Source organism: Jaculus jaculus, chromosome 15, assembly GCF_020740685.1.
Source record: "Jaculus jaculus isolate mJacJac1 chromosome 15, mJacJac1.mat.Y.cur, whole genome shotgun sequence".
Taxonomy (NCBI): Eukaryota; Metazoa; Chordata; class Mammalia; order Rodentia; family Dipodidae; genus Jaculus; species Jaculus jaculus.
Genome location: NC_059116.1, coordinates 61,980,351 through 62,124,529, shown reverse-complemented (window position 1 = coordinate 62,124,529; position 144,179 = coordinate 61,980,351). Strand labels below are relative to the sequence as shown.

The following is a 144,179-nucleotide window of genomic DNA, read 5'->3' as shown; positions in this document are numbered from 1 at the left end:
AAAATGCATGTTCATTTATTTTGTGTTTCTCATGGAAATATCATTTTATTTCACGACTGAGTAAAATGACAATTGTAAGGTCTTTGAATATACCTTTATCATAGCTTGTTAAAAGGTTTTATTACAGAGCTTCTTAATTTTGTCAATTTCTTTCTGTCCCCATTGAGATCATCATTATGTAGTTTTTCTTTTACATTCTCTGAATAAAATGAATTATACTGATTGATTTTCAAATGCTACAGTAATATTGCAGTAATATGTGATGTTTAGTATGATATATTTTATGATATTAAGTACAGTATATTATAGTAATATATGATATTTAGAATTATTAAATTTTGGTTAGTAGAGATATTGCCTATAGTTTTCTTATAATGTTTCTATTGGATTTTTTCCCATCAGAATAGTATTAGTACCTGAAATTGAACAGGGAATTGTTAATGCTTTCTATTTTTTTTCACAATTTTTATTAATATTTTCCATGATTATAAAAAATATCCCATGGTATTACCCTCCCTCCCTTACCCCCCAACTTTCCCCTTTGATATTCCATTCTCCATCATATTACCTCCCCATCTCAAACATTGTAGTTACATATATACAATACCAACCTATTAAGTACCCTCCTCCCTTCCTTTCTCTTCCCTTTATACCTCCTTTTTAACTTACTGGCCTCTGCTACTGAGTTTTTTCCTTCTCACACAGAAGCCCAATCAATCACCTGTAGCTAGGATCCACATATGAGGGAAAACATGTGGCACTTGGCTTTCTGGGCCTGGGTTATCTCACTTAGTATAATCCTTTCCAGATCCATCTATTTTTCTGCAAATTTCATAACTTCATTTTTCTTTACCGCTGAGTAGAACTCCATTGTATAAATGTGCCACATCTTCATTATCCACTCATCAGTTGAGGGACATCTAGGCTGGTTCCATTTCCCATCTATTATAAATTGAGCAGCAATAAACATGGTTGAGCACGTACTTCTAAGGAAATGAGATGAGTCCTTAGGATATATGCCTAGGAGTGCTATATAGCTGGGTCATATGGTAGATCAATCTTTAGCTGTGTTAGGAACCTCCACACTGATTTCCACAATGGCTGGACCAGATTGCATTCCCACCAGCAATGTAGAAGGGTTCCTCTTTTTCCACATCCCTGCCAACATTTATGATCATTTGTTTTCATGATGGTAGCCAATCTGACAGGAGTGAGGTGGAATCTCAATGTAGTTTTAATCTGCATTTCCCTGATGAGTAGAGACATAGAACATGTTTTTAGATGCTTATATGCCATTTGTATTTCTTTCTTTGAGAATGCTCTATTTAGCTCCATATCCCATTTTTTGATTGGCTTCTTTGATTTCTTATTATTTAACTTCTTGAGTTCTTTGTATATCCTAGATATTAATCCTCTATCAGATATATAGCTAGCGAAGATATTTTCCCATTCTGTAGGTTGCCTCTTTGCTTTTTTCACTGTGTCCTTTGCAGTGCAAAATCTTTGTAATTTCATGAGGTAACAGTGATTAATCTCTGGTTTTATTGCCTGAGCAATTGGGGTTGTATTTAGAAAGTCTTTCCCAAGACCAATATGTTGAAGGGTTTCCCCTAATTTTTCCTCTAGCAGTTTCAGAGTTTCAGGACTGATGTTAAGGTCTTTAATCCATTTGGTCTTAATTGTTGTGCATGGAGAGAGAGAAGAATCTATTTTCAGCCTTGTACAGATATATGTCCAGTTTTCTCAACACCATTTACTGAAGCGGCTGTCTTTTCTCCAATGAGTATTTTTGGCATTTTTATCGAATATCAGGTGGCTATAGCTACCTGGACTTACATCTGGATCCTCCATTCTGTTCCCTTGATCTACATGTCTGTTTTTGTGCCAGAACCATGCTGTTTTTGTTACTATGGCTCTGTAGTATAGGTTAAAATCAGGTAGAGTGATACTACCAGCCTTATTTTTGTTGCTCAGTATTATTTTAGATATTCAAGATTTTTTGTGATTCCAAATGAATTTTTGGATTGTTTTTTCTATTTCCATGAAGAATGCCTTTGGAATTTTGATAAGGATTGTGTTAAATGTGTAGATTGCCATTTTCACAATATTTATTCTTCCAATCCAGGAACAAGGGATGTTTCTCCACTTTCTAGTGTTTTGTGCAATTTCTCGCTTGAGAGTTTTAAAGTTCTCATTGTAGAGATTCTTTACTTCCTTGGTTAGGTTTATTCCAAGCTACTTTAGGTTTTTTGATGCAATTGTAAGTGGGAGTGATTCTCTGATTTCATCCTTTGTGTGTTTATTATTAGCATATATGAAGGATACTGATTTCTGTGTTTTTATTTTGAATCCTGCTACATGGCTGTAGGTTTTGATCAGCTCTAATAGTTTGCTAGTAGAGTCTTTAAGGTCCTTTATGTATAAAATCATGTCATCTGCAAATAATGATAACTTGATCTCTTCCTTTCCAATTTGTATCCCTTTTATGTGTGTCTCTTGCCTTATTGCTATGGCTAAGACTTCCAAAACTATGTTAAATAAAAGTGGGGACAGTGGACACCCTTGTCTTGCTCCTGATTTTAGTGGAAAAGCTTCCAGCTTTTCCCACATTTAGTAATATGTTGGCTGTAGGCTTCATAAATAGCCTTTATTATATTGAGATATGTTCCTTCTATTCCCAGTCTCTGTAGGACTTTTATCATGAAGGGATGTTGGATTTTGTTGAATGCTTTCTCTGCATCTAATGAGATGATCATGTGATTTTGTCCTTCAACCCATTTATATAATGTATTACATTTATAGATTTGCGTATATTGAACCATTCCTGCTCTCTGGGATAAAGCCTACTTGGTCAGGGTGAATGATCTTTCTGATATATTCTTGTATTCTGTTTGCCAATATTTTGTTGAGAATTTTTGCATCTTTGTTCATGAGGGAGATTGGTCTGTAATTTTCTTTTTTTTTCTATCTTTGCCTGGTTTTGGTGTCAGGGTGATACTGGCTTCATAGAAGGAGTTTGGTAGAGTTCTTTCTTTTTCTATTTCTTGGAAAAGCTTAAGAAGCAATGGTGTTAACTCTTCCTTGAAGGTCTGGTAAAATTCAGCAGTGAATCCATCTGTGCCTGGGCTTTTTTTTAGTTGGGAGATTATTGATAAATATTTGCATCTCCATGCTTGTTATAGGTCTATTTAAGTGATTAATCTCATCTTGATTTAATTTAGGTAGGTCATATAAATCAAGGAAATCATTTCTTTCAGATTTTCATACTTTGTGGAGTATATGCTTTTATAGTATGTCCTTATGATTTTTTAAATTTCTCTGGAATCTGTTGTGATGTTACATTTTTCATCTCTGATTTTATTAATTTGTGTCTCTTCTCTCTTTCTTTTGGTCAGATTTGCTAAGGGTTTATCAATCTTGTTTATCCTTTCAAAGAACCAACTCTTTGTTTCATTAATTCTTTAGATTTTTTGTTGTTGTTGTTTCTATTTCACTAATTTCTGTCCTAATCTTTATTATTTCTTCCCACCTACTGATTTTTGGTTTGCCTTGTTCTTCTTTTTCCAAGGCTTTAAGGTGAAGCATTATGTCGTTTACTTGCAACCTTTCTAATTTCTTAATATAGACACTTAAGGCTATAAATTTACCTCTTAGAACTGCCTTCAATGTGTCCCAGAGACTTTGGTATGTTTTGTTCTCATTATCATTTGACTCTATAAATTTTTTGATTTCCTTCTTGATTTCTTCATTGACCCATTCATCATTTAATAGTGTATTGTTTAGTTTCCATGAATTTGTGTATGCTCTACAGCCTTTCTTGCTACTGATTTGTAGTTTAATTCCATTGTAGTCAGATAGAATGCAAGGAATTATTTCAATTTTCCTGAATTGTTTAAGATTTGCTTTGTGTCCTAATATAATCTATTTTAGAGAATGTATGAAAAGAATGTATATTCTGTAGCATTTGGATGAAATGTCCTGTATATATTTAGGTCCATTCCTTCTATGACCTCATTTAGTCCAGATGCCTCTCTGTTTATTTTTTCCCAGGATGACCTGTCAATTGATGAGAGTGGGGTGTTTGGTGTTATCTGTGACCTTAGTTCTAATAGTGTTTGTTTGATGATTTTGGAAGCCCCCATGTTAGGTGCATGTATGTTTAGGATTGTAATGTCCTCCTGTTGGAGTGTGCCCTTAATCAATATAAAGTGACCTTCCTTATCTTTCTTGACTAACGTTGGACTGAAGTCTACCTTGTCAGATATTAGGATAGCAACCCCTGCTTCTTTTCTAGGCCAATTTGCTTGAAACACCATTTTCCAACCTTTCATCTTAAGATAATGTCTGTCCTTTGTAGAAAGGTGAGTTTCTTGGAGAGAACAAATTGTAGGATCCTGCTTTTTAACCCCGTCTGCAAACCTATGTCTATTCGTTGGGGCATTGAGGCTGTTGATATTAAGAGATGTTATTGAAAGGTGTGTATTTATGCTAGCCATTTTTGTGTGCGTGTGTGGTTCTGGTTCTACTTTTGCTCTCTTGTGTTAACTAGTACTTGAGTATTGCTTGTTTTTTCCAGGTTCCTTATATGTGCGCTTTTCCTTTTCTTCAGCATGGAGGATTCTATCAAGTATTTTCTGTAGAGTTGGTTTTGTCTTCAAATACTCCTTTAACCTGCTTTTGTCATGGAATGTCCTTTTTTCTCCATCTATTTGAATGTATAGCTTTGCAGGATAAGGTAACCTTGGTTCACAGTTGTTATCTTTCAGAACTTGGAATATATCACTCCACGCCCTTCTGGCTTTTAAAGTTTGTGTTGAATAATCTGTTGTGATCCTGATGGGCTTACCTTTGTAGGTAACTTGATTTTTCTCTCTAACTGCTTTCAATATTTTTTCTTTGGTTTGTGTGTTTTGTAGTTTGATTATGATATGGCAAGGGGAGGTTCTTTCCAGGTTTTGTGTGGCTGGGGTTCTAAAGGCTTCCTATATCTGCATTGGCACCTCTTTCCCAATTTGGGGGAAGTGTTCTGCTAAGATTTTGTTGAAGATGCCTACTATGCCTTTGGAGTAGAATTCTTATCTTTGTACTATGCCCTGAATTCTTATATTTGATCTTTTCATAGTGCCCTGAATATCTTGAAATTCCCACTCATACTTTTCTATAACTTTGTCTTTCTCTTTGTTGGACTGTATTAGATCTGCCACCTGGTCTTCTAGCTTAGATATTCTGTCCTCTCCTTCATCCATTCTACTGAGTTTTTTTATTTCATTAACTGTGTTCTTTATTGCTAGTAATTCTGACTGGTCTTTCTTTATTATTTCTATTTCCTTATTTATGTCTTGTATTGCCTTTTTATTTCATTCCTGTGTCTTCTTTGATTTCCTCTTTGAGTCCTTTGGTTTCCTCTTTGATTCCTTTGATTTGTTCTTTGACTTCTTTGAACATATTTACAATCATTCTTTTGAAATCTTTCTCAGACATTTCCTCTAACTCATTCTCACCGGAGGTCATTTCTGATGCATTAATACTTTTAGGTGGATTTATATTGTCTTGCTTTTTAGTGTTTCTTGTGTTATAATGTATATATTTTTGCACCTTGGATTAAGTTAATGCTTGGATTTTCTAGCTAGCTGGGTATTCTTAGCTGTATCAATTTATTTGATGTTATATATCTTCAGGGTAGGAGCTTAAGGTGTTAGGTGTGGCTCTTAAGACTCTCAGAGTATCTACAAAGTTGTTCCTAGGGGTTGAGTTTCCCTGCTTTGGGAGTATTAAAGTAGGTTGAGTGGAATAAAATACAGGTAGATTCTGAAATTTAACTAAACACTGTACACATTCAATCAAAAACAGCCACAAGTATGTATGCCAGAGTAGGTATTATAACAACCAGATCCTCTATCAACAAAGAGGTTAAGATTTCTGGTCTTTTGAGGGATCCAAGTCAGCTTGTGACCAAGTGAGACCCTTCCCTGGTACAATCCCAGTTACCTTGGATGATTTTGGTTTCAGTCAAGTTGCTGGCTGGGTCGCTAGGCTGCTGTTCTGATTTCTGGAGCTGGGCACTGGCTTTTCCTGTGGGGCAAATGATGGCTGGCAATTGTGGCCCTGCAGATCCGCACACCCGCTGCTGGAACTGCTACTGCTGCTGCTGAAGCTGCTGCTGCTGGATCTGCTGCTGTTGGGGCTGCTGTGGCCGGTGCCTGAGCCACTGATGTTGCTGCTGGACTCTGCTCCTGCTTGGGTCCCACTGTCGGCTCAAGTTGGCATGGCCAGGTCCTAGGACCACTGCTCTGTTCGCTGGAGCTGGGCACAGGTGGTGGGGGAGGGGAGGGAGCCGATACTGCTCTACTTCTCTGGCTGTTCCACCTGTTCTTCTACCTTGTGATCTGCTCCTCCATTGTTCACTGCTGCTCTCCCTTCACGTTTCTTGAGTTGCAGAGAGCACCAATGTGAGTGGAAGCTCCCCTCACCTGGCTTCTCCTGAGGCTCGAGCTGAGCCTGATGGCTTTCTGGTGCACCGCCACCATTGACAGGCCTTTGGGGCCATTTTTGCCGTCCTGTGTGGGCTCTGGATGCTCTGGACCTCTTCTACTTCTCCACAGCCATTTCAATTTCCTATACACCTCACTTTTTAGTAAAAGTGTGTATTTTGCTGAGTTTTTTTGGTCTTTTTCCCCCCTAGGCTGCTTTGGCGTGGTACCTATGCTGCCATCTTAACCAGAAGTTCCATGCTTTCTATTTTTAAAAACATTATGTGGATGGGCTGGAGAGATTGCTTAGTGGTTAAGGTACTTACCTACAAAACCAAAGAACCCAGGTTCCATTCCCCAGGACCCATATAAGCCAGATCCACAAGGTGGTGCACGTGTCTGGAGGTTGTGTGCTAGAGCCTCTGGCACATTCATTCTTTCTTTCTGTCTCTCTCCCACTTTCTCTCTCTTAAATAAATAAGTAAATAACATATTTAAAAATATTGTGTGACGGTTTGATATTTCTGCTTTATACATTTCATAGAATTTACTGTTGAATTCATGGGCATGCAATTATGGTGGAACACTTTTTTTATTTAAGAATTTCTCAGAGAATTATTATAACCGCAGAAAAGAAATTATCACATGGTCTCAGTCATCTATGGTTCTTAAGCTGTATCAGCCCAAACTGCTGATATACCTGACAAGCAACACCAGGCTCTGACATTAGGGAAGGTAGAATTTGGAGGGAGGGGAAGGGTAGTGTGTGAAAAACATAAAACTGAACTCACAATGAGCTGGTACCATAGAAACCTTGAACCCTTGAAGATAGAATAAAAGACTGAACCCTTAACAGGAACATGGTCTGGGGGGTGGGGAGGGGGAACACTTGAAAAGAAGGGCCCGGAGAGGGTGGGATGAAGCGTAACCTTAACTTTTTCTCCCCCCCCCCCCCCCTTTGCTCTGGCCTATTATTCCCAGTTCCAGGATGTGGGTAACACCCACAGCGAGCTGATGATCTGAGAGACCTACAAGGTCCCCAAAACAAGACAAAATTTTGTCCAAGCCCTTGAGTACCCACCTGAGGTTAATGGTAGGACCCTACTACTGAATACACATGTGCTATCGCCAGGAACACGAGAGACCCCAGACAGTTAGCTCCTAACAGCCCATCACTAAAGTAGACTTAAAATGAACCCAGCATGGCTCCAGGAATTTTGTGGAGGGAGTGGATTGTTAGAGCCACAAGTTGGGACATCTTGCCCAGAGGCACTGCTTCTCCCCAATAAATGACTGCTGCTTCCATAATGCACAACTCACAATCCCTATGGGGATAACCTGTGACCCCAACAAGGAGGGTCTCACTGTAGCCTAGGCTGATCTGGAATTCACTGTGTAGTCCCAAGATGGCCTCAAAGTTATATCAATCCTCCTACCACTGCCTCTCCAGTGCTGGGATTAAAGGCATGCATCACTGCACCTGCATCTGGGGGAGGAGGGAGTTGATACATACTTTATTTTGAAGGGTAATTTAATCTTTACATATATTGAATTTTCTAGATAACATCAGTTATTGATATCTATCTAAGTTGTTTAAGTTTGTGTACAAATCTGTATGGCTTGATCCTTTAAAATATATTAAAAGTTGTCAATATGGCTCAACATATTGTCAATCTTTGTTGATGTTCTATGCCAGCATGACATGGTTATCCTTTAGCATTTGGCAATAGTATCATAAATATCAGTCAGGGTCGGGTATGGTGGTCAGCACACCTTTAAACCAGCACTCAGGAGGCAGAGGTCAGAGGATCATGGAGAGTTTGAGGTCACCCTGAGACTCCATAGTGAATTCCAGATCAGACTGAGCCACAGTGAGACCCTACTTCGAAAAACAAAAAATATAAATAAATAAATAAATAAAATATCAGTTAGAGGCTGAGGAGATTTCTCAGTGGATAAAGGTGCTTGCCTGCAAAGCCTGACAACTCCAGTTAGATTCCCACTGCCCACACAAAGCTGAATGCATAAAAGTGGTTCATATGTCTGGAGTTCATTTGCAGTGGCAAGAGACACACACATTTTTTTTTTATTATTTTATTTCAGAAGGTGAGACACAGACAGAGAAAGATTGGCACACCAAGGCCTCAGTCACTGAAATCGAACTCCAGATGCTTGTACCATGTAGTGGGTGTGAGGCCTTGTGCTTGCCTCACCTTTGTGCATTTGGCTAATGTGGGATCTGGAGAGTTGAACATGGGTCCTTTGCAAGAAGGCTTTGCAGGAAGTGCCTTAGCCACTAAGCCATCTCTCCAGCCCCCCCCCACCACATTCTTTTATTTATTTATTTATTTATTTATTTATTTATTTATTTATTTATTTGAGAGCGACAGACACAGAGAGAAAGACAGATAGAGGGAGAGAGAGAGAATGGGCGCGCCAGGGCTTCCAGCCTCTGCAAACGAACTCCAGACGCGTGCGCCCCCTTGTGCATCTGGCTAACGTGGGACCTGGGGAACCGAGCCTCAAACCGGGGTCCTTAGGCTTCACAGGCAAGCGCTGAACCGCTAAGCCATCTCTCCAGCCCAACACCACATTCTTGAAAATAAATAACTAAATAAAATTTGTTAGGAATAAGTAAATAATGGTGGTGCATGCCTTTAATGCCAGCACTTGAGATCACTGTGAGTTGGAGGCCAGCCTGGGACTACAGAGTGAGTTCCAGGTCAGCCTGGCCTAGAATGAGTCCATACCTCAAAAAAATCAAAATAAATACTGGCTAGGTAAACTTGATTGCTAGTATTTTTGGGTTTTTTGAATAATTACCAGGTTCTACCCACCTGTTCTATCCTCGCTTTCAGGATTGATAAAATAGACAAGACATTATGGATGTGCCTCCTCATTTCTGTGCTACAGGTTGTGTTCAAGGTCTGTCAGGTTTCAGATGCTTATAATTTCATAGCAAATTGGCCTCTTATCAGTACAAATTGTCATCAACTCTACCAAAGAATTTTCCTTTTTGAGTTTAATATTTAACATAACCAGCAACTTTCTTTAGCATTTTCAAAGTGTATTTTCCATTTATCAATTTTCAACCATTCTCATCTTTATTTTAAAATACTTTCTTATAAACATCATATAATTGGGCCTGTCTTTTCCATAATACAGTTTGAAGATATCCACTTTTATTGAATTTCTTTTTTTCTTTTTTGGTTTTTTGAGGTAAGGTCTCGCTGTAGCCCAGGCTGACCTGGAATTCACTGTGTAGTTTCAGGGTAGCCTTGAACTCTCAGCAATTCCCTTACCTCTGCCTCCAGTGTGCTGGGATTAAAGGTGTGCACGACCATGCCTGGCTTTTATTTTTAAGGTTTAAATTTGTTTATTTGTTCATCTGCAAGCAGAAAGAGATAAATAAAAGAGAGACATACAGAGATAATGGGCATGCCAGGGCCCTCACCCACTGCACAGATCTCTAGATGCATATGCTACTTTTTGCATCTGGCTTTATGTAGGTACTAGGGAATGAAACCCCTGTCATTAGGCTTTACAGGCAAGCACCTTAACCACTGAACAGTCTCTCTAGCCCTCGCTTGAATTTTAACGTGATAAAAAAATGGGTGCATCTTTCAAATATTCCTATTTCCTACCTTCCTCTAAGCATACCAGTCCATTACTTTTATTTATTTTTTTCTTTATTACTTATGTACATACTCAGTGTGTATATAGTCATGTTGGTACCATTGTTAGCCTCCTCCCTGTCCTCCCCCCTCCAAAGGGACACTCCTCATTGGGGATTGTGGGCCATGCATTGTGGGGGCAGCAGTCAGTTATGGGGAAGAGGCAATGTCTCTGTGCATAACGTCCCAACTTGTGGCTCTATCTTTCCGGCAACTCTCCTGTAAATTTCCCTGAGCCATGTTGGGTTTGTTTTAGGTATACTGCAGTGATGAGGTCTTGGGAGCCTCAGTGTTTCTAGATATCTGGTTTGGTAAGAGTTGAATGTTCTCTGTGTCTATCTCCTTCACCCTTGTGCTGGTACCAGGTTCACCAAGAAGGCAGCACTCTTGCTCATTTCCCCAATTCCTATATGGTTTCAGCTGGGGCCCTTGTGAGGTATGATGGGCTGATTCTCTCCACTGGTTCTGTATCTGTCTGAAAAAGAGAAGCAGATTCTCCAGTGGATAGTGAAGTCAGCACCAGATAAGTGGGATAACCATTATTAGGCTACAGAGAATTTAATAGGTCTAGGCCCTATTGTAGCCCAAGATTGGTGGAAGCTTGATATTAGAGAGTGAACTTGCTTTTTGGATATGGTTCTGACTTGTTTCCCAGTTCCAGCTATGGGTTCTGTTCCATTCAGTGGATCCATTAGCCAATTCAAGAACAGTTGGTTACCCAACATGGCTGTGTGCCACTATTGCGCTTGGGTGAGCATCATACCAGGTTGTTTGCTGCTGAGTAGCTTAGACCATGAGTTGTTTGGACAGATACTGACCATTTTTCCCCAGTTGCTCATGTAGCACCTTCTGGCACTAGATGAGCTAACTGTCTGGGGACTGACTCTCTTCCAGATTCCAGCCAGGTCTCTCCAAGTTCAATATCTGCAGCACATGGTGTCTTTGGCAGTAGTGTCTTACCATTAACCATTGGTGGATAATCAAGTGTTTGACAGAAATCTGTCTTCCTTTGAGAAAACTTGTAAGTCTCTCTGATCAACAGCTCATTGTCAATGTTAACCACATCCCGGTACTGGGAGTTACAGTCCAACACCAAGGGAAAAGAATAAAGAAGAAGATAGGTAATATAAAAGACAAAGAGAGAAGGGGGAGGGGAGAGAAAGAAACAGGAGAAGATTAAGGTTAGTCTTCATCATACCCTGTCCAGGGCCCTTTGGTTCAGGTGTTCCCTCTAAGGACCTGATGTAGGTTCAACCTTTTAGTCTGTCTTACAGGATATAGGATTTTATGGTACCAGTTCCATTTGGGTCCAGTTTTGTGCCCCCCCCTGCACCCTTACCCTTCCCTACCCCCTTGTCTGGTTCTCGAGATGCCTATTAGGTGTGTCAGCATCTCTGGCAGATTCAGGTTAGGGGCCACAGATGAGTGAGACCATGTGACGATTGTCTTTGTGTGATTGGGTGTGTTCATTGAGAATGATCTGTTCCAATTTTGACCATTTTTCTTCAAATTTCATTGTGTCATTTTTCCTTACTGCTGTATAAAATTCCATTATGTAGATATATCATATCTTAGTTATCCACTACTCGAATGATGGACATCTGGGTTGATTCCAGTTCTTAGCTATTATGAATTGAACAGATATAAACATGGTTGAGCAAATCTCTCTGAACTGAAATCTTTGAGTCATGGAGTTTTTAGGGTAAATGCTCAAGAAAGGAATAACTGAGTCTGTTGGTAACTCTATAGTCAACCTTTTCAGGAGTCTCCATATTGCTTTCCATAATGGTTGTACCATCTTATATTCCCACCAACAGTGGATGAGGGTTCCTATTTCTCCACATCCTCACCAGCATTTGTTTTCATTTGATTTTTTAATGTTTGCTAACCTTACTGCAGTAAGGTGGGATCTCATAGTTGTTTTAATTTGAATTTCCCTGATGGTTAGGGATGGTGAAGATTTTCTTAAATGCATGTTTGCCATTTGTATTTCTTCCTCTGAGAACTCTCTGTTCAGGTCTCTGGCCCATTTTGTGAGGGGGTTGTTTAATTTTTTTATTGTTTAGTTTTATGAGCTCTTTGTAGATTCTAGAAATTAGGGTTCTGTCAGTTGTATAGCTGGAAAAAGTTTTCTCCCATTCTATGGGTAGTCTATTGGCTGTACTAATTGTATATTTGTCTGTGAAAAAACCCTTCAGTTTCATGAGATCCCAATGATTGAGTGATTGTTTAAGTTTCTGAGCTACTCAGGTTTTATTCAAGAAGTCTTTTCCCAGTCCTGTATTGTCCCACCTGCCTTTTCTTCCAGTAGTTGCAGAGTTTCCAGTCTTAAATTGAGGTCTTTGATCCATTTGGACTTGACTTTTGTGCATGTCAAGATGTGTGGATCAAGTTTCAGTTTTCTGCATATGGCTATACAATTTTTCCAGCACCATTTGTTGAACTTGCTGTCTTTTTTCCAGTCTACATTGTTAGGGCCTTTGTCCAATATCAATTAGCTGTAGTTATTTGACCCAAAGTCCAGGTCCTCTATTCTGTTCCATTGGTCTATAACACTGTTTTATGCAAGTACCATGTTGTTTTTGTTACTATGGCTTTGTAATTTAGCTTTTAGATCAGATATTCTGATGCCTCCAGAGGTGGTTTTTTTTTTGTTTGTTTGTTTGTTTTGTTTTTTGTTTTTTTTTTGCTGAGGATATGCTTGAATATCTGAGGCCTTCTGCCATCCCATATGAGTTTTGAGATTATCTTTCCTGTCTCTGTGAATAAAAATGTTGGGATTTTTATTGGTATTGCACTAAATCTGTATATTGCTTTTGATAAGATTGCTATTTTCACCTTGTTAATTCTGCCTATCCAGGAGCATGGGAGGTCTTTCCATTCTCTCAAGTCCTCCTCAATTTCTTTCTTGAGTGTTTTCATTATATAAGTATTTCACATCCTTGATTAATGTTATTCCAAGGTATTTTTTGTTGCTATTGAAAATGGGACAATATCACCAATTTCTTTCTCTGTATCTTTGCTTTTGCATATAGAAAGGCTACTGATTTTTGTGCATTGATTTTGTATCCTGCTACTTTGCTGAAGGAATTAATGACCTTTAAGAGTTTTGAGATGGAGATTCTTGGGTCACTTATATATAGAATCATGTCATCTGTAAACAGGGCTAACAACTTCTTCCTTTCCAAATTGTATCTCTTTCATTTCTTTCTCCTGTCTTATTGCTTGAGCTAGGACTTCCATTACTGTATTGAAGAGCAGAGGTGAGAATGAACAGCCCTGTCTTATTCCTGACCTCAATGGGAATTTCTTCAGTCTCTCCCCATTGAGTGTTATTTGGGCTTTAGGAGCTTTATATATATAGCCTTTATTACTTTGAGATATAAGCGTCCATGTCTATTCTCTCCAATGTTTTGACCATGAAGTGATGTTGTATTTTATCTAAGTCCTTTTCAACATCAATCTTATTTATTTTTTCAAAGAACCAGCACTTTATTTCATCAATTTTCTTAATTGTTTTCTTAGTTTCCAATTCATTAATTTCTGCTCTGATCTTAATTATTTCTTTCCATCTGGAGCTTTTGGGGTTGGATTCTTCTTGTTTTTCCAATGCCTTTAGGTGGATGGTTAGGTTATTGATTTGGGATCAATTTGTCTTTATATTTTTTTTTCTGTCTTTGTTATGAAGACATTCAGTGCTATGAATTTTCCCCTAGGGACTGACTTCATTGTGTTTCATAAGTTTTGGTACAATGTGTTCTCATTGTCATTTAATTCTAGAAATTTTGCAATTTCATTTTTTATTTCAGCCACTACCCATTTATTGTTTAAAAGTGTGTTGTTCAGTTTCCAGGAGATGATGGGATTCCTGGCACATCTTTTGTTGTTAATTTCTAGTAATACAACATTGTGATCTGATATCCTGTAGGAAATTATGTTGCTCTTCCTAAGTACAAGGAGGCAGGCTTTATGGCCCAGTATATGATCTATTTTAGAGAAGAATCCATGGGCTGCTGAGAAGAATATCTAATCTGTGGATTTGGGGTAGAATTTTCTGTAGATGTTCATTAGGTCTAATTGATCTATGGTATTGTTGAACTCTCTTACATTCCTATTAATTTTCTGTTTGGTTGATCTATCTATTGCTGATAGTAGAGTATTGAAGTTCCTAACTATGATGGTGTTGGTGATTATTTCTGTTTTGTTGTCAAGTAGGTTTTGTTTTATGAATTGTGGTGCACATGTGTTTGGTGCATAAAGATTGATGATTGTGATATCCTCTTTTTGGATCATCCCCTTGATAAGTAAAATGTAGCCTTCTTTGTTTTTTTTTGTTTTTTACATTTTATTTTTATTTATTTATTAGAGAGAGAGAGAGAGAGAGAGAGAGAGAGAGAGAGAGAGAGAATTGGCGTGCCAGGGCATCCAGCCACTGCAAATGAACTCCAGATGCATGTGCCACCTTGTACATCTGACTAACGTGCGTCCTGGGGAATCGAATCTGGCTCCTTTGGCTTTGTAGGCAAATGCCTTAACTGGTAAGCCATCCCTCCAGCCCCTTCTTTTTTTTTTTATTACTTTTTGTTTGAAGTCTATTTTATCTGATATTAGTATAGCTATACCTGCTTGTTCCTTATTTCCATTTGCTTGGAATATCATTTTCCACCCTTTCACCCTGAGGAAGTGTCTGTCTTTAGTGATAAGGTGGGTTTCTTGAAGACAGCTGATTGAAGGGTCTGATTTTTCTGATCATTCTGTTAGCTTATTTCTCTTAATGGGTGAATTAAGGCCATTAATAGTTAGTGTTAATAACTGTGAGGTTTGATTAATCCCTGCCATGTTGTGGTGGTTTATGTGGATTGGTGTTTTCTTGGACTTTTTTTTTTTCTTTTTTGTGCATTCTCTGAGTTTGGTTATTGTGACCTGCTTCTTGTAGGCACTTGAGGTCAGTTATTTGACTCTTCTGTGTGGAGAATTCCCTGAAGTACACTCTGTATGTTTGGCTATTGTTCGTACAGTTGTATAGCTGAGTTTTATCATGGAAAATTTTTCTTTCACCAACTATTATAAGGGATACTTTTGCTGGGTAGAGTAGTTTGGGTTGGAAGTCATAAGTTCTTAGACTTTGTAGTGTTCCATTCCAGACCCTTCTGGATTTCAGGGATTCCACTGAGAAGTCTGAAGTAATTTTGATGGGGTTACTTTATATGTAGTGTATTGTTTCTCCCTAGCTGCTTTTAGGACTTTCTCTTTGGTATCAATGTTTATAGTCTTAATGAATATGTCTTGGAGAATTTCTCCTTTGGTCTAGTCTGTTTGGAGTTCTATTAGCTTCTTGTAATTTGATGGGACTTTCTTATGAGATGGTGGGAAAGTTTTCTTCAATAATTTTGTTGAATAAGCTCTCCATACCTTTGGTCTGAATTTCTCCCCCTTCTGGTATTCCAATGATCCAAATGTTGAGACTTTTTAAAAGTATCCCACAGTTCCCTCATGTTCTATTCACAAAATTTTTTGAAGTCATTGAAACTTTTGGACTCATAAATTGTTTCTTCTGTCTTGTCTTCCAGACCTGACTTTCTATCCTCCACATGGCTGACTCTATTCTTGAGAGCTTCTGTAGAGTTTTGGATTTCTTCAGTTTTGTTTGTATTTTCTACTGCCTTTTTATGTGTAGTTTCCATTCCTCTGTCAAGTTCCCTTGTCACATTCTTTTCTGATTTTGGTAATGCTTCTTGGAATTCTTCCTTAGATTTATTTATGTCTTCGTTGAGCTTAGCAAGCTGATTATTGAGGTCCTCTTCTCTCCCTCCCTCTCTCATTCTCTCTCTCTCTCTCTCTCTCTCTCTCCTTCAGATCATTTAACTGTCTTTGGAACCCTTCCTGGTTTTTTTCTATTAGGTCTAATCTAGTGAGGACAGCATTCATACAATTATTGGAACTTTGTTGAATTTCTGCAAGTTCTGCTAATTGTTTGGCCAGGGTTGCATAGCTTCCATTTTCATTTTGGGATTGTGATCTTATTGTCTCCTCCATGTTTTTATTAGATACATCCATTGAAGAACTGGGCAATCTTATTGGATTTACTTGCATTTGATATTTCATGTTATTCCTTTGGCACTGTGGTCTGCCCATCACAGGGTAGGAATCTTATTTAATTAATGAGGAAGCTTTAGTCTACCCTTGAAGTATCTTTAGTGATTATTCCCTTTTATGTTTGCTTCCATTAGGCTTCTGATGGCAATGGGGCCTGCCTGCTCAAAGGGAAGGAGCCTGTAAGGCTCTGGTGGGGGCCTGAGGACCTGCTGAAGTGGTTTCTTGGTCATTGGTTGGAGATATAGGACTGTGTGGTCAGAAGGCCTGAGGGGACAGGGAGTAGGGAGGAGTGGAACAAAGCAGACTGGTGTTGTGGTATGGAAACAGGGGAGGAGGATGGGATTGATGGTGGTTCTGTGATGCTGATGGGTGAGGGGATGGAACAGCAGGGTCTGTTGGGACTGTGTAGCAGGGGGTGTATGGGACTGCCAGGTCTTGTGACATAGTAGGGCAGGGCTATGTGACTGCTGTGGGTCAGGTGATGTGCATGGGGGGGGGGCAGCCATTCTGGTGGCAGGAAGGTGGAGGGAGGGGTGAACACTAGTCTGTTGGCCTGGGTCCGAGTAACCTGCAGGAAGTTCAGGAGGACCTGACCCGCACACAGTGGAGTGGCAGGTGGGACAGTGGTGGTGAGCTTAGAGGTCCCAGGTGGCCGGAAACCAATGGGGGTAGGGGAGCACTCTAGCCTGCTTGCCTGTAGGTAGTGCAGGAAGAACCTGGTGGCACAGCGGCTGGGTGGGATGGCTGCTTGAGGGAATTGGGGTACTAGTGGGCTACCCAAGAGTGTCAGAATCAGTGGAGTCCTTACTTTGCTTCTCTGTGCTCTCCCACTGGAGGTCTACTAGGATCTGCAAACCCCTAAAAATCCCAAAGATCTTGACATCTTGAGTGGAAGTCAAGATCTCCACTTTTCAATTAGTGTTTAGATCTTGTGTTTTTAATGTAATTATGAACACGGATGGATTTGTCTTCTGTCTGTCTCTCTGTCTCTCTCTCTCTCTTTCTCTGTACTTGAGATTTGGCCTATGGTATTGCACATGTTAGCCAAATACTATAGCATGGAGCTATATTCCTAGCCACAACCTTATTTTCAATGTTTCTGACAGGGTCTCAGTAGGTTGTTCAGGATGAATTTAAACTTGCACTGTAGTCTAGACAGGACTTGAACTTGTGATTCTCCTGCCACAGACTCCTGAGTAGCTGAGATCATAGGCTTATATCACCAAGAAAAGCTCTTCTATATTTTTTGTTGTGTGCAGGGCATGGGGGAGGGGGGAGATTAGGGATTGAACCCAGTGCTACCTTATTTTGAATTATTGGAATTTTTAAGAATTCTTGTGTTTCTACCAATGTCTCTATATATTATTTGGTTTTCTTTAGGGAGGGGGTTGCTCTGGTGCTTACAGTATACACTTTTAACTTACCATTATTACATGCAATGTAAGAAATCTTGAGCCAGGCGTGGTGGCACACACCTTTAATCCCAGCACTCAGGAGGCAGAGGTAGGAGGATCACCATTATTTTGAGGCCAACCTGAGACTACACCAAGAATTCCAGGTCAGCCTGAGCTAAAGTGAGACCCTACCTTGAAAAACCAAAAAGAAAAATAGAAAAAAAAAAAAAAAAGCAATCTTGAGCACTGTATATCTATTTCCCCCTCTGGTCTTGTGTGATACTGTTTTCCATATTTTACTTCTATCTATCTATCTATCTATCTATCTATCTATCTATCTATCTATTTTTGGTTTTTCGAGGTAGGGTCTCACTGTAGCCCAGGCTGACCTGGAATTCACTATGGAGTCTCAGGGTGGCCTCGAACTCACGGCAATCCTCCCACCTCTGCCTCCTGAGTGCTGGGATTAAAGGCGTGAGCCACCACACCCGGCACTTCTATCTATATTATCTATGCTTTTCATCCTTTTGAATGGATTTAAATTTCTAAGTCATTGTTGAGTGTTGAGTACTAAATGAGACCTCTATTATCACCCCCTCAAATATTCATGGAACATAGCAGAAGATGGTGGAAAGAGCACATGAGTGTGGGAGTAATGCATTGGAACACTACTTTTTGGACACGAAGTTCCCTTTGCATGCATGACCTCACAGTGGTTATCATTACCTGCACAAAATTGAGCCCACCAAATCAATGTTATGTCAAGGATGATGGAGAAGGGGGGAAAGACATCAAAGTACAAAAGGGACTGGTTGAAAAGAAGTGGTTCAGTGGAGTGGGAGAGGGAGGGGAGACATAAGGAGATAATGGGAGGAAATTGTGGTCAAAATATATTATGTACATGTTCATGAAAATTTTCAGTAGTAAAGCTTAAAAATTTCTAAGTCATATACTATTGCTCTTGCCTAGAGAATTGTGTTTATTTTTTGTTTGGTTGGTTGAATATCTCTCATTGTGTAAATTTTGCTGGAAAAAATTCTCTCAGCTTTTCTTTTGTTGGGAGGAGATGTGTAGTTCCTCTATCCTATACTTATTTATTCATGGTGCTGAAAATCAACCACAGGGCTTTGAGCATGCTAGGCAGTACCTAACTACTAGTCTATATCTCCAACCTTCACTTTATGTTTGAAAGACACCTTTGGGATACTACAATTTTTATTTCTCTCCATATAACATATCTTATTGTTTTCTGGTTGCTTTTTGTCTTTATCACTGTTTCCAGTAATTTGACTATATCACGCCTTGGTGTCATATTTATTGTTGTTGAGGTTCCATAGCATGAAATTATTACAGGTAATATTTCTTTACATTCTCATATCTGTGACAATATAGTTTCATTATGGTTGTAGTCAGCTCCATGTTACTGGGATGAGCATCCAACCAGACAGTTTATGGAAGGGACAGTTTCAGCTTATAAATCCAGAGGACTTCCATCAATGGTGGAAGAAGCTGGCTGGCTCTCTTTCATAAATCCAAGCAGAAAGAGAGAGAAAAGAAACAGGAAAAAAAAAAAAAAAAAAACACCAGCAGCAAAACCTCAAACTCATCAGAGTTCAAACTCTTCTCTCCACACCTTTGGGCTTAAAGGGTTAATCGCTTTCCTTGAAAACCAGAGGGAACTAAAGAGTTAATAACTATCCCTAAGACTAGAAGGCACTAAAGAAATAGCAGAGGCATTCAACCCCAAATAAGCCTGATACCTCCCCTTAGCTCAGAAGGCCTTGAAGGACCAGAAGCCATCTGGGGTATCCTCTCTTAGACAATCCTGGCTGAAGAAGCCTATTCTGAGCAAGGACAAAAACAGCTATAAGTTCCTTATCTAATGCACATGGTAAAGTCTGGTTTTCTTAGGATCCTCCTTATAAGCTTGAACCCCTGCCTAGCTCAATGCTTCAGCCTTCATCCCATAGGAAGGCTGCTGCCCCTTGCTGTTTTGCTCAATAAACTGTCTGTAGAGATCAAGTCCAGTGTTCTCTTTTGCCTTTCTCTTACACTTTTCTTACAGGGCTAGAATCAGATCTGCCCCCAATGACAGGCCCCTCCAGCAAGCTTCTGGAGATTTGAGCAGCAAGTTTAACCTTAATAAAAAAATAAAACAAAACCTAAACCGGGCATGGTGGTGCATGCCTTTAATCCCAGCACTTGGGAGGCAGAGGTAGGAGGATTGCCGTGAGTCTGAGGCCATCCTGAGACTTCACAGTGAGTTCCAGGTCAGCTTGAGCTAAAGTGAGACCCTACCTCGAAAAAAACCCAACAACCCCCCCCCAAAAAAACCAAAAACATGAGGCTATGGGGAACATATATTCAAACTGCCACAATTATATTTGGAAAATGTTAGTAAATGTATCTTAATATTTCTTTCTTTTTGTACTTTTTGTTTTTGAGACAGAATCTTACTCCTGTAGACCAAACTGGCATAGGACTCACTGTATAGCTCACACTGTTTCCAAACTCACAACATTCCTCCTATCTCAGCATCCCAAGTGCTGGAAGAACAGCACTTATATGTGGTACATTTCTTTACTCTCTGTACATATGTCACACTGCTATTTTTCTGTGCTTCATTGTAGTTCTGATCCCTTTTTCTCCCTTTTTTTTAAAGGTAGGGTCTTCCTCTAGCCCAGGCTGACCTCGAGTTCACTATGTAGTCTCATGGTGGACGCCAACTCACGGTGCTCCTCCCACCTCTGCCTCCCGAGTGCTGGGATTAAAGGCGTGCGCCGCCACTCCCACCCTCTGTTTTGTTATTTTATTATTTCGTGTGTGTGTATGTGTATAAATGCTTGTGTCTGTGAGTGTGTGTTTGTGTGTACAGGTTCATTTGCACATATGTGTGCATGCTTGTAGAGGCCAGAGGACAACTGTATTAGTCAGGGTTCTCTAGAGGAAAAGAACTGCTAGAAATGAATTATTTTCAAAAGGGAATTTATTGGATTAGCTTACAGTAGTCCGATAGCAGTTGCAGGCCCGAGAATCACCGAACCTGGTAGCTGCTCAGTCCACATGGCCAGATGCCTCAGCAGTCCCAACCCAGCACTGCAGATGGTGCCTGAAAGCCTGGAGGCTCCCTGAGGAGCCGCTAGGTTTTGATCCACGCGGGTCTTCAGTTGATGCTGGTCTTTAGTCCTCACTGGTCTTCAATCCACACTGGAAGGTAGCGAGCAGCACCGGCAGCCAAGTGGAAGGGAGGAAGGAAGGAAAAGGGAACTCTTTTCCCCAGAGCTTCCTTATATCAAGTCCCCCTCTGAGCGGGGCCACCCACTCTGGGGGAAGGGCTCACCCTGGGGGAAAAACCTCCTCCTTTAGTTGATCCTTCCTAGAAGCAACCTGTGGATTACTAAACAGAGCAAGTTCACAACACCTTAACTATCACAACAACCTTGGGTAGACAGACTGGCTAGTGAGCTCCAGAGGTCCTGTCTCCATCTCCCTGGTGCCTATAGGATTACTGGGCTCACAACTATGTCCAGCATGTTACTTAGAGACTCATACTGGTGAAGCAAGCACATACCAACTATGTAAACAAAAGGAAATAGTGTGGTAGTATTTAATATGCTGCACCTCAATTCATTGAAAAGTCCTTTCATCAAGAGATGAATTTTATGTCCTCTCTCCTTGGGTGTAGATGCTAACTAGCTGCCCAACAGAATTTGACAGAGTGACTGAAGAACCATATAATTTTACATTTAATGTGAAATTGATAATGTCTAAGATATTTTTTAAAGTATTCTAACACTAATAATAAAATCTAGTCATTTCAGTATTTTAGAGGGGTAATATGTGGATGTTAACCTCAAAATGCATACCCATGCTGTCTTTTTAAAAGAGCATTTTATTTATTTATTGGAGAGAGAGAATGGGCCAATGAGCACACCAAGGCCTATAACCACTGCAAAAGAATTCCAGATGCATGAGCCATATTGTGTATCTGGCTTATGTGGGTACTGGGGAATTGAATCTGGGTCCTTAGGCTTTGCAGGCAAGTGCCTTAACCACTAAGCCATCTCTCCAGCCAACCCCCTGCTGCTTTTTATATGTAACTTTTATCTTAAATTATAAATTTTGTATTTTACAATGTTTATTTTCATATCATATTGTATCTTGAAGAAAATATTTTATAGAAAATTTCTCCAAACTGAGATATTGCCTACTGGTGGTGAGAGTGAGGTTCAGGAGATTCAGGAGGTCAAATCTGGGAAAGCTAAAACCTAAAAAAAATCACAGGACCTTTCCCCAAGATTATAGGAGCCATAAACAACTGTTGAGGGGCAAACTGTGAATTGAAACATTCTCTCCTGGGGGTAGAAGGGAGGCTCAGGAGGTCAAGTCTGGGGAAAATGTTGTAAAACTCTTCCCTAAGGTTATCTAAAGGGCAAAACACTGCTTGTTTTTTGCTTGTTCAAGGACCAGCCAGCTGTCTGCAAATTGTGCAGTTTGCTGAAGAGATGCAGAGATCCACCCTAAAGTTTCTGAGAAATCTCCACTTCAAGGACATTGCATAAACACTCCACTGTGGAGGTGGGGGGGGAGGTCTCCAGCATCTGACCACCTGCTTAGATAAGAAACTGAGGAATCTCCACTTCAAGGACAATGGAGATGACTTCACCTGCCTGGAGTGCCCCTAGCTCCTGCCCCCAACTTTGCCCACTGAAACCTCAAGCCAATCAGAACTGTTTTAATCAACCAATCATGTATCTATACCCTACTTCTTTGTTCGAATTCCTATATGAACCCCTTCCCCCAAAAGAAAGGGGTTCTCTCCCTCACTACCGCTGTGCCAGATTGTGGGGACGGAGCCCAGGCCTAGGCTTGCAATAAAGAAACCTGTTGCTTTTGCATTCGAGTGTCTTGGCTTCTGTGGCAGTTCTCTGGGTGACTCCTGGTGATGGGGGGACTTGGCTCCTGGTCAGGGGTCTTGGCACAACATCTTTGGGGCTCATCTGGACCCCCAGAGACTCCAAGGAACCCAAGACCCCAAAGGTTTCTTCTCCGACCGGTCGGTACGTTTTCCACTTGAGCGCTCTTTCTCCTTTCACACTGTAGGCTAGCCGCATCTGTTTCTGATCAGGTCATACATCCTGGTGAACACGCCATAAGGACAGACCTGGAGGAGGCAGGAGATGTCCTGCCCCCTCATCTGAGTGTGGGCTTTGTCCTCTGGGACAGAGCAAACCTGCTAATCTGAGTGGGGGCTCTGTCCCTGACAGAGCAAACCTGCTGGGGAGACCTGCTCCCATCAGCACCGTGTTTGGCATTATTGAGCTGTCCCCTAAGGACTCAGACTTCTGGCCACCAGGGATCTGAATCTGTAGCGCGCATCTGTTGTTTTGGGGTGCCCTGTGTGTCTGTAATACTTGTGTGTCTTGTCATTGCCCTAATCCTACGGACATTCCTCCCCTGACTCAATAATATGGGACAGATTCCTTCCTCCCCTTTAGGACACCTGATCAAATCTCTTATATTGTGACCTGGAGGAACGTGATAGAAGAGCCTCTCCCCTGGGTGAAGTCTTTCCTCCCTTCCTCGCCCCCTCCTTTACAGGTGCTGGCAGTTACACCCAGAAGAGACACCAAGCCCACTGCTGAAGCCTCAGCCCCAATTCTTGCAGGGGGCACTGATGAGATGGACAGGGTGGGTGAGTGCTCTCCTAGAGAGACTGGGAGACATCGGCCCATGCGGCCTTGCCTCCATGTTTTTGAGGGCTGGCAGGTTTCTCTTTCTCCTCCTTTATTTTCGGTTCATGCCATCGTGTAGGACCAGACACGACAAACTGGCAACTGATGTCTCTTGGCCGAGGCCACTCTTCAGTATTGACTGAAGGCCAGCCGTCCTCTGCCTGGACCCCGACAGCCCGTTGGGTGCTGGCAAAAAAAACCCTCTATCTATTTCTCCCTGACACAAAAAGAACCTGGTAACACAACGACCTCTTAAAAGCCTGTAGGGCAGTTGCCTGCCTCTTAAACTTGTGGACAGGCCTGGACCTCTGGGGAATCCCCCGTGTGCTAATCAGCCCTCGGGAACATTGCCCTCTGGTCTTGGCATTTCTAATCTTTCTCTGTCATGGGTAACATTGCCTCCCGCCAAAATATAAATACATAAATATAAATAAATAAATATATATATATATATATATATATATATATATCTCAGATTCATGGATTAAGAGCTCTTCTAAAAGTTAAAGGAATTAGCTCTCCCAGAGAGAGGCAGGCTCCTTTTGGGAAGAAGTCATCCAGGTCATTTCTGGATTTCTGGGCATTCATGTGGACCCACATAGCTTATCTGGCTAGAAAATAAAAAGTTCAGGAAGGAAATTTCCCCTCACTCCCTTTAAGCATTAATATAAGGGTATAAATATCAAGAGAAGTGCTTACTGGGAAGTTTGATAAGCATAGTATATACATTTTTCCAGACATCAGCAGATGTTACACTCCTAGGGCTCATGACTACCCCTGTTTTAAGTTTTCAGTATCATGGATGTGTTTCCCCCCATGGAGCGGGCCTCCAGTCCAATTGGAGGGCAGTTGGTTTCCACCGTGACAGACCTTCCACTATCATACCCGTTGGCTCATTTGGCCTGGCTGGCCAAATATAAGGCTTGCAGTGTCCACTGCTGAGTATCTTCACTAGTGGTATCTCTTTCTCCCATTGAACTACATGTAGAATGGCTTCTTCCAGCTTTCTGTCAGCTGGTCTACATGGAGGAGGTTATCAGCTCAGTTCTAGCAGGATTTCTCAGTGGCCTTGCAGCCCAAGTATGTGGAGTCTTCAGCAATAGGGTGTTAGCATCTATTACCATTGAACAATTTTAAGGCTTGACTAAAGAAATATTTATGACTTACATGAACCGTAGACAAACTATATTAACATTGTTTGTATAGAGTGGATTTTTTTTTTTTTTTTTTGAGGTAGGGTTTCACTCTAGCTCAGGCTGACCTGGAATTCAATATGTAGTCTCTCAGGGTGGCCTCAAACTCATGGCAATCCTCCTACCTCTGCCTTCCAAGTGTTGGGATCAAAGGCGTGTGCCACCATGCCTGGCTACAGTGGAATTTTTTTTTTAATATATTTTGTTCATTTTTTATTTATTTATTTGAGAGCAACAGACACAGAGAGAAAGACAGATAGAGGGAGAGAGAGAGAATGGGCACACCAGGGCTTCCAGCCACTGCAAACGAACTCCAGACGCGTGCGCCCCCTTGTGCATCTGGCTAACGTGGGACCTGGGGAACCGAGCCTCGAGCTGGGGTCCATAGGCTTCATAGGCGAGTGCTTAACCGCTAAGCCATTTCTCCAGCCCTACAGTGGAATTTTTAAGACATGGGAAGCTTTTTCAGTTTTTCTAAGAACAAAATCACAATAAGCCACTTTTTATAAGACTTAGATTTTAACCTCAGTGATAATCATCTGGAAAAACCAGCATGAACAAGACAAGATCCATCTTAAAATCATAGAGTTTCATCCAGGCATGATAATGCATGCTTATTGATAGTTAAACATCATGGACTTTGTATAAACCAAATTATAATCTAATATTCTAATATCTGGAAAAGTCTGATATTAACAAAGAGTACAGTTTACATATTTAAGACACACAAGGCTACGAGAGTAAACTATGAACAACAGATCCATTGGTAGAATTTAAAATAAACAAGAAGTGTATATTATGTAGTTACATTTTTGGCTTAAATATGAAGCCATAATTTTTTTTTAATTTTTAAAGTTCAGAGGTGGGATACCTTTATATAATACACACATATATGTGTATTTATATATATATATATATATATATATATATATGTATACACACATATACATACATATATATATGTATGTGTGTGTGTGTGCATATATATATATATATATACATATATATATATATATATATATATATTTTTTTTTTGAGGTAGGGTTTCACTCTAGCTCAGGCTGACCTGGAATTCACTATGTAGTCTCAGGTGGCCTCAAATTCACATTGATCCTCCTACCTCTGCATCCTGAGTGCTGGGATTAAAGGCATGCACCACCACGCCTGGCTGACATTATATTTTTTTTTAATGAGGAGATTTAGCATATTTAAAAGCTAAATAGGATGTCCATACAACTTATAAGTCAGTTTCTGAAATTAATTTAGCTATATTTAACATAACCAAAGAATAGAGGAACTAGATTAAACTGCCATGATCTAATGAAAAAAGGAGACAAGTCTCATGAAAGGAGAGGGAATGAGCATGCCAAACATTTCCAAAACAATTTTCAAATATGTGTTACACTATGTGCATCTGTCTTTGCAAATAAGCACCTTTAACTGCTGAGCCAAAAGAAATATTTTTTATTTATTTTTATTTATTTATTTGAGCATGACAGAGAGAAACAGGCAGATATATATAGAGAATGGGTGCACCAGGACCACCAGCCACTGCTAATGAACTTCAGACATGTGCCCCTTGTGCATCTGGCTAACATGGGTCCTGGGGAATCCAGCCTCAAACAGGGGTCGTTAGGCTTCACAGGCAAGCGCTTAACCACTAAGCCATCTCTCCAGCCCCAAAAGAAATATTTTTAATCTCTTAACATACACAAAATTTTATGGTACAATCTTTAACTATTCGAACCTTAACCAACTCTATAATTCTGTCTGTGGTACTTTGTTAAACCTGTTCAGTAATGACGTAAGTTAAATCTAAGTATTAAGACTGACTGTTGGAGGAATTGAGGAATTACATCTTAAATCACAACATTACTTTGTTTAGAATTTTCTTTTACTGCTTATCATAAATAGTTTTCAAGTGTGTGACAGGTAAATACTGTTTAATGTTTCAAATGTGGTCTATTTACCTTATAAAAGAGGGAAAAAAGAGTAAATAATTCCTCTGTGAGGTTTTTTTGTGTGTGTGTTTTTATTTATTTATTTATAGAAAATGCCTTTTATTTACTCCTTTTTTATTTTTTATTTTTTGAGGCAGGGTTTTGGATATAATAACCCTAGGAGAGAATATTAATAAGTCAATTGGAACCTTAAGATTTAGTCAACAGGTTGACAAAAAGAGAAACCTAGTTAACTTGGTTGGGTACTCTAAATTCAGTCTTTCATAACCATTATCGTGACCAGATTTTAACATCAATGAGTTAAAGTTAAGTTTACAACCTGAATACCATAGCAACCTGCTACCAGCTAGGGCTATACTTTGTTAGTCTGATGTAAACCCTAGGGTAAGTCATTTTATATCTCAAGAAGTTTGTAATCTGATTAAGTACTTTGTCTTTGATCTTCTGTTTAAGCTTACTCATCTCTTCAGTTAAATATTTTATTCATACCTTTATCCACCTACTTTTACTTTACAATCTATGTGACCACTCTGTAACAATCTTTTCTATTAAACATTTAACATTTAACATATAAATTTTTTTCCAGTTTATCTTTTTTAGTCAGTTCATCTCATAACAACCAACAACTTTTATTGTTCCTACCATAAGACTTTTAATGTGACCATTTTTTTTTTTCTGAAGGCCTTTTGAAATAACTTTTTTGAAAGAATAGACCAGATTTTGACTATTTACCCAGGATAAACATATAGATTTTGGAACTTTGTTTCTTATAACTTCCCTGAAACACATGTTAAAAAATATGAAAGCACTGGGGGGGCAGAGGTAGGAGGATTGCTGTGAGTGCGAGGCCACCCTGAGACTCTTGAATTCCAGGTCAGCCTGGGCTACAGCCCTATTTCGAAAAGCCAAAAAAAAAAAGAAAACATTGAAACTTTTTAGAATTTTTCTTTTACAAATTTAGTATTGAATATTTGTAAATTTAAATATAAATTTTGAGGCTATTGTCTGTTAGTAATTCCATAGAGGCATGGAAAGATAAAGTAAATGTAAAACAGTTACAAATTTCTTATAAGAAGTCTCCATCTGTTTATAGGGACTTGGCATTCATTCATCATCGTGCTGGGGCCAGGATCCTGAGATCCCCCGTGCTTGCAGCCCCCTGGCTCTGCAAGGCAGGGCTAAGAAAGAGCCTCCCCCCCCCCCGCCGCCCCTAAATTTCTGGGAGAGTTTTACAACTCTTTCAGAGTAGGAGAATCTTGCTTTATTTATTTATTTTTTTTTGGCCTATGATCTTAATTACTTTTAGTGTTCCTTCTGGGGGACACTCAATACTAAAAATTGGCTATGCTGACTAGTACAATGGACTTGGTGGCAAACATCCCCACAATGAAATGGTACTGCTCGGAACAGAAATCAGTCTGCAGCCTTAGGTCTGTGCCATGTGCATACTCATATATACACATTCATGTAAAGTTCAGTTTTCATATAGACTCTAGACAACCATTTCCCCTTCACATACTCATTCATTCATTTATTCAGAAGTTATAAGTTCCCATTTTAAATTTCTATTTTATTTACAACTCTGGAGACTAAAATCAAACTTTGTTACCAAGCAGGGGTTCAGGAGAGGCTGAGGGAGCTGGAGGAGCAGGAGGGGCTGTGGGGGTCAGGTCCTCTATGGCGGTCTGGTCGAAAGCAGAAGGTGAGGACGAGTATGGGGCAGGGGTTGAATTACAGCACATTCCTGATCCCTCGGCTAGGACCTTGTGAGAGGAGCAGGTAGAGCAGTGTGGTGGTTTGAATAGATGGCCCCCAATATATCCAGTTGTTTGTTTGTAGATTGCATCTGCAGTCACCTGGCTGGAAGCAATGTCACTGGGTGCTTCTTAAGGTGTGGTGGCGGGTTTTAGATTTCAATCTAAAGATATGCAGAGTGTGCCTAACAGGAGTTCCTGAAGTGTGCTGTGGCTTTTGGCTGTAGGCTTGTGCTTCTCTCTCTCAGCTTGGTCCGGGGAAGGCAGGCCAGCTTCTTCTGCCATTTATGAATCTTCCCGTGGATCTGTAAGCTTCAATAAATATCCCTTTCTCCATGGCTGTGTCTGGCCTGAAAGCTCATCTCAGTGAACCTGAAGCTGTCTGCTACAAGTAGAGAGAAGGCTGTGCATGCAAAGTTAAAAATGCTTGTATATAGTGTATTTTGGACCATTTGCCTGTACATTGGCAGATTTTTTTTTTTTTTTTTTTAGTGAGAATTTGGAAATTAAAAGTATCATTCTCAGGCCATTTGGACCCAGTGTCCAGCTTTTATGGATATGGCCAAGCAGAGTTGCAGAGAAAGATAAGATGTCATCCAAGAGTCATAGAGGCTTTAAGTTCTTAAGGAGACAGAGAATGAGCAAAACAAGGATGAGAGAAAAATAAACCAGAGCTTAAGCTGGGTTTATATAGAATACCATATGACCCCCTGGCCTGTGGCGGTGAATGGGGCCTGCACCCCCTACGTGGGCAGAGGCCATACAGGTCACAACTGTTGGCTTTTTAGCCTGTTAGTGGGCAAGGAGGGCAACTGTGCTCCAGATGGCAAAACCAGCTGGCTGTGGAAAATGAAAGTGGCTGGCAGTGAAAGATGAGAGCGCAGGAGGGAGAGGAAGAGAAGAGAAGGAGAGGAAGGGTCCTGAGATGGTAACCAAACCAAAAGGCCCCTTAGGGTACAGTAGACCAGAGAATGAGAGACTCAAGGTGTTGAGAGTGCATCTTTCTTGAGGGGTGTAGCCTAGCATACTGGCATGGCTTCCACAAGGAGAGATGAAACCCGAGTGCAGGCCAACCTGAGAGGAACACTTACTGAGAAGGAGTGAGGAGATGGAGAAGGGAAGAACTGTGGTGGGTGTGAGAGCCTGTATCAGGCAGAGATGGTCTGAAGCCTTCAGAGGGTCAAGTGGCAGCTTGGTGTGGTCTGGTTAGGGGAAAGGAGTTCTGGCCGCCCAAGAGGGCAACCAGAAGCCTTACTATGTGAGTCACGGTACCAGATGTAAGGTTCAGGAGTGATGGAGACCACTCTGAGGCAAAGATGGATGCTTTTATCTGGGAAAAACAGGAGCTGCCAGGACTGACTCTCAAGAGGGGAGCACAGCCAACTTTGAGATTACAGATAGTTGGCTATAAAGAGCTCTTCAATGGGGAGAAGGTGAGGAAGGGAAAGGAACTCCTTTGTTCTTTACATTATCCATTTCAGATAGTTAGAGTGTGAGACCAGAACAGCCACCAGGTGTCCTGAGAGATAAGGGGGCAGGAAACCTGGACCTGGGGCACTGTTAAGCAAGGAAGGGATGATGGCTGGGTGGTTCCTTGAGGAATGCAAATGGCCAACTTCCTTATGTATCTGATGCCCTCCTGCTTTGACTCAGTTTTTGTCTTCACCTAACAGTGGTTATGTCCAATCACTTCTTCTTCTCCTCCCCTTCTGCCATAGGGTTTCACTCTAGCCCAGGCTGACCTGGAATTCATTAATGTTGTCTCAGGGTGGACTTGAACTCATGGTGATCCTCCTACCTCTCTCTGCCTCCCAAGTGCTGGGACTAAAGGCATGCACCACCATTCCTAGCCCTCCAATCACTTTATGTATATGTATTATTTATTTATTTGAAAGAAAGAGAAGGAGAGAGGGTGGGGAGGAGGGAGGGAGGGAGGGAAAGACAGAGGGAGAGGGAGGGAGGGAGGGAGGGAGGGAGAGAACAGGCACGCTAGGACATCCAGCCACTACAAACTCCAGATGCATGCGCCTCCTTGTGCATCTGGCTTACATGGGTCCTGGAAAATAGAACCCAGGAGTCTTTGGCTTTGCAGGCAAGTGCTTTAACTGCTAAACCATCTCTCCAGCCCCTCCAATCACTTCTTTTTTTTTTTTTTAATATTTTTTATTTATTTATTTGAGAGTGACAGACACAGAGAGAAAGACAGATAGAGGGAGAGAGAGAGAATGGGAGTGCCAGGGCTTCCAGCCTCTGCAAACGAACTCCAGACGCGTGCAACCCCTTGTGCATCTGGCTAACGTGGGACCTGGGGAACCGAGCCTTGAACCAGGGTCCTTAGGCTTCACAGGCAAGCGCTTAACCGCTAAGCCATCTCTCCAGCCCTCCAATCACTTCTTGATGAGGGACTTTTTTTGGTTAACAGTACTTTGATATTATAAACAATGGCGCCACCAATTATCTTTGTTCATATATTTAAAGAATGACTTTAATATGTTCTCAATAATTGGTACGTCCAAAGGACACTTTCCAAAGAATATAATTGCTAGGACCAAAGGTATTTACATTTTCAAAAGCTTGTTACATATGTCCATGTTTTTGTTAGCTAAATTATGTTCATTTACACTTCATCCAGCAATATTTCCTGTTAGGTCAAGACAGGCTCCCAAAAATGGATTCACGAGGATAGTAGGAAGGGGTCAGAGACAAAAGGAAGTGTGTCTTCCACATCCTCAAGGAACCACCCAGCCATTATCCCTTCCTTGCCTGACAGTGCCCCAGGTCTAGGTTTCCTGCCCCTTATCTCAGGACACCCGGTCACTTCTGGTCTCACACGCTAGCTATCTGAAATGGCTAATGTAAAGAACAAAGGACTTCTTTTTCCTTCCTCACCTTCGCCCAATTGAAGAGCTCTATGTAGCCCACTATCTGTAATCTCTAACTTGGCTGTGCTCCACTCTTAAGAGTCAGTCCTGACAGCTTGTGCTCCCTCCCCCCCAATAAAAGTTTCCATCTTTGCCTCAGAGTGGTGTACGTGGGCTCGGTCAGTGCTGAACCTTACATTCCCCACTCCAATATCTTCGTATTTTTGAATGATGAAAACATGAACTGGTGCATTAATTTGTACTTCTCACTTTCAGAAAAGGTACTTCATTTTAAATGGAAATTTGTACACAAGCTTTCTGTACTTTCATATTAATCCTGTTTACCAGACGTATCTGCTTCCATGCTATTTGGAGGTGGTAAAATTTGGCATAGTTTACAAAATCTCAATCCACGTGCAGGGTGAGTAACTGTGCAACATTTCCAATAGATTTTGGTCCTTAAGACTTTCACATGACACAGAGAATGGTTTGTTTGCTCTGTGCTTACATAAGGAAAACTAGGGTCAACATTTTAAGTTGTTAGGAGTCACTGATGAAGCCCTGGCTGCATTTTCTGTTTGTTTTCTGCTCGGCAGGCTGAGCACCGCAGCCTAGGGCCGGCGCGGGGATCCCGCACGCCCCGGGCCGGGCAGCGCACCGGCGCCTGCAGCTCTCGAGACTTCGCGCCGGCACGGTCCCAGTCACCCCGGCAGGGAGGGCGACGCACAGGCTTTTCACAGACGGCCCAAGGGAGGCTGCGTGCCAAGGGCGACCCCGCTGAAAGCGCCACCTGTTCAGCGCAGGGAGAAGAGGCCGCACTGGGCCTCCCGCAGCCCTTTCTTTCTGTCTTTCTCCTGCGCCGGGTCCAAGCCTGGCGGCCACAGTCGGCCTCGGCACGCCCGAAGGACCCCGCCCTCCACAGACTCATGACCAGGGCAAAAGCAGGGGTCCCAGCCATCAATTCTGCTCGCGCGTGTAACAGCCCCAGAGAAACCTGGAGGGGTTGGGGGGAGATGACGCCCCGCGGGGGGCCTCCGGCGACAGGCGCGTTTCCGGTCAGCCTTGGCGTAGGCACCGCCGAGGACGCCCGCGTTCCCGACATGCCCCGCGCGCGCGGGGTCCTGCTCCGCATCTCCGCTGAGGCCGCCGCCGCCGCCTGGTCCGCTGCGGGTGGGTGTGAGGAGGAGCTACCGGGGCCCCTCTGGAGTCCGCCTCCGTCGCCTTTCCTTATTTCTTTTTGCCGAGGTGTCTTCCTTCGTTCTTCGCACCCTGACTGCCGTGGTGTCGAGGGGGAGTCCCGGGGGACACCTCGGCCACGCACTGGACATGCCTCTCTTTGCCACCAACCCCTTCGACCAGGATGTTGGTGAGTGTCACCCGAGCGAGGGCCGCGGCCGCCCGCCTCGCTTCCCCGAAGCTCTGTGGTGAAGAGCCGGGACAAGGCCGAGGGCTCGGCGCATCGCCTTGGGAAGACACGGGCGGCACTCAGGACCTCGGACGGGCCTCGACCCGGGGCCGAGGACGCCCAGGAGCTGCTGCCGGGGTCGGGGCAGAGGGCCTGGTAGGGGGTCTGCTGAAGGCTGCCCCGCGGGGACGTGGCTCCGGGAAGGGCCGTGCAGGGCTGGCAGTGTCTTGGCTGCAGCAGGATTCTTATAAGCCTCACACTGAAGTTTCACTGGCCGAATGGAAAGTATCTGGACCGGTCAGAATGGTTTAGGCAAGGTTCCTTAGGGGATTGAAAAATCTCGTGTACGGCCGTGGAGGAGAGAAAGCTCTGGTTAAGCGTCGGCTGAAATGTTGGGATAGATGAAGACGAAATACTTGGCAACAGTTGAAACAGAACTGAGGACTTGAGCCTCTGGGATGTTTTGCTCAGGCTGGGTTTCTGCACTTTAGAAAGTGTGAAAGATTTTGTATACAGGAAGGTATCTGAAATGCTAAATTTTTGTTATCTCAGTCGTTGGTATTACATACCGACAGTGCTAATTCAGCAAATTAGCTTTTTATTTATTTATCTTGGTCTGAAAGTAGTAATAATGTGATTTGAGTTTCTTGAAGAATTTTGGGGGCGATTTTAATGCACTTAAAAGCACTGCCTTGGGATGAGAACTGGAGAGATGGCTGAGCATTTAAAGGCACTTGCTTGCAAAGTCTGCCTACTGGAGTTCTTTTCCCTAGTGCCCACCAAAAGCCAGAGTACAGACTGGCACATGTGTCTGGAGTTCGTTTGCAGTGGCAGGAGACCCTGGCATGCCCATTCTCTCTCTCTCTCTTAAGAGGGGCTGGACAGATGGCTCATTGTTTAAAGGCAAAGTCTGACGACCTGGGTTCCATTCCTTAGCACCCATGTAAAGCCAGATGCACAAAGTGGTACATGTGTCTGGAGTTCATATGCGACTGTACTACACCTGGCGCACCCATTCTCTCTTCTAAAGCTGCTTGCAAAGAAAAAAATTTTTTTTTTAAAGAACTATCTTGGCACTGAAGTGTGGAATGAAAGCCAGTACCATATCCAGGTTTCACAAGGTTGAATTTAATGATTGCTATAGCAAAAGTGTGTGTGTGTGTGTGTGTGTGTGTGTATGCTGATAGACTTACGAATCTGTTATGAAATAAGAGTTTTGAATTTTTCCCTTTTAACTTTTTTATTATTATTTTTATTTATTTGAGAGAGAAATAGAGGCAGACAGATTACTGGCACTCTAGGGCCTCCAGCTGCTTCAGACAAACTCCAGACGCATGTGCCATCTTGTGCATCTGGCTTATCTGGGTCCTGGGGAATGGAACCTGGGTTTTTTGACTTTGCAGGCAAATGCCTTAACTGCTAAGCCATCTCTCTAGCCCTGACCTTTTCTTTGTAGCATGTCACTGAAGTTTGGAGGTTTGGGTAAAGAATAGAGAAAGGATTCAGAGTTATTTCTACCACTTCCCAACTCACAGTGAAACCACAGGCAGGGTAAGTTCCAATGTCTTCCCTTTTAAAGAGGGAGAGCACAATTCTGTTGTATAACTAAATGAAATAGTATTTGTTAGAGACGGTATTTTGGTGCCCTTGTGTTGTAGGCACAGGTGCAAGCATTGTGTTCTTGTTTAAATGAATGTCCTGAATCTTAGTGGTGGAACTTTAGAGATCAGTGGTAATGCTAACTAAGTAATGAATTAGGAAGTAGTATTTGATAAACACCTAGCACAACTACTTGTGCAACACACTACTCACTGACAAAGAGATACACCCATGGAGACCAGGTTGCTGTTCTAAGCAGTTTTATTACTTACTACATCAATAGGAAAAATGCTTAGAATAAAACAATACTTGCTGCTTCTGTTATCAGCACCTTGATCTGGTTGTAATGATCCTGTAAAATCTAGCTACCAGCCAACCGTTCACTTTTATATCCTTCTGACTTGTTTTTGTGATCCTGGGAACACAGCCTAGGACATAACACTTTCCTACTGATTTTTTTTTCCAAATTTTTATTAACACCTTCCATGATTATAAAAATATCCCATGGACCGGCTGGAGAGATGGCTTAGTGGTTAAGTGCTTGCCTATGAAGCCTAAGGACCCTGGTTTGAGGATTGATTCCCCAGGACCCATGTTAGCCAGATGCACAAGGGGCTGCATGTGCCTGGAGTTCTTTTGCAGGGCCTGGAGGCCCTGGCACGCCCATTCTGTCTGTGTGTCTGTCTGTCTCTCTCTCTCTCTCTCTCTCTGCCTCTTTCTCTCTCTGTTGCTCTCAAATAAATAAACAAAAATATTTTTTTTAAAAAATATTCCATGGTAATACCCTCCCTCCCCTCATTTTCCCCTTGAAACTTCATTCTTCATCATGTCCCCTCCCCATTTCAACCAGTCTCTTTTTTATTTTGATGTCATGGTCTTTTCCTCCTCTTATGATGGTCTTGTGTAGGTAGTGTCAGTCACTGTGAGGCCATGGATATCCAGGCTATTTTGTGTATAGGGGAAGCACATTGTAAGCAGTCCTACCCTTCCTTTGGCTCTTACATTCTTTCCACCACCTCTTCTGCATTAGACCCTGAGCCTTGGAAGGGGTGATAAAGATATTGCAGTACTGAGCACTGCTGTCACTTCTTTCCAGCACCATGATGCCTTCTGAGTCATCCCATGGTCACTGCCATCTGAAAAGAGAATATTCTCTACCAAAAGTGAGAGTAGCATTATTATAAGGGTGTGAACATTAAGAGAAATGTTTACTGGGCAGTTTGATAAGCATAATATATACATTTAGCCAGATAGCAGCAGATGTTACACCCCTAGGGCTTATGATTACCCCTTTCATAGGTTTTCATTATCAGGGATGTATACCCTCCCAAGGAGCAGGCCTCCAGACCAATTAGAGAGCAGTTGGTTTCCCCCATGACAGATGTGCCACTGTTGCACCCATTGTCTCATTTGGCCTGGCTGGCCAAATATAAGGCTTGCAGTGTCCACTGTTGAGTATCTTCACTGGTGATTTCTCTCTCTCCCAGTGAACTACATGCAGAATGTCTTCTTCCAGCTTTCTGTCATCTGGTCTACATGGAAGAGGCTATCAGCTCAGTTCCAACAGGATTTCTCAGTGGCTTTGCAGCCCAAGTATGTGGAGTCTTCAGCAATATGGTCTTACCATCTATTCCTGGTGGGAAACCAAGGGCCTTGGCAATGTTCTATAATGTTTTGGGGCCATCAGGGACCTCCCTGGCCAACAACATAACACTTACTCCTACTGATTTTTTTTTTCTTTTTTTTGAGGTAAGGTCTCACTGTAGTCCAGGTGACTTGTAGTTCACTATGTAGTCTCAAGGTGACCTCGAACTCATAGGATCCTCCTACCTCTGCTTCCCAAGTGTGGGATTAAAAGCATGCGCCACCACGCCTGGCCTGATTTTTTTTTTTTTTGAATACACATTTGCATTGGTTTCAGATTAATTTCTTTTTTTAAAATTTTTATTAGCATTTTCCATGATTATAAAAAAAGTTCCATGGTAATTCCCTCCCCCCCAGATTAATTTCTTAATGTCAAACCTGTTCTTTGTACCTTACCACCCAGTTCAAGCATAGGCTTCTTCCCTTTATGCTTTTGCTTCTGTTATTTTACCTTTTTCTGCATACCCTCATATTTTATATCAACTCAGAATCCAAATTACTATATCTGAATTAATTCCTGATTACTGAAGCATAAAGTTTCTTAAGAATGATGTTATTGACAGTATGGACTAGATAAACATCCTTAAATGGGGTGAGTAGTGTCCAATATTATGTTGGGTGTTTAGCCTCATCCTTGACCTTTACTCACCAGATGTCAGTGATACCTAACTGCTAGTTATGACTTAAAAATTCCTAGGCAGGACTGGAGATGTGGCTCAGTGGTTAAAGGAACTTGCTTGCAAAGCCTACTTGCCTTTATTCCTCAGTACTCACTTAAAGCTAGATACACAAACTGGTGCATGAATCTGGTGTTTGTTTTCAGACTTCTGCCTAAAATAAATTAAAAAGAAATTCTCTAGGCATTATTTAATGACTCCTAAGGTGCCAAAAAACTTCCATTTGGGGACCATTGTTCTAGTCCATTGTAATTTCCTCCTACAAATTATTGGTACTGTTAGTCAACTACAAATTATTTTATCCTTTTAACTAAATTTTTAGGTATCAAATAGTTATGACCTTGGTTTGGCCTTTTATTTGATGATTTCTGTATAGGTTTTTAATAAATGTTGAGTTAAAAATGTGTCTTTGAGCCTGCTAGCTAGCTAGTAAGCCTTTTTTAAAAAAATACCAGACTGCCTTACGGTACATGAAATTCATGGCCTTAAAGTGAGATTTGAATTTTTGTATAGTACATTTTTTAAAAAATGTAATGTTCAAGCCATGTAATCGTGATGGATGGATGTTGTCAGGTCTAAAGCCACAAGTATAACTTTGTAAAACTAGGTGTTTAAGACTAGAGGTGGCTAGGCATGAGGACTTTTCCTGCTTACATTCTAGAAAAGCTGTTATGCCAATTTGACATAAATTCCAGATTCAGTCCTACCCTTCCAAGCCCAGTGAGTTTCCCTGTCCTCTGAGATCCATGACACCTAGTACTTGTTGGAAATCCTGTGAGGGTCTTGGAGAGTTTGTTTTCTTTATTGATTAAAGAAAAATTTATTTTCCTGTTGAAAAAAAAATACCCTTTGTTTGTTTTTATTTATTTGAGAGCAACAGAGAGAGAGAGAAGCAGAGAGAGAGGGAGAGGGAGAGGGGGAGGGGGAGGGGGCGCGCACCAGGGCTTCCAGCCACTGCAAATGAACTCCAGTCATGTGCACCCCCTTCTTCATCTGGCTAACGTGGGTCCTGGGGAATCGAGCCTCCAACTGAAGTCCTTAGGCTTCACAGGCAAGCACTTAACCACCAAGCCATCTCTCCAGCCCAGTAAGCCTTTTTTGTTGTTGTTGTTTTGTTTTTGAAGGTAGATTCTTAACTCTAGCCGAGGCTGACCTGGAATTCACTATGTTGTCTCAGGGTGGCCTCGAACTCTTGGCAGTCCTACTACCTTGCCACCATGCTTGGCTCGATAGTAAGCTTCTTGAATGTAGGCACATTGCTTTGTTTCAGATGTAGGAACATTGCTTTGTTTAGCTGCTTTTTTAAAAAAGTATTTATTTATGAGAGAGAGAGAGAAAGAGAGAAAGTGGGGGGGGATGATGAATGGACACACCAGAGCCTATAGCTACTGCAAATGAACTTCAGGTACATGTACCATTATATGTATCTGGCTTACTTGGGTTCTGGGAATAGAGCCTGGGTCCTTAGGCTTTGCAGGCAAGCACCTTAACCACTAAGCCATCTCTCCAGCTCAAAGCTACTTTTTAAATTCTAAGCAAGTTTTGGTATTTGGATTAGTTCTCTCCTCAGGACCCATTGACTGAAATATTTTGAAAAATTTAGCAAAAAAAAAAATCCTTAGAAACCCTCAGTAATCCTTTGGTAGAGTCCAAAAGACTCCTGTGTTCAGTTTTAAAAAATTTTTTTTTTTTTTTTTTTTTTTTTTTTTTTTTTTTTTGGTAAGCAGAGAGAGAGGAGAGACAGAATGGGTGCTGCAGGGCCTCTAGCCACTGCAACGAATTCCAAATGCATGTGCCGCTTTGTGTATGTGGCTTTATGTCGGTACTGGGGAATTGAGTCATTAGGCTTTGCAGGTAGGTGCTTTAACTGCTAAGCTATCTCTCCAGCTCCAGTTTTTTCCCCCCAAATGTTTTTATTTATTTATTTGCACACAGAAAGGAGGTAGAAAATGAGCATGCCAGGGCCTCTTGCAACTGCAGACAAACTGCAGATGCATGTGCCACTTTGTGCATCTGGCTTTACATGGGTTCTGAGGAATTGAACCCAGGTCATTGGGATTTGCAAGGAAGTGCCCTTAACTGCTGAGCCATCTCCCCAGCCCCTGTGTACAACTTTTTACTAATAGGTTATAGAGTACATAATGCAGACTATGCTTAACAATACTGTTTTTCATTTTGTCTACCACTGAGTATCAGTTGCGTTAAAATATCCTTAGTTAAACATTTGATATCACCATTAATCAGAAAATTTGTATATATTTGTACTTTTAAAAAATTCAGTTCTCAAACTGACTCAATTTGACCAATTTATGTAATGTAACATATCTGATACTGAGATAGAAAGCTTTTCCCTAAAGACACCCTTTTCCTTAAAGTACCAAACATATTACGAGTACTTTAGTTCCATCAGGAAAGGGATTGTTGTTACATTTGTTCACCACTGTACTCTTAGCATGAGACCAATCTCCAACACTAATAAATATTCAGTAAATATTTACTGAATCAATGAATCTTATTTTTGTATTTCTTCTAATTTCAACTTAAATTGTAAAGATAACACCATCAAGCTCACACTTGTCTCCAGCTGTCTTATGCCATTTCCTTCACTTACTGACTTCCATTTTGCAAATTCTAGCAGTCAGTTCCTCATCCATTTCTCTATTGATCTGAAATTTTCTTAAATTATTTATTTATTTGCAAGCAGAGAGAGATGGGGAGAAGAAAGACAGAGGGAGAGAATGAGTTCACCAGGGCCTCCAGCCGTTGCAAGATGCATGTACCACTGTGAATCTGGCTTTATGTGGGTACTAGGAAATCGGACTTGGGTAGTTAGGGATTTGCAGGCAAATGCTTTAACCACTGGGCCATCTCTCCAGCCCCTCAATTTCTTTCCTGTTTGTGCCTTATTTGTGGGTTTTGAGGAATTAAACTTTCTCCACCCCACCCCGTGTGTATATTTTTGGTGTCCAAATATTGAATACCCTGGGCGTCTCTTTTAGAACCTCTTCTCTCCATTGATACTTTTTTTCTCTTGGAGCTTTACTAGGCAGCATAACTTAGTGTAGGAATTTAGACTTTGGAGTGATATTACTTGAATTCACATCTCAGGCTTGCTGTTTCTCAGTAGTGTGGCTTAGGGCTAGTTGGCTAGATATTATATATCTTTGTTTCCTAATAATAATATTATTATTATTATTTTGTTTTGTTTTGAGGTAGTGTCTCATTCTAGCTCAGGCTGACCTGGAATTCACAGTGTAGTCTCAGGCTGGCCTCAAACTCACAATCCTACTTCTGCCTCCTGAGTGCTAGGATTAAAGGCATGTGCTACCAAGCCCCACAGTTTGAGAGAAAGAGAGAATGGGAACTCAGGGCCTCTAGCCCCGGCACACAAACTCCAGATGCATGTGCCACTTTGTATATCTGGCTCTATGTGGGTCCTGGGGAATCGAACTGGTTAGGCTTTGTAGGCAAGTGCCTTAACTGCTGAGCCAGCTCTCTAGTCCTGTTTCCTAATATTTACTATGTAATGTAAGGTAGTAATAGTCTTAATTTAGAGTGTTAAGATAATGTAGCAAATAAATCCATGTAGAAAAGTTCCCATGCTTCTTACTTATAAAGTGAGATTTAAACAGAAACGCTAATCTCTAAGCTTTAAATACTGTGCTATTCATACTACTCCTAATTTTATAGACAGGTCTTACTCTGAATTTGGAGATTGAGATATCCATGTACTTAACATCTCCACCTGGATTTTGTTAGGAGTATGAAAACAATTGTCAAAAACTCAACTCTTCGTTCTTTCTTCAAGCCTCATTCCTTCATCCTTGCCATCTCATTAGATGCCTCATTAATATATTTTGCAAAGTCAGTTTAATGTTTAGCAGTCATCATTGATGCTTTGCTTCACACTTCACATCCTTCTGTCAGCAAGATCTTTTAGCTCTACTTAAGATATATCCAGAATCTAATGATTTCTTTTCATCTTAGCATTATTATGATACTTATCCATATTACTTTTTTTAGGAGGAAGCAGAGTGATGGAAGCTCCAGTAATGAATTATTAATAGTTTTCTTGATTATAATCTTTTCTGTTGTTTTCTGAGGTAGGGTCTCAATCTAGCCCAGGCTGACCTGGAACTCATTCTGTAGTCCTAGGCTGGCCCCAAACTCACAGTGATCCTCCTACTTCTGCCTCCCAAGTGTTGGGATTAAAGGCATGCACCACCATGTCTGGCCTTATGTTTCTGTTTGCTGTTCTCTTATCCCTTAATCATCAAAACGAAAGAGCTGGGGTGGAGGGATGGCTTAGCGCATAAGGCATTTGCCTGCAAAGCCAAAGGACCCAGGTTCCATTCTCCAGGACCCATGTTAGCCAGATGCATCAGGGGATGTACATGTCTGGAATTCATTTGCAGTGGCTGGAGGCCTTGGTGTGCACGTTTACTCTCTCTCTTTCCAATAAATAAATAAAATACTTAAAAAATGATACATCTTTGGCTGGTTTGGAACTCTATGCAGACCAGGCTGGCTCTCAACTTGGTAATAATCCTGCCTTTGTCTCTGAGTGCTGGCATTACAAGCATGGGGCACTATTCCTGCCCTGACTCTTTTTTAACTGCGTCCGTAACTTCCGTTTCTAAAGCTTTATTTCACTTGTTATTGGTTCTGCACATCTGTGTTTTTCAGATTTGTCTTATATGCCTTTTCCTTCAGTAGTTCTTTTTCCTGTTTTTTTTTTTTTTTTTTTGCTTTTGCTTTTGGTCTGTTTTCTTTTGTGTACTGGGAATTGAACTCAGTGCCACAACCATAATACTGGGTCACCTTGATCCATTGGTCATTTTTGAAGAACTGTCACATCTCCAAGTTGACTGAATTGACAGTCCTTTCCCTACAATGTGTACATGGTGGGTAATAATCCTGTCAATATTTCTCACTTCTCTAAATGTGATGTGGTGGTTTGAGTTAGTTTTCCTCCTAAATTCATGTGTTTTGAATGCTTGATCCCCAGTTGATGGTAATTGGGAGGTGGAACCTTGCTATAGAAGATGTGTTGGTGGTGGTGGGTTTAGGGATTTGTCTTTTCCCCTTGCTAGGACATGGCTCACTGTCCTGTTGCTGTTGATGTTTTAAATGTTTGTGTTTTTTTTTTTTGCATGTGTATTTGTGTTGTGTGCATGTGTGTGTATGCATACTGATATGTCTTTGAATATGTATGTGTGTGAACATGTAAGCATGTGTGTATAGGCAAGAGACCACTTTCAGTTGTCTACTTCAGTTGCTCTCCACCTTACTCTTTGAGACAAGGTCTCCTGCTGAATCAAGAGCTCAGGGACTCCAGTTAGCTGGCCAATAAGCTCTAGAGATTCCCCAGGACTGGGATTACCACACCTAGCATTTCACATGGGTTCTGGTGATCCAAATCCAGATCTTCATTCTTATGTGGCAAACACTTTACTTACTGGGCCATCTCTCCAACCTATTGCTGTTGTTTTTCTTCTCAAACTACACTTAGGTATTTTCTTCTCCCTCCTTCCCCCCCCCCCCACCCACTCTACTTTTGGTCTCTCAAGGTGTCCAGGCTAACCTGGAATTCACTATGTAGTCCCAGGCTGGCCTTGAACTCACAGTTTAGTCTCCTGAGTGTTGGGATTAAAGGAGTGTGCCACCACACCTGGGAGGGGGGGGGAGGGAGGGAGGGAGGGAGGGAGAAAGAAAGAGGGAAGGGATGGGGAGGGGAGGGAAGGGGAAGGGAGAAGAGGGAGGGAGGGAGAGAGAATGGGTGTACCAGGGTCTTCAGCCATTCAGATGGACCCCAAATACATGCACCACTCTGTATATCTGGCTTTACATGGATACTGAGGAATCGAACTCAGGTCATTAGGTTTTATGGGCAAGTGTCTTAACTACTGAGCCATCTTTCCAGGCCCTACCTACTACACTTAGGTAATTTAAAAGAGAAATCTGCTTGGCTATTAGTCCAAGATGAATTATGTTGATGTACTACCAAATCAAAATAGCTACTGGCTTTCCTTTCCTAAGTTGAAGTAAATGTTAAACTGAGGAGAACTCAGTCTTACTGGGCTTTAGAGCAGTTGAGGACCTACCTGCAAAGTTCTAGGACATTTGTGGAATTGTGTTGACATTTATTGGGTTGCCTGATCTAAAACTTGAGTTTAATGAAGCTTTTTTTCTAAAAGTTAGACTACTTGGCCTCAGGAGAGCATGAATATGGAAACTACTCAAGCAGAACTTGTGATTATTTTTCAAGTAAATTATAATATATTTTGGATGTTTTAAAAATTACAGGTAAATTTGAGAGGTAGGAATTAGTGGGAAATCAATAGGTCATTTGGAGGCATTGTCCTTGGAAGAGGTTAAATTCTTTTACTTTTGCATGTTTATTTGTGTGTGGTGTACATGCATGTTTTATCTGTTTATAGGTGTATGGGTGTGCAGATGCTCATGTCTTCCTTAGTCATGGTCCACTCTAATTTTGAAAGTGTTTCGCTTTGAACCTAGAGCTTACTGATTTGGCTAGAGTGACTGACCAGCCAGCCCTGGGGACCCTACTGTCTCTACCTACCTTCCAAGTGCCCACCACCATGCCCTGTTCTTACTTTGTTGCTGGAATCTAGACTCAGGTCCTCATGTGTGCATAGCAAGCTCTTTACCCACAGAGCCATTTTTCCAATCCCTGAGATTCATATAGTCCTTATGGGACTCTGGTTAGTTTATGTGAGTGTGAATTGTTATAAAACACATGAGTCTAGTCCTTGATTCCCTCTGGCTTCCTGTTTTACTGGATGGTCAATTCCATATGTGCTCCACATTTGTTATGACATCTGCTGTGAGTAAAGTCTTTGCTAGAGGCTGAACAGATGGGGCTGTACCATCTTGACTCAAGTCTCTAAAACTTGAGCTTCATGAACCTGTTACAAAAGGAAGAGGCAATCTTCTATATGACAACAGGAAACTGATGATATACATAGATAGGCATAGGTATTCTGTGTACCAGTGCCTGTGACTTAGCACCAACCACCTCTTTGTTGGATGCTTGTTTTATTCTAGTGGTAGTTGCTAAGTAATGACTGCAATATAGACTAGACTTTTTAGCCTGGAAAGACATTGGAGAGAGTTGTGTACTATTTTCTGCTTTTAAACTTCCCATGACCTACATCTAATTTTCAGTTGTATTTTAAATGAGGAATTAAGTATTTTTTGTGCAATTGATAAGAAAGCCTTGAGAGGAAGGAAGCATGATTAAGACCGACTATTGCAAGTAAGAATCTTGGGCTGGAGAGATGGCTTAGCTGTTAAAGGTACTTACTTTAATTCCGCAATACCCATGTAAAGGTAATCACACAAAGTAGCACATGTGTCTGGAGTTGGTTTGCAGCTGCAGGAGGGCCTGGCACACCCATTTACAACCTCTCTCAAATATGTGTGTGTGTGTGTGTGTATGTGTATGCAGTTCGTACCATGAAGCACTTATTTATTTATTTGAGAGAGAGAAACTGACCAACAGATAGAGAGGGAGAATGGGCACACCAGGGCCTACAGCCATTGCAAATGAACTCCAGACATGTGTGCCCCCTTGTGCATCTGGCTTATGTGGGTTCTGGGGAATTGAACTGAGTTCCTTTGGCTTAGCAGGCAAGTGCCTTAACTGCTAAGCCATCTCTCCAGCTCTCAAATAAATATTTTTTAAAAAAGCAAGTAAGAATCTTGGTATGGTTTAGTCCATGTTAGGTTAAAAAATTGAGTCTGCAGGGACCATTGCTGAAGAAGTGGCAGAATAAGCCAGAAAAAGGGGAAGAGTGCTTACAGTACTGTCTTCCAGACACAAAATGGCCATGGTGTTCATGACCACACAGTGGCTCAATGCCATCTACACAAGACTTGCATAATAGAGGAAAAATGACAACATCAGAATATAACAGACTAGTTGGAAATTGGAAGGGATTCAGGAGACTGGGGTTTCAGGAGGGGGATGATGGTGACAGGGGATTATGATCATGGCATATTGTTTGTATGTAAGGAAGTTGTCCATCAGAAGTTAAAAGCAATTGAATCTGTCATTGAGGATCTAGGTGATGTTATCTTTCACCCATATTTGTTATTTGAATTGTAGTCCTCCAAGACTGTTTACCTTCTCTTTCTACACATCTGTGGTCTTTCTCTTTTAAGTAGATACAATTTCTCCTAAACTGTTTAATTCTGTCTTCTTCTTTTTTGTTGTTGTTGTTGTTTATTTATATATTTGAGAGTGACAGACAGAGAGAAGGGGGGGGGGGGAGAGAATGGGCGCGCCAGGGCTTCCAGCCACTGCAAATGAACTCCAGATGCGTGTGCCCCCTTATGCATCTGGCTAACGTGGGTCCTGGGGAATTGACCCCCGAACCAGGGTCCTTAGGCTTCACAGGCAATGCTTAACCACTAAGCCATCTCTCCAGCCCTATTCAGTCTTCTTTTATCCCTTTGTCACTTGTTTGCCTTTTCCTTATTTTTTGTGTTAGAAGATTTCTCTCAACTAATAATCCTTGGCCATCTGCCTCTGGTTAATACTTGAGAAGCACACACTGCAAGTGGTGGTTAATGTGGCAGGTCCTTAGCTTTGAAATTCCTTGTAGTTGTTTTGGTGTCCCCCTACCTCCATTTTTTCCTATTATTTATTTTTTAAAATACATTTTATGTATTTTTTTTTTTTTTTTTGAGGTAGGGTCTCACTCTGGTCCAGGCTGACCTGGAATTAACTCTGTCATCTCAGGGTGGCCTTGAACTCATGGCGATCCTCCTACCTCTGGCTCCTGAGTGCTGGGATTAAAGGCGTGCGCCACCACGCCCGGCCATTTTATGTATTTGAGAAAGAGAGAGAGAGAAAGAATGGCTGCTCCTGGGCCTCCAGCCTCTGCAAGTGCATTCAGATACATGCACCTCTTTGTGCATCTGGCTTACGTGGGCCCTAGGGAATCAAACCTGGGTTCTTAGGCTTTGCAGGATAACACTGTAGCCCTCCCCTTTTTTTGAGGTATGGTCTCACTCTAGCTCAGGCTGACGTGGAATTCACTATGTACTCTCAGGGTGGCCTCAAACTCATGGCCATCCTCCTACCTCTGTCTCCTGAGTGCTAGGATTAAAGGCATGTGCCACCACGCCTGGCTCCATTTTTTTAAAAATTGGTAGTCATTTTATTTATTTTTTTTTTGTTTGAATCTGTTTTTAATGAATCCACATGTTTCTCTATTGTGTATTTGTTTGTCATCATCCTTATCTTGTTCTGAAATACCCTGTATTCAATTTTATACTCAATTTTTATTAACATTTTCCATGATTATAAAAAATATCCCATGGTAAACCCCCCCCCCCCCCACTTTCCCCTTTGAAATTCCGGTCTCCATCATATCCCCTTCCCATCTCAATCGTTCTTCTTACTTATATACAGTACCAACCTATTAAGTACCGTCCTCCCTTCCTTTCTCTTCCCTTTATATCTCCTTTTTAACTTACTGGCCTCTGCTACTGAGATTTTCCTTCTCACACAGAAGCCAATCATCTGTAGCTAGGATGCACATATGAAGGAGAACATGTGGCGCTTGGCTTTCTAGGCCTGGGTTACCTCACTTAGTATAATCCTTTCCAGATCCATCCATTTTTCTGCAAATTTCTTAACTTCATTTTTCTTTACCACTGAGTAGAACTCCATTGTATAAATGTGCTGTATCTTCATTATCCACTCATCAGTTGAGGGACATCTAGGTTGGTTCCATTTCCCAGCTATTATAAATTGAGCAGCAATAAACATGGTTGAGCACGTACTTCTAAGGAAATGAGATGATTCCTTCGGATATATGCCTAGGAGTGCTATAGCTGGGTCATATGGTAGATCAATCTTTAGCTGTGTTAGGAACCTCCACACTGATTTCCACAATGGCTGGACCAGATTGCATTCCCACCAGCAGTGTAGAAGGGTTCCTCTTTTTCCACATCCCTACCAACATTTATGATCATTTGTTTCCATGATGGTAGCCAATCTGACAGGAGTGAGGTGGAATCTCAATGTAGTTTTAATCTGCATTTCCCTGATGACCAGTAATGTACAACACTTTTTTAGATGCTTATATGCCATTTGTATTTCTTCCTTTGAGAACTCTCTATTTAGCTCCATAGCCAATTTTTGATTGGCTTCTTTGATTTCTTATTACTTAACTTTTTGAGTTCTTTGTATATCCTAGATATTAATCCTCTATCAGATATATAGCTGGTGAAGATTTTTTCCCATTTTGTAGGTTGCCTCTTTGCTTTTTTCACAGTGTCCTATGCAGTGCAAAATCTTTGTAATTTCATGAGGTCCCAGTGATTAATCTGTGGCTTTATTGCCTGAGCAATTGGGGTTGTATTCAGAAAGCCTTTGCCAAGACCAATATGTTGAAGGGTTTCCCCTACTTTTTCCTCTACAGTTTTAGAGTTTCAGGTCTGATATTAAGGTCTTTAATCCATTTGGTCTTAATTGTTGTGCATGGAGAGATAGAAGGATCTATTTCATCCTTCTACAGATATATATCCAGTTTTCCCAACACCATTTGCTGAAGAGGCTGTCTTTTCTCCAATGAGTTTTTTTTGGCATTTTTATCATTGGCTGTAGCTACCTGGACTTACATCTGGGTCCTCTATTCTGTTCCATTGATCTACATGTCTGCTTTTTTGCCAGTACCACACTGTTTTTGTTAACTATGACTCTGTAGTATAGGTTAAAATCAGGTATGGTGATACCACCAGCCTTATTTTTGTTGCTCAGTATTATTTTAGATATTCGAGTTTTTTTGTGATTCCAAATGGATTTTTGGATTGTTTTTTCTATTTACATGAAGAATGCCTATGGAATTTTAATGGGGATTGCATTAAATGTTTAGATTGCTTTTGGTAAGATTGCTCTTTTCACAATATTGATTCTTCCAATTCAGGAACTAGGGATGTTTTCCCACTTCCTAGTGTCTTCTGCAATTTCTCGCTTAAGTGTTTTAAAGTTCTCATTGTAGAGATTTTTTTTTTCCTTGATTAGGTTTATTTCAAGGTATTTTATTTTTTTTGATGCAATTGTGATTCTCTGATTTCATCCTCTCTGTTTCTTGTTAGCATATATGAAGGCTACTGATTTCTGTGTATTTATTTTGTATCCTGCTACCTGGCTGTATATCTTTTATCAGCTCTAACAGTTTGCTGGTAGAGTCTTTAGGGTCCTTTATATATAGAATTATGTCATCTGCAAATAATGATAACTTGATCTCTTCCTTCCAATTTGTATCCCTTTTATGTGTGTCTCTTGCCTTATTGCTATGGCTAAGACTTCCAGAACTATATTACGTAAAAGTGGGGACAGTGGACACCCTTGTCTTGTTCCTGCTTTTAGTGGAAAAGCTTCCAGTTTTCCCCCATTTAGTAATATGTTGACTGTAGGCTTGTCATAAATAGCCTTTATTATATTGAGATATATTCCTTCTGTTCCCAGTCTCTGTAGGACTTTTATCACGAAGGGATGTTGGATTTTGTCGAACGCTTTCTCTGCGTCTAATGAGATGATCATGTGATTTTGTCCTTCAACCCATTTATATAATGTATTATATTTATAGATTTGTGTATATTGAACCATCCCTGCTCTCTGGGATAAAGCCTACTTGGTCAGGGTGAATGATCTTTCTGATATATTCTTGTATTCTGTTTGCCAATATTTTGTTGAGAATTTTTGCATCTATGTTCATGAGGGAGATTGGTCTGTAATTTTCTGTTTTTGTTCTATCTTTGCCTGGTTTTGGTATCAGGGTGATGCTGGCCTCATAGAAGGAGTTTGGTAGAATTCCTTCTTTTTCTGTTTCCTTGAAAAGCTTAAGAAGCATTGGTGTTAGCTCTTCCTTAAAGGTCAGGTAAAATTCAGCAGTGAATCCATCTGTGCCTGGGCTTTTTTTTAGTTTGGAGTTTATTGATAACTGTTTGGATCTCCATGCTTGTTATAGGTCTGTTTAAGTGATTAATCTCATCTTGATTTAATTTAGGTAGGTCATATAAATCAAGGAAATCATCCTTTTCTTTCAGATTTTCATATTTTGTGGAGTATATGCTTTTATAGTATGTCCCTATGATTTTTTGAATTACTTTGTAATCTGTTGTGATGTTACGTTTTTATCTCTGATTTTATTAATTTGTGTCTCTTCTCTCTTTCTTTTGGTCAGATTCGCTAAGGGTTTATCAATCTTGTTTATCCTTTCAAAGAACCAACTCTTTGTTTCATTAATTCTTTGGATTGTTCTTTTGTTTTTATTTCATTAATTTCTGCCTAATCTTTATTATTTCTTCCCATCTACTGATTTTTGGTTTGCCTTGTTCTTCTTCTTCCAAGGCTTTAAGGTGAAGCATTAGGTCATTTACTTGTGACCTTTCTAATTTCTTAATATAGGCACTTAAAGTATAAATTTACCTCTGAGGACTGCCTTCATCGTGTCCCAGAGATTTTGGTATGTTGTGTTCTCATTATCATTTGACTCTATAAATTTTTTGATTTCCTTCTTGATTTCTTCATTGACCTATTTATCATTTAGTGACTTATTGTTTAGTTTCCATGATTTTGTGTGTGCTCTATAGCATTTCTTGCTATTGATTTATAGTTTGATTCCATTATGGTCAGATAGAATGCAAGGAATTATTTCAGTTTTTCTGTATTTGTTAAGAATTGCTTTGTGTCCTAATATATGGTCTATTTAATAGGATGTTCCATGTGCTGCTCAAAAGAATGTATATTCTGCAGCATTTGGATGAAATGTCCTGTATATATCTGTTAGGTCCATTCCTTCTATGACCTCATTTAGTCCAGATTCCTGTCTGTTTATTTTTCCAGGGTTACCTGTCAATTGATGAGAGTGGAGTGTTAAAGTCACCTACTACCACTGTGTTTTGTGTTATCTGTGACCTTAAGTACTAATAGTGTTTGTTTGATGAATTTGGCTGCCCCCATATTAGGTGCATATATGTTTAGGTTTATAATGTCTTCCTGTTGGAGTGTGCCCTTAATCAATATAAAGTGATCTTCCTTATCTTTCTTGAGTAACATTGGACTGAAGTCTACCTTGTCAGATATTAGGATAGCAACCCCTGCTTGTTTTCTAGGCTCTTTTGCTTGAAACACCATTTTCCAACCTTTTATCCTAAGATAATGTCCATCTTTTGTAGAAAGATGAGTTTCTTGGAGACAGCAAATTGTAGGATCCTGCTTTTTAACCCAGTGTGCAAACCTGTGTCTTTTGGTTGGGGTATTGAAGCTGTTGATATTAAGAGATATTATTGAAAGGTGAGTATTTATGTATGCTAATTTTTTTTTTTTTTTTTTTGGTTCCGGTTCTACCTTTCCTTTCTTGTGTTAAATTGTATTTGAGTATTGTATTCCTGGTTCCTTATATGTGTGCTTTTCCTTTTCTTTGGCATGGAGGATTCTTTCAAGTATTTTCTGTAGAGTTGGTTTTGTCTTCAAATGCTCCTTTATCCTGCTTTTGTCATGGAATGTCCTTTTTTCTCTATCTATTTGAATGGATAGCTTTGCAGCATAAAGTAAAGTAAAGTTGGTTGACAGTTGTTATCTTTCAGAACTTGGAATATATCACTCCAAATATCTTGAAATTCCCACTCATACTTTTCTATAAGTTTGTCTTTCTCTTTGTTGGACTGTATTAGATCTGCCACCTGGTCTTGTAGTTTAGATATTCTGTCCTCTCCTTCATCCATTCTACTGGTGAGATTTTCTATAGAGTTTTTTATTTCATTATCTGTGTTCTTCATTGCTAGCAATTTTGACTGTTTTTTATTTATTATTTCTATTTCCTTATTTATGTCTTGTATTGCCTTCTTTATTTCATTAAGTTGGTGTTCTGGGTCTTCTTTGATTCCTTTGATTTCCTATTTTTTCCTTTGATTTCCTCTTTCATTCTTTTTTTTTCTTTGACTTCTTTGAACATATTTACAATCATTCTTCTGAAATCTTTCTCAGGCATTTCCTCTAACTTGTTCTCACTAGAGGTCATTTCTGATTCATTAGTACTTTTTGGTGGATTTATATTGTCTTGATTTTTGGTGTTTCTTGTGTTATAATGTATATAGTGTTGCATCTTGGATTAACTTAATGCTTGGATTTTTCTAGTTAGCTGTGTATTTTTAGCTGTATCAGTAGATCTGATGTTTTATGTCTTCAGGGTAGGAGATTAAGATATTAGGTGTGGCCCTTAACACACTCAGATTATCTACAGAAGTGTTCCTGGGTGTTGAGTTTGCCTGCTATGGGAGTATTCAATTAGGCTGTGTGGAACATAATACAGGTAGATTCCAAAATTTAACTAAACACTGTACACATTCAATCAAAACAGCACCGAGTATTTATGCAAGAGTAGGTATTATAACAACCAGATCCTCTATCAACAAAGTGTTTAAGATTTCTGGTCTGTTGATGGTTCCAAGTCAGCTTGTGACCAAGTGATACCCTTCCCTGGTGCAATCCCAGTTACCTTTTTGGATGATTTTGGTCTCAAGTCAAGTAGGCTGGCTGGTTTGCTGGACTGCTGTTGTGTTTTCTGGAGCTGGGCACTGGCTTTTCCTGTGGGGCTATCTGAGCCTGGCAACTATGGCCCTGCGGACTGGCATTGCCGTTGCTGGAGCTGCTGCTGCTGGAGCTGCTGTTACCCGAGCTGGAGCCGCTGCTTATGGAGCTGCTTCGGCCTGCCTGTGTGGGCTCTGGATGCTCTGGATTTCTCCTAATTCTCTGCTGTCATTTTAATTTTTTATACACCTCACTTTTTAGTAAAAGTGTGTATTTTGCTGGGTTTTCTTCAGCTTTTTCTCCCCTAGGCTGCTTTGGTGTGGTTCCTATGCCGCCATCTTAAACGGAAGTCTCATCTTTGTTTTTTGTTGATCAGGATTGATTTGATTCTCCAAGGTTTTTGTTTTGTGTTTCCAAATGTATTTTCTGGTTTTGTTCCCCTATTTTAGTGAAGAATGCCATTGTAATTTTGATCAGGATCCTATTAAATCTTTAGATTGATTTTGGTAAGATAGATATTTTTACAATATTGATTGTTCTAATCTATGTATATATGGTATATTTTGATTTCCTGTTGTCTTCAGTTTCTCTTTTAGTATTTTAAAGTTTTTATTATAGAGATCCATCACTTTCTTGCTTAGTTTTATTCCAGGGTATTTTAATTGGAGGAGGACATTTGTGAATGGGAGTGTTTCCCTGATTTTATCCTCAGGAAGTTTGTATACAAGAAGGCTGTAGATTTCTTTGTTTATATTTTGTATCCTGCTACTTCGCTGAAAGTATCAGCTCAATCAGTTTTTTTTTGTGTAGTTTTGTATTAAGTACTGGTGCTAACTGATTGTGTCACTGGAGTATGCATTCAGATAGACTTTTTAGGGTCCTTTGTTGATAGAATTGTATCATCTGCAAATAACAGTAATTTCCCTTCTTCCTTTCTCACCTGCGTCCCTTTTATTTGTGACTGTTATATTATTGCTATAGCTAAAACTTCCAGTACTATATTGAATAAGAGTGGAGAACACCCTTGTCTTGTTCTTGATTTTTACCTTTTTTTGTTGTTGTTTATTTTGAGTGTGACAGAGAGAGAAAGAGGCAGAGAGTGAGAGGAGAGAGAATGGACATGCCAGGGCCTCCAGCCACTGCAAACGAACTCCAGATGCATGAGCCCCCTTGTCCATCTGGCTAACGTGGGTCCTGGGGAATTGAGCCTTGAACTGGGGACCTTAGGCTTCATAGGCAAGTGCCTTACCACTAAGCCATCTCTCCAGCCCTTGTTCTTGATTTTTATGGAAATGCTTTGAGATTTTTTCCTAGTAAGTATAATGTTTGTGATAGATTTGTTGTATGTATGTATGGCCTTTATTATGTTGAGATATGTACCTTGTATTCCCAATTTCCTTAGGACTTTTTATCATGAAGAGATGTTGGATTTTTTTCCCCTCATTTATTGAGATGATCATGGATTTATTTATTTATTTATTTATTTTTTGTCCTTCAGTCCATTTATATGGTAGTATAGTTGCTGTCTCATTGCTGGGAAACATCTGACTACAAGCAGCTTATGAGAGAAAAGGGTTTATTTCACGCTTACAGATCCAGAGGAAATACCGTCAATGGCAGAGGAAGCTGATTCTCTTCAGCACCCACAGAAAGAAATAAACCAATACCAGCAAGCACCAAGAGCCAGCAAACAGGACAACCAGCAGAAACTTTCTGTACACCTAATGGGGCTGGGCTGAAGATCTGACTCCAGTGACATGTCTCCTGATCTGCCAGCTGGAAACTTAAGTAGGAAGCTTATTAAATTAATTAATAAATTAGTTATTTTTAAGAGAGAGAGAGAGGGAGAGAATCTGATAGAGAAAATGGGCATGACAGGGCTTCTAGTTACTGCAGATGAACTCCAGATGAGATGCATGTGCCACCTTATACATCTGGCTTATGTGGGTACTGGGGAATTGAATCTGGGTCCTTAGGCTTTGCGGGCTAATGCCTTAACTGCTAAGTCACTCTTCAGCTGAGGAAGTTTAATCTTAATCAAAAATGCCTGATTTTGTGGGGCCATATATTCAAACTGTCACATATGGTGTATTATATTTACCAATTTGCACATATCGAATCATCCTTGCAACTCTGGGATAAGACTCACTTGATCAGAGTCAATGTTGTGTTTGATGTGTTCCTGTATTCTGTTTGCCATTATTGTGTTGAGATTTTTTTTTAACTATTACTGACAAGTTCAGTAAATATAGACATACTCCACTTTCACTATCCACTTTTCCCCCTCCTAGCCTCCCCTCCACTGAATCCCTTCTTTCTCTCTAGTCTCTCTCCTATTTTGAGGCTATCTCTTTTCTCTCTTTGTGTGTATCAGCCACTGTGAGGTCATGAATATCAAGGCCACTGTGTGTCTGAATGATAGCGTTGTATACACTTCCCACTTTGGCTCTTAAACATTCTTTCCACCGCCTTTCCCTTGAGGGACCCTGTGCCTTGAAGGATGTCTCACTTAGTGCTGAACACTCCACTATCACTTTTCAGCATTGTGGTGAGGTTTGAGTCACCCCAGTGGTCACTGCCACCTGAAAAGAAAAGCTCTGATCAAAACTAAGAGTAAAGCTGGGCATGGTGGCGCATGCCTTTAATCCCAGCACTGGGGAGGCAGAGGTAGGAGGATTGCTGTGAGTTCAAGGCCACCCTGAGACTCCATAGTGAATTACAGGTCAGCTGGGGCTAGAGTGAGACCCTACCTCGAAAAAACAAAAACAAACAAAAAAAAAGAAGTAAGAGTAGCATTAATATATGATCATAAATGTAAGTACTTAGAGGGCAGTTTGGTGGGTATAATATATACATTTAGCCAGCTAACAGTAGTTGTTTCTGCCTTAGGGCTTATGACCTCCTCAGCCCAAAGCTTTTTTTTTTTTTAAATTTTGTCTCCCCCCACCCCCAGGGTCTTACTCTATCACAGGTTGACCTGGAATTTACTCTATAGTCCCAGTCTAACCTCTGTCCTCCTACCTTTGCTGAGATAAAAGGCATGTGTTACCATACCTGGCCGCCTCAAATTTCTTCCTCTGTCTTCCCTTCCTCTTCCCCTTCTCTTTCCCCTCCCCTCCCCTCCCCTCCCCTCCCCTCCCCCCTCTCTTTTCTTGCCTCTCTCCCTCCCTCCTTCCTTCTTTCTTTTATTCTTCCTCTTATTTTAGTTTGTGTCTTTACCCAGTTTTGGTATCAGGGCAACACTGACTTCATAAAAGGAGTTTGGTAGCGTTTTTTCCTTTTCTTTTTGATAGAATAGTTTTTTAAAATTTATTTATTTGTTTGTTTGTTTGTTTATTTATTTATTTATTTTTTGGTGTTTCAAGGTAGGGGCTCGCTTCAGCCCAGACTGACTTGAAATTCACTATGTAGTCTCAGGGTGGCCTGGAACTCATATGGCTATCCTCTTTCCTCTGCCTCCCAAGTGCTGGGATTAAAGGCATACACCACCATGCCTGACCTCTTATAGAATAGTTTTAAAAGCATTGATGTTAGTTCTTTTGTGAAAGTCTGATAAAATTCACCAGTGAATCCATCTGTGCCTGGACTTGTTTTAGTTGAGAGTTGTTTTTTATACTTGCTTTGATCTCATTGTTTGTTATAGGTCTGCTTAAATGGTTTATCTCACTTAGCTTTACTTTTTGCTAGGTTATGTATATCTAGAAATTCATTCATTTCTTCTAGCTTTTCCAATTTAGTATATGCTTTTAAGGTATATTATGATTTTCTGAATTTCATTGGTATCTGTTGTAATGGTGCTGTTTTCATCACTAATTTTTTTTTCTTTTGGTTTTTTCAAGGTAAAGTCTTGCTCTAGCTCAGGCTGACCTGGAATTCATTATGTAGTTTCTGGGTGGCCTTGAATTTAAGGCCATCCTCTTACCTCTGCCTCCCAAGTGCTGGGATTAAAGGCGTGCACTACCAAGCCCGCCTTCATCACTAATTTTATTGATTTGTTTTTATTTCTCTTTTTCTTTGGTTTTCCTAAGGATTTGTTCTTTCAGCCAACTAACCTCAAATTTCTTAATAGAGGTATTTCAAGGTATAAACTTCTTTCTTTGGGCTGCTTTCATTATATCTCATAGGTTTTTATATGTTATGTTTACATTATCATTTGATTTTAGGAATTTTTGATTTCCCTAATTGCCCATTAATCATTCAGTAGTGTAATGTTCAATTTCCATGAATTTATGTATGTTCTATAGTCTTTCTTGCTGTTGATCTATAGTTTTATCCATTGTGATTAGATAGAGTGCAAGGAGTTACTTCAGTTTTCCTGTTTGTTAAGATTTTCATTGTGTCCTAATATATGATCTGTTTTAGAGGAAGATCCATGTGCTGTTGAAAAGAATATATATTTTACAGCATTGGATGGAATATTCCATAAAGGCTTTTTAGGGCCCTTTATTACCTGATGCCACTTAATTCAGATGATTCTCTTTTCATTTTTGCCTAGGATTATTTGTCAATTGGTGAGAGTGGGGTATTGAAGTCACCCACTACTATAGTGCAACTTTATATTTAGTAGTGTGCATTTGATGAAATTGGGTATACCATGTTTGGTACATGTGTATTTAGAATTGTCATGCCCTTTTGTTGGATTGTTCTCTTACCAGTATAAAGTGACCTTTATCTCTTCTGACTAGTGTTGGTTTGAAGTCTATCCTCTCAGATATTAGAACAGCAACACTTGCTTGTTTCCTCAGTGTGTTTGCTCTCAATAGCCATATTCTATCCTTTTCACTCTAAGGTAGTGTCTCTTTTATGGAGAGGTAAATTTCTTGGAGGCAACAAACAGAAGTTCCTTGCCTTTAAATCTCCTTTCTTAATGGTGTCTTTTAGTTGGGGCATTGAGACCATTGGTACTTACTGGAAAGAATTTATTAATTCTTGTCATTTTGTAGCACTTGCTGTTTTTCTATTACTCTTTACAGTAAGTATTATTCAAGCATGGTTTATTCTTTTCAGTGACCTCCTGTATGTGCTTTTCCTTCTCTTCAGTCTGAAGTATTTTCTGTAGAGCTGGTTTAGTGGTCTTGTATTCCTTTAGCCAGTTTTGTTTTTCTTTCTTATTTTTTCTTCTTCTATTTTTCGTGGTAGGGTCTCACTCTATCTCAGGCTGACCTGGAATTCACTGTGTAGTCTCAGGGTGGCCTTAAACTCATGGCGATCCTCCTACCTCTGCCTCCCAAGTGCTGGGATTAAAGACGTGAACCACCATGCCCGGCTCCTTTAGCCAGTTTTTACCATGGAAAGTTCTTTCTCCTTCATTTAGGATGCGTAGCTTTGCTGAATATAGTACTCTGTTGGCAATTTTTAAGAAATACATAATGTATTTTTTTCCTGCAAATGTTTCTACCAAGTGTGAATCTTTTTTTTTTTTTTTTTTTTTTTTTTTAATTTGAGAGAGAGAAAGAGGCAGAGAGAGAAAAAATGGGTGCACTAGAGCCTTCAGCTACTGCAAACAAGCTCTAGATGCATGTGCCACCATGTGCATCTGGCTTATGTGTGTTGTGGGGAATCAAACCTGGGTCCTTTGGCTTTGTAGGCAAGTGCCTTAACCCCTAAGGCAGTAAGCCCAGCAGTTGTCTTTTAGATCTTGGAGTATATTATTCCAAGATTTCTGACTTTTAAAGTTTGTTTTGAATCTGCTGCTATCATGATGAGCTTGCCTTTGTAGGTGACTAGGTACTTCTCTCTTACTGCTTTCAATTTAATTTTCTTTGGTCTGTGTGTTTAAGTAGTTTAATTATAATATGATGAGCAGAGGTTCTTTTCTGGTTTTGTCTGTTTGATATTCTAAATGTTTCCTGTGTTGGGTTACTATCTTAGCTACCCACATGCAGCCTGGCTACAGGTTAGACATATCTGGTATAGAGTTTCCTCTATTATTTCATCCTCCTGGAGGTTTTTTTTTTTAAATTTAAACTATTTATTTATTTATTTTGGTTTTCTGAGGTAGGGTCTCACGCTAGCTCAGGCTGGAATTCACTATGTAGTCTCAGGGTAGCCTTGAACTCTTGGCAATCCTCCTACCTCTGCCTCCTGAGTGCTGGGATTAAAGGTGTGCGCCACCATGCCTGCTTGAATTTTTTATTTTAATTTTATTTTAATATTTTACTTCTTTATTTATTTGGGGGGGAGAGGAGAAGAGGCAGAGAGAAAGAGAGAATGGGCGCACCAGGGCCTCCAGCTATTGCAAACGAACCACAGACACATGTGCCCCTGTGCATCTGGCTTATGTGGGTCCTGGAGAATTGAACCAGGGTCACTAGGCTTCTCATGCGAACACCTTTACTGCTAAGCCATTTCCCCAGCTCTTGATTTTTTTTTTTTTTATTTTTAATGAAAGAGAGCAAGAGAGAAAGCTTTAAAGAGAATTGGCACGCCAGGGACTCTAGCCAATGCAGTCAAACTCCAGACATATGTACCACCTTGTGTGCATATGTGACCTTGTGTGCTTGTATCACCTTTTGTGTCTGGCTGACATGGGACCTGGAGAGTCGAACGTGGGTCCTTAGGCTTTGCAGGCAAGTGCTTTAACTGCTAAGCCATCATTCTAGCCCCTCCCTGGAATTCTAATGTGTGCTCACAGAGCTTCCATTGATTTATCAATTATGGTTAGATTCAGTCCAGCTTTGGTTCCTCTACTGATCATGGTTGTACTCACTTGTGATTCTTATTTTTGGGTTAGGAATAAGCTTGAAAATTGCCTTATCCTAGGGAACTGAAGAGGTAACTTTTTCAGTTTGTTCAGCTTTTTATTTGTTAGGTTGGGTAAATACATCCAAGCTCCTTTTATTGTGGTTTGGGAAGCAGTATATCCTTTCTCATGCTGTAGTCTCTACTATGCCTGGTGTCTAATAGTCCAGAAAAGCTTTGCTTGACCACAGAAAACCTCACTCTTTTGCTCTAGTTGAAAAAGGCACTTGCTAGTACCCTTGAGTAAGGAAGGCAAAGCAGTTATAGTGTGCATTTCAAACAGCTGTTACTCATATTGCTCTTAAGTCTTGTTTTTTTAACCTTCACTTCCAGTCTGTCTTTCTGGTACCAACTTTTGTGCCTTCTTAGAAATTAGTAGTATAAAACAGGCTTGTTTATAAGCCTTTATTATGCCTGCCTTAATTCTCCTTTCTTGAGTTTTTTTTAATAAAGCTTGCCCTATTTAACTATTGCTATAAAGTTCTTGCTATTCATAGCTTCTTATGTTATCTTGCCTTTGTGCTTTTCAAATTTTATTTGTGTGTGTGCGTGCATGTGGATATGTTTGCATGCCACAAACGTGTGGAAGCCAGAAAACAACTTTGAAGTTGCTCTACCTTATAAGACAGGGTCTCTTGCTACTGTCGTACCATCTGGCCCTCAAGCTTTGGATTCTGCTCTCTCTCCCATTGCCACGGATGACTTGGAATCACAGATGCATGTACCACTTTGCATCTGGCTTTACATGGGTGTTGGGAAATTGAACTTTGGCTATCAGGTTTTGGAAGCAAGCAGATATAACCAACAAACCATTTCCCTAGCCTGCCTTTGTGTATTTAAAAGTCAGTCTGCCATAGCTTTATTGATGCTGTTAATATATCAAGTTTCATTCAATGAAAAATAGTCAAAACTTGATATTGTGTTATTTTTCAGTGTCCCCTTTCCATTCTGAAAAAGTAAAATCGACAAATGTAGCTAATTTTCTGAAACTTTTTTTTTTTTTAATGTTTTTCGAGGTAGGGTCTCACTCTAGCCCAGGCTGACCTGGAATTCACTATGGAGTCATAGGGTGGCCTCAAGCTCTTGGCGATCCTCCTACCTCTGCCTGCCGAGTGCTGGGATTAAAGGCGTACACCACCACACCCGGCTTTCTGAAACATTTTGATAGAGATCTGTTCTTAGTCTATTTGCAGATGGGTATAGACTTGAATAAAATATTTTTAATACTGAAGATGTCAATGATTATGGGATGGCTGCCAAGGAGAGATAGAGATGCTGACACCAGATGGAATATACCTGGGGCTATGAGCAGCCAAGCTGGAGGGGCAGAATTCAAATGGCCTATTGTTTTTTTTTTGGTTTTTCGAGGTAGGGTCTCACTCTAGGCCAGGCTGACCTGGAATTCACTATGGAGTCTCAGGGTGGCCTTGAACTCAAAACAATCCTCCTACCTCTACCTCCCGACGGCTGGGATTAAAGGCGTGCACCACCATACCCGGCTTAAATGACCTATATTTTATATGAAGTAAAAGGTAACTGAAGTATGAATAGGAAATTTTGTGATACATCATAGGGGTACTTTTCCCCTTTGAAAGATGGACATAAAGATTTTATTAGTCAGTACTGGCTACTATTTTGCTATAATGTTGAAACCTAATTTTATTAGTTTGATGATTTGTGTGTGATAACACATAAGGACTTTTATAAGAATATTTCTGTAATTTCTCTTATAATCCACAGAGAAAGCAACCAGTGAGATGAATACTGCTGAAGATTGGGGCCTCATCTTGGATATTTGTGATAAGGTTGGCCAATCTCGCACTGGGTAAGTGTTCAAAAATTATTATTTAGTTTGAAAAGAAAATGGTTTCTACTGAGAAGATTTGAAGGATCGTCCCACTAATGCTTTGAATATGATATATCCTGAGTAGTCTCATGTGTTTGAGCAGTTAGTCCTCAGCTGGTGGCATTGTTTGGGAGGAAGACTGAGGAACTTTGTAGGCACAGCTTCTCTGGAGGACCTGGGTCATTAGAGGTGGGCCTTGAGGTTTTATAGCCAACCCCCACTTCCTGTCCTCTTTGTTGCCTAAATGTTGACAAAGTATGACCAGTATCTTTACTGTGTTTTCCAATGCCATGGGTGGCACCCCTTCTTTCCTTAAATGTTGTTGGGTATTTGGTCACAACAACCAGGAAAGTAACTGATATATGTGTTAGGGCCAGTAGGGGTGGCATGGCTGTTATAAAGTAGTGCTAATCACTCCATTGCATTTTTTTTTTTGAAATCTTGCTTTTCCCACTGATAGTTGAGTTACTAGTTATTGCTCAATTAACTAGATTTTATGATGACATTTGATATTTCTTATTGGCCATATTTTCAACATTTTACCTTGTGGTGGTTTGATTCTGTTGTCCCCTGTGAACTTATATGTTCTGAATGCTAGGTCCCCAGCTGGTGGCAGTTTGGGAATTGGAGTGCCTGGAAGTGATATATTGTTGGGGTGCACTTATGGTTGGTGTATCTAGCTTACATTTGCCAGTGTTTGGCACACATTTCTGCTGCTGTTTACCTGATGTTGACCAGGGGGTGATGTTCACCCTTTGCTCATGCCGTTGTTCTCCCCTGCCATCATGGACCTTCCTTTTGGGTCTGTAAACCAAAATAAACCCTTTTCTTCCCACAAGCTGCTCTTGGTTGTATGTTTTCTGCCAGCAACATGAAGCTAACTGCAGCAGTAAATTGATACTAGAGGAGTGGAGTCATTGCTGCTAGAAACCTGATTGTGGCTTTGGTCATTTCCATTGATTTGAGGGAGGAGTGTGGAAGGATTTGCAAATTAGGCCTAAGAGACATCTTTCAGTGCTGTAAGTACAGCTTTATGTACCAGTTTGGTCAGAGTTCAAAGACCTGAATGCAGCAAGAACTGTGGACTGTAAATTTTGGTTTATGAGGATGAGAAAGAACTTCGTAGTGAGTAGCAGTTTCTGTGAGAGGCTTGCTGCGTTCTGCCTTTCTGTGTTCTGAGAATTTGTGCATTGTTGCATTTTGTAGAAATGGACTGGTATGAGCTGATGGATGTGGCACAGAAAAAAATAAATTTTGGGGGGCTAAAACTACCCATTCAGAGATTACAGTCATTGCGAGATTGGGCCAGCTGATCTGCAGTGGGATAATAGGAAGAATATTGACTCTTTTGACGGGGTCTAAAATGCTGAAGGAGTGTCTTTTCATTAAAGTTGCTTTTATTCCTTCCTCGGTGAACAAGTTGGTAGCTCACTTGGAGGGAGAGAAGAGGCACGCCAAGGCTTCTAACCACTGCAAACAAACTCCAAATGCATGTGCCACCTTGTACTTCTGGGTCCTGGGGAATTGAACCAAGGTCCTTGGGCTTTGTAGGCAACCTTAGCCGCTAAGCCATCTCTCCAGCCCTACATGTCTTTTTTTTTTTTTTTTTTTTCCAAGGTAATGTCTCACTCTAGCCCAGGCTGACCTGGAATTCACTATGTAGTCTTAGGGTGACCTTGAACTCACTGTGATCCTCCTACCTCTGCTTCCTAAGTGCTGTGGGATTAAAGACATGCGTCACCATGCCCAGCCATATCACTTTTTAAGAAATAAAACCTTTATCCACTTTACTGACATTGATATCATGGTTTTCTGAATCCTCAGAGTTCTCTGTCACAAACATTTTTAGGGCTGGCAATGAATGTGACTTAGATGTAGATACAGAGTAGTAGAGCTTAGTATGTACAATGCTCTGCATCTAATCTAATCCTCAGCACACACACAAACAAACTTCTACTTCTTACTTGTGTCCTGTTCTACATTTTAGTAAATTATATAGTGAAATTAGGTTTGTAGAATGGACAGTCCATAAATTTTTGGACTATAGGGGAAAGAACCAGATAACTCTGTTTGACAGCATGGTCTCTGAAATGATTGGCTTCAAACTCTGGTTTTACCACTTAGCTATGATACATTGAATCAGTAACTTGACTTACTGAGCCTTACTCTTCTAGTTCACCACATAGGAATAAAAACAGTTTCTTATTTATAAGAGGTTTTAAATACTTGGAGATCAGCTTACTTATAAAGTACTTATAACAGTACTGATTGAAATCATATTATATGACATGTGTCTACTGTGGATTAAAAGTCAAACAAGATGTTTCTTACTGTATTTTAGAGACAAAACATTATCAGTTGCAAAGTCCCTTGTTTCTTTTCACCTTCGCCTTCAGTTTCATTTTTATCTTTATTTTAGTGTTCTTTTTTTAGTGGATTCTTTTTATAATAATTTGGTCAAATGCTTAATGTCATAAGACATAAGCTTCCTTTTTATTGCTAGAAACATTCCATACTTTTTTTAGTTTAAAAATAAACTTTAGATAAGTTTATCTAAAAGTCTGTGTGATACATATTTGAAGTCAGTTTGTTCTTTATGTTAACATTATACCAGATGTGTTCATTAGATATCCTTTTCCATATTTTTTACTTTTTTACATAGTCAGAATTTATTGATTTCTAGCTGTAAAAATTTTTGTTTGCCTTTTTATTCTTATTTAGCACCAGTAGATAACATGCTCATTTTTAGAGATTTTTTTCAATTTATTTCTAGTCCACATGCAAAAAACCAGGATATCTGTAACATTTGAATCCCACGTAGGAATTTAGATTGAAATTTAGATTGAAACTGTAATAATTTTAAGAATTTAGTTGTAGTTAACTTTGGTAAGCTAAATAATGAGAGATGTTCTAGTGATTTTTTTCGCCCTTCTTTCATCCTCTTCTTTTTCCTTCTTGTTACTGGTTTCTAGTTTTTCTAAACTCTTTTTTTATTTTTTGGTTTTTCAAGGTAGGGTCTCACTCTAGCTCAGGCTGCCCTGGACTTCACTGTGTAGTTTCAGGGTGGCCTTGAACTCACTTCGATCCTCCTACCTCTGCCTCCCGAGTGCTGGGATTAAAGGCGTGCGCCACCACACCCGGCTCTAGTTTTTCTAAACTCTTATTAATTTCCAAGCATTTTTTAGTTTGCTAGTGTAAATGGGATCTCTTGTTATACCTCTTCTCAATAGAGTTTGAAAATACATTGTAGCAGACAGCTTCAGGTTTGCTAAGGTGAACTTCCAGAACATGCACAGTTATGGAGGTAGTGATTTATTGAAGTTTATAGATCCAGGGGAAGTTCCATAATGGCAGAAGAAGCTGGCCCTGCTTTCACAGGTCCAAGCAGAAAGAGAGAGAGAGAAGCCACAAGCCCAAAAGCCAAAGCCAAAAGCCAAAAGCCACACAGTGCCGCACAGCACTGCACACTTCAGGAACTCTAGGAGGAACTAGGCACTTTGCATATCTTTAGATCGGAATTTCAAATCCACCACCTCACCTTAAGATCCCTCCAGTGACATCTTCTCCAGCCAGGTGGCTGCAGATCCAAACTACATACTAATAAAACACTGAGTATATTGGGGACCATCTATTCAAACTACCACATATATTAAAATATTTTAATACTAATGAGACCTATCAGTTCCTCAGTAATTCCTCCTGCCTCCCCATCTCACCCAGAGAATATTGTTTTGTGAGCTTGGTGTGGTTGTGCATACCTGTAAATTCCAGCACTGAAAAAGCAGAGGCAGGAGGATCACTGTAAATACAAGACCAGCTTGAGCTACAGAGAGTTTCAGGTCAGCCTAGAATACATAGTGAGATCTGTCTCAAAGCATCAACAACAAAAATACTGTCTTATCTTTTTTGCTGAATTTTTTTTTAAATTTTTAAATTTTTATTTGCATTTTCCATGACTATAAAAAAAATCCCATGATAATTCCCTCCCTCCCCACCCCCCACACTTTCCCCTTTGAAATTCCATTCTCCCCCATATTACCTCCCCATCACAATCACTGTACTTACATATATACAATATCAACCTATTAAGTACCCTCCTCCCTTCCTTTCTCTTCCCTTTATGTCTCCTTTTTAACTTACTGGCCTCTGCTACTAAATATTTTCATTCTCATGCAGAAGCCCAATCATCTGTAGCTAGTATCCACATATGAGAGAGAACATGTGGCGCTTGGCTTTCTGGGCCTGGGTTACCTCACTTACTATAATCCTTTCCAGGTCCACTGAATTCTTTTTATAATAATTTGGTCAAATGCTTAAAACTCAAAAGACATAATAAGCTTGCTTTTTATTTCTAGAAACATTTCATTCTACTTTAGTTTAAAAATAAATTATATACTTACCTGAAAGTCGGTGTGATATATAAAGAAGGCATGGAAATCAGTTTTTTTTTTTCAAGTAGAGAGAGAGAGAGAGAATGAGAAAGGGAATAGATATGTCAGGGCTTTTTGCCCCTGCAAACAAACTCCAGATGCATGTGTCACTTTGTATAACTGACTTTATTGTGAGTATTGGGGATTTGAATCTGGGTCTTCAGGGCTTGCAGGCAAGTGCCTTTAACTGCTAAACTACCTCTTTAGTCTTCACTTTCTAATTTTTATTGTGGTATGTTATATAAGCTACCCTTTAGCCATATTGAAGTAGACAGTACACTGATATTAAGTACATTCACACTATTGTGCAAACATCACCACTGACTGCCTCTAGAACTTTTCCATCATTTCAAATTGAAATCCTGTGCCTATGGAAGAATAACTCATTTCCCTTCCTCAGGTTCCTTAGCAATTACAATTTGCATTTAATCTTCTATATCTTCCTGCTAGTAAAGGACCCTAAATGCTTAGCTATGGGTTGCTGATGGTAACAAAATATTCACTGATACTGTAGTTTGTCAGTGAGATACTGTAGATGCTCTGTGTGGTGTTGAGAATACTGAGACATGTAATTTGAATGAGAGAGGGAAAGGGATGTAAGTCCACCAGATACATTTCAAACAGAGTAGTTTCAAGTGGATGGGTACTGTGGGTTAGAGTGAGTCTACAAGATGATTGTGCAGTGGCCAACAACCTTGGTTTTTTAAAAATTTATTTTTTTGCTTTATTTATTTATTTATTTTTATCTTTTCACAATTTTTATTAACATTTTCCATGATTATAAAAATTATTCCATGGTAACACCCTCCCCCCCTGCACTTTCCCCTTTGAACAACCTTGATTTTTTAAAAAATTCAGTTAGCCTGAAAGTTCATAAGGACATGTATTTACTAGAACAGATTCAAGAGTTAGTAAGCTTGGGCCGGAGGGATGTCTTAGCAGATAAGGCCTTTGCCTGCAAAGCCAGAGGACACAGGCTCAATTCCCCAGGATCCACGTTAGTCAGATGCACAAGAGGGTGCATGCATCTGGAGTTTGTTTGCAGTGGCTGGAGGCCCTGGCACGCCCATTCTGTCTCTCTCCCTCTTTCTCTGTCAAATAAATAAATTAATTAAATATTTAAAAAAAATTAGTAAGCTTGTATTTTTTCCAATTTTAAATGATCTATAGTTGATAATATATAGTATTAGACCCAGAAACATAGTTCCCAATGATACGAAAATTCTCATGAATTCTGTTTAAAAAAACTCCTCTATTTCTTATGCTTTAAAGTGTAGGCACACACAAATACAAATACGTGTATTTTCATTTTTAATTTTTTTTGTTCATTTTTTATTTATTTATTTGAGAGTGACAGACAGAGAAAGAGACAGAGAGAGAGAGCGAGAGATTGAGAACGGGCGCGCCAGGGCTTCCAGCCACTGCAGACGAACTCCAGATGCGTGCGCCCCTTTGTACATCTGGCTAACGTGGGTCCTGGGGAACCGAGCCTCGAACCGGGGTCCTTAGGCTTCACAGGCAAGCGCTTAACTGCTAAGCCATCTCTCCAGCCCTCATTTTGGAACTTTTAAAAAATATTTTTTATTTATTTATTTTTCTTTGAGAGAGAGAGAAAAAAGAAGAGAGACACAGAGAGAATGCTCATGCCAGGGCCTCCAGCCACTGCAAATGAACTCCAGATGCATGCATTACCTTGTGCATCAGGCTTACATGGTTCCTGGAGAGTCGAACTGGGATCCTTTGGTTTTATAGGCATATGCCTTAACCACTAAGCCATCTCTCCAGCCTCTCACTTTGGAACTTTTAAAACTAGAGTTATATTATTCATGTTTTGTTTGTTGGAGACAAGGTCTCCTTATGTATCTGAGGCTTGCATTAAACCCTCATTCTCCCTCTTCAGCCTCCGCATGATGGAGTTAAAAGGGTACATGTCATAACAAATGAAAAAAAAAAAAAAAGAAAAGAAAAGAAAGGAAATTGGGCTGGAGAGATGGCTTAGCGGTTAAGGCACTTGCTTGGAAAGCCAAAGGACACAGGTTCGATTTCCCAGGACTCATGTAAGACAGATGCCCATGGTGGTACATGAGTCACTAGAGTTTGTTTGTGATGTTTAGAGGCCCTGGCACACCCATTCTTTCTCTCTCACTGTCACATAAATAAATAAAAAAATAAGATAAAATGTTAAAAAATATAAAAAATGGAAATTAACAAATCTTACTCCTATTATCTGTTTTTCTCACTGGCCTATAAACACTTTTTCTTTTGTATTTTTCCATTGTTTCTTTATACAAGTATGAATATATTTCTCCATATACTGTGAGTATTATCCTGCACTTATTATTTAATTCCTTATTGTATTTTGTCAATCTTAGACCTTTTTTTTTTTTTTTTGGTTTTTTGAGGTAGCATCTCACTCTAGCTCAGGTTGTTTTGGAATTCACTATGTAGCTTCAGGGTGGTCTCAAATTTACAGTGATCCTCTTACCTCTGCCTCCCCAGTGCTGGGATTAAAGGCATACGCCACCACGCCTGGCTCAGAAATGTATTTTTTAAAATGTCTATTAGTAATGGACAAACTTAGAAATTGTTTTCTAATTTAAAAAATATTTTATTTATTTGGGAGAGAGAAAAAGAGAGGAGAGAGGTAAAGGGTCATGCTACGGCCTCTAGCCACTGCAAAATACGCTCCTGGAGCATGTGCCACCTTGTGCACCTGGCTTACATGGGTGCTGGGGAACCGAACCTGGGTCCTTAGGCTTTGCAGGCAAGTGCCTGAACTGCTATGCCATTATTTTAGCACTGTTTTTTTTTTTTCTAATTTAACAGCAGTTTTGCTTAGTGATACATTTGATCCCACTTCAATAATTATTGAATAAAATTATTTTTTATTTTCAGCTTTCATAATTATAGACAATAAACCATGATAATTCCCTTTCCACCCTCAATTTCTCCTTTGCACCTCCACTCTCTGTCATATCCCCTCCACCTCTCAATCAGAATCTTCTATTTTGATGTCATCATCTTTTCCGCCTATTATGAGGATCTTGTGTATGTAGTGCAAGGTCATGGATATCCAAGTCATTTTGTGTCTGAAAGAGTTGCATTGCAAGGAGTCCTATTCTTCTTTTGGTTCTTACATTCTTTCTACCACCTCTTCTGCAATGGATCCTGAGCCTTTGAAGGTGTGATAGAGATGTTTCAGTTCTGAGCACTCCTCTGTCACTTCTTTTCAACACTGTGGTACCTTGTGAGTCATCCCAGAGGTTACCACCATCTGAAAAGAGAAGCTTCTCTAACGAAAAGTGAGAGTAGCATTAATATATGGGTTTGAACATTAAGAGAAGTGTAACTTTTTCCAGCATTCTGTCAGCTGGTCAATAGGGAGGAGGTTTTCAGCTCAGTTCCCAGCTTAATTCCTCAGTGACCTTGTAGCCCAAGTATGTGGAGTCTTCAACAATAGGGTCTTACCATCTATTCCTGGTGGGAAACCAAGAACCTCAGCAGTGGCATGTAATGCTTTGGTGGCATCAGGGACCTCCCTGGCCAGCAACTCACTGGAAGGTATCCCATTCCTGACAGTGAAAATTTTCTTGTAACAATCTGTGGTTTCTGGGTGTTCCATTGTACAAAAAAGTAGGTTTCCATATAACTTATTTATATCCTTTTAGATTTTGTTTAACCCTCCCCACACTCTTCCTTTACTTAATCTCTTCCCCTGACCTCACTTATGCCTTTCCACCCCCAGTAATCTGTTCTTCTCCTTACACATATACAATGCCATCTCCTTAAAGTTCTCCCCTCTGCTTCTTGCCTTATAGCACCTTTCTAGCTTACTGGGCTCTGCTACCAAGTTTTATTCCAACTTATATACAAGTCCAAACATTTGTAGCTAGGATCCACATGAGAGAGAACGTGTGACACTTGGCTTTCTGGGTCTGAGTTATATCACTAAGCACAATCTGTTCCAGATTCATCCATTTCCCTGCAGATTTCATTTTTCTGTGCCACTGAATAGAATTCCATTGTTTAAATGTACCACATCTTCATTATCTACTCATCTGTTGAGGGATCTAGGCTGGTTTGATTTCTTAGCTGTGAATGGCGTGGCAATGAACATGGTTGTGCATGTGTTTCTAAGGTAGTGAGATGAGTCCTTAGGATATATGCTGAGGAGTGGTATAGCTGGATCATATGTTAAATCTATTTTTAGCTGTCTCAGGTACCTCCAGTCTGATTTCTACAATGGTTGTACCAGATTACATCCCACCAACAGTGTGGAAGGGTTCTTTTTTTTCCACACCCTCACCAGCATTTGTCATTTGTTTTCTTGATAGTAGCCATTCTGACAGATATGGGATAGAATCTTTTTTTTTCCTCAATTTTTATTAACATTTTCCATGATTATAAAAAGTATCCCATGGTAATACTTCCCTCTTCCCCCCCACTCTCCCCTTTGAAGTTCCATTCTCCATCATATCCCCTCCTCATCTAAATCAGTCTCTCTTTTATTTTGATGTCATGGTCTTTTCCTCCTCTTATGATGGTCTTGTGTAGGTAGTGTCAGGCACTATGAGGTCATGGATATCCAGGCCATTTTATTGTCTGGAAGGAGCATGTTGTAAGGAGTCCTACCCTTTCTTTGGCTCTTACATTCCTTCTGCCACCTGTTCCACATTAGACCCTGAGCCTTGGAAGGTGTGATTGAGGTGTTACTCAGTACTCCAGTCACTTCTTTCCAGCACTGTGATACCTTCTGAGTCATCTCAAAGTCACTGCCATCTGAAAAGAGAAGATTCTCTGCTCAAAGTGAGAGTAGTGTTAATATAAAGGTATAAATATTAAGAGAAGTGCTTACTGGGCAGTTTGATAAGCATAGTATATACATTTTTCCAGACATCAGCAGATATTACACCCTTAGGGCTCATGACTACCCCTGTTTTAAGTTTTCAGTATCAGGGATGTGTTTCCCCCCATGGAGCGGGCCTCCAGTCCAATTGGAGGGCAGTTGGTTTCCAACGTGACAGACCTTCCACTATCATACCCGTTGGCTCATTTGGCCTGGCTGGCCAAATATAAGGCTTGCAGTGTCCACTGCTGAGTATCTTCACTAGTGGTATCTCTTTCTCCCATTGAACTACATGTAGAATGGCTTCTTCCAGCTTTCTGTCAGCTGGTCTACATGGAGGAGGTTATCAGCTCAGTTCTAGCAGGATTTCTCAGTGGCCTTGCAGCCCAAGTATGTGGAGTCTTCAGCAATAGGGTCTTACCATCATTTCCTGGTGGGGAACCAAGGGCCTCGGCAATGGCCTATAATGTTTTGGGGCCATCAGGGACCTCCCTGGCCAACAACTCACTGGAGGTATGGGATAGATTCTTATGGTGGTTTTAATTTGCATTTCCCTGGTGGCTAAGGATGTAGGATGTTTTTTAGATGTTTATTGAACATCTGTATTTCTTCCTTTGAGACCTCTACTTAGTTCCATTGCCCATTTTTTAATTGGGTTGTTTGATTTATTACTTAGGCTTATTTATTTATTTATTTGAGAAAAGGAAAGAGGCAGAGTGTGTGTGTTTGTGTGTGTGAGAAAGAGAGAGAGAGAGAGGAGAGCGAGAATGGGAGCGCCAGGGCTTCCAGCCACTGCAAACTCCAGATGCATGCACCACCTTGTGCATCTAGCTTATGTGGGTATTGGAGAATCGAACCAAGGTCCTTTGGCTTTGTAGGCAAGTGCCTTAACCACTATGTCATCTCTTCAGCCCAGGTTTTTTTTTTTTTTTTTCCCCCAAGGTAGGGTCTCACTCTAGCTCAGGCTAACCTAGAATTCACTATAATATCACAGTGGCCTTGCACTCATGGTGATCCTCCTACCTTTGTCTCCTGAGTGCTGGGATTAAAGGTGTGTGCCACCATGCTTGGCATTATTACTTAGTTTTTTGAGTTCTTTGTATATCCTGGTCATTAGTTAGTACTCTGTCAGATGTATAGCTAGCAAAGATTTTCTCCTATTCTGTGGGTTTCCTCTTTGCTCTATTCACAGTATCCTTTGCTGTTCAAAAGCTTTGTAATTCCATGAGGTCCCAGTAGTTGATTAATGGTTTAATTTCCTGAGCAACTGTGGTATATTCAGAAAGTCATTGCCTTTGCCAATATGTGGAAGGGCTTCTCCACAGTTTCAGAGTTTCAGGTCTGGTATTATGGTCTTTTATCCATTTAGACTTGGTTCTTGTGACAGTAGAGACATAAGGATGCAATTTCATCCTTCTACATAGAGATACCCAGTTTTCCCAGCATCATTTCTTGAAGAGGCTGTGTTTTCTCCAGTGAGTATTTTTGTAGAAGATCAGAGGGATGTAGCTGGCTGAGCTTACACAATTTGGGTTCTCTATTCTGTTCCATTGATCTGTGTGTGTTTTTGTGCCATGCTGTTTTTGTTACTATGGCTCTGTAATATAGGCTAAAATCAGGTATGGTGATACCACCAGCCTTAATTTTTGTTGTTGAAAATTGTTTTGGCCATTTGAGGTTTTTTGTGCTTTCAAATGAATTTTAGGATTGTTTTTTCTATTTCCATGAAGAATGCCATTGGAATTTTGATGGCAGTTGCATTAAATGTGTAGATTGCGTTTGGTAAGATTGCAGTTTTCACAATCTTGATTTTTCCAATTCAAGAACATAGGATGTATTTCCATTTCCTAGTGTCTTGTGCAATTTCTGACATGAGTGTTTTAAAGTTTTCATTGTAGAGATCTTCCACTTCCTTGGTTACATTTATTCTAAGGTACTTTACTTATTCAATTGTGAACGGGAGTGATTCCCAGATTTCATCCTTAGCATATTGTTAGTATATAGAAAAGCTACTGATTTCTGCGTGTTTATTTTGCATTCTGCCAAGTTGCTAAAAGTGGTTATCAGTTCTAACTGTTTGCTGGTAGAGTCTTCTAGACTTCTACAGAGCTTTTAATATGACTTTGTTAGTCATTTCTAGTATTTCTAGCTATTTTAATTTTTCATTTCTAGTATTTTTCATTATTTCCTTATTTATGTCTTGTATTGATCTCATTATTTCATTAACTTGGTTTCCTATTTTCTCTTGGGATTTCTTCAATAGGTTGTTTTCCTCTCTGATTCCTTTTATGTATTTATTTATTTTAGTTTTTCTAGGTAGGGTCTTGCTGTAGCCCAGGCTGACCTGAAGTTCACAGTGTAGTCTCAGTGTGGCCTCAAACTCACAGTGATCCCCCTACCGTATGCTGGGATTAAAGGCATGCACCATCATGCCTGGCAAATTGTGTGTGTGTGTGTGTGTGTGTGTGTGTGTGTGTGTGTGTGTATGTACATGCTCCTTTGATTTCTTTGAGCCTTAATATTATTTTTTTGAAATTTTGTCAGGCATTTCATCTAAAACTGTCTCACTGGAGGGCATTTCTGAAGGATTTATAATTTTTGGTGAAACTGTTTTTCTTTTTTTTTTGTTTCTTGCATTATAATGTAGAGGTTTTTATTTTTTATTTTTATTTTTTCAAGGTAGGGTCTCACTCTAGCCTAGGGCTGACCTGGAATTCACTATGTAGTCGCAGGCTGGCCTCAAACTCACGGTGATCCTCCTACCTCTGCCTCCCAAGTGCTGGGATTAAAGGCGTGCGCCACCAGCCTAGCTAATGTAGAGATTTTTCCATCTTGAGTTAATTTGATACTTAGGCTTTCCAGTTATTTGCAATGCTTTTAGCCATGTAAATTTGACTTGACATATCTTCATGTTAGGAGTTTAAGGTGACACCTGTAGCTCTTATGCTCCAAGGAAACAGAAGGAGTGACCCTAGGTGTTGAGTTTGCCTCTATTCATGTATTCTAGTTGACTAGGTGGAGCAGTTTATTGGCACATTCTAAACTTCAACTGAACAATATACCTATCCAACCAAAACCAGCCGAGTATTTATGCAAGTGTGGGAATTAAAACAAACAGATAGTATAATAATGCCAAAGTCCCTAAGGGTGTGTGTTGCCCCATACCTTAATCCTGTCAACTGGGAGGTTGAGATTTTTGGTCTGAAATGGGTTCTAGGTCAGCCTCCAGCATAGTCAGACCTTGCCCCCAGTAATGACAGGAGAAAAAGACAAAGGCCATATAAATCAGGAAACGTTAAAGGCAGCAATAGTGAATACCAGAATATAGCTTATTTGAGAATGGTAAAGGAAACCAAGAATATATCAGTAACATGTAACACATAATCTGCCCTGACATGGAAAGAGATATATAGCACTTCCATTGTAGATCTATGTACCTGTCTTTGTGTAAGTAGGCCCTGTTACCTTGTGGAATACTTCATTTTCACCAATGCTGAGTGTCCACCCCAATCCCTTTCTGTTGCACTGTGGACTGTAGCTGGATATGGTGTTCTGATCAGCTGTGCTGGATGCTGGGTGTGGTGGATTGATTCAGGTATCCCCCATAAACTTAGGTGTTTTGAATGCTAGGTTCTCAGCTGATGGCAATTGGAAATTAAAACCTTCTGGAGGTGGTGTATTGTTGGGGGTGGGGTGGGCTTATGGGTGTTATTGCCAGTTTCCCCTTGCCAGTGTTTGGCACAGACTCCTGTTGCTATTTTCCACCTTCTGTTGGCCAGGGGTCATGCTATTGTTTCCCCTGCCATCATGCAGCTTCGCCCTGGAGTTTGTAAGCCAAAATAGACCTCTTTTTTTTTATACCCCCCCCCCCCAAGCTGTTCTTGGTTGGGTGATTTATACCAGCACTGTGAACCTGACTGCAACACTGTGTTGGGGGAGGAGCAGTAAATGAGTTCTCCAGGGGATCCTGGCACTGGCGGTTGGGGGATGAGGGGCTGTGCAGGATGCCTGGAGTTGCACCAGAGCTACTTCTTCAGCTCTATACCCACAGGCACTCGGATCAGGCTGCTGGGGCCTCTGTGGGATTCTGCCTTGTTTCCTCCTTTCTAGAAGATTTGAGTCTCTCCTGTTTCTCTGCTGTGGTTGATCATAATTTATATGCCTTCACTTTTCCATAGAAGAGTTTATTTTGCTGTTTTTCTGCTTATTTCTCTCCCCAGGCTGCTTTGGCATGGCTACTATGCCACCATCTTACCTGAAAGCCACAAATAAATAGAATAAAAATTATTGAGTGACTTTTGGTAACTATGTCAATATTAGGAAATATTCACGTACTGCCTAGTTGTTTCATATAGGTTATAGAATTTTGTAAAACACACAGAAAAACCTGCCCAATTTAATCTTTCTAAAAAAATTTTCAGATTTCTCAAGATACTCACATGATTTTTAATCTGCAACTCCAGTGTGTGAGTAAATAGTGGGGAATGCCAATTAGATCATATGATGAACTGAACAGTGCCTGTTTAGAATCAAGAGGATGTTCAGAATGATAGTAGAACTTTACAATAACACATCTTTTTCAAAAAATTTATTTATTTATTTATTTATTTATTTGAGAGCGACAGACACAGAGAGAAAGACAGATAGAGGGAGAGAGAGAGAATGGGCGCGCCAGGGCTTCCAGCCTCTGCAAACGTACTCCAGACGTTTGCGCCCCCTTGTGCATCTGGCTAACATGGGACCTGGGGAACTGAGCCTCGAACCGAGGTCCTTAGGCTTCACAGGCAAAGCGCTTAACCGCTAAGCCATCTCTTCAGCCCCAATAACACATCTTATAAACAGTGTTTCTTGGTTAGTTCTGACTGGCTTGTTTTCTCTTGTAAAACTAAATGTAGGAGCAAGTATTGGATGAGCCACATTGAAGTTGTATAATTAATTTCTGGGTTTGTCTGTGCTATTTTTTTTCCCCCCCCCAGAGGTAGGGTTTCACTCTAGCTCAGGCTGACCTGGAATTCACTATGTAATCTCTGGGTGGCCTTGAACTCATGGTAATCCTCCTACCTCTGCCTCCCAAGTGCTGAGATTAAAGGTGTGTGCCACCACGTCTGACTGACTGTGCTGTTTTTAATTTTTTTGTTCACTTTTATTTATTTATTTGAGAGTGACAGAGACAGAAAGAGGGAGGGAGGGGGGAGAGAGAGGGAGGGGGAGAGGGAGGGGGAGAGGAAGAGAGAGGGAGAGAGAAAGAGAGAATGGGCGCGCCAGGGCTTCCAGCCACTGCAAATGAACTCCAGACAGGTGTGCCCCCTTGTGCATCTGGCTAACATGGGTCCAGGGGAATCAAGCCTCAAACCAGGGTCCTTAGGCTTCACAGGCGAGCACTTAACTGCTAAGCCATCTCTCCAGCCCTGTTTTTTATTTTTAAAAATAGTTTATTATTTATTTACTTGACAGAGAAAGAGGGAGGCAGAGAGAGAGGGAGGGAGGGAAAATATGAATGTGTGCGCCAGGGCCTTCAGCCACTGTGGACGAACTCCAGATGCCTGCACCCCTTGTGCATCTGGTTTACATGGGTCCTGGGGAATTGAACCTTGGTCCTTTGGCTTTGCAGACAAACACCTTAACCACTAAGCCGTCCCTCCAGCCCTTGGTTATGCTTTGCATTTGTCAATAATAATAGTTTACTACAGATGGAAAACACAATGTTGTCTTTTATTTGGCTAATGGCATATTTCAGTAGTAAATCAATGTCTGATTCATCCATTCATTTATTTATTTCATCCTTAGGAGAGAATGATAGTCACTACTGAGATATTATGAAAAATAAAAATGAACATTCATCTAAGTGTGGTGGCATACACCTTTAATCCCAACACTCAGGAGGCAGAGGTAGAAATATCATTATGAGTTTGAGACCAGCCTGAGACTACATAGTGAATTCCAAGTCATCCTGGGCTCAAATGAGACCCTGCCTTGAAATTAACAAAAAAATTAACTTTCTTAGCAACTTTATTAAAAATCTTTTCTCTAGCTTTGAATTTTCTTGTTTAGGACTAGACTGTGACCATTTATCGACTTTAACTATATTAATAGAATATTTTCCCCACAGTATCAGAATATAATCTGTGATCATTTTAGAGTTGTAAAGGCATTGGGAAGAGGAACAAGCCTCTGACAATTGTTTTTTATTTGACAGCTCTTGAGTTTTAGAAATCTTTTAAGTACTCTTTCATGAATAATTGCTAGGGTCTGGGAGGTAGCTCAGTCTATAAAATGCTTGTTGCCACAGGCATGAGGATTTGAGTTTGGATTGCCAGCACCCATGGAAAAGCCAAGCATGTCAGTGCATGGGAGGTGGAGTCAGGCGATCTTTGGGACATGCTGGCTAGCTACTTGAACTAAATCAGTGAGCTTCAGATTCAGTGAGAGACCATGTCTCAAAAAATAAGGTGTAGGGGCTGTTGAGATGGGTAAAAGTGCTTGCTGTGCAAACATGACAAGCCTGAGTTTGGATCTCCAGAACTCATATAAAAGCTGGATGCAGCAGTGAGTGTCTTTAATCCTAGCCCTCTTATGGTGAGATGGGAAGCAAAGTGATCAACAAAATAACTCTGCTTCAAACAAGGTGGAAGGCAAGAACTGACACCTGGAGCTTTCCTCTTCCCTCAGTGTGACTCTCACACATAAACACACACAAAGAATGTTTTTTAAAGTGTAGAGTGATTGAGGAAGGCCCCTGACATTGATTTCTGGCTTACTCACTCCCACGTGCACATGAACACTTGTGCATGTATACTCACACACATGCACCCACACAAATACAAATGTACACGCACACATAAACACATACCATACCACATGCACTTGTCCTTCCCCAAAAGAATAATTGCCATCTATTGGTTGCTTATTATAAATCGGGTACTATTGAAGTGTCCTATACTCATCTGATTTAATTTTTTTTATTTTTATTTATTTATTTGAGAGCAACAGACAGAGAAAGAGGCAGAGAGAGAGAGAGAGAGAGAGAGAGAGGGGGAATGAATGGGCGTGCCAGGGCCTCCAGCCAGTGCAAACGAACTCCAAATGCGTACGCCCTCTTGTGCATCTGGCTAATATGGGTCCTGGGGAACTGAGCCTCGAACCGGGGTTCTTAGGCTTCACAGGCAAGCGCTTAACCATTAAGCCATCTCTCCAGCCCTACTCATCTGATGTATCTGTGACTGTGCCCTTGAATACTACAGATTTTCTCAGCTTATGGATGAAAAACCAATTTATATTTAGAGTTTTTTAATGGGATGTAAACTCAGGAAGGTGCTCAGGAAGTACAAAATTTGGCTGAGGAGATGGCTTAGAGCTTAAAGGCACTTGCATGCAAAGCTTGCTGGCCTGGGTTCAATTCCCCATTACCCACCTAAAGCCAGATCACAAAGTTGTACTTACATCTTGAGTTTACAGCACACCCAAACATATACATATACACAGTCAAATTTAAAAAAAAAAACCCACAAAATTAAAGAATATGTTGTGAAGCATGCTCTATGTTTTTACCTTACATCTTCTTTGTTAACAGCAAGATTTCTTAAGTTGGTTTCATTCTTTCTTCAGTTATTCTTATTTTATGTTTTGGTTTTTCTAGGTAGGGTCTCACACTAGTCCAGGCTGACCTGGAATTCACTATGTAGTCTCAGGGTGGCCTCGAACTCACAGTGATCCACCTACCTCTGCCTCCCAAGTGTTGGGATTAAAGGTGTGTGCCACCACGCCCAGTTGTTCAGTTATTTTTATTTTACTTTACAGTTACTGTGTACTCAAGGGTATGTTTTGGGTATATAGTAATGAAAAAACACATCAGCACTGCAAATAATCTTTTATTAGAAGGTAGGAATAAACAGCAAGAGGTTAAGAGTTGGTGAGTTTTATAATGGAGTCCTACTTAAGTCTTTTTATGTTTGTGTGTGCAGTGTAGTGTGTATACTGGCGCTAACTGAACCTGTTATAGGTCTTGAATGACCTGTGCTGAGGAACCGAAGCTGAGCCTTAAGAGACTCAGCTGAACCAGGGCACTCCAAGCTATGCTGGAGTCAGCATTCTGCAGAATTTTTATTAGGGCAGCTCAGTGTAGAGTTCATGCAGAGTTTATGCAGATATTAACTTATACAAAACAGAGTAGGCAACAACTTCCTTATCTCAGAATCAAGGAACAGTCTGGCTCATTTGAGGATACAGATGAATACCAGACTTCCCTCATAAGTGCTTTAAAGCAGATGAAAACAGCTGGAGAATAGACACCACAAGCACTGTTCTCAGCAGTCCTAGATCATGCAAGGTGTCCCTCTTCTCAAAGCATGGTGTCAGCAGAATCACAGCGTGTTCTATAAACAGAATGCGTTTGCATCAACAGGCTAAAAGTCACCTACATGTACATGTAGAGTGTGAGGTCAGCGTGATAACCAGCACACTATGGAAGCAGTGTACATATAGTACATGTAGCACATATCTGCACATGTACATCTTACCTGCAGATGTGTGCGTGTGTGGAGACTAGCGGGACTGTGGGATGCCCTCTTTTATCACTCCTCCACATTGTTTCATTAAGATTCAGCCTGAAGCTGCCATTTTTTCAGTCATACAGACCGATAAGTTCCAGCAATCTTCTGTCTCTGTCTATTCTCCCCTCGCCTTGACTAGAACTAGGGTTATAGACATACATGGTCGGTCACACCTGGGGAAAGAACTCAGGCCCTCATGCTTGTCTTACTTACTGAGCCATCTCAGTAGCCTCTAGTTAAAGGAAGGACCAGTGTGAGGAGTTAACATTTGTGCTTTGATTGCCAAGTTGAGAAGCAAGGAGCTGAAAAGAGTCTCTCCAGAAGTGACTATGGCTTGTATGTGAATGTTGCAAGGTAGAACTTGGAAAACACTGAGTAGCTGAGGTAGTATTGATGGCCTAGATGAGCAGAGTATGGTATATTTGGTTGGGATTATATAATGTATATCCTTTTCAGACTGACTTCTTTCACTTAACAGTGTGCATTTAAGGTTCTTGCCTTGTCCTTTTACAAAATGTGCCACCCTAACAGGTAAATTGAAGGCTCTTCCATGTCTTTTTGTGGTTTCATATTTACTTCTTTTGCTGAGTAATATTCCCTTACCGATCTACTATAGTTTCTCATTCCATTTTCTTACAGGCATCTTGTTGGCTTCCAATTTCTGATGATTATAAATGATGACATTTGTCATGGTAAGCTTTTCCCCTGGAGTAACATGAACACACATCTCCCCAGATAGCTCACAGATGACAGAACAAAGGATGATTACACCAAAACCGGTTTTGGTGAACCAGTGAGTTTATTGGGGTTACTTACAGAGCAGGGTGAGGGGTTGCTTACAGCAGCACTAGATGACTCAAAGGCAGCTGCATCACCCAGCATAGGTGAGCACTCTTGGAAGCTGTGTCTACAGGCAGCTGGGCTGGTCAGAGAGTCTGAGCACACTGCACAGCTTGTGAATGTTTCAGTTTCTAATTAACATAACCTTGAGGGGTGATTGTATGATCGTTGTTTCTGGTCTCCCAGACTTTCTTTCCTTGAATCCTCAGAGCCTCCTTTCTCTGTTTAGGAGAGAATATTTCAATTCTGAGGAATCTGCCACACAACAACATTGGCTTTTAGTTCAGTTGAGTGAGTATATAGGGATGTGATAGGTTCTTATGATAAGACTGTATAGCTGTGTAAGAAGTCACCAGGCTCTATAGTCACTATATGGCTTTATTTTTACATTTAAGGGTTTGATCTGGTTTAGAATTGATCCCATTTGGTGGTATGAGCTCTTTATTGTTCTAATGTCATTTTTCTCCATTTGGCATCACCAGGGCATATAGTGTGATTAAACTTTTTTTTTCCCCCGAGGTAGGATTTCATTGTAGCCCAGGCTGACCTGGAATTCACTATGTCATCTCAGGGTGGCCTTTAACTCCTGGCAATCCTCCTACCTCTGTTTCCCAAGTGCTGGAATTAAAAGGCATGCGCCACCAAGCCCGGCTAATTAAACATTTTTAAATATCCCAACACAATTTACTGATTCCATCTTACTGCTTTCTGATTTCTGTACTATCTTTATGTAATATAGTCCCCATGTGTTTGGATTTGGTTTTGAATGTGCGTTTGTCCCCAGGGTTGTTTGTCTATGGTATATTTGGTTTTGATTCTTTTTTCTTTTTTAGCTTATGCTACTTTATTTTATATTCTTTAAGGTAAACAGGTTGTTCTGATTTAATGTTGTAATAGGCAGCCTCACATTGCTGGGATGAATTTTCAAACCAGGCACAAGTTATGGGAGGAAGAAGGGATTTATTTGAAGCTTATAGATCTAGGAGATGTTCCATTATGGCAGAAGAAGTTAACCCCTTTTACAGGACCAAACAGAGAGAGAGAAAAGCCTAAAGTAACCACACTAGCACAGGCAAGCACACTTGAGGAACCCCAGGCAAAGCTCAATCTTTTTTTTTTTTTTAATTTTTTTGTTGTTTATTCTTATTTATTTGAGAGCGACAGACAGAAAGAGAAAGAGGCAGATAGAGAGACAAAGAGAGAGAATGGGCGTGCCAGGGCTTCCAGCCTCTGCAAACGAACTCCAGATGCTTGCGCCCCCTTGTGCATCTGGCTAACGTGGGAACTGGGGAACCGAGCCTTGAACCGGGGTCCTTAGGCTTCACAGGCAAGTGCTTAACTGCTAAGCCATCTCTCCAGCCCGCAAAGCTCAATCTTACATGTCTTTTTTTTTTGATTATTAAATGATTTTATTTTATTTATTTATTTATTTTAATTTTCTTTTTTAAAAACTTTTATTAGCATTTTCCATGATTATAAAAAAAATCCCATGGTAATTCTCTCCCTCCCCACTTTCCCCTTTGAAATTCCATTCTCCATCATATTACCTCCCCATCACAATCATTGTACTTACATATATACAATATCAACCTATTAAGTACCCTCCTCCCTTCCTTTCTCTTCCCTTTATATCTCCTTTTTAACTTACTGGCCTCTGCTACTAAGTGTTTTCATTCTCACGCAGAAGCCCAATCATCTGTAGCTAGGATCCACATATGAGAGAGAACATGTGGCGCTTGGCTTTCTGGGCCTGGGTTACCTCACCTAGTATAATCCTGGTCCATCCATTTTTCTGCAACTTTCATAATTTCATTTTTCTTTACTTCTGAGTAGAACTCCATTGTGTATAAATGTATAAATGTGCCATATCTTCATTATCCACTCATCAGTTGAGGGATATCTAGGCTGGTTCCATTTCCCAGCTATTATAAATTGAGCAGCAATAAACATGGTTGAGCATGTACTTCTAAGGAAATGAGATGAGTCCTTAGGATATATGCCTAGGAGTGCTATATAGCTGGGTCATATGGTAGATCAATCTTTAGCTGTGTTAGGAACCTCCACACTGATTTCCACAATGGCTGGACCAGATTGCATTCCCACCAGCAGTGTAGAAGGGTTCTTCTTTTTCCATATCCCTGCCAACATTTATGATCATTTGTTTTCATGATGGTGGCCAATTTGACAGGAGTGAGATGGAATCTCAATGTAGTTTTAATCTGCATTCCCCTGATGACTAGTGACGTAGAACATCTTTTTAGATGCTTATATGCCATTTGTATTTCTTCTTTGAGAATGCTCTATTTAGCACCATAGCCCATTTTTTCATTGACTTGTTTGATTTCTTATTATTAAACTTTTTAAGTTCTTTGTATATCCTAGATATTAATCCTCTATCAGATATATAGCTGGTGAAGATTTTTTCCCATTCTGTCGGTTGCCTCTTTGCTTTTTTCACAGTGTCCTATGCAGTGCAAAATCTTTGTAATTTCATGAGGTCCCAGTGATTAATCTGTGGTTTTACTGCCTGAGCAATTGGGGTTGTATTCAGAAAGTCTTTGCCAAGACCAATATGTTGAAGGGTTTCCCCTACTTTTTCCTCTATAGTTTCAGAGTTTCAGGTCTGATGTTAAGGTCTTTAATCCATTTGGACTTAATTGTTGTGCATGGAGAGAGAGAAGAATCTATTTTCATCCTTCTACAGATATATATCCAGTTTTCCCAACACCATTTGCTGAAGAGGCTGTCTTTTCTCCAATGAGTATTTTTGGCATTTTTATCGAATATCAGGTGGCTATAGCTACCTGGACTTACATCTGGGTCCTCTATTCTATTCCATTGATCTACATGTCTGCTTTTTTGCCAGTACCACACTGTTTTTATTACTGTGGCTCTGTAGTATAGGTTACAATCAGGTATGGTGATACCACCAGCCTTATTTTTGTTGCTCAGTATTATTTTAGATATTCGAGGTTTTTTGTGATTCCAAATGAATTTTGGGATCGCTTTTTCTATTTCCATGAAGAATGCCTTTGGAATTTTGATAGGGATTGCATTAAATGTATAGATTGCTTTTGTTAAGATTGCCATTTCCACAATATTGATTCTACCAATCCAGGAACAAGGGATGTTTTTCCACTTTCTAGTGTCTTGTGCAATTTCTCGCTTGAGAGTTTTCATGTTCTCGTTGTAGAGATTCTTTACTTCCTTGGTTAGGTTTATTCCAAGGTACTTTATTTTATTTTTGATGCAGTTGTGAATGGGAGTGATTCTCTGGTTTCATCCTCTATGAGTTTGTTGTTAGCTTATATGAAGGCTACTGATTTCTGTGTATTTATTTTGTACCCTGCTACATGGCTGTTGGTTTTTTTTCTTTTTCTTTTTCTGCTTATTACTTTAACATGTATTCATTAAAAAATAATAATAAAATAAAGGGAGGGGAAAATTTCAACGTCATTCAGGGTAACTATGTCCTGGCATAAAAAGACATTATTTGCAAACAACAACTTCCTAAAAAATACATCATGCAATCAATGTGTTAAGTTTCACTGAATGTTTCAAACTTTTGGGAACATATGATACAATAACCTTTTTGACTAGCTTTTGCCTGAATCAGCGCAAAATCTTGCAAGTCAAGGGAGGTGGTCTTTGCAGCAGAATGAACTGCTGAGCAAAGGTGGAAATCACAGTACCAGGAGGACTGTGACTGGAAACTGGTCTCTGTAGAGTCCAAAGTGCCTCATATCTTTGCATACAGGGACCACTCTGGGCTCAACAGTCTGTGGTTTCATGCCCAGCAGGACAGACCTGGTGAAGGCAAAATCAGTTTTCCACTGGAAAATCTGGGAATGTGCTAGATTCTTTCTGTTCATTTTAATAGACCCAATGTTTAAAACAAACAAACGAACATCAACAAACAACAACCAAAAACAAACAAACAAACAACAGAATCCCTGCATTTGCAGCTGTGATCAGAACTTGCAGAATTTCACATTTTTCTCCCCTTAAAAGCCTGTCTATTTCTTGCACAGGTAGTGATGGAAGCATAGTTTTGATACCTTTGAGAATTCACTCTCTAGCTAAACCAGCCACAAGATAGCACAGCTCAAACAAGAACCCACCAGAGCATTTACATAAGGTGCAAAGACTTCACTTAGTAGAGTGTACAATTGCCCATGTTCCTCGAGTTTTACATGTTCGTTCAAAAGAGAGAGAGAGAGAGAGAGAGAGAGAGAGAGGGGCAGACAAAAGCCAGTTGCTCTGGATTCAGACATGGTAAAATCGTTTATCACTGTCAAAGGCATCAACCAGACTTGGGAATTTGTTAAGAGGTTAAAAATTCATACAAAACCTGCTGTAAATTAAGACAAAGGTAGATTAAATTGTGTTATTATCTGTCTCTTTAAATAAAGAAATGCTTTCCATAAAAAGCAAAGGTGGGCTTTTCCCTTGATGCTGAACAACGCTGGCTTTAGAATTCTGTGCAAGGCTGCACAAAATACATTCTCTGAGAAAGTATTTTCCACTTACTGTGAACTTCAAAATGACCAAGTTCAAAGGCAAGTTCACGATAAAAACTGTCATTGTCTTAAATCTGTAGGCTAAGAGTTTCAGACAAGCTGTGGTGGAAAGGCACGGTTGAGAAACCCAGTGAAGCTCAGGGACACAGCACGGACACTTTGGGTTCTGGAATTGGAGGAAATTAGAGTGAAAAGTTGATTTAGTGTGCAATACTTTCAGACGCTCTAGGAAGACCCAAAATCATGATAGCCGTAGCAGTCTGTGAAAAAGTCACCGTAGCCTACAGTTGCTGAGTTGCTTCCGTACCCATAGCTTCCATGCCCAGTGCCTGTATTCATGTAGCCTCCATGGTTGGCTCCACCAAATCCTTGTCCCCGACCACGCCCCCGATGTTGGGAGGTGGGGGCACTTCATTATGTATGGGGTCACCCATACCAAAGCTGGGGTTGTGTGGCTTGGCAGCAAATTTGGGTCCTCTGACAGGTACGGGGGTTCTCTTCTTTTTGTTGGCTTCAAGGGTAAGGGGGGCCATCAGGGAAAAGCTTTTACAGTACAGCAAGGGCAGCATAAGCCTTTGCCACCTTTTGGTTTGACCCAGCACCCTGAAACTTCTGTCCATCCACCTCAACCTCCATGATGAACCTCTTGTCGTGGCTGCCCCCAGTCTCAGAGATAAGCTCGTACTTGAGCCCACGCCTCTTCTTGTTAAGCTCCATAACTGGGTTTTTGCCATGTTTAGACAAAATTGGCCCCTGCTCAGTAGTGGCATCTGAGAAGGCTGCACTGGGAGTAGAAAGAGCTTCCACTACAGGAAGTGTGGCCACTACCGCAGGCTTTGTCTCTTGACTCCTCAGCCGAGTCCTCTCCCTTGCTTGAGTCCCTGCCTTCAGCGCCTGTAGGTAAGCCCATGTCCTGTAACACTTTAACAGCCACGTGCAGTTTAGCAGTCTTTTTGGATTGCCCAGAGGCCTCGAATGAACTGCTGTCTTCCTCCACTGACATGGTGAAGATAGGGGCCTGGACAGGGCCTGTTTGGGAAACCAGCTTGTACTGCAGCCCTGGCTTCAGCTGGTTCAGCCTCATCAGGGAATTCATGGCTTGGGGAGGTTCTGCCTTCTCCTCTTTCTTCTGAATCTTTTTCTTTTTTTTGCTGGGAGACTTCTCACAATCCTCCTCCATGGGCCGATTCATAGGAGTAAATGGCGTAGATAGTGCTGGGAGGGATTTGCACAATATAGTCCGCGGGGTTCTCGTTCTTTGGTTTCGTGGGCATCTTGGAAGGCAGGGGATCCATTCCCAGGACTTTATGGAGCTCACCAAAGGCAGCGAGCTGCAGGGCATGCTGCGCACTCTGTGTGATATCTTCCCGTTGCTGTCTGTCTAGATGCCCAATAGCGTCAGTGGCTTCTTTTTCACAAGGGTCATAAATGCCAGAACCATCTGGCATCACGATGCCGGACGCCAGGCACTCTAACACTCTTCGCAGGGCCTCACCAGTACCCATTGGCCTTGTTGGCTGTGCCAATGGACTTCTTACAGTTCCAGGGGCCATCCTCTGAGGGGTCCCCAGGTGGGCACACGGGTACACAAGTCCCTCAAGACACGGATGACAATGACACATGACTTCAGCCCATTGGCTCTGGCCTCCAGCTAATACTTTCTCCATCTCTTCTCTGACCACAGGGGACGTCAGGTAGATGGTCAGGGACAATGGGGGCTCTTTTATGTTTTTTATTACAATCACAGCATCATCCACAGATTGAAGAATTTCATACTTTTCTTCAGTTACAGTCTTGTTGGTGTCCCCTCTTTCCGGCCTCCACTGCTGCAGCTGCCGCAGCTGCTGCGGCCCTCCTGCTACAGCCCACTGGGGTCTAACAACCTCCAAAAAACAGCCACGCGGACCCCGTGCCAGGCTGCTCAGTCCAACTGCAATGGCGAGAAGAGGAGGAGGAGCCTGTCCGGGGGCCAGGGAGCAGGTGGCGCACTCCGTGGAGGTGATGGCTCACGTGATCTGCACCGGCCCCACCCCCCCATGGCTGTAGGTTTTTTTCAGCTCCAACAGTTTGCTAGTAGAGTCTTTAGGGTCCTTTATGTATAGAATCATGTCATTTGCAAATAATGATAACTTGATCTCTTCCTTTCCAATTTGTATCCCTTTTATGTGTTTCTCTTGCCTTATTGGTATGGCTAAGACTTCCAGAACTAGATAAAAAGATAAAAGTGGGGACAGTGGACACCCTTGCCTTGTTCCTGTTTTTAGTGGAAAAGCTTCCAGTTTTTCCCCATTTAGTAATATATTGGCTGTAGGCTTGTCATAAATAGCTTTTATTACATTGAGATATGTTCCTTCTATTCCCGGTCTCTGTAGGACTTTTATCATGAAGGATGTTAAATTTTGTTGAATGCTTTCTCTGTGTCTAATGAGATGATCATGTGATTTTTGTCCTTCAACCCATTTATATAATGTATTACATTTATAGATTTGTGTATATTGAACCATCCCTGCATCTCTGGGATAAAGCCTAGATAAAGCCTACTTGCTCAGGGTGAATGATCTTTCTGATATATTCTTGTATTCTGTTTGCCAATATTTTGTTGAGAATTTTTCCAAGCATGGCAACTGTGGCCCTGCAGATCAGCACCCCCACTGTTGGAACCACTACTGCTGCTGCTAAAGCTGCTGTTGCTGGATCTGCCACTGCTGTTGCTGAAGCTGCTGTTGCCGGTGCCAGAGCCGCTGATGTTGCTGCCGGACTCTGCTCCTGCCTGGGTCCTGCTGTCGGCTCTAGTTGGCATGGCCAGGTCCCTAGACTGCCGCTCTTTTCGCTGGAGCTGGGCACAACTGGTGGGGGAGGGGAGGGAGCTGATGCTGCTCTAGTCCTCTCGCTGTTCCACGTGTTCTTTTACCTTGTGATCTGCTCCTCTGTTGTTCACTACCGCTCTCCCCTCACTTAGCTTTTCCCGTGGTTCAAGCCGAGCCTGGTGGCTTTCTGGTGTGCCACCGCCGCTCCTGCAGTCGGCGGACTGCCTGGGCCACTTTTGCCGGCCTATGTGGATCTCTCCTACTTCTCTGCTGCCATTTCAGTTTCCTATACACCTTGCTTTTTAGTAAAACTATGTGTTTTGCTGAATTTTTTTGGTCTCCCCCCCCCCCCCAGGCTGCTTTGGCGGTACCTACACCGCCATCTTAACTGGAAGTCCTAATTTTATTCTTTTTAAATTAATTTTTTATTGATAGTTTCTATGATTGTAACCAATATCCCATGATAATTCCTTCCCTCCCCTCACTTTCCTCTTTGCAAAATCACTCTCCATCATATCCCTTCCCCCTCTCAATCAGTCTCTCTTATTTTGATGTCATCATCTTTTCCTCCTATTATGATGGCCTTGTGTAGGTAGTGTCAGGCACTGTGGGGTCATAGATATCCAGGCCATTTTGTGTCTGGAGGAGCATGTTGTAGGGAATCCTACCCTTTCTTTGGCTCCTACATTCTTTCCTCCACCTCTTCTGCAATGGACCCTGACCCTTGAAAGATGTGATAGAGATATTGCAGTGCTGAGCACTCCTCCGTCACTCCTTAGTTAGATTTATTCCAAGGTACCCCCCCCTTTTTTTGATGAAATTGTGAATGGGAGTGATTTTCTGATTTTATCCTATGAGTGTTTCTTGTTAGCATATAGGAAGGATACTGATTTCTTTGTGTTTATTTTGTATCCTGCTACATGGCTATAGGTATTTATCTGCTCTAACAGGTTGCTGGTAGAGTCTTTAGGGTCCTTTATGTAAAGAATTATGTCATCTGCAAATAATAACTTGACCACTTCCTTTCCAATTTGTATTTTATGAGTGTCTCTTGCCTTATTGTTATGGCTAAGACTTCTAGTGCCATATTAAATAAAAGTGGTGACAGTGGACACCCTTGTCTTGTTCCTGATTTTATTGGAAAAGCTTCAAGTTTTTCTCCATTTAGTAATATGTTGGCTGTAGGCTTGTCATAAATAACCTTTATTATATCGAGATATGTTCCTTCTATTCCTAGTCTCTGTAGAACTTTTATCATGAAGGATATTGGATTTTGTCAGATGCTTTTTCTTCATCTAATGAGAAAATCATGTGATTTTTGTCCTTCAGTCCATTTATATAATGTACTATGTTTATCATTTTGCATATGTTGAAACCATCCTGCATCTTTGGGATAAAGCCTACTTGATTGGGGTGGATGATCTTTCTGATATATTCTTGTATTCTGTTTACCAATATTTTGATGAGAATTTTTGTATCTATGTTCATGAGGGAGATTGGTTTGTAATTTTCTTTCTTTTTTTTTGTTCTATCTTTGCCTGGTTTTGGTATCAGGGTGATGCTGGCTTCATAGAAGGAAGTTTGGTAGGATTTTTTTTCTCTATGGAAGTTTTTATTTTTATTGGGGCCCAGACTTGTAACAGCTTGGATCTCCATACTTGTTATAGGTCTATTTAGGTGGTTAATTTCATTTTGATTTTAGGTAGGTCATATAAATCAAGAAAATCCTCCATTTCTTTCAGATTTTCAAACTTAGTGGAGCATATGTTCTTATAGTATGTCCCTATGATTGTTTTGAATTTCTCTGGTATCTGTTGTGATGGTAACTTTTCCATCTCTGATTTTATTAATTTGTGTCTCTTCTCTCTTTCTTTTAGTCAGATTTGTTAAGGGTTTATCAATCTTGTTTATCCTTTCAAAGAACCAACTCTTTGTTTTATTGATTCTTTGAATTTTTTTTTTTTTTGGTTTCTATTTCATTAATTTCTGTCCTAATCTTTATTATTTCTTCCGGTCTACTGAGTTTTGGTTTACCTTGTTTTTCTTTTTCCAAGGCTTTAGGTTGAAACATTAAATTGGTTACTTGTACCTTTCTAATTTCTTTTAAAAAGATTTTTAAGATTTTTCTTTTTTTATAATTAATAACTTCCATGATTGTAAATAATATACCATGGTAATTCCCATTGAGATCTGGAACAAGACAGGGGTGTCCACTCTCACCTCTGCTCTTCAGTATAGTGCTGGAAGTCCTAGCTCAAGCAATAAGATAGGGGAAAGAAATAAAACGGATACAATTTGGAAAGGAAGAAGTTAACTTAGCTCTATTCACAGATGACATGATTCTATACGTGAGAGACCTGAGAGCCTCCATTCCAAAACTTTTTTTTTTTTTTTTTTGAGGTAGGGTCTCGCTCTATCCCAGGCTGACCTGGAATTCACTATGTAGTCTCAGGGTGGCCTCGAACTCACGGCGATCCTCCTACCTCTGTCTCCCAAGTGCTGGGATTAAAGGCGTGCGCCACCACACCTGGCCATTCCAAAACTTTTAAAGGTGATAAACTTCTTCAGCAAAGTGGCAGGATACAAAATCAATGCACAAAAATCAATAGCCTTTCTATATGCAAATCACAAAGATACAGAGAAAGATATAAGCGACATTGTCACACTTTCAATAGCAACAACAACAAAAATGCCGTGGAATAACATTAACCAAGGAGGTGAAAGATCTATACAATGAAAACATAAAAATACTCAAAAAGGAAATTGAGGAAGACTGGAGAAAATGGAAAGACCTTCCCCCACCATGCTCCTGGGTAGGCAGAATCAACATTGGGAAAATGGCAATCCTACCAAAGGCGATAAACAGACTTAATACAATTCCATTCAAAATCCCAACATTGTTCTTTACAGAGATAGAAAAAATGATCTCAAATTTCATACAGAAAAAGCAGAAGGCCTCAGATATCCAAGCATATCCTCAGCAGAAGAAACACCTCTGGAGGCATCACCATACCTGATCTAAAGCTATATTACAAAGCCATAGTAATAAAAACAGCATGGTACTGGCATAAAAACAGGAGTATAGACCAATGGAAAAGAATCGAGGACCTAGACTTTGGGTCAAGTACCTACAGCTACTTGATATTTGACAAAGGCCCTAACAACATAGTCTGGACAAAAGACAGCATCTTTAACAAATGGTGCTGGACAACTGGATAACCATATGCAGGAAATTGAAACTTGATCCACACATCTTGCCATGCACAAAAATCAAGTCCAAATGGGTCAAAGACTTCAATATAACATTGGAAACTTGGCTAGCACTGGAAGAAAATTTAGGAGTAACATTCCATGATTTTGGAATGGGAAAAGACTTCAAGAACAAAACCCCAGTAGCACAGGATCTTAAACAATCACTAAACCAATGCGATCTCATGAAGGTGAAATGTCTCTGCATATCATGATCCAGTGTGTGGCTCTGACATTCTTTCTGCCCCCTCTTCTGCGAATTTCCCTGAGTCATGTTGGGTTATATTAGGTCTGCTTCAGTGTTAAGATCTTTGGAGCCTCTGTGTCTCTGGATATCTGGTTTGGTAGTGTTTGATTGTTCTCTGTTTCTATCTCCTTCACCATTGTGATGGCACCCAGTTTGCCAAGAAAACAGCACTTTTGCATGTTTCCCTAATTAGTCTTGGTTTCAGCTGGGGCCCTTTTGAGGTATGATGGGGTGATTCTCTCCTTAGGATCTATGTCTGTCTGAAAAAGAAAAGCAGATTCTCCAATGGAGAGTAAAGTTAGCACCAGATAAATGTGATAAGCATTATTTGTTAGAGAGAGTTTAATAGGTGTAGGCCCACTTGTAGCCTATGATTGGTGGGAACTTGATAATGGTGAGTGGGCTCAATTTTGGATGTGGTTTTGACTTGTTTTCCAGCTCCAGCTATGAGTTCCATTCCACTGAGTGGATTAGTTAGCCACATCAAGAGCAGTTGATTTCCCACCATGTCTGTGTGCCACTATTTTACTTTTGTGAGCATCATGTCAGGTTGTTTGCTGCTAGGTAGGTTAGACCATGAGTTGCTTGGACAGATATTGGTCGTTTTCCCACTGTTGCTCATGTAGCACCTTTTAGCATTAGACGCGCTGTTGGGGAACTGACTCTCTTCCAGCTTCTAGCCATGTTACTCCATGTTAAGTGCCAACAGCGTAAGGTGTCTTCAGCAGTAGGGTCTTACCACTAACCTTTGGTGGGTCATCAAGCACTCTGATAGAAATCTGTCTTCTTTTGGGAAACCCTGTAGGTCTCTCTGATCAAAAGCTTATTGTGGTTGATATCCACTTTCTGGTACTGGGAGTTACAGGTCAGTGTCCAAGAAGAGAAGGAAGAAAAAGATAAGTGATAAAAAAGAGAGAGATTGAGAGAAAAGAGCGAGTGAGTGACAGAGAGAGAGAGAGAGAGAGAGAGAGAGAGAGAGAGAAACAGAAACAGGAGATAAAGGTCAGTTTTTATTATAACCTCTCCATGGCCTTGTGAATCAGGTGTTCCCTCCAAGGGCCTGGTGAAGGTTCAACCATTTGGTCTGTTTTTTTTAGGATGTAGAGTTTTGTGGTACTATTGCTGTTTGGGTACAGTTTTGTGTCCCTCACCCCTTCCCTTACCCTTCTCTTTCTCCCAACCCTCCCTAAAGTCTAGTCCTCGAGATGATTGCTAGGTATGTTGGCAATTTGGTTAGATTCTGGTTAGGAGCTGTAGATGAGTGAAACTATGTGTCAATTATCTCTCTGTGATTGGGTGAGTTCATTGAGAATGATCTGTTCCAGGATTGACCATTTTTCTTCAAATTTCATTGTGTTGTTTTTCCTTACTGCTGTGTAGAATTTGTTCCCATCTAGTGATCTTTGGTTTGCCTTGTTCTTCTTTTTCTAAGGCTATGTGAAACATTAAATTGGTTACTTGCGACCTTTCTAATTTCATAATATTGACACTTAAAGCAATAAATTTCCCTCTTAGGACTGCCTTCATTTCCCAAAGGTTTTGGTATGCTGTGTTCTCATTATCATTTGACTCTGAAGTTTTTTGATTTCCTTCTTGATTTCTTCATTGACCCATTCATCATTTAGTAGTTTATTGTTTAGTTTTGATGATTTTGCGTATGCTGTATAGCTTTTCTTGCTATTGATTTGTAGTTTTATCCCATTGTGATCAGATAGAATGCAAGGAATTATTTCAATTTTCCTGTATTTGTTAAGATTTGCTTTATATCCTAATATGTGGTCTATTTTAGAAAATGTTCCATGTGCTGCTAAAAAGACGGTATCCTGCAGCATTTGAATGAAATGTCCTGTGTATATCTGTTAGGCCCATTTGTTCTATGACCTCATTTAATTCAGATGCCCCCCCCTTTTTTTTTGCTGGGGATGACCTGTCATTTGATGAGAGTGGGGTGTTGAAGTCACCCACTACAACTGTGTTTGGTGTTATCTGTGACTTTAGCTCTAATAGCATTTGTTTGATGTAATTGGGAGCCCCCATGTTAGGTGCATATATGTTTAGGATCGTCATGTCCTCTTGTTGAAGTGTGCCTTTAATCAATAAAGTGACCTTCCTTATCTTTCCTAACTAATGTTGGACTGAAGTCTACCTTGTCAGATATTAGGATAGCAACTCCTGCTTATTTTCTAGGCCCATTTGCTTGAAACACCATTTTCCAACTTTTCACCCTAAGATAGTATCCATCCTTTGTATAAAGGCGAGTTTCTTGGCGGCAACAAATTGAAGGACCCTGCTTTTTAAAATATTTTATTTATTTATTTGAGAGAGAGAGAGAGAGAGAGAGAGAGAGAGAGAGAGAGAGAGAGAGAGAGAATGGGCATGCCAGGGCCTCCAGCCACTGCAAACAAACTCCAGACACATGTCCCCTCTGTGTATGTGGATTATGTGGGTCCTAGGGAATTGAACGTGGGTCCTAGGGAATTGAACACGGGTCCTTAGGCTTCACAGGCAAACGCCTTCACCGCTAAGTCATCTCCCCAGCCCAGGATCCTGCTTTTTAACCCATTCTGCAAACCTATGTCTTTTAGTTGGGGCATTGAGGCCATTGATGTTAAGAGTTATTATTGAAAGGTGTGAATGTGTATTTTGTTTTGTAGTCCTTCTGGTTTTACATTTGCTTTCTTGTATTAACTAGTACTTGAATATGGCTTGTTTCTTCTAGATTCCTTATATGTCTGCTTTTCGTTCTCTTCAGCATGGAGGATCCTTTCAAGTATTTTCTGTAGAGCTGGTTTTGTCTTCAAACAGTCCTTAGCCTGCTTTTGTTTTAGAATGTCCTTAGTTCTCTGTTTGAATGGATAGCTTTGCAGAATAAAGTAACCTTGGTTGACAGTTGTTATCCTTCAGAACTTGTAATATATTATCTCAAGCCCTTCTGGCTTTTAAACTTTGTGTTGAGTAATCTGCTGTGATCCTGATGAGTTTGCCTTTGTATGTGACTTGATTTTTCTCTCTAACTGCTTTTAGTATATTTTCTTTGGTTTGTATGTTTGGTAATTTAATTATAATATGGCAAAGAGAGGTTCTTTCCAGGTTTTATTTAACTGGTGTTCTAAAGGATTCCTGTATCTGCATTGGCATCTGTCTCCCAATTTGGGAGAAGTTTTTTTCTATGATTTTGTTGGAAAAGTCTGCTATGCCTTTGGAGTGAAATTCTCCTTCTACTATGCCCTGAATTCTTATGCTTGATCTTTTCATAGTGTCCCAAATATCTTGAAATTCCCATTCATACTTTGCTATTAGTTTGTCTTTCTCATTGTTGGTCTGTATTAGATCTGCCATCTGGTCTTCTAGGTTAGATATTCTGTCCTCTCCTTCATCCATTCTACTGGTGAAATATTCTACAGAGTTTTTTATTTCATTAACTGTGTTCTTCATTGCTAGTAATTCTGACTGGTTTTTAATTATTATTTCTACTTCCTTATTCATGTCTTGTATTGACCTCCTTTTTTCATTACATTGGTTTCCTTTGTCGTCTTTCATTTTTTAGTTTCCTCTTTGATTTCTTTTGAAATTTTTTTCTGGCATTTCCTCTAAATCAGTCTCAATGGGGGTCATTTCTGATGAATTAATACTTTTTGGTGGATTTATATTGTCGTGATTGTTTTGTTTTTCTTGTGTTATAATGTACATATTTTTGCATCATGGATTAACTTAATGCTTGAATTTTCTAATTATCTGCAGTATTATTGGATGTACCAATTAATATGATGTTATATATCTTCAGGGTAGGAGCTTAAGGTGCTAGGTGTGGTTCTTTAGACTCTTAGAGTATCTACAAAAGTGATCCTAGGTGTTGGGATTGCTTGCAAGAGTATTCAAGTAGGCTGAGTACAGCAAACTATAGGCAGATTCTAAAATTTAACTAAGTAATGTACACATTCAGTGCAAAACAGCACACAATATTTATGCAGGAGGAGTAGGTATTATGACATCCAGATTCTCTAACAAAGTCACAGTCCCTTAGGGTGTGTGTTGCTCCACACCCTTAATCCTGTCAACAAGGAGACTAGGATTTCTGGTTTGTTGAGGGTTCCAAGTCAGCTTGTGACCAAGTGAGTCAGTTCCCTAATGAACAACAGAAGAGAAAACAAAGGCACTATAAATCAGGAAGCAACAGATGACAAACCCCAAATATAGCTTGTCTAAGAATGGTAAATCTGACCATCCATCCTGACATGGAAGGTGCAATTAGCACTTCCATTTGAGGCCTATGCTTATTTGGTGGGTTCTGACCTGGTGTAATCCCAGTTACCTTTTGGTATTATTTTGGTCTCAGTTATGCTGCACTTCTGCTTGTGTCCCTCTTTGCTGCCCTGTGAGCTCAGGTAGGTTGCCTGGGTACTGGATCGCTGGACTGATTGCCTGTGCTGGGTGCTGTGTAGGTGAGCTCTCTTCTGAGGTCTCTTGTGTTTGTTGGCTGTGGGGGAGGGGAACCTGTGGATGGTGGTTCTATTCTCCCGCTGGTCCACGTGATCCGCTTCCTCACTAGCTGCTGCCTTGTTCTTCCCTGCAGTCCTCCCTTCACATTTCTTGAGTTTGTGAGGAGGCCAGTGTAAGTGCAGAATCCCCTCACTTGGCTTTTCCTGCGGCTCAGGCCGAGCCTGGCAGCTGTGGCCATGTGGACCTGGTGACTCTGCTGGTGGAGCCACTTCTGCCTGCCTGTGTGGACTCTAGATGCTCTGTATCTCTCCTACTTCTCTGCTATAGTTGACACTTTCTTATACACCTCACTTTTTAGTAGAAGAGTGTATTTTGCTGGCTTTTTTTTTTTTTTTTTTTGGCTTTTTCTCCCCTAGGCTGCTCTGGTGTGGTTCTTACGCCACCATCTTAACTGGAAGTCTTAGTCTATTATTTTAAAATTTTTTATTATTGACAACTTCCATATTTATACACAATAAATTGTGCTAACTCCCTCCCCACGCTTCCCCCTTCACAATTCTGCTCTCCATCATACCTTCTCCCCCTTTCAGTCTCTTATTTTTCACTTTTATTTATTTTATTGACAACTTCCACCATTATAAACAATAGTTTGTGGCATTCCCTCCCTACCCCCACTTTCCCCCTTCATCATATCCCCTTCCTCTCTCAATCAGTCTGTTTTATTTTTATGTCATGATCTTTTCCTGCTATTATGATGGTTTTGTGTAGGTAGTGTCAGGCACTGTGAGGTCATGGATATCCAGGCCATTTTTTTGTCTGGAGGAGCTTGTTGTAAGCAGTCCTACCCTTCCTTTGGCTTTTACACATTCTTTCCACCACCTCCTCTGCAATAGGCCCTGAGCCTTGGAAGGTGTGATTGAGATATTTCATTGCTGAGCACTCCTCTGTCACTTCTTCTCAGCACCATGGTGCCTCCTGAGTCATCCCAAGGTTATTGCCACCTGAAAAGAGAAGGTTCCGTAACCAAAAATGAGAGTAGCATTAATATATGGGTATGAACATTAAGAGAAGTGCTTACTGGGCAGTTTGGTGAGCATAGTACATACTTTTAGCCAGACAGCAGCAGACATTACACCCCTAAGGCTCATGACTACCCCTGTTGAAGGTTTTCAGTATCAGGGATGTATTCCCTCCCATGGAGTGGGCCTCTAGTCCAATTAGATGGTGGTTGGTTTCCCCCATAACAGACATGCCACTATTGCACCTGTTGGCTTATTTGGCCTGGCTGGCCAAATATAAGGCTTGCAGTGTCCACTGTTGGGTATCTTCAGTGGTGATTTCTCCCTGTCCCATTGAACTGCATGAAGCATGGCTTTTTCTAGCTTTCTGCCAGCTGGTCTACATAGAGGAGGTTTTCAGCTCAGCTCCAGCAGGATTTGTTTATGACCTTGCAGCCCAAGTATGTGGAGTCTTACCATCCATTCTTGATGGGATGCCAAGGGCCTCAGCAATGACCTGAAATGTTTTGGGGGCATCAGGGACCTCCTTGGCCAACAATTCACTGGAAGGTAATCCATCTCTAGCACTGAAAATCTTTTAGTAACAATCTGTGGCTCCTATTCTCTTTTATTTTTATGTCTTCATTTTGTTATATTGGTCTTATGTAGGTATTGTCAGGTACTGTGAGGTCTTGGATATCCAGACCATATTGTTTCTGGAAAGGTGCATTGTGAGGAGTCCTACCCTTCCTTTGGCTTCTGCATTCTTCTTGTTATCTCTTCTGCATTGGATCCTGAGCCTTGAAAGATGCAATGGCTTCTTCTCAGGACTATGGCACCTTGTGAGTCATCGCAGAGGTCACTGCCATCTGAAAAGAGAAGCTTCTTTAAGCAAAAGTGAGATTAGTTTTTTTTTTTTTTAATAATTTTATTTATTTATTTGAGAGTGACAGACACAGAGAGAAAGACAGATAAGAGGGAGAGAGAGAATGGGCGCGCCAGGGCTTCCAGCCTCCGCAAACGAACTCCAGATGCGTGCGCCCCCTTGTGCATCTGGCTAACATGGGACCTGGGGAACCAAGCCTCGAACCGGGGTCCTTAGGCTTCACAGGCAAGTGCTTAACCGCTAAGCCATCTCTCCAGCCCGAGATTAGTTTTAATATATGGGTATGAACATTAAGAGACGTGCTTACTGGGCTGTTTGGTGAGCATAGTGTGTACATGTAGTCATATACCAGCAGGCGTTATACCCCTAGGGCTCGTGACTTCCCCCTTCATAGGTTTTTAGTATCACGCTCTCCCATGGAGCAGGCCTCCAGTCCAATTAGAGAGTAGTTGTTTTCCCTCATAACAGACATGCCATTATTGTACTCATTGGCTCATTTGGTCTGGCTGGCCTAACTTAAGGTTTGCACTGTCCATTGTTGCTTATCTCCACTGATGACTTCTGTTTCTCCCATGGAGCTGCATGTAGCATAGCTTTTTCCTGCTTCCTGTCAGCTGGTCTATATGGAGGACATTTTCAGCTCAGCTCCAGCAGGATTTTTCACTGACCTTGCAGTCCAAGCATGTGGAGTCTTCGGCAATAGGGTAATTTTAGTCTATTCTTGTCAGAGAATTTGCTTCCTATGACTTGTGTCCTGTAAAACTTGTACCCTTGTTGGATGGTTTAACATTCTATTTATCCTAAATAAAGCCTTGTAGTCTTGGGAACAATGTGTGTGGTGCTGTTTTGGAATTACATTTTGTAATGTGTTGTGTATTACAGAGACTTTTTCAATCTGATGATTTGAAATTTTAAAGCTCTCTTCCTTTGAGTTATGTAAAGAGTTCCTTGCCTATGTTCTTTTAATTCATTAGAAGGGTTATCTGTGGTGAGGTCAGTGCTTAGAAAGTAAAAATTTGAATTTTTGTTTATGTCTGTCATTACCGTGTAATTGGTATTGTGGGCAATGAACTGAATTCTCATACCCAATTTGCTATGGTTATTTTACACTTGTGTGGATTTTGAGAACCTGAATGCATAGGTAGTTACTTTGCAATACTGTTATTGTTAAGTTTCACATAGCGTTTTCATGAATTCTCGTTTGCTCTTGTTTGTGCTGCTATTAAAAATCTGTTTTATAAGCTGGACATGGTGGTGCATGCCTTTAATCCCAGCACTTGGGAGACAGAGGTAGGAGGATTGCCATGAGTTCAAGGTCACCCTGAGACTATATTGTGAATTCCAGGTCAGCCTGAGCTAGAGTGAGACTCTATCTCGAAAAACCAAAACCAAACTAAAACAAAACAAAACAAAACAATTTTATGACCTCAGCCATCTAAATCAGTCATAGAGTCATCAGAGTGCAACAGTAAATAAGTAGTAACAAAACCAAATAGGTTAAATCTTGCTCCTTTTTACTAGTACATTTATTTCATCTTAGATCTGTAAAAAATTTTGTTTTTGGTGTTTTTTAAATCTATTTTAGAGCTGGAGAGATGGCTCAGTGGTTAAGGCACTTGTCTGCAAAGCCTAATGACCCAGTTTCAATTCCCTAGTAACCCTGTGTGAGTAGGAAGAAAATTTAGTAGCATAGGCTAGTAAGCTAGAAAGGAGATATAAAGGGAATAGAAAAGGAGGGGAGGGGAGCTAATAGGATGGCATTGTATATATGTAAGTAGAAGAACAGATTAATGGGGGTGAAAAGGCCTAAGTGAGGTCAAGAGAAAAGATTGAGTAAGGAAAGGTGGAGGGAGGGCTAATCAAAATCTAAGAGGATATGAATAAGTCATAAGGAAACCTACTTTTTTGGACAACGGAACACACAGGATAGATAGATTGTTATTAGAAAATTTTCAGTGCCAGGGATGGGATACCTTCTAGTGAGTTGTTGGCCAGGGAGGTCCCTGATGCCCCTAAAACAGGCCATTGCCGAGGTCCTTGGTTTCCCTCCAGGAATAGATGGTAAAACCCTATTGCTGAAGACTCCACATACTTGGGCTGCAAGGTCACTGAGAAATCCTGCTGGAGCTGAGCTGAAAACCTCCATGTAGACGAGGTGGCAAAAAGCTAGAAAAAACCATGCTGCATGCAGTTCAATGGGAAAGAGAGAAATCACCAGTGAAGATACCCAACAGTGGACACTGCATCTCAAAGGGAAAAGGAAGTAGTTAAAAAAATATTATTGAGGTATAATTTACATATTATAAGATGCATGTCCTGTAGGTGTACAGCTTCATAATTTCACTGAGATTTGACAAATATGTACACACAAGTACCATCCCAGTAGAGATGGAAAACAGTTGCTTCCGGAACTTCCTTTCATGCTAGTTAACTACACACATTTTGTCTCTTCCTCTTCTTCTTGTTCTTCTGTCTTCCATCTTCCGTCTTCCTGCCTTTCTTCTTCTTCTGTCTTCCGTCTTCCTTCTTACTGCCTTCCTTCTTCCTTCTTTCTCCTCCTTATTCCTCCTCCTCCTCCTTTTTTTTTTTTTTTTAAAATGTGAGAGTGAGAGAGTATTGGTGTGCCATAGCCTCCAGCCACTGCAATCAAACTACAGATGCATGTGCCACCTTGTGTGTATGTGTGACCTTGCACACTTGCATCACTTTGTCTGTCTGGCTTACATGGGACCTAGAGAGTTGAATGTGGGTTCACAAGCAAGTTCCTTAACCTTTAAGCCATGTCTCCGTCCCATGACTGATACATTTTTAACTGTAATGTTTTATGTTTTGAATTTTAAATTCTTGAGTACCAGACTCTGCTATATTCATGTTGAGGACCACTGGACCTCATTTTTTCAGAAGTTGTCATATCCTTCCCTGGCTTACCTTTAATTGTTGTAGAATGGATTTAGTTCGTTTTCACTGCTAGTGTCTAAGCCTTGAAATGTATGCATTGAATGTCCTGGATAGTCAGTGAGGATGATTCACTTGTGTGTGTGTTTTTACAACTGGGTGAGCTTTGGGAAAGCTTTGACATATAGTTCTCAGCCACTTTTTGCCCAGTCTTATAGAAGTTGTCATGTATGGTACTTCCCATAGCAGACTTAAATGGACTTCTGTGTTAGTCACACTTTCCGTCACTGTGAGACATTATCTGAGAAATTAACAAAGTGAGAAAAGATTTATTCATTTTTGGTGAATTTATTTGCATGTGTATGTGTGGGGTGGTGAGTGAGAGTAGGTATGTGAGGGCGTGTGCACACGAACCTGTGGAGGCCAGAGGACAACCTCAGGTGTTATCTTCATGTTCACTACCTTCTTTTGAGACAAGGTTTCTCCTTGGTCTGGAGTTCACCAGTTCAGTTAAACTGCTTTTCAGCAAGCTCCAAGGTTCTCCTTGTCTCTGCCTGTCCAGTGCTGGAATTGCAGGTGTGTCCCACTATGTTGGGTATTTACCTGAGTAGTGGATATTGAATTCATGTCCTCATGTAAGAAGCACCTTACTGACAGAGCTATCTTCCCAGCCTCCCTAGGTGATTTTCATTCCAGTCAAGTCAGTAAGATTCATTATCACAAATCTACCCCTTGTCAACTTAATAATCAAACACATCTCTATAACCCCTTGCAGCTAATCTTCAGGAAAGTACATAGTTGTAATAGTTCCAACCTTCTGTAAAAGTTCAATTCTATAGTATCATCTGTGAAACCATGGGTCCCTATATAATAAAAAAATTATGTGCTTCCCATATGCAATGACACAGATTAGGTATTCCCATTCCAGAAGAGAGGAACAGGGGCGTAAAAAGAAGGGTTGGTTTTAAAGGCCACTAACCCAGTAAGTGTCTTTAACCACTGAGCCATCTCCCCAGCCTTTGATGTCTTTTTAATATCTTTAGCAATCACACTTTTCTTGACCCTTAGTTTACCTACAACTCTTTTCTAGGCAAACTGCAAGTGTTTCAAACCTTTTTGTTGTCACCCTGTGGCCCTACCCCTCCCCCCCAGTTCTTTCTGTAAGGTTGGCTTTAAAAGCAAGTAGCAGTAGTTGAGTCACACTCTGAATGGTAGACTGCCTTGAAACTTCCTCCAGTAGGTAAAGTGGTACATGACTTTTAAATTCAGCCTTCCATACAGTCTCAGGACAGACAAAATGAAGGCAAGTTCCTTTCCCAAATGCAACACAAATGGCCTCTGATCCAATATCAGTGTAGTCCTCAGTTCATCTGAAACTTCATGAGTATATTGTTTATTGTTTTCTGAGCTCCCATTTGAATCTCCCATTAAGCTCTGCACACAGCTTTATAGGACATCTCTGTCTCTACACTTGTTCCAATTCCTCCTATGAGTCTGTTCAACAGACTTCTGAATCACATCATCAGGAATTTTCACAGTAACAACCCCCCCACTTTTTTGGTACCAGTTTTCTATTAAGACATTTGTTGCTGTTAGTAAACACCTGAGCAAAACAGCGAAAAATTTATTTTGTTTCATGATTTCAGATGATTTGGTCCATCATGGTAGACACACATCCAGAGATGTGCTTTACTTCATCTCCTACTCATTCCAATAAAGTTATCTCTTTTCTCCCTCTCTCCCCCTGCCCTCTGGCATGTAGTTCATGTTGCCTCAAATTCATTGAGGTTGACCCTGAATTCCTGATTCTTCTGCTTTTTACCTCTCAGGTGATGGGACTTCAGGCATGTACTACCGTGCCTACATATAGAACTCTTTTTTTAAAATATTTTTTTTATTGACAACTTCTAGACTTACAGACAACAAACCATGGTATTTTCCTCCCCTCCCCCACTTTCTCCTTCATAACTCCGCTCTCTGTCATATCCCCTCCCTCTGTCCATTACTCTCTTTTAATTTCATGTCATCATCTTTTTCTCCTATTATGAGGGTTTTCTGTGGGTATTGCTGGGCACTGCAAGGTCTTGGATATCGAGCCCACATTCTCTCCAGACAGTTGTATGTAAGGAATGGTACCCTTCCTTTGGCTCTTACATTCTTTCTGGCACCTCTTCCACAATGGACCCTGAGCCTTGGAGGGTGTGAGATGTTTCAGTGCTGGACACTCCTCTGTCCCTTCTTTCTTAGCACTATGCTGCCTTTTTAGTCATCCCAGTTGTCATTGCCATCTGAAAAGAGAAGCTTCTCTAACCAGAAGTGAGAGTAGCATTAATATATGAGTATGAACATTAAGTGTAGTGATTCAGGGCAGTTTGGTGAGAGTAATATATGCATTTATCCAGACAAGAACAGGCTTTTTACCCCATAAGGCTCATGACCTCTCCTGCCATAGGCTTTTAATTAGGTTTTCAGTACCAGGCACATATTCCCTCCCACAGAGTGGGCCTTCAGTCCAATTAGACTTCAGGCATATACTACCATGCCCACCTATAGAACTCTTTTTTTTTCTTTTTTAAATATTTATTTGCAAGCAGAGATGGGTGGGGGAGAGGAAGAATGAAAATACTGAATGGGCGTGCTAGGGCCTCTAGGCCCTGCAAACAAACTGCAGATCTATGTGCTCCTTGTGCAGCATCTGGCTTACGTGGGTCCTGGGGAATTGAACCTGGGTCCTTTGGCTTCACAGGCAAACACCTTAACCACTAAGCCATTTTTACAGCCTTAGAACGCTTTCTTGATGTAGCATTTTCTATGCTGTTCAGCAAATTCTAGTTTCCTTGGGCTTATTGAAGTATGATTTCTTTTTTGCTTGAATCAGTCTGTTCTTAGGATCACTGTTGCAGTCAGGTTCACATTGCTGGTAGAAATCACCTGACCAAGAGCAGCTTGTGGCAAAAAAGGGTTTATTTTGGCTTATAGGCTCCAGGGGGAAGCTTCATCATTCATGGCAGGGAAAAACAATGGCATGAGCAGAGGGTGGACATCACCCCCTGGCCAGCATAAGGTAGACAATAGCAACAGAGAGTGTGCCAAACACTGGCAAGGGGACATTGGCTATAATACCCATAAGCCTGCCCCCAGCAATACATTGCCTCCAGGAGGCATTAATTCCCAAATCTCTATCAGCTGGGAACCGAGCATTTAGAATATCTAAGTTTATGGGGGACACCTGAATCAAACCACCAAATCACTTTTTTTAAAAAATATTTTTTTATTTTTATTTATTTGAGAGAGAGAGAAAGAGAAATAGGCAGGTAGAAAAGGAGAGAGAGAGGGAGAGAATGGTACACCAGGGCCTTTGGCCACTGCAAACAAACTCCAGATGCATGTGCCCCTTATGTATCTGGTTTATGTGGGTCCTGAAGAATCAAATCTGGGTCCTTTGGCTTTGTAGGCAAGCACCTTAACTGCTAAGTCATCTCTCTAGTCCTGGATCACTTTCTTTTTCCTGTAGTCAAGAAACTGTTTAGGGCCAGGTGTGGTGACACCTACCTTTAATTTCAGCACCTGGGAGGCAGAGGTAGAAGGAGCACTGTGAGTTCTAGGCTACCCTGTGACTTTGTAGTGAATTCCTGTGCCAGAGTGAGATCCTACCTTGAGCCTCCCCAACCCCCCCCCCAAAAAAAAAAAACTGTTTAAGCAGCACATATTTGGAAGTATCTCCAGGAAGAAAGTTGAGGTGAACTTTTGCCTTATCTAACTTAAATCATTTCCCTTGGGAATTACTGATTACTGCCTGTGCTCATATGTTCACAGTTACCTCATTTTACCTCTCCTCATTGGGGAGTTTTCGAGGTAGGGTCTCTTTCTAGCCCAAGCTGACCTGGAATTCACTATGTAGTCTTAGGCTGACTTTGAACTCACAGTGATCTTCCTTTCTCTGCCTCTGAAGTGGTGAAATTAAAGGTGTGTGCCACCATGCCCGGCAATATGTACTTTCTTTATATGTACACATGGATGTGCACGTGTGTGTGGGGGGGGGGCGGAAGACAACCTCAGGTGTTGTCTGGCCAGTGTGCCCCAAGGTTCCACCTATCTCTGCCTCCTCAGTACTGTGATTACAGGTGTGGCCCACCATGCTCAGCATTTTCACATGGGAGCCTGGTCAGGCCCTCACGCTGACAAGGCAAGTACTTCACTGACTTAGCTACCTTGTCAGCTCTATTCTTCATTCATTTGTGGTGTTGGAATCAAATCCAGGACTGTGTGCTTGCTAGGGAAGCTCTGTGTCACTGAGTTCTATTCATAGCCCTTTACATTTAATTTATAGTAGATTTATCTGTTTTAAAACAATGGATAGGAAAAAAAAAGAGGCAGAGAAATATGGAATAGAAAATAAATTCAAATGTGTACTGGGGATGTAGTTGAATGGCTTACTGTTTGTCTAGTAAACACAAAGCCTGGAACTAACCCCCAGCACTGTTAGAACAGAAAATAGAGAGGTAAGCTATTTCACTGGTTATTAATAACCATAATTTCTACAAAAATTTCCCTGTATATGATAAAGGTTTAAAGATTGAAGTTCTTCCCCCTTTGAATAGCTGAAGACTTCTATCCCTGCTCTTTGGATGATGGCCTGAAATCTTTCGTTTTGAATAGATTACTGGGAATGTGGCTTTTCTTTTAGATTTCTTTTAGATTGATTTATACAGAAAAATAGCCAGTTAGCCTAGATAGAAATAGGTGAAGTGTTTGGTATCATGTGTTAGAACTATTGAGATTCCTTTCCATAATGCAGCATTTCATGGGTGGGCTGTTTTACTCTTATTTGCACTTAATATAACAAAGATCTTGACTATGCTTGGGTACCACAGTAAGCAAGACTTTGATGTCCTTTTGTAATGTCCTTTTCTATGTTGTTATTCTCCAGTGCCTAGTGCATCTGTTTGGATTGGCTGAGTTTTGGTCACTGCACATTGTCAGTGTGGAGTAGGGCAGACTTAACTGCTGGGATCTTGTTCATTTGTTTATTATTTATTTGAGAGACAAAGTATGTGTATAATGCATAGGCATGCCAGGGCCTCTTGCCTCTGCAAATGAACTCCAAATGCATGTGCCACTTTAAGCATCTGGTATTATGTGAGGGCTAAAGAATTGAACCCAGACCACTTAGCCATATCCCATTCCTTATTTGAAAAATTTAAAGGAACTAGTATGCAGTTTTTCAAACACGTCAATAATAATTCAACTATTCTACCATATATTCCCGTTTGTAAAGTATTCTAAGGAGGAGAGAGCTAGATATGTTGTTAATTGTTAAATTTCTTATATTTTAGACCTAAAGACTGTCTTCGCTCTATTATGAGAAGGGTGAACCATAAAGACCCCCATGTTGCTATGCAAGCTTTGACTGTAAGTTTCACTTTAAGCAAATGGTGCTACAAAATTAGCTGTCAAAATTGGAGCCCTTTTAATTTCTGCTTCCATTGTTTTTTAGCTTCTAGGGGCATGTGTATCAAACTGTGGCAAAATTTTTCATTTAGAAGTATGTTCAAGAGATTTTGCTAGTGAAGTAAGCAACGTATTGAATAAGGTAAGGAATGCTATTTTAAGAAATTACATCTGTCTTCTGCCTTTGTGTATTTTGTTACATTATTCCTGTCTTAAATCCCGAAGAGCTCAGGATGTCTGTGTCATTTTTGCTGTTTGAAGTTGACTTCTTTAAGCCATATTAAAGATATTTAGCTTTTTTTCTTTCATCATTCTTTTCTTCTAGTAAGAAAATACATATATACATTACTCTAAATGAGTAATACCTGTTTACGTTAGACATAGTTTTTGCCATTTTTTTTTTGTAGGCACAAATATAGACCTCTTTAAAAAAACTTCCAAAAATGCAAGGCATTGTTAAATCTTCAGTTTATATGAATAAGGCCACTGTGTGGCCATCACAGGACTTCAGAACTGTATTGTGATTCAGTCTGGCCAAACCTGTAGATGGGATTGCCTCTAAGGTGGTGGCATGGACGTTCTTACTAGGAGGTGCCTCAGCCCAGTCCAAGATGATCCAGTTGTGGTTCCCAAGAAAGAAGCACTGAATGCCAGGTGGTCATATATAGCCCTTGCTAGTGGAGCTTCCCAAGGAGAGCTTCAGGGTAGACAGAGTAAAAGGATGCTCTGTCCAGGTATGTCTGCAGTGAGCAGGGTTCAATTACAGAGTATATTTGAAGATTATGTATGTAATATGAGGATTGAAGGTTTGCCTAGGCCTGGGCAGTTTCTATCTGTTTATAACACATTTGATCTTTATTGTTTCAGACAACAACTTTATCAGTGCTTGTGAATGTTCAAAGCCCTAGATTGGGTTCATGTACATCAAGAAAAACATACAAATTGAGTGGCCACAGGGGCAAGGTTCTCTGTTTCTCCTTCAGGACAAAGAAAGATAGCAGTGGAACTGGGAACCCTAATACTGTCTACTTAATTACACATAAAATAGAAAATTCAATTCCATAATCCAAGAATTCACAAAATTGGGATAATAAGTAACATGAGGTTTTTTAGTAAGAATTTTTACATTCTAAAGTATTTCTACCTTAAAAATTTTGGTATTATATATCAAGGAAAGTATTTTAAGTATTAAGAGGAGATGGCCTTATAATATCATGTTTTTAATCCTCTAGATAAAGAGATAGCATATAAACTTGCATAAACAACTGCTTTGAATAAAATCAAAGAGAGGATTTTATTTTCTAAATAGGAGATCTTAAAAAATGAGATTTCTAGGATGATTAGCATGCAATGTACCTCAAGCCAAGTGTCAGGTAGCTGGGTATCTTAAATGTCATGGGAAAGGAAGCACATAATTTGAATTTATAAATTTGAAATTTATATGTAATGAATTAAAATAAAGGGATAATAATATTGATTCTGTCCCTGCAAAACAAAATATTCTTTTTTGTCTTCTTGATGTGAAAAGTATGCTTAGCTGCAAAATATTCTGAAAAGTCCTGTCATTCTGATCTCCAGTGTAAGTTATTATGTCTAATAGGTTTCAGTTTAGACATGAACAACATGTAATACCCCCCCCCTTTTTCTTTTGGTAATGTAAAAGTAGTTTGTAGTTGTTACCTATATATTTTTTTCATGTAAGGTCTATAGGTATGGAAAAAAATACATATAAGTATATATTTGACTTTATGTTTATAAAAGGGTTATGTATTTTACAGAGCTAATTTGTAATTTGAAAGAGATCTATACCATTTTAGAATTTTTATGCTTAAACTATTAAATGATTAGCCAGGAAAACTCGTACTTTTTTATTAATTTGCTTTTCTGTTTCTTAGGGTCATCCTAAAGTATGTGAAAAGCTAAAAGCTCTTATGGTTGAATGGACAGATGAATTTAAAAATGATCCACAACTCAGTCTGATATCAGCAATGATTAAAAACCTTAAAGAACAAGGGGTTACATTCCCAGCAATTGGCTCTCAGGTATTTTGTGAAGTTGTATGGTAACATTAGATTTTATTAAATAGCTAAGTTTATGTGATTTTTTCTGTATCAATTATTAGTTTTTAGTACTCCATACTGGGTTGCTTATAATATTATTGTATTCAAAGATACCCCCCAAAAGTTATAGTCATTTATTAATGATTCCAATACTGGATTTCCCACCATAAGTCTTTCATACATGAATTGCTTTAACATTTTGAAATTTACAAAGTTTAAAAAAATATTTATTAGAGAGAGAGGGGCGGGGGAAAGTGAGTGAGAGTTCCATGGCCCTCTGCCACTGCCAGCGTACTTCCCACGCATACACTACTTTGGACATTTGGCTTTACATATAGAGTGGGGAATCCAACACAGACCAGCAGAGTGTTGCAAGCATGTGCATTTAATCACTGAGCTATCTCCCCAGCCCAGAATTTACAAAATTTTTATGTAGTTTCAGGATAGCAGAATTGCATTGTGATGTCAGGTAATTGGGCAGTCTATTTTTATTTTACTTACTTTAAAAAATTTTTGTTTTTATTTTTATTTATTTGAGAGCGACAAAGAGAGAGAAAGAGGCAGATAGAGAAAGAATGGGCATGCCAGGACCTCCAGCCACTGCAAACAAAATCCAGATGCTTGTGCCACCTTGTGCATCTGGCTAACGTGGGTCCTGAGGAATTGAGCCTTGAACTGGGTTCCTTAGGCTTCACAGGCAAGTGCTTAACTGCTAAGCCACCTCTCCAGCCCTCCCCCCTTTTTTGAGGTAGCATCCCACTGTAATTCAAGCTGACCTGCAACTTAACTCTGTAGTTCCAGGCTGACCTTGAACACACAATGATCCTCCTACCTCTGCCTCCCAAGTGCTGGGATTAAAAGCATGCCCCATCATATCTGACAGTCTTACTTATTTTTTGAAAGAGATCTCAAGTAGCTAAGGTTGGCTTTAACTTCTGATCTTCCTGCCTCAGCCTTTGCAGTGTTGAGATTATAGGCATGTGTATTCATGCCTGACTACATGGATAGTCTTGTATAATGTTCTTTTGTTTTGTTTTTGTTTTTTGAGGTAGGGTATCATTTTAGCCCAGGCTGACTTGAAATTCACTATATTGTCTCAAGGTGGCCTCGAACTCATGGTGATTCTCCTACCTCTGCCTCCCAAACCCTGGGATTAAAGGTGTGCACCACCATGCCCGGCTTGTATAATGTTCTTAATACTGTAATTTTACCTATACAGACTGATAGCTCAAAAACCAGGATATTTTAAAATTTAGGAATGAGTTTATGGATTTTGTTTTGATTAGATTTATGAATAACTATTAAAAATGGGATGGAGACATGGAGGGTGAATGGAAAAAGAAACACCTGAAAACAGCTTTTTCCTTAATAAGAGCTGAATGCAGCCTAAATCCTCCTCTTAATCTTTAACAGATGTGATTGACTTAAAGGGTTACATTCCTCTACACACACACACACACACACACACACACACACTCTCTCTCTCCCCCCTTCTACACACGCACACACGCACGCACGCACGCACGCATGCACCCCACCCCACCCCTCCTATTTAATGGGATCAGTCTCTGGGATTTGTGTCATTTCTGATAAAAACCAAGGGAATCTCTTGGGCTGGAGAGATGGCTTAGCTGTTAAGCACTTGCCTGTGAAGCCTAAGGACGTAGGTTCAAGGCTTGATTCCCCAGGGCCCATGCATCTAGAGTTCGTTTGTAGTGGCTGGAGGCCCTGGCATATTCTACTTCTCTCTCTGCCTTGTTCTCCTTCTGTCACTCTCAAATAAATAAAAATTAAGAAAAAGTTTTTTAAATCAAGGGATCTCTTCTCTACTCTTGATAATCATCTCAGGGATGTTCAGCTAATCTTGAAGGATTCAATTGTGGTAATTTAGTATACTGTCATTTTCCACTGTAAGAAGTATTCATTTATAATTGATAGCTGGCTTTCAGCCATAATTTTGAAATTTTATATTAATGACCTTACTATGTAGAGTAATCCAAGATACTACAAAGTTCTCGGCAACAGAACCAATGTTTATCAGAGTAGTTTCACCACAGAGCATAGATACTTAGAATTGCATTTTCTTACTTGTTCTAAAAATTGTTATTCAGAATGTGATTTGTTGAGCAGCATCATTAAGATCACCTGGAGGAATATCAGAACTGCAGCTACCCGGGTGCCACTCCACACCTGGACTCACTGTTTGACTGGATCCTCAGATGGTTCTGGATCACTGCAGACTCTGTAGTGCAGCTTTCAGTGCGTCTTACTCCACAGATGGACGCTCTTATAAGAGGAGGAGGAAGTGATGATCTCCTTAACATATAGCCTTGCTTGCTTAATCTAGAGGATTAGATAGTAATGGGAATATCTTTCAGAATTTAATCTAATCCCTTCATTTTATAGATGAGAAAATTGATCGTGAGAATGGTGAAGTAAGTTACCCAGGACCAGCTAATAGCTGGCAGAGCTGGAAACAGAACTCAGACAGGATGATTCAGTGTAATGTCCTTTGGACTACCGGATCCCTCTTGCTTTTTAATGGTTGTGTGTTTGTACAGACCAAGCTCCAAAGACCAAGATTGTGTAGTGACCACTGACAAGAGCAGTCATTTGTTCATTGTTACTGCTATAAAAATTAGGTCATTCTCTGTTACTTTTAAAAATATTTTTATTTGTAAGATCAGAGAAAGAGACAGAGTGAGTGTATGTATGGGCATGCCAGGGTTTCTTGCTACTGCAAATAAACTTCAGACACATGTGGCCTTTTGTGCATCTGTCTTTTATTTATTTATTTATTTTTGGTTTTTCAAGGTAGGGTCTCGGGCTGGAGAGATGGCTTAGTGGTTAAGCGCTTGCCTGTGAAGCCTAAGGACCCCGGTTCGAGGCTCGGTTCCCCAGGTCCCACGTTAGCCAGATGCAGAATGGAGCGCACGCGTCTGGAGTTCGTTTGCAGTGGCTGGAAGCCCTGGCGTGCCCATTCTCTCTCTCTCCCTCTATCTGTCTTTCTCTCTATGTCTGCCGCTCTCAAATAAATAAATAAAAAATGAACAAAAAAAAAAAATCAAGGTTGGGTCTCTTTCTAGCTCAGGCTGATCTTGACTTCACATGTAGTCTCAGGATGGACTTGAACTCATGACAATCCTCCTACCTCTGCTTCTCTAGTGCTGGGATTAAAGGCATGTGCCACCATCCCTGGCCTGCATCTGTCTTTACATGGGTATTGAGGAATTGAGCCTGAGCCAGCAGCAGCTTTTAGCCACTGAGCCATTTTCCTACCCTCGAATTAGCTTATTCTTTTACTCAAAATATTTAGAATGTAACTTAATGCTTTTCTCATTTTGAAGGGAAAACATAATAAAAACCCCTGAAAATATACAGATTGGGGGGTAAAAATCCACATTTTAGTAATGTACCTCACTCATGCGGATGTGTTTCTGTTAGTACTTCCTTTTTTTGATGTAATGGTGGAAGTATGGCTAGCATTGCTATGCTATTGGAATAGTTAATGACTTAGAACACTCATGATAGAAAGGAACTGTGAAAGGTATACAATTCAGGAATGGAGGACTTAGTATAACTTACCTCTTTTTTATTTTTATTTTTTTTATTTTTTTGGTTTTTCAAAGTAGGGTCTCACTCTGGTCCAGGCTGACCTGGAATTAACTCTGTCATCTCAGGGTGGCCTTAAACTCATGGCAGTCCTCCTACCTCTGCCTCCCGAGTGCTGGGATTAAAGGCGTGCGCCACCACATCCAGCTAACTTACCTCTTTTTTAATGTGGATGCGTGTAGTACGTATGCTAGGTGTGTGCATGTGCACTTGCTATATGCGTATGTGCTCACATGTATATGACTTCCTTGAGACAGTATCTCAGTGAATCTTGATCTTACCAGTTTTTGGTTAAAAACTGGCTGGCCAAGGAGCCCTAGTGATCCTCTTTTTTTCTACACCTCTCAGAGTTGGGTTCACAGGCATGTGTGGTAATGTTTTGCTTTTATTTTTATTTTTATTTTTATTATTTATTTATTTTTTAAAAGTTTTGTGTTTTTTTTTAAAGTTTTATTTATTTGAGAGTGACAGACAAAGAGAAAGAGGCACACACAGAGAGAGAGAGAGAGAGAGAGAGGGAGTGTGGGAGGGAGAGGGAGGGAGGGAGAATGGGCGTGCCGGAGCTTTCAGCCACTGCAAATGAACTCCAGATGTGTGTGCCCCTTGTGCATCTGACTAATGTGGGTCCTGGAGAATCGAGCCTGGAACCTTGAACTGGGGTCCTTAGGCTTCACAGGCAATTGTTTAACCACTAAGCCATCTCTCCAGCCCTATTTTTATTTTTATTATTATATTTTTTTTTTTTGTTTTTTTCAAGGTAGGGTCTTGTTATCCCAGGCTGACCTGGAATTCAGTATGTAGTTTCAGGGTAGCCTTGAACTCATGGTGATCCTCCTAACCTCTGCCTCCTAAGTGCTTGGATTATAAGCATGCGTCACCATGCCTGACAATGTCTGGCTTTTAAAAAAATATTTGAGAGAGAGAGAATGGATATGCCTGGACCTCTAGCCATTGCAAACACATCTGGCTTTATGTGGGCACTGTCCCAAGTGTCAAACCTGTGTCTTTAGGCTTTGCAGGCAAGTGCCTTAGCCACTTAGCTATCTCTCCAGCCCAGTGTCTGGCTTTACATGTGGGAGCTCTAGGGATTGAATTCAGGTCCTCATACCTGCATAACCAGTCCTCTTTAATTGAGTCATCTCACCAGCCTCAATATTGCATATTTTTTCACTTCTTTCCTAATCAAGAAGATTGCAAAGGATCAACATGTGTGGTTAAATTCACCAGATAGTGAAAAAATTCATATAAATGACGAAGGCTATTTCTGACATTCAGAAGTGTATAGTAATTGAAACATTATCTAAAATTACAACTGGGGTGACTCAGAATTGAGAATGCTTCAAGATGTATTCAAATAAACTGTAAGAAGCTTTTTTTTTTTTTAACAAAACAAAATCAGGTTTTCCAAAAGTAAGTGCCTGTGCATTTGAGAACATAAAATAGAGTAAGTAATGAATACTATTTAGACACATATTCCTAAGAAGCACACAGATGGATCTTGTAGACAAAAATCAAAGTATAATAGGAGTTGGGATTTACTGCCTTTTACTGCATATTGGCCTCTATTCTTTGGACTGTGTGTGTGACAATTTGAATATATTTTAGAATTTCATTTTTCTTAGTTGGTTGCTTGATTCATGGAGTAGAAGCTATAGAATCGTTGGAACTTTCTGCAGCCATTCTGACAAGAAATGGCAGCTCTGGGTCCAGTGAGAGACTCTGTCTCAAGAAAACACACAGAAGAATGAGAGCTGAATATGCCCAGTGATCTCCTCTAGCCTCGTCATGCATTGCACATGTGTGCTTGCAACACACTTACTACGCACCATGCTAAAACAGTGTGGTAGAACATAGGGACTGAAGGGGAACATTGAAAGGAGGAGCAGATGTGTAGAAGTTCCAGTGTCATTTGTTCGAAAACTGCTAGAAGCTTCTAGTAACCGTTTCAGTGGTTGAAAATGAAGCTGCACAATAGGGTGGTGTCTGCTTTGTATTGAATCCCTGCAAAACACAATAAATCATGAAGGCCATGAGACATGGAAGTTTGTAAATACAGACGTGTGAGGTATCTTACATATTCATTCTCTTGTACATTGCCTTATTCACAAAATATGTTTCATAGTAACATACTAAAATTAACTGCATACGTTGATTTGTAAAGTAATGATTTTGAGACCATTTATATTATTTATAAACTTAATTTCCTAAAGATAATATTTTACCTTTTGATTTGGAAGGAAGTAAAGTTAAAAGTTTGAATGCTTCTTGTTTTTAAAATAACTCATTTGCTTCCCTCTCCTGACCTCTTCTTATTCCAGGATTTTTCTTAAAAAAAAATTAACTTTTATTGTTATTTCTTTTCTGACTTGCATACTGTTTTTAGTTTAACCTTGTCATACAGATTTGGGCGGGAGATGCTTGTGTCCAGGTATTTTCAGTCTCTTTCCCCTTCTATTCTTCCTCACCTCTCAAGGGGGTGGTCCTCCCTCACCATTCCATGTCTTCAGAAACCTGCAGTAGACTGATGAGAGGAGTCTTGCAAGATCATAGGTTAGATATAGGTAGAAGAATTTGAGAACAGTCTTCAAACTTTGCATTTCTGTTTTTGTGTAGGCTGCAGAGCAAGCAAAAGCAAGCCCAGCCCTAGTCGCCAAGGACCCTGGTACTGTGGCTAACAAAAAAGAAGAAGAAGACTTAGCAAAAGGTACATGCTCAAGTTCTTGAGGGTGGGAGGAGATTGATCTGGGAGTGAATAGCTCTTCTTTATGTCTACACCGAAAGCTGAAGTCTGCCTTTCTTCCCTCTTAAGTATCTTTATTGTCTTGAGAGGAAACAATCATAGGCGACATTTCAATATAGATTTTGTAATATTTTCACTATGCTATATATCCAAAAAATAAAGTCAAATGGTTTTTCATCCAATAGATTCATAAGTAGTACATTCTAAGTGCTATCTGAAACTTGCTTTTTGCTTGAGTCTGTTTGAGGAGATCAGATTCATTTGCTTCCCTAATATTCAAGTGTGCTATCGAAGTGTGCTTTTTCTGTTCAACTGATGGACATTACTATTGCTCGATTTTTTTTTCCTGTAGAAAATAGTGCTGCTGTATCTTTGTGTATGTTCTCTTTGTATATCTATGTGACTGCCGTGTGTGACTGAGTGGATCATGGGATAGGTTTTTGTCTATTTTGCTGAAATGGTGGTATGATTTGTTTTTCTCCTGTTAACAGTATATGGGAATTGTGGTTATGATTATTTGTAACCACCTAAAGTACTTGGTATTGGTTGAGTTTAATTTTTGTAAATGATAGGTTCAGACTTATGTCCAAGGATATTAATTTTTCCAGGATTACTACTGAGGTCATGTTCTTTTTGTTTGAAATTGACTGTTTTGATGTTTTCTCAGGTGAATTGTCTTTTTCTGTTTTTTTTTTTTTTTTTTTTTTTAATAGTGATACATAGAAGTCATTAAGATCTTAGCCTGTTGTTGTTAATCTATTCTAAATATAATGCCCTGGTTTTTGTCTTATAGTTTAACTTCAATAATAGTGTGATTTATCAGATATGAGTTTTAGGGGCTAAGGCTGTTGGTCAGTGTTAGAGCATATATAAGGTTCTGGGTTCTTCTGTTCCTAGCACCAAAACAAAAAAGTTTAAATTTTGATGTCCTTTTTTTTGTTTCTTTTTGATATGATTTTTACTTTTCCTTACTTGTCTAGTATACATTTTGTACTCCAAAACCCTACAAGATATTTTCCTATACTGTCTTCTCTTAATTTTAGTTTTATTTTCACATTAGCTTTTTATTCAGTTTAGAACAAGAATGAAAAGAGCAGGAGGCGCCGGGCGTGGTGGTGCACGCCTTTAATCCCAGCACTTGGGAGGCAGAGGTAGGAGGATCGCCGAGAGTTCGAGGCCACCCTGAGACTACATAGTGAATTCCAGGTCAGCCTGAGCCAGAGTGAGACCCTACCTCGAAAAACAAAAAACAAAAAACAAAAAAGCAAAGAGCAGGAGGCATAATGGGCCAAGTTGAAAGCTAGGTAGCCAGGGCCTTAAGATTACATTGCAAAGGAATGATCAGTAATTATGTTACTGAGTGGTACATGATGATGGTCCACAGTTGGAGACTGAGGAAACACATTTGGAATTACTTTGGAGGATTTGTTAGATGAATTTCGTGACTGATTGCATAAGACTTGCCTTTGCTTTGCAATAGTAAAATCTAGGTCATCTTATATTACTTATGAGACTTGCTGTGCTTGACTTGCCAGATAGTTTTGATTATCATTTTTGGGACTTAAGCCATAAGAACAGATGAAAAAGGTAAAGAAAAGATGAATATCTGTTGCTCAGTATTTAAAAAGTACTTAAATCTTTTTATTATTCACAATAATTATATCAATAATAAATGAGGAACACAATTGACAAAATAATTTTGTTTATTATAGTATGTTCTAGTGTCCAGCTACACTGTGAAAATAATAGGACTCTTTAATTTTCTCTCCCTTTTCCTCTTCTTCTTCCCTTTCTCTTCTCCCCTCCTTTTTAAAAAATTTTATTTTATTTTTTATTTATTTATTAGGGGGAGAGAGAGAGAATGTGTGTGAGCGAGCAAGTGTATGGGTGCACCAGGACCTCCAGTCACTATAAATGAATTCTGGACACATGTGCCACCTTGTGCATCTGGTTTACGTGGGTCCTAGGGAATTGAACCTAGGTCCTTTGGCTTTGCAGGCCAGCACCTTAACCGCTAAGCTGTCTCTCCAGCCCTCCCCTCCTTTTTCTTTGGAGACAAGGTCTTAATGGTCCCAGGTAGATCTCAGACTTGCAGTTGAGGATGACCTTGAATTTCTGATCCTCCTTCCTCTCACTAATGTTGGGAAAATAGGCATATACCACCATGTCCAGTTTTTTTGTGATCCTAAGTATGGAACCTAGGGCTTCATGCATGCTGGTCAAGCATTCAGCCATGTGAGCTGTGTGCCAAGCCACAAATAGAACTGTTTATGTTGAGATGTAGTTTTAACTTCTATGGATATTTGGCTATGTTAACACTTGGAATCTTCAAAAACTCACTGTTTTCCAGCCATTGAGTTGTCCCTCAAGGAGCAACGGCAGCAGTCAGCCACCCTTTCCACTTTGTACCCAAGCACCTTGAATCTTTTAACTAACCACCAACATGAAGGCCGAAAAGTTCGTGCTATATATGACTTTGAAGCTGCTGAAGATAATGAACTTACTTTTAAAGCTGGAGAAATTATTACAGTTCTTGATGACAGGTAATGGTTAATTAAACATTGAGTAGTCTCGTGAAAATCTGTAACATGATACCTTTATGTTTTATTATTCTTGTTGAATGTAATTACCAAACATAAACTATCGACCACATAGTTTAGGTGATGGTTACTTGCTTATCTCATCCTATGTAAAATCTTATTTTGGAATGTAGTTTTTTCTTATTAAGATTATTTAAGTAGCACTTTACATTTGTTTCTGAGGCCATCCAATAATACAAACTTAATTAAAAAAATTAAAGTTTTAGAAAATATAATAGATTTGAAAGAAACACATGTGATGTACAGAATACAGTCTGTCTATGTAGAAATGACTTTGTAAGGATTTTATATTTACATTAAGAGAGGGTGCACTAAAATGTGTCAACTTTTCAAACTAGAACTTTATGGTGATAATGAAGCATTAAAATTTGCAAGTAGTTTAAAAAAAACAAAGAGTGATTTAAAGTTATTTATTTTATTTTATTGATTTGAGATAGAGAAAGATGGGCATGCCAGGGCCTCTAGCCACTATAAATGTGTCACTTTGTGCATCTGGCTTACATGGGTACTGGGGAATCAAACATGGGTCCTTAAGCTTCACAAGCAAGTGCCTTAACTACTAAGCCATCTCTCCAGCCCAACTTGAAGTTACTTTCATAGAATCACTCATTGTTTTAGTGTTTTTGCACTGCTATAACAAATTGTCATTGGCTTGTGTGTTTGATGTTCATGGTGTATGCACATGTGTGTGCCCATGTAATGTCCTGTGTGCTTATCTGTAATAAGGTGTGCTTGCGTGCAGTGGTGGGCAGAGAATTCAGGGTGTCCCCCTCCATCACTCTCCTGTCTGTTCTGTTCTTACTGGAGTCACTGGAGCTGGGGTTTCAACTTGCCTAGCCCTGGCAACTCCCTGGTCTCTGCTTCCCACAGAACTGGGGTACAGATGTAGTTCTACACCTAGCTTTTTAAGTGAGTCCTGTGGATCAAATTCTGAATAGTTTTTCAGGCTTCCTCAGGCCCTTATACTTGCACAGGAAGTGCCTTTAACAGCTGAGTCCATTTCTCTAGCTCAGATTAGGACTTAAACAATAGAAATTTATTTCTCAGTTCTTATAGGCTAAAAAATATAATATCTGTGAGATTTGTTGTGTAGCAAAGGCCCCTTTTCCTGGTTTATACACAGCAATCTGTTCACTGTGTTTTTGCATGACAGAAGGAGCAGAGGATCTCTCTAGAGTGTATTTTATAAGGCCATTAAGCTCATTCAACAGTGTTCTAACATTCCAACCTCCAGTACCATCACCATGGGGATTAGGAATTCAGCACATTAATTTTAGGGAAACAAAGGGACGTCCAGACCATAACATTAAGTTTTCTTGAAGAGGGAAAAATGATGTAAAATTTGGGCTGGTTAGCTGGAAATGACTCAGAACCTTCGTCATTCATTCCTTGAATAAAAGTGCTTATGGAGCACTTGCTAGCTTTCCATGTACTTGGCACTGACATGCTATGGTGACTGGGACATTAAGGAGTGTGCTTTTTCAAATTTTGTGCTTAGTGGCACCATCTTTCCTATGTGTTAGGATGGGAGGGGTAAAACAACACTTGTGTGTACTGCAGAGAGCTACAGTGTAGGAGAGAAAACACAGATTAACCCTGTCTCATATTACAAAGAGTCCTTATGTTGAAGCCTTGGAACCACCTGAAAGTAGGAAGAGTGGACATGGCTTTTTATTACCTTCTCAGAGCACCTGTTGGCCTTCAAAGATAGAGCCATGTGTTTAACATCATCTTTTCAGGGCTTCTTTTTTTTTTTTTAATCAGTAGTAAAGATAATTGCTAGATTCTTTTCATTAGATTATTTTTGGAGTCCTATCTGGTTAATGCAAGTTAAATACTGTGAAAGGTTGAGTTAAAGAGGAAAAAAAAATGTCTTAAAAATGTGTGTGTGTGTATGTGTATGGGTATGCCAGGATCTCTTGCCACTGCCAATGAATTCCTGTTGGGCTGAGGAATTGAACCCTTGCTGGCAGACATTGCAAGCAAATACCTTCAACTGCTGAGCCAACTCTCCAGCTCTCTAAAACATTCTTTTTTGTTTCTTACAGTGATCCCAACTGGTGGAAAGGTGAAACCCATCAAGGCATAGGGCTATTTCCTTCTAATTTTGTAACTGCAGACCTCACTGCTGAACCTGAAATGAGTAAGTGCTTTTCTCTGTTGATGATGGATTATTCATAATCATCATCTTGATGGAAATGGAATAAATTAATTTTGTAGACCAGTGACACTCAAATTTTAGTGCTTCTAGCTGTTTATTTAAAAGTGCAGCTTTCATGCTAAGTATGGGATCATTCCTCATCCCAGTACTTGGAAGGCCAAGGGAGGCTACACATTGAGTTGAAGGCCAGATCTTAAAGTCCTCTGTCAAGACTAACTTTAGACAGACTATGGGTGTTTGTGTTATACATGTATCTCTCTATACACATGTTTCTAAAAGAGTACTAGGAATTTACACCTGGTGAGTTTTTCTTACCAGCTGAGGAAAGGGTGCCTGTCACATGCTTATAGTTATAACTTCATAGATTCTACTACCAAGGGTGGGGTCAGGTTTTTATTTTTGTGTGTGTGTTTTCTCCTATAGTTGGCTGAAGTTGCCTATAAGCAGCTTAGTAGCCCTAAAATGCTGCTTTAACATAAAGATTTTTTTTTTTTTGTTTGATCTCTAAACATTTGCTTATAAGGACAAAAAGAACTAGAAAGTGCAACATGGAAGAAAAGTATTATCAGTGGTAGCTGTAATAGTTGCAAAAGCTGTCACCTGTTGGTGCACTGCTAAAGTAGAGTACATTTCAACATACTATACTTTTATAAAATGCTATAACGAATTCTTATAGTAATGAGTTAGAGTAATGAGGAAATGTTTAAGTCATAATCTTACTTCAGATAGCAGAAAAAAAAATCTGTTGAAGCCTACAGTTAGTGACTGAATGGTTCAGAATTTTAAAAGTTTTTAAATATTAAGTTGGCACATTGCATTATGTGTGTGTGTGTGTGTATGTGTGTATGTGTATATATATTTATATTTATTTTTCCCCAAGGTAAAGTCTCACTCTAGTTCACGCTGACTTAGAATTTACTATGTAGTCTCAGGCTGGCCTCAGACTCACAGTGATCCTCCTACCTCTGCCTCCCGAGTGCTGGGATTAAAGGCGTGCGCCACCACACCTGGCAAAATATCATGTTTTTCCACAATGGAAAAGAAGTTAAATATTACAAGATCATCAGAATGTTTTGTTTGTTTTGTTTAAATTGACAATAATTTTAAGAAAGAATCCTTGTTGTGGTCATGTTTTGTCCCAGCATAAAATGGCATTGATTCTTATCCATAATAATACTATATGAATATCATAGAATACACACACACACACATACACATATACATGTGTGTGAACATTGAGTTATTCTTACCCACAATACATTATACATGAATATCATAGAATAAGTAATATGTTAACGTGTGTGAACAGTAAGGAGAGTTCACTTGTCAGATCTGTAACAAGGTAGATCCCTCTTCTAGTTCTTGCCAGATTGTCTTGTATCACTTAATCGAGACAGATTCCTGGTAACCATTCTTTTAACCCAGTTCTCTTTTTATGAGAAGTATAAAAGCGTTAAAGCTTAAAAACAGGCAGAACCTTGTTTGAATGGCATTGCATAGTATATTGACTTTCATAACCTGGGCTGCTAGTGCTGTTTTCTGTGTTGGGGTTTTTAGGTTGTTTCAGTCCTTGTGTCAGTTTTTGGAAAGCGTCACATTGTCTGTTCGACATTTCACGTACTCTGTGAAGCCATCCCATCTTTTCCTTTCACATGAGCATGCACCTTTACTGTGAGATTCCTAACTCTCCTGTGCCACCCTTCATAATACACAGGAGACGGGAGGATCAGATCCCCTAGAACACAGTTAGGATTCTCAAGTTCGGAACATATGTGCTAGTGGGATTCCTAAGCATCTTTGGGGAAAATAGAAGTCCACTTACCTTATTACATGGAATGTCTGCCTTATTTATGTTTTTTGTGTTTTGGAGATAGATATTATGAAAGTCCTATATCTTCTCTTCTCTATGTATAACTCCTGTATTTTACATATCATGCACATGTCATATTAGTTCAGCTTGGAGTGACAACTAGTACAGAGCTGTCCCAGCTTTCTACTTGCCAATAGCATAGTATATAAAAAAGCATCATGCCTGTAATAGATGTCTTTTTCTCCTTGGAAGAATTAATCAGCTGACTAATTTTTGTATATGTATTTATGGTGACTTGAATGGATGAATATATTCCTTACTCATAACACCAAAAGACATAAATGATAAAACTTTCTCAGAGTAAGCTAACAGGTCACCTTCCAGCAATATAGGCTAATGGAATAATGGATAGAGTAGCATTTACTTGTTTTCTCTCGTGTAAGGATTTTTGATCTTCCTTAATTATCAAGTTGGCATATCATATTTTATTGTTTTAGGAATTCACTGGGGGGAAATTCTGTATTCTATCAAGCACATTGACTACCTTAATAGAAAACATTTCCCCTGGTAGATCCTCCTGCTTTGCCATCTCCATTTCAATCTTTATTCATTGTGTTTTTATGAATTCTGATTAATCTCATTGATACAAGGATGAAAAACACAGAAGGAAGTCCATGCTTTAGAGCTCCCTGTGCTTTTGAGTATTGTTTGGAAGTTGCCAAATTACAAAACACCTTATATTTGCTTGTGACAAACTGTTTTCAAAGATTACCGTAGTGAACAAGGGAAATTTCTGGCCAGTGGTTTGTTGATCGCCTAGTGGCCACTTCAAGGCATAACTGAACTAGAAAAGCCGTTGTTTCAGATCCTTGCCAAGGCCACTTGTGAAGTTCTTGACTAACCTCCATGTCCTTCCTTGGTAGGAGGTCTGGGTACTATGTCAGAATATATATGAGAGCTGGGCGTGATGGCGCACGCCTTTAATCCCAGCACTTAGGAGGCAGAAGTAGGAGGATCACTATAAGTTCAAGGCTGCCCTGAGACATAGTGAATTCCAGGTCAGTCTGAGCTAGAGTGAGACCCTACCTCAGGGGGAAGAAAAAAAAGGAGTATATATGATTTCCAAATCAAAGGAGATTTGTGAATTGACAGGTCATCTCAAAAGAGGATTTATTTAAATTACAGAATTTACTTATGCCATTATTAAACTCAAGTTTTATAATAGCTTACTGGACTCTGAAATTGACACTTAATTTTTGTTTCAGAAGTATATTTCTTTAATGGAAAACTTAACATTCTTTACAAAAGAACATGATGAAATTTCAACAGAATTTTATAATGGTTTGGCATTTCTAAGTCTGTTGTCCTTAGATTGAGTCTTTTCAGCTTGATGGGAATTATGTCCAAATTCTTAGGGATAAAATTTTACACATGTTAAATTCATCTTAAGGAAAAGATCATTTTCATATATTTTTCAGTTAAAACAGAGAAGAAGACGGTACAGTTTAGTGATGAAGTTCAGGTAGAAACAATAGAACCAGAACCTGAGCCAGCCTTTATTGATGAAGTAAGTAAATTCCCTGATGATAATAATAGATTCTTTGTTTTAAAGTTAAACTTTCTTTTGTTCTTTCAAAATAATTGCTTAGGACTGGAGAGATGGCTCAGCAATTATGGTACTTGCCTGCCTAACGACCCAAGTTCAGTTCCCTAGTACCCACGTAAAGCCAGATGCACAATGTGACACAAGTGTCTGGAGTTCTTTTGCAGTGGCTGGAGGCCTTGGTGTGCCTGTTCTGTCTGTCTTTCTCTCTTCTCAATAAATGTTAAAAGTGATTACTTAAGTAATTTTGTATTCCCCTGTTCTAAATATTCAAATATATACAAAGTATAGATTACTATTACAACTTCCTCCTTACTCTCATCTTTAACCTGTTAGGAGCTCATTTATGTTTTCTGTTAAGGACTAGGAATATACTTATAGTAGTAGTAAGACACTTTCCTCATGTGTGAGGCCAGATTCAATCACCAGTGCTACACAGGCAAGCCACATGAATTGTCATCTGGTATTCATAGAATGGATTTATGATGATATGTGTAGTACTAGTGTTGGGCACTTAGGTTGATTATAAGTAGTATTGAGTTGATGTCACAGACAGGCAGTGGAGATGAGTCAGTGGTTAAGAATGCTTGATTGATATCACAAACAGTATTAAGATGAGAATAGTTCTTGAACATCTTTTGTTTAGAGTACATATCCAGGAATGGAACTTCGGAAGAGAAGGATCTTTGTGTTTTCCTTGTTAATAGGTACTGCCAGATTGTTTGTTTGAAGAGTTTACATTTTATTAATGCTGTGTGAAAGTACTTGTGCCTCCATGTACTCAGCAAGCAAATTAAAATTGCTTGTACTTGACTGAGGACAGGACATTCTATTGAAAGAATAAAACAAATTGTGGGTTCTAAAAATGAAACAGCATTAAATTACTGCTACATAAACAAATTCATAAGAATGAATCATGGCTCCTCCTTGATTGGAATTCCAGTATTTGGGAAAAGATTATGCTAATTCTGTGGTAAATGTCTTCAAATGTCATTGTTACATCTGAAATAATTCTTTCAATGATTATATTTCAAAATAAAGTTTTCACTTTTGGGACAACTTAAGCTGTAGTTTTTGGAGCTATATAGTATGACCTAAACATGTATTATCAAGATTTAAACTAAGGACTGGAGATATGGCTTAGTGGTTAAGGCACTTCCCTGCAAAGTATAAGGACCCAAGTTTGATTCCCCAGATGCACATGGTGGCACATCTGGAGTTCATTTGTAGTGGCTAAAGGTCCTGGTGTGGCCATCCTCTCTCCCTCTCCCAAATACATACATACATACATAAATATAAAAAAGAAATCAAGCTTGCAGTAGTAGTGCACACCTTGAAAAAAATTTATAAAGCACCCAAACTTGGCATTTTCTTGAATTAAGTTTTTATATAGTATTTACTGAAGCTTTATAAAAATCTGCTGTTACTGTGTATGAGGAAAAGAAGATTAAGACATTTCTTTTTCATTTTTAAGCATATTAGCTCTATTTTTATATAGGAACTTGTTAATATTACTATTGTGAGGAGCAACATCAGATTGTTGTGAATTGACTTAGTCTAGTATTATATGAGGAGCCATGTAGAACATTGGGCCCAGCAGATCACATTTGGAATATGATTATAGTCATTTACATATGTCTGCCTGCTTTTGTGCTAAAATTGCAGAAGAGATATATGACCTGTATAGAACAAGTTTGTAGTGCCCTGGTACACATCCACTTAGAAAACCTTTTCAGGGGCTGGAGAGATGGCTTCGTGCTTAAAATGCTTGCCTGAGAAGCCTAAGGACCCAGGTTCAATTCTCCAGGTCCCGTGTAAGCCAGGTGCACCAAGTGGCACATGCATTTGGAGTTCGTTTGCAGTGGCTGGAGGCCCTGGCATGCCCATTCTCTTTCTTTCTTTCTGTTCCTCTCTCTGTCTCTAATAAATAAATAAAAATAATAAAAATAGTTGTTTTAAAAGAAGAAAATCTTTTCAGATCTTCATCTTTTAATAAGTACGCTGAGGACTGGAGAGATGGCTTAGCAGTTAAGGCACATGCCTATGAAGCTTCAGGACCCAGGGTTGATTCTCCAGGTCCCATTTAAGTCAGATGCACATGGTGGCACATGCATCTGGAGTTTGTTTGCAGTGGCTAGAGGTCCTTGTGTGCCCAGTCTCTCTCTCTCTCTAATAAATAAATAAATGAAAACAAAATCTTTAAAAAAAATAAGTACATTGAAAATGGATTTTTTTTCCCCGCAGTAGGGTCTCACTCTAGCTCAGGCTGACCTGGAATTCACTTTGGAGTCTCAGGGTGCCCTCGAACTCTAGGTGATCCTCCTACCTCTGCCTCTTGAGTGCTGGGATTAAAGGCGTGCGCCACTATCCCTGGCTTGAAAATGAACTTTCTCGAGAACACTCTGTGCCGTTATTTTTATTTTCTTTCTTTCTTCTTTTACACTATGCGGAAGAAAGCCTCATCCTGTGTCCATATGAACCTTGCTGAGGTTCATTGTTCCCAAACATAAAAATTCCCAGGACAAAGCCACGTATTGATAGTGGTAAGAAAGTAGTGACAGCTCAGATGGTTTTGTGTCTTTTGCAACTGGAAAAGGAAAGGATGAGCACAATAAGTTGTCAGTTAGTAGATAATAAAAATAATTGTTAACCATAGTCCACTATGATTCCTGTATGAAACTCAGACTACTGAAATAATTTGATATTATTATTCCTGTAACAGCCTGTATTATGTGAGCAAGGCAGAATGCAAATTGTGCTGAGTCCTGGCTTATTTTTTTTAAATTTGAACTGTAATTTTACTACTTTGACCATTTTATTCCAATATAAATCATTAACTCATACAGGTGAATTTAACACTTTGAGCATCATCAGTTTATATACATGTTTCTATTGCAAAGAAATCTTGCATTTTTCTGCAGACTGTCAAGTACATTAGGATAAAATATTGTAGGGGCAATTAAATAGAAATATGAGTTCAGGTAGAATAATCACAAAAAATATGCATGGAGAAAGGTTTGTAATAACTTTAGCATTATACTTAAGTAGATTAAAAATCCATGTGTGTAATATATAGATATTTTTATGTAATGATATATTTATAGTCCCGTTAGTCCTTAACAACAAAAGATTCTGTAATGATCATTATCATTGGTTTAAGATATCGTGTAGCCATTTTCACTTAGAATGGAGAAGTTTCATGTTTTTTTTCTTTTTTCTTTTTATGACAAACTGAAACGTTGATGGAGAGAAAGTGTTGAAAAGTCCTCAGAGCCCCAAGTGTAAGAACAGCTGTAATAAGGCTTACCTCTGCCTTATAGAAACAGCTGCTGTGTTCATCATCTGCAAGAAGTAGTCACTGCGTGGTTAGTCATAGCAGGCCACCTTGAGGGGTCTTCACCTGTTGTGCTGAAGCTACAGCTGCTCAAACAAAGTGATAGGCATTCATGAATGCATGCTGTCAGCTTAAGTAAGGTGACCTATTCTAATGGAGAATCTGTTACTCTCAAAAATACTTGGAAGTGGTTTTCAAGGCTCTGACTACACATGATGCTAAGGGCAACACATGGGGTATAAAAACAGAAAAATCAAATTTGATTTGTCTCTGCATGATAAGCCTTATACTCACTATCAAGCTAATGAAGGGAAACATGATGTTTCATAAAGTTTGGTTGCTTTTACATTAACTATTCCTGTAGGATAAAATGGATCAGTTGCTACAGATGTTGCAGAGTACAGACCCCAGCGATAATCAGCCAGACCTACCAGAACTCCTGCACCTGGAAGGTGAGCCTGGCTTTATGCTTATCCTGCACACAAGTAATACTTGATATTATGTACATACATGGGTTTTGAGAGTAACTTAAAAATGCAGTATTTCTCACTTTTTTTTATAGTTTCACTTTCAATATATCATTTAAATCTTGGTTAGAGGTTATATTCCTATATGTTTTTTATTAAAATTAAATTATTCAGCATGTAATATGAAAAAATTTTAATTTGTCTCACCATCATGCTTTAGAAAATCAATTTGAGGTTTATTGATTAGTATTAATTTTTATTATTCCAAATCATATATATTTCATTCCTTTAATTATATGAATCTTTAAAAAGTTTACTTTCTGTTTTCCTTGTTTCTTCAAATCCTGTCATCTTAGCAATGTGTCATCAGATGGGACCTCTCATTGATGAAAAGCTGGAAGATATTGATAGGTAAAAAACATGAATTATCTATAAATTTTTCTGTCTTCATCCCTGAAACTATTTCAGAAAACTTAAGAATCGTCTGTCTCTGTCCTTTCATAAAGAGAACTGCAGAGAACCATTGTTTATACACTTTTTTCAATGCATCTGAAGGTTTGAACTCATTTATCCTCTTTGAACAGAAGATGTAGTTGGCCTTCACTGTGTTCATCTTCTTAAAGAGCTAATATAATAGTGCTGTGTTATGTGGTGTTTCCAAGACCCACAGACGAGCCATCTGTGTTGGTAAATGGGGAAGTTAGATATTTTGAGGTGTAGTCAAGTACAGTAAGCTTGAGTTCCTCAGTGAAGAACCTACCCTTAAAAAGTTTAGATTGCCTCTGAATACTTTTGCAGATGCATCTTTTTATAGAAGGTTTTTTTGTCCAAAGTTAACAAAATTACTGATGGTTTTTGAACATGTATATAATGTGTTTTGATCCTAATCTCCCCCCATTACCTTCTTTTGTCTCTCTGCTCATCATCTTTTTGTTTAATAATGTCCTCTGGGGTTAATTCTTTGATATATCATTATTTAGGGCATTGTATTATTTAAGCAACCAACTATGTTTCAAAATATTGTGTAATATTTCAGAAAACATTCAGAACTCTCAGAACTTAATGTTAAAGTGATGGAGGCACTTTCATTGTATACAAAGTTAATGAATGAAGATCCAATGTATTCCATGTATGCAAAATTACAGAATCAGCAGTATTACATGCAGTCACCTGGTGTTTCTGGTTCTCAGGTATGCTTTTCAAAGCTCAAGTATATTGTTTTGAATTCTTTATTGTTATTGAGTTTATTTGGAACAGTTGTATTTCTGCAGAATAGTGCAATTTCTTGAGGATAATATTATAAATAGACAAAACAATAGAATTTCTTTTTTACTTTATAAATATATTGCATAATATAGTAGATATTCCAGTTTTAAATTGACTTCTTCAGGGTTAGGCAGGAGAGTGAATTACTCATTGAGTATATATATATATATTTCTTTTTTTAAAATATTCATATTTTGCTCCTACATCAGATGTATTGAATCAAAATCTATGGTTTGGGCTCATATTTTAAAGCTTCACATGTATTAATACTTCAGTTTTTGTCATATTTGTATAGAATTTCTAATTGTTACTAAATTTCTAGTATAGCTTTTGTATTATACTTACTTGCTTAGGCTAAATGTTCTTATCACAAAAAATAGGTGGAGGAAACTTTTGGACTAATGCATGTGTTTATGGTATAGATTATGGTGATGTTTTCAAGGGTATACATATATTTCCAAACTCATTAAGTTGGATTCACTAAATACTTAAAACATTTTATATGTCAGTCATATAATAGTACAGTGACTTGTTATAAAAACTCACAAACTAAAATGTACCATTTCCAGAGGCAGAAAAACCATTTTTTTTTAATTTTTTTTTTTAAATTTTTATTTATTTATTTATTTGAGAGCGACAGACACAGAGAGAAAGACAGATAGAGGAAGAGAGAGAGAATGGGCGCGCCAGGGCTTCCAGCCTCTGCAAACGAGCTCCAGACGCGTGCGCCCCCTTGTGCATCTGGCTAACATGGGACCTGGGGAACCGAGCCTCGAACCGGGGTCCTTAGGCTTCACAGGCAAGCGCTTAACCGCTAAGCCATCTCTCCAGCCCAAGAAAAACCATTTTAAGCATGTAATGAACTTCTACTTTTCCTTACAAGTAAAATTTTAAAATTCAGTAAGAAAAATTGAAAAGGTATTATTATAGACCAGGAAACTAAAATTTATATACTTTTAGACACTACTTTGATATAGGATTTCCCCCTCCTTCCATGAAAATGCATATATTGCCATATGGAAGTCTTTTTCCTCTTTCACCTCAAGCAGATGTTTAAATTTATCCCATTCTGTCCCATTATTCCCATAAGTCATATAGTCTGTTTTGTCCACTAAGATTGGTCACAGACTTTGTTGATGTTAAGTTTTTACATGGCCCATTTCCTCTGGAATAAGGGGCCATACCCTACACCAGCAGTTGGGCCCCAGAGTCCTGAGTTTGATAGCACCTGCTGGGGAGTTTTCATCACCAATTTGAGATAAGCCAGCACACCTTCTCATTCAGTTTGCAAAGAACAATAATACACAGCTATATTTATCATGAAGACCTTTGGGATTCTAAGTGCATGTTATCGTTGAACAGAAACACAAGATGCTGTTGTCTTAGTAATTATGTTACTTATCTTAACACAAGAAAACAATCTTTCTACACTCACAGTGGAAGTTATCTTTTCAAACATGATGATAGTATTAAAATCCTCTGTGGTATTTAAGACTTACCTCAGTGAGCCATAGTGGCATGTGCTAATAGGCTACTTGCTGAAGAGGATGAGGTTAGGGATTATGAATGTGAAGCCAGGGCTATACCTTTAGCTGGGCATGGTGGCACTTTCCCCTGTAATCCCTGCTCATAACAGCAGGGATTGCTATAGATTGAGGCCAGGTTGTGGACTACATGATACAAGGCCAGTTAAGGCTATCTGGCAAGATCCTGTCTCAGCTCCTTCCTCCCAAATCCATTCTCTTGAGATAAATATATATATTTAACTGTTAGAGATATGTATAGGCAAACAAACCCAGCCTGCTGCTTGCTTTTGTCTAGATAAACTTACTAGAGCATAGGCACCCATTTGTTTCTGTTTGGTCTAGCTTCATTCCATACCTATGGAACTAAGTAGTTGTGGTAGAGACCATGGCCCACAAAGTTTAAAGTACTTCTGATCTAGACCTTATAAGAAAGTTTGCTGAAGCTGGGCGTGCTGATGCATGTCTTTAATCCCAGCTCTCAGGAGGCAGAGGTAGGAGGATTGCTGTGCGCTCAAGGCCAGCCTGAGATTACAGAGTGAATTCCAGGTAAGCCTAAAATAGAGTGAGACCCTACCTCGGAAAAACAAACAAACAGACAGATAGACAAAAAAAAAAAAAAAAAAGAAAGAAAGTTTGCTGACCTCACATTAGGAAGTTAGCTTACTCTGTCTGTGTTAACTGCAGTTTAGAAAATGTGAATTGTAAATGTAGCCCAGAGTTTTAAAGTGATCAATTTAGAAGATTTACATGGAGGATCTGCCGGGCATGGTGGTGCACGCCTTTAATCCCAGCACTCGGGAGGCAGAGGTAGGAGGATCGCTGTGAGTTCAAGACCGCCCTGAGACTACATAGTGAATTCCAGGTCAGCCTGAGCTAGAGTGAGACCCTACCTCAAAAAACCAAAACCAAAAACAAACAAACAAAAAAAAGATCAAACAGTAACTTTTAATAGATTATATTAACAAAGTTCCTTCAGTGCTTCTTTGTGAAGGTAACATATCTTCTGCTAACATTTAGAAATAAAAATATCAGAGCTGAATGCACAAGGTGGTACATGTGTCTGGAGTTCATTTGCAGTGGCTGGATGCCCTGGTGTACCCATTCATTCTCTCTCTCTCTCTCTGCCTTTTTCTCTCAAATAAGAATAAAATAGTTTAAAAAATCAGTTCATGTCACTAAAAAGATCTTTTTTTAATTTTTTAAAAATTTTTATTAGCATTTTCCATGATTATAAAAAAATATCCTATGGTAATCCCCCCCCACACACCCCTTTGAAATTCCATTCTCCATCATATTACCTCACCATCTCAATAAAAGTTCTTTTTATAAAATGCCCATTGTTAGAAGTAACATATATAAAGAGACTTTAAGGGAATTTTTTTCTTGTTCACTGAATGCTTCTACAGAGTAGGCTTAATGTGTATTAAAATTTTATAACTGAATCTGTTTTTCCATCAACTGTTGCAGGTATATCCAGGACCTCCTCAAAGTGGTGCTTACCTCGTTGCAGGGAGTGCCCAGATGAGCCATCTCCAGGGCTACAGTCTTCCCCCCGAGCAGTTGTCTTCTCTCACCCAAGGAGCAGTTCCACCTTCTGCAAGCCCAGCCCTTCCTAGTCAGCAGACCCAAGCTTCTTACCCAAAGTAATTTGAATATTGATAGTTGTTTGGGGTTAATGCCATTTAAATTCTTAGGTGGCCTCCAGTAGTCTATAAGCATAAATCTGGGTAAGGAGAATTGGGAGGTCTGGGCATCACTTTCCATATGAACTCATTTGTGATGAGTGGCTCTGTAGGGACCCATATAGTGGTGTGGTATCAGCTGCAAGCTGTTTGAGTGAGTCTGCTTGACTCATTCACTATACTCCTAGATTGTGATGTTACCTGGGTATTTCTACATTCTTCCCTTGGATTAAAAAAAGTACTTGTTTATGATGATATTTGGCATTTAAAAAAAAAGTTTACTTATTTATTTGAGAGAGAGAGGGAGAAAGAGGAAGAGATACAGAAAGAATGGATACACCAGGTCCTCCAGCCACTGCAAATGAATTCCAGATGGATGCTCCACTCTGGCTAACATGGGTACTGGGGAACTGAGCCTGGGTCCCTAGCCTTTAAGCCGTCTTTCCAGCCCAAATTGGTGGTTTTAATGAAGCTAACTCACAACTATAATTTACTCTTTTACCGCACATTTAATAGGAAATCTAAATTCTGTTTTTTTGCTCTGTTTTGGTTTGTTTTTAGGAAGTAGTCTAGACTTATCTCTTAACGCAAACATTTCCTTTTTTTTTTCTTTTTTGCCCTGTATGGTTGGAATTTAATTTTGCCATAGGAATTCCAATATTTGAAAAGAGTAGATACAAGAATCTATGCTCATGATTCACATAGCTGAATATCTGACAACAGAAACCCCATTACTTTTAGCATTTATAATGTTCTCTATCACATCGTTAAATGACTGACTGTATATTTTTGCTGTTGTTTTAATGAGAATCTTAGGCTGAATTTTTGCCTCTGAAGCAAATAAAGGGTAGGATTTAAGAGTTCACTAGCATGCTTTCTACAAGTCGCAACTTGTAAAATTTCTAGGAAGCATCAGTGATTGCAAATGCTCCTGTTCTTCTTTTACTGTTGTAGTATTCAAGGAATTGCATATTGGAGGTACTCAGGTGTTTTTACGTATTGTTATGTCACATCACATCTAGTATGCTAAAGTTACCTTAAAGGGGAGGTCATGGGAAAGCCCCAACATGACATATTTAGTGTCTGTCAGGTGCTGTGCTTGTTCACTTACTCTTATAATGACTTGTGACAGAGATACACTGGCACCCTCATTTTATAAATTGAGAAATTGAGGCATGTATAGATGACTAAGGTGTCTCCAGTTAGCTCAGATCTAAAACCAGGCCTCCTGGCTCCAGAGCTAATCATGTAGTCTGTTTTACAGTATTATTATAGTTCATACTAATGAAATGAATAGCATAAAATTTAAGTGTTTGTATGTCTCTCACAGTGGAGCACACATGGACTTAATGGGTGATGTATATGACATTAGTATTTGCTCTGTATACAGTAAGATTTATAAAGGCTTGCTATTACTGTAATTATTTGCACTTATGCTATATTTCTTATTTCAATTAATAGTTCCAACATCCACCCAGTAGCCTGGGCAAAAAACCATACAGTTTATGCAAACTTATTTCTCTTTGTCTTTTCTGCATTTATCTCTTCTTTATACTTCATATATAATTACTGCTAATCTCCAAAATAAATGTTTGCCTATAATTCATGTTTTACAGTTTGATACTCATCTTGCCTAATCTACTAGCTTTTAATCTTGCCCATATGAATCATTCTGTCCTATTAACCATTAAAAGACTTTCAAGAGCTTCCTTAGTATCCTGAAGATTTAGGCCATGCACACCTCAGGTTCATCCAGAGGTCCTCTTCTTAGACTTTCCTGTCCACCCCACTTCAGATTGAAGCACCTCACACCACTCTTGTTTTTAAGAAGTTTTTTTTTTTTTTTTTTTTCGGGGGGGTGTCTTTTTCTCTTACATAGGGACTACTTAAGTGTGGGTGCTCTGCCACCCAGTTACACACCCTCCCCCATTACACTCTCCTTAACCATCTGGTTCCTGGATGGAGTCATAATAGCACTGCAGAAGCTCTGGCGACCTTACAAGCTATTGGAAATTACATCGTGCCACTTTCGCCAGCAAGCACCTTCCAAATGTTCTAGGACTACAGAAGTCTGAAAAATGTTAACTTTATAACCAAAAGTATATGAAAGAGCAAGAAATAACCTCCTGGATGTGAGCTGAAGAGGACTAGAAAAACTCAGTTTTCAAAAACAAGGAAAATTCTTTACTTGTAGCTTCAGAGCTTAAGCCGAATCCTTGGGGCCTAGTGCCTGACCCTGACTTTTGGCTTGAATGCTTTTTCTCATTTACTCTGCTAGCCATTTCCTTATTTCTGCACTTAAGTACATATCATCTATGTCTATATGTATGTATTTATATAAATAAGTATACATTATACATTTGTACATAAATTGTTAAAGCCTTTGTGAAACCCATGTAAAGAAAAAAAAAGCAACACTTCACTAGCTTAATACAGTTCTGGCATCTGTTATTATTGACACTTTAATAGTTATTTATCAAATATTTACCAAGTTCCTAGTGGGGATAAAATTGTGTCCTACATAGTGTTGGCTATAAAAGGGCTTGAAAGAGACTCTGGCCTTTCTCTTACTATATCACAATTTAATGGGAATACAGATGCATAAAATGTCAGCCAACAGAGAGAAAACTTTAAGGTGCACATGTAGGGTCTTCTCATGGCGCACAGGGTGAGCAGTTATTAGGAAGGCAAGGCAAGGAAGATATTCTAGAGAAAATGAAGCTGGGCTAATTTAACTAGAGAATGAAGTATGAGCCAGGACAAGAAGGCTGAACATTGTAATGGTGGGCTCTAAAAGAAGCACCTGTTGAGATACACACATGTTCCTTCAAGTGGTGATAGTAACAGTTACACTGTATGTAAGGTCAGGCCCACACCAGTGCTCAGTTCACATGGACATGGGCTCAGAATTAAGTAAGTAGAGTTATAGGTAGTTGATAGATGCAGTGGTGGCTGGGGGATACATAGGATATCTGTTCTGTATTTTTAGGAAAGGAGGGAGATGGAAATTGTTCTGGTCTAGAACACTGGTGATTTCCATACTGCCAGATCCTTTGTTCCTTTCTCAGTTTTCATACTTGACAGTTTATCAGTCCTTCTCATTTATTTTTTATGTTTTAAAGTTTAAAAAAAAATTTATTTGTTTATTTGAGAGAGAGAGAAAGAGAGAGAGAGAGAGAGAGAGAAAGAAATGGGTGCCCCAGGGCCTCCAGCCATTGCAAATGAACTCCAGATGCATGTGCCCCCTTGTGCATCTGGCTAATGTGGGTCCTGGGGAATCAAACCTTGGTCCTTTGGCTTTGCAGGCAGATACCTTAACTGCTAAGCCATCCATGCAGCCCCTCCTCATTTTTATCAAATATTTACCGAGTTTCTAATGGGGATAAAATTGTGTCTTACTTAGTGTTGGCTATGTAACTTTTCTGGACATGTCCAGAACCATTCTTTGCTCTTCCCCATAATACCCTTTCTATAACAGTGGACTGTAGTTCCTTCTGTAGTCTTTTCTTTTCAGTGAGTGACCAGTCTGCCACCTTTACCAGTTAATAAAACTAGGCATTGTGGACTACTTGGCCTGTTACTAAATTTCAAAGGCACTGTCTTCAAAATGTATAGGGTCTGACCCTATTCTCACATTCCCCACTAGGGCTCTGGCCACCTGCCAGCCCTCACCCAGAGAATGTAATAGCCTGTAGTGACATCTCTCTTTATCTGGAGTGAGCCTGGTAAGATGAAAGTCATATCGCATTACCTTTCTGTTCAGAACCAACCAGTGTCTCTTCATCTTGCTCACAGCACCAGCCACAAATCCTGGCCTACATAGTTGATATGGTGCCTCCCTTCCCTTATTTAGGTCTTTGCCCAAATAAAACCTTGTCTGAAAGGCCTTCCTCTACTACTCTTCATAAACTAGAACTCTTTGCCCCCTCTCCTTCCAGCCCAGGTAATTTTTTTTTTTTTTTGGCTTTCAAATTTTTAATTTTCATTTATTTTTTTCCTCTTTTTAAATTGTTAAGTAGAAACTTATATGGACACCTTATATGTTAGTACGATCTTTTCCCTCCCCAGGTACTTCTGGTGCTCTCCCCCCCCCCACAACAGTTATAACCACTGGCATAAAGTTGTTAATTATCCTTTTTCCCTCCACAGTGTAAACTCCATTTTGGGGAGCATTTCTTTTTCTTCATAGCACCCGGTGCCTAAAATAACAGTGTTTGTTTGGAAACATTATAGCTATATAATTAAATATTTATTAATGAATGTTTAATAAATAGCTTTTCTGCTTATCTCTAAAGGGGTACATAATTCAGTATTTAGCTAATGAAGTGTTTTTTTTCCCTTCACAGTGCAATGGTTAGCTCTGTTCAAGGAGGTGCATATCCCAATCAGGCATCAATATATAGTCCTCCTCCTGCTGCTGTTGCTGTTGCTGCTACACCCGCTGATGTCACTATATACCAGAATGCAGGAACTAACATGTCCCAGGTGCCAAACTACACTTTAACAACATCAGCCCTGCCTCAGCCTGGAGGCAGCCAACAGCCACCTCAGCCACAGCAGCCATACCCTCAGAAGGCTCTGCTATAGGCCTTGCTGCTCCCCTCCGTGGTGGGTGTCTGTCTGCTGAACGAGATTTGTGGATAGCTTAAGATTTGCTCATCCTTACCTGAGAGGAATCTCGTGGTCAACAGGTTCGAATATCCAAGAAAATAGAACTTCCTTCAATTTGTTCTGACTCTTTAGAAGTTCTCCCCCTTCCCCCAGAGGAATGAAACTACTTAGAACATTTCATTCCTGTCATGTATGGAGAATGGATACAAGATTATGGTCTTGTAAAACTACCTGTTCTGCAAGAAGTCAGTCCTGCAAAAACTGTTGTGGCAAATGTTCTGTACATATATTGTTATGTAACTTCATTAGTGGCCCATTTGAATCACAGTGGTGATCATGTGAATATATTTAACACACTGTTAAGTTAATTTACATTGCTATTTTATTTTAATCATGAACAACTACCATGTTTCCTAATGTTTTGTGTAAATTTAAGATAAATACACTATCCTTTTAAGCTGCAAGAGAACAAAGTTGTAGCGTATTCACTGGGAGGCATTGTCCTTGCTGCAGTGTCAAATTAAACTGAATCCTGTGAGCTAGTTCTCCGCATTACGTCTCTGTAGCATCTGCTTACTACCGATTGTCATCACAGCATACAGTGTCTAATATTTTGGTGCATTCATAGCAAATAATAATGTTCCCTTTTAAACTTTTATATTTAGGCATGATATTCCAGATATTGTGGGACCATGAAACAAACCGAAGTAGGCTCACAGTCTTTATATCTTGTTTTTAAAGAAACAATGTTGATTTACTTTTTCTTAGCTGAACATGGTAATTAGGATTTAAAGCTGTGTGCTGTGTTTATTGAGGCAGTGACACAAAAGATGGAGGCAGTGCATAGGAAATTTTAAACTGGAAAGAAAACATGAGTTATACTACATTTTCAAAGTCTCTTAAAAGTGTTTATGATATAAAGAAAATTTGATTCATCTGTCTTATTCCACTAATTTTCTAAATATGTCTTTAATACATTGTGTCCTTTAATTTTTCATTAAAATGGATATAAGTAGGTGTTTCAAAGTTATTTATATTCCTGGCTTTGCTTAATAGTTTACATATTTATGGTTGATTTTTAAGCTGTTTTTCATTTGCTTTTTCTAATTTAAAGCTCTAATGGAATTATTTTGACTTTTTATTTTTCTTTTTTCCCAAGGTAGGGTCTCACTCTAGCTCAGGCTGACCTGGAATTCACTATGTGCTCTCAGGGTGGCCTCGAACTCACAGTGATCCTGCTACTTCTGCCTGTCAAGTGTTGGGATTAAAGGCGTGTGTTGCTGCCTGGTTTATTTTGACTTCTTTTACAGGTGTAAATTTTAATGAATTTTTTTCTTTCATAGAAAATATTTTCCAATGACTTTTTTTTTTCAAGATAGGATTTCACTCTAGCCCAGGCTGGCCTGGAATTCACTACGGAGTCTCAGGGTAGCCTCAAACTCATGACAATCCTTCTACCTCTACCTCCTCAGTGCTGGGATTGAAGTCATGCACCACCACGCCGGGCTTATATAGTATAGTTTTACCCACAGTCATATTATATTTTTATTTGTCTTTTGGTAAATCCCTATTTTAATTTTGTTATACTTCATGCTATAAAATTAATGAACTATTGTCTAGTGTGCTTCTTGCCCTGTAAGTCAATCAGTAGTGAAAAGAAAAAAATACCATCATTACAATGCATGTATATTTTAGGCTTCAAAGGAGTTAAATGATGAATAACTGAAACTGCTTCTCAATGTGCCTTTTCATTACTTGAGAATGAAAGTATCCAGTGGAGAAGCTTTAGTGACAATGAAACTGTTTCAATTGAAATGACACAGAGCAAGAATAGGTAGGGACCATCATGGGGCCACAAACTTTTTGTTTTTAAACTTATGTGAGTAGCATTTGCAAGAAATCTTTCATTAACAGCTGTTTATTTTGAAGGAATAGAATTATTTATAAAATGAAGTAACTGAACTTTAGTGGAGCAAATTATATTTCTCAGTTTATTTCTCTCATAAAGTTTGAGATATGTTTCCATAAAGGTGACAATTACATGGGATCAAATCTATTCCTCTTACCATGCAGTGTAAGTAGCCCCAGACCTTAGAGTTAATTGGATGTGATAGTAGTATCAGTGCTCTAAAACTATTGGGAGTGGCTTGCAATTCATACTTCATGTGACTTTTTTTTTTTTTTAATATCCTTTCTTAAACTTGTGATCCTTCTTCACCATTACATATGTCTCCTGTTCAAGGAGTTGCTTTTTATATGCTTGGAGGTTTCCCTCATATTAAATACATCTGGATTTTTTTTCAACCTGTTAAATCAGTGCCATTCATTTCTGATAGATGTGGCTTTCATATATGACATATGGAAATATCTAAGTTTATTTGAGAGAATTAATAATGTTCTGCATGGTGAACTGTGCAGCTTTGAAAATTAGAGAAATTATTTTCCAAAATAAGTTTTTATTTTATTTTATTTATTTGTGAGAAGGAAAGAGGGAGGGGGAGAGAGAGAGAAATGAGAGGGAGAATGGGCATGCCAGGGCCTCTAGCCACTGCAGACGAACTCCGGATGCATGTGCCATGTATCTGGCTTACGTGGGTCCTGGGCAATCCCACCAAACTTTGGCTTTGCAGGCAAGTGCCTTAACTGCTAAGCCATCTCTTCATCCCCAAAATAAGTTTTATTGGTAGTGAAATTCTTTCTTCTTCGAAGAGGATTAGGACTTACTTAATTGGTCCTTTAAAATACATACATGCCTAGTACTTTATGTGGTGCATTTCCCAACAACTAACTTTCTTTCTGTTTCTTTTTTTTTTTTTTTGTTTTTTTTTGGGGGGGTTTTAAGACAGGGTCTTACTCTAGCCCAGGCTGACCTGGAATTCATTATGTTGTCTCAGGGTGGCCTCGAATTCTTGGCAATCCTCCTCCTACCTCTGCCTCCCTAGGATTAAAAACGTGTACCACCACGCACGGCTTCCCAACAACATTCTGTAGAGAGTTCTCAGACTTTCAGAAAGATTCTTTCATCAAAGGTTGAAAAAATAATGTATTGAATCACCAAATTTTCTTTAGTGAGATTGACTACAGTTTTCTTTGCTCTTTATTTATATTTCTACATGTCTCTATGTAAATATTCTAAATATACATGTATGTATACATACCTACTTTATTGAGTACATAAACAAGGTACAGACATTGTGAACTATATGCCAGAGCATTTCAATATGCTTTTTGTAAGGATAAGGACAGCCTCCCCTCCCATATAACCTAAACTATTGCTTTATCCAAGAAAACTGTAATGATCCTCTAATACATGTTTCTCATCAAATGCTGCCCAAACTTTCAGATATTTTTTTAAATCTAGGAATCTATTCCTGGAATATGTACCATCTTTTTAATCTTCCTTTAATTTCTTATTAATATGAATTAATCTATATTCTCATCTGACATTGACTTGGTAAGACCATACCATCTTCATAGAATGTCCCATATTCTAAATTCATCTTTTTGTTTCTTCATATTTAACTTGATGTTGTATTCTCATAGTGACAAATTTTTTAATTCTTAAAATTAATACAATGAAGAGCACATAATTTATGGCTGGAAGTAGTGAAACTATTTTTTTCAGGCTTATGTCAGAAACTATGCACATAAACGGTTATTGTTAACTCTATAGTCTCCATAAACTCTGTGTGTGTGTGTGTGTGTGTGTGTGTGTGTGTGTGTCTGTCTGTCTGTCTGTCTATCTGTCGTCTATCTGTATATGACCTCAGGCCATTGAGGCACCTAGAACTCATAGTTTTTTCTTCATTTTCAGTCACATTCAGATAATTGAAGAAAATTTATACTTAAAACAAAAATATAAATTTTCCTTTATTCACACCAAAATGAGCTTTTTTTTTCCAGCTTGTTTACCGGTCTGAGGTAATTTCATACATTTTATTTTATGCTGTGGCTAGGATTTGATATGCATACACTTTGGATTGCTTAAGAGTTCTTACTACCCTATCAGTATTATCTAATAAGATACTGAAATTGCTGAAAGGGAAGGAAAATAGTTTCTTTTGAAAAATCCTAATTGTAATTTAATTTCCTGAAATTGGTTACCAAACTGGGATTAGATTGAGTAAAGTTTAAGACCATGGTCAAATTCATTTGCAGCGGTGGGAGGCCCTGGCATGCCCATGCTCGCTCGCTCTCTCTCTCTCTCTCTCTCTCTCTCTCTCTCTCTTTCTCTCTCTGCTTTGTCAACCTCTTTGTCTCAAATAATATCTTTAAAAAACCACAATTAAGTTAGAAATTTAAGATACAGTAATTTATACCACTATATTATTAAACTGGCTTAGGTTCTTAAGCCTTAGTTCAGTTAATTAATGATATTTTAAAACATACAACAAATATTTGAAATTCATTGTTCCTGTGCCCAGACAAATGAGGTTTTTTAACTACAGGATCAGTGATTTTTGCTATATCTTACTACCTTAAAAAGAAATATGGCATAGTTGTAAAGGGTTTTGTTTAAATTCATTGTATGTAATATTAGGTAAGTTTTTAAAGTCTGCTTTACTATTACTATTATTCAAAGAACTTGTTAAAAGTGGACAAGAAGATAGGTTAATTCACTAATGAAGGGGCTTTGTTATTACAAGTTCTTCTCTAGAAGTGGTGGGTGGCATGTGATAATGTGGTTTACAAATTTTCGCTGAAAATGTGTCATTGTTTATTAACCACACAGATCTCTTGTATAGAAAGTGCTTGGCAGTCATGATGATTTGTTGGGGTGGAGGTAAAAGTAATGAATTGTCTACTGATCCATTTTGCTGTGAATGGAAATTAATTTCAGTATTTTGTTCTAGGAATTCAGACATAGCCTTTGTCAGAAGAATGTGTAGGTAGCTCTATGATCTTCTATCCCCTTGAATGCCTCAGAGCTGCTTCTCCTTACTGTAAATTATAGAGTTAATGTTGCTGTATGAACACTTGTGATTTGTAGAAGGTCCAGTGCTTTCGATCCTTTACTTTAGTCTATCTGAAGTACTCTTGGCATTCAGCACAGGTAACCCTCCTGTGACACCAAAAGCTGCCTTGTAGTAGCTGGGAAGAGGAAAGAAGGTGGAGTGGAGTTAGTTACTGTGGTACTGGGACTTGGGGATATGATTTCTTTCATAGCTGTAAGAATTTACCTTTTTAAAAAATATTTTAGGTGTGGAGAGATGGCTTAGTGGTTAAGGCTCATGCCTGTGAAGCCTAAGGACCCAGGTTCAATTCTCCAGGTCCCATGTAAGCCAGATGAACATGGTGGCACATGCATCTGGTGTTCATTTGCAGTGGCTAGAGGCCCTGTTGTGCCCATTCTCCCTCCTTACTTCCTTCCCTCCCTCCCTCTCTCTCTCTCTCTCTCTCTCTCCCCCTCTATCTGTCTCTGATAAATAAATAAATGAAAATAAAATCTTTAAAAAATATTTTAGGGCTGGAGGGATGGCTTAGTGGTTAATGAGTTTGCCTGCAAAGCCAAAGGACCCAGGTTTGATTCCCCAGGACCCATGTTAGCCAGATGCACAGGGGGGTGCACATGTCTGTCTGTCTCTCTTCCCCCCTCCCTCTCTCTCTGTCAAATAAATAAATGAATAAAAATAAAATTTATTTGTATGATGGGGGGAGAGAGAAAATAAGAGAATGAATGAGAATAGGAATGGGCATGGACATGCCAGAGCCTCCTGTTACTGTAAATAAACTTCAGACACATGTGCCACTTTGTGTATCTCGCTTTACATGTGTACCAGGGAATTAAACTCTGTTTGTCAGCCTTCAAGTACCTTTAACCACTGAACAATCTCCCCAGCCCCAGAGTAATCTGAGAGTACTGTTTCTCCGTTAGTAATCTGGTGAGCTTTTGTTTGTTTGAATTACCCTGTCAGAAACATCTGCGCTCTGGGTAGAAGGCAGTGGTAGGACTGGTGCTGGTTCAGAAAAATAACTTACTTCCCCAGGGCATGTGCTGTGTTTGTATGCTTATTCAAACCAAAGGACAGAAGTCCTGTAAGGCTATGTGGGATCCTTCTGTTGATCTTCTAGTGGGCAGTGTAGTGCCCTTGCTCCTGTGAACTGCAAACAGAAGCTAGCTGCAGCAATGCAGTGCACCTGGCTCCCAGGCTCAGGTATTTTGGCCCATCATTAAGCAGATTGCTAAGATAATAGAAGACTATAAACATGGGCTCCACTGCAGTGACACCTAAGAGTGTCCGGCATATTCCATATAAGGTGCAGTCAGCTGTGACTTTGGCATCTCAGTGTCAGGCCTAGAGGAGACCATTTAGTTCCAGAATATTAGTGTGGAATTTAATGTAGCATTATATTTAGGAAAAGTTAACTGCTTTACTCAACCTATTTCTTGTGCTTATGATATGAAAACTTTTTTTTTTTTTTTTGGTTTTGGTTTTTTGAGGTAGGGTTTCACTCTAGGTCAGGCTGTCCTGTAATTAACTATGTAGTCTTAGGGTGGCCTCGAACTCAAGGCGATTCTCCTACCTCTGCCTCCTGAGTGCTGGGATTAAAGGCGTGTGCCACCATGCCTGGCCGAAAACATTTTTTTAGTACACCTTAATTGTATAGAGTACTGTTTCATTGTGACATTTTCATACAAGCATGGAAGGTGCTTTAATCCTAATCATGTTATTTTACCCTCATTCCCTACGTTTCCAGTAGTTGTGTGTTCTTGTCATCTTTTTAAAATCCATTTTTCAAACTCGCAGAAAACTATTCCACAGATAAATATACTTATTGTTAGTTTTACTCCTGACTTCAGAAGATCAGGTACCTGGTTGGCCTGTGTTTGTTTGTTTTTTAATCCTAAATTAGTTCCTGTTAATTAATGGACTGTGATGTAAGTAGTAGCTTCAAATATATACTAAGTTTTTTTTTTTTTGTTTGTTTGTTTGTTTGTTTCTCAAGGAAGGGTCTTACTCTGGTCTAGACTGACCTGACCTGGAATTAACTAGGTAGTCTCTGGGAGGCCTCTGAACTCACAGCGATCCTCCTACCTCTGCATCCCAAGTGCTGGGATTAAAGGCGTGTGCCACCACACCCGGCTAGACTAAGATTTTTAAAGTTTTTATTAGTTTTGGTAGAGGAGGAAAGACAAACCTTTGTAATTAATCATTACTGCATTTCCCTTTGTAAGCAGATGACTTTGAGGCATATCCAGGCTGTCCTTGAATCCATGCCTCATTTTCCCTAGTGTGCCCCCATGCTCACCCCACCCTTTGGAATTGTTTCTACTGTCCCCTTCTAGTTCTTTCAAGAATGAACTATGAGCCTGGCCTGGAGGTACATAGCATTAATTCTAGCACTCAGGCAACTGAGGTAGGAGGATCACTGAGTTTGATGCTAATCTAGAGCTACATATTGAGACCCTGCCTTGAAAAAATAAAAACAGTTTCAGAATGAACTGCTGGTTGGGTTTATTCACCCACTGAAAATTTACATCATTGCAAATGCTTATTTTATAGTTGTACCTCTAGTGCCTTTCTTCTTTCCTTACAAAGCAACTTGGATGCTAACAGAGCTTAGTGACATGTGAGGACCAACTCTTACATATGTCGTTGATAAATACTAGTGTACATGGGGAGGGGGAATCCAATAGATTCTCTTCAAGTTAGAAAAGAATTGAAGTGTACCTATGGAAGTGGAGAAGAATGGTTGTAGCCTATAGTTTATTGAGAAGCTGTGGAGAGAGTGTCAGCTGAAAGGAAGGAACTCTCAAGTGTGGATGAATGTGATTCGGCTCTCATGGTGAACTGAGCTCACCCATCATGGTTCAAGGCTTATGTAGTTTTTCATGTGCATGTATTGTCATGCTTTTCCTGGATGAAGTCACCATAAGCAAAGGTCAAGTTTGTACTGTTTGTACCATTCCTTAGTGTATCTGTTTCCTTGAGCAAGTTTGTGTTTTCAAACAAATACATCAATAGTGACTAAAAGTCACTTAGGCACAGAATGAATGGCTAGTCCCCATTTCTAATTTTAGAAAAGTAGGCATTGTAAGTATCTAGGACACAAAACTTGAGTAGATGAGATGATTCCATTTGAATATGTGAACATATTCAAAGAATTATTTATGTTTTGTTTAAAAACCGTCTTTGGGAGGTCCAACCTGAAATCCTACCCTCTCCTTCAAAACAAGAGGAGGGGGAGGAAACAGAAACTAGGGTGAAACACAGTCTTTCTATTTAGTTAAGTTAGGTATGACTATTATGCTACCGTTTTCACTTATTTTTGTTTATCAGATATTGGTTTGTCCTTTGGTTAACTTGAATGTCTGCATAATTTTCAAGGTTTACTAAGTGCTTTATAAATTCTTGTTTTATGAAAGACATTTCTTCCAATAATTTTCTGCAAATAACAAAATTTGAATCTAGGTCTTTACTAGTTAGTTTTAAATCAACAGGCAAACTTATTGAGACATGAATAAAAAAGATACCTATTAATTACCGTCTTGTGTCAAATTTTGTTAAACAAATTAAACACTTAGGTGTTTTGTGAAAGTTGTCTAATTCCTGTGTTCTCCAGGCTCATTTTTAGCATAGTTTCGGGGAATGTTTTAGGCACAATGCTGTTATGGTTTGGATGGAACACGTCTCCCACAGGCTTATGTATTTGAACACTTGGTTCTTGATGTTGGCTGTTCTGGGAGGCTATGGGACATTAGGAGATGGGGTCTAACTCTAGGAAGTAGGATGATGGGCGTGAGTTAGAGGTTACAGCCCAGCCCTGTTTCTTTCTGATCTCTTCCACAACGTGATTAGTGTCATGTAATAAGCAACTTCTACATGCTTCCACCACTGGGGTGCTTCCTTCTACCATGCCTTCCTCACCCACATCTGAGTCAATACAAATTTGGTCACAGCAGAGCAAAGCAATACTAATGATGAACCTGATTGTTAGGAAGCCAGGCCAGTTTATACCCTGTCTGATCCTGAGTGCAACAAAGTGTAGTTTTGTTTCAGTGATGTCAATGGTTCCATGCCACAAATGAGGAGACATTCATTCATAGTACAGATAGGCTTGCCATTGGATTCCTAGATGCTTCCATCTCCCCATAAGCAGAGGAGCTCTCAGCTCACCTCCATCAGTGGATTATGAAGTCTAGGCCAATTTGCTATCTCCTATCTTTTTTAAGTCCCAGAGATAAATCTATCTACCTTCTTTCTGCAGCTTCAGATCACACTTTCTATCTATATAGCTACCTCATCATTGGAAACCTGTGTAATCTCTCAGCCTTCTTCCTCCTCAAGCAGCATCTTTTGTGTGTCTTTCCAGTAGTGTCGAGGCTGGTAGAGGCACTGTCATCCCGTAAGCAGGTTCTCCACCCTATACATGTGACAAAGATGCTGCTTTTCTTTGAGTCGGGCTTAATTTGCTGAACATTGTCTCCAGTTTTACCCATCTTCTTGTAAACAATGTAATTTCATTCTTCATTATAGTTAATAAAACTTAATTGCATGTTCTTTATCCATTAGTCTTTTTAAATTAATTTTTTATTGACAACCTCCATAGTTGTAGACAATAGCCCATCATAATTACCTCCTTTCCACCTTCCCCTTTGAAACTCTACTCTCCATCATATCCCCTCCCCCTCTCAATCTGTCTCTTATTTTTATGTCATCATCTTTTCTTCCTATTATGATGGTCTTGTGTAGGTAGTGTCAGGCATTGTGAGGTCATGGATATCCAGGCCATTTTGTATCTGGAGGAGCACGTTGTAAGGAGTCCTACCCTTCCTTTGGCTCTTACAGTCTTTCTGCCACCTCTTCCATATTAGACCCTGAGCCTTTTAATTTTAAGGTGTGATTGAGATATTTCAGTGCTGAACACTCCTCTTTCACTTCTTCTCAACACTGTGGTGCCTTCTGAGTCATCCCAAGGTCACTGCCATCAGCAGACATTATACCTGTAGGGCTCATGACTACCCCCTGTTGTAGATTTTCAGTGTCAGGGATATTGTTGCAGTCAGGTTTGCACTGCTGGTAGAAATCACCCAACTAAGAGCAGCTTGTGGGAAAAACAGGTTTATTTTGGCTTACAGGCTCAAGGGGAAGCTCCATGATGGCAGGGAAAATGATGGCATGAGCAGAGGGTGGACATCACCCCCTGGCAACATAAGGTATACTGTAGTAACAGGAGAGTGTGCCAAACACTGGCATGGTGAAATAGGTTATAACACCCATAAGCCTGTCCCTGACAATACACTGCCTCCAGGAGGCTTTAATTTCCAATTGCCATCAGCCAGGGAACCTAGCATTCGGAACACCAAAGTTAATGGGGGACACCTGATTCAAACCACCACAGATGTATTCCCTCCTATGGAGCAGGCCTCCAGTCCAATTAGAGAGTGGTTGATTTCCCACATAACAGACATGGTACTATAGTACCCATTGGCTCATTTGGCCTGGCTGGCCAAATATAAGGCTTGCAGTGTCCACTCTTGAGGATCTCCACTGGTGATTTCTCTCTCCCCCATTGAATGGCATGCAGTATAGCTTTTTCCAGCTTTCTGTCAGCTGGTCTATAGGGAGGAAGTTTTTAGCTCATCTCCAGCAGAATTTCTCAGTGACCTTGCAGCCCAGGTAGGTGGAGTGTTTCAGAATAGGGTCTTACCATGTATTCCTGGTGGGAAACCAAGAGCCTTGACAATGGCCTGTAATGTTTGGGGGGTATCTGACCTCCCTGGCCAACAACTCTCCTAAGCATTAGGGAAAACCAGAGCCAAATGCTAGCTTTAGTGGAAAGATATTTTATTCAAAAACCATTGCAATAGATTGGCTCCTGTGGGATTTAAAAACCAAGGAGGGAAGCCGGGCGTGGTGGCCCACGCCTTTAATCCCAGCACTAGGGAGGCAGAGGTAGGAGGATCGCCGTGAGTTCAAGGCCA

The 144,179-nt window shown here is 39.8% G+C and overlaps 1 protein-coding gene and 1 pseudogene across 2 annotated transcripts; one reads left to right on the top strand and one right to left on the bottom strand.

Annotated features, from left to right (window-relative positions):
* Window positions 1-32,271: 32,271 nt before the first annotated feature.
* On the top strand, window positions 32,272-134,282 carry Stam (signal transducing adaptor molecule). 2 transcript variants are annotated; one of them, XM_004662351.2, is made up of 14 exons: window positions 32,272-32,504; window positions 59,517-59,601; window positions 103,666-103,741; window positions 103,827-103,922; window positions 105,676-105,822; window positions 112,066-112,156; window positions 114,543-114,735; window positions 116,841-116,935; window positions 120,242-120,330; window positions 124,065-124,152; window positions 124,524-124,578; window positions 125,204-125,357; window positions 128,427-128,602; window positions 132,988-134,282. In XM_004662351.2, exons 1-14 carry the CDS (start codon window positions 32,465-32,467, stop codon window positions 133,226-133,228), a joined length of 1,626 nt encoding a protein of 541 aa, XP_004662408.1. In that variant the 5' UTR covers window positions 32,272-32,464; the 3' UTR covers window positions 133,229-134,282. The 2 variants fall into 2 exon arrangements, with proteins under 2 accessions (XP_004662408.1, XP_044991087.1); XM_045135152.1 differs by lacking the exon at window positions 32,272-32,504 and adding an exon at window positions 78,087-78,139.
* On the bottom strand, window positions 83,032-95,032 carry LOC105944319 (annotated as a pseudogene).
* Window positions 134,283-144,179: the final 9,897 nt, after the last annotated feature.

Coding starts and splice junctions, on each gene's coding strand:
- Stam (XM_004662351.2), top strand. CDS start 32,465: ATGCCTCTCTTTGCCACCAACCCCTTCGACCAGGATGTTG. Junction 32,505..59,516: donor CCCCTTCGACCAGGATGTTG/GTGAGTGTCACC, acceptor TATAATCCACAG/AGAAAGCAACCAGTGAGATG. Junction 128,603..132,987: donor ACCCAAGCTTCTTACCCAAA/GTAATTTGAATA, acceptor TTCCCTTCACAG/TGCAATGGTTAGCTCTGTTC.